This window comes from Panthera pardus, unplaced genomic scaffold, assembly GCF_024362965.1.
Source record: "Panthera pardus isolate Hobbes unplaced genomic scaffold, ASM2436296v1 HiC_scaffold_2, whole genome shotgun sequence".
Lineage (NCBI taxonomy): Eukaryota > Metazoa > Chordata > Mammalia > Carnivora > Felidae > Panthera > Panthera pardus.
Genome location: NW_026526765.1, coordinates 497620 through 635245, shown reverse-complemented (window position 1 = coordinate 635245; position 137626 = coordinate 497620). Strand labels below are relative to the sequence as shown.

Below are 137626 nucleotides of genomic sequence, written 5' to 3'. Positions count from 1 at the left end.
CCCCAAGGGGCCAAATCCCAGATGGCGGGGTCCCATCAAGAAGAGGGCGTAAACATCTGCCCCTCTGGGAGTCCCAGCAAGGGCTCACCTCCCACAGCAGCGCCCTCCCCAGCCCGCCAGGGTGCCCCCACCCCTGCCACAGCGGCGACAGCCTGTCCACACCCTTCGCTCCCCCCCAGAGGCCATGTCTCTTGCTGACACCGCCCCCAGCTCAGACTCCTAAGCTCCTCGTCCTCCCTAGCAAGTGGCCCCTCACCGGACAGGCCCTGGAGGAGGCCAGGAGAACCCAGCTCCCCAGGGGAGGCCTGCCAGATGCCCCCACCGCTGCCCATGGGTGCAGAGACACTGGGAGTTTGGACGAAAAAAGTAAGCTTCCGGCCTCCCCTGAAAAGCCAGAAGGTCCAGCCACGTGTTTCCAAGGATCCCCAGGACCCTCCGCCCCTGGGGATACCCCCACACCATCCTCTGCCCCTGGGGGACCCCCACGCCATCCTCTGCCCCTGGGGGACCCCCACGTCATCCCCCACCCCTGGGGGAACCTCGCTCAGGCATCCTTCTCCTGTGGGGGACCCCCACGCCACCAGAACTGTGGCCACGCTGGGCCAGCCACCCCATGGTGTTAGGTCTGAGAGGTCACGTGCACGTCCTGGCCGGGACCAGCTCCTGTCAAGGCCATGGGGGTGTGGGGGTTTGGGGTTATGCAAACAATCCCCCCAGGAGGAGTCTACTTTTCAGATTTCAGCGTCTTTCTTGGAAACCCATTTCTCTGACTCCTGGAAATACCCTGAGGAAAACCGCTTTTCTAAGACCTCTTCCTTCTCAACCTGTTAAAGCGTGGGCTCAAAAACTGCTCTCTGTGGAATAATGCTGGGCATTCTGGAAGGATCTCATGGGTCTGCTGTAAACACAAGGCCACGGTGAGAACGTCCTGAGCACAAAGGGGAGGCTCAGCTTCCGCCTCAAAGCCAGGCTGCGACCGGAAACGGGGGGCGGGTCGGCTGGAAGGGACAGCTGTGTGTTTGCTCCCCAAGACAACGCTCTGGGCCTGCCTGAGAGATGGGTTCTCCCCCGGATGCTGGCTGTGTGTTGAGTCCAGAGGAGTGACAGCAAGGACCTGAGCACGTTCTGTTGTGACAAGAATCCAGCATCTCCACGGAGGGCTGGGCTGCTGGGACCCACGGTGAGCGGTGGGCGCGTGCCTCCCTCCACCTCGCCCCTGCCAGCTGCTGCCCTGTGAACTGCCCCTTCTTTTGTGTTAAAAAAATGCAGAACTAGGGGCAGCTGGGTGGCTCAGTCGGTTGGGCGTCCGACTTCAGCTCAGGTCATGATCTCACGGCTCTTGAGTTCAGGCCCCACATCGGGCTCTGTGCCGACAGCTCGGAGCCTGGAGCCCGCTTCGGATTCTGTGTCTCCTTCTCTCTCTGCCCCTCCCCTGCTCACGTTCTGTCTCTGTTTCTCAAAAATAAATAAATGTTAAAAAACTTTTACAAGGCAGAATGGTCCACTCAGTGCACCTCACAGCCACCTCGTGACTCCCAACCTGGAGCCCTGGAGCCTCTAGGGTCCTGGAAACACTGGCCTGTTCCTCAAATGTAAGGTCAAGGCTGCTTCCACTTCTGAGGGGCAGGACTGGGAGACGAGGTGGGAGGGAGGTGGGATGGGGAGTCCAGGCAGGGGTGAGAGGTGGGCGAGGGTGACAGGTGGGTGGGGGTAGGGAGGGAGAGGAAGACAGAGATGGGGGAGGGGAGGGAGGGACCCCGGGCAGGTGTGTTGCTGGCATTTTCCAGAACCAGATGCTCTTGGCATAACAGCCACTGGGGTTCCCCAGACCCTCAGGGGAGGGTGGCCTGAAATGCCGGGTGGCCCCTCACGACCTTCTAGAAGGTGCTGTTCAAGCATCCCCACGAAGTCGGAGACAAGAGGGGTCCCTCCTCGCAGGCCCCACCGGCACGTCCAGGGCTCCCGGCCCCTCCACGGCCACACCACCTGCTCCCCGCCACCGTGGCCCAGCTCACACCAGCTCCACCCCGCGCTGGGGGCTGCCGACCAGCCAGCAGGGTTTCTGACCATCGGGGACGTGGTGACCGGAGAAGCAGGTGGCTCTACAGCAGAGCAGGGAGGGTCTTCGGGTGGCTGGACGGGAAGGAGCCCTCTCAGCCTCCAGCGCGTGGCTCCCGCCGTCGGCACCGCTGACCGGCCACGGGACTCCCAGAGACCAAGGGCCGCAGCGTCAGGAGCCCCCAGGACCACCTCCCCCGGGTTAATCCCGCCGACGGGGGCCACCCTGGGTGCTGGGTGGCCGGGTGGGAGGCCAGGCAAGGAGCTGCCTACCGTGTGGTGGAAGACGGTGGAGTGACAGGGCAGATGGGGGTTTGCGGGCCCAGGAGGGGAGGCCGAGGGGTGCAGGGCAGAGGCCCGGCGAGCGCTGCGGGTGGTGGGGGCCTCACGCTCGGGTTCTCGGGGTTCAGGACACGGGGCGGGATTGACATAGGGTAAGAGGTGGGGAGTCTGGGCTCAGCACGCAGACCCGGGCCTTGTGGGGAAAGGCAGAGAGCGAGGCCAAGTCAAGGGTCAAGAGTGCAGAGCCCTGGGGAGGACGAGGGCCAGGGCGGGAGGCTGCAGGGGTGGCGGGGGACAGGAGCCCCAGCCCGCGGTCCCGTGAGGGCTCGGGCCTCCAAAGCTCTTTGAATGAGAAGAACCCCCACACCTGCCTGCCAGGAATCCGAGGCGGTTGGGGGTCTGGGGGCGCGTCCGCCCACACGCGCCTCGGGACCCGGGGTAGCATTGCCCCCATACTCTGTTTTGACGAGAGGAAGGCAGGAAGGCGGAGACCCGCCATCGGGTGGAGTGTGACCTCGCGGCGACCGGCCAGCGAGTCTGTCTGGATCGCCTCGGGCGGCTTTGAAGTGCGCCTCTCGGTTTCCGCAGCTAAACAGTTTCAGATATGACACGGCGGCTTCACGGGCTTGATGATTCCGACACGCGTGCTGAGGCCCGGGGGCCCCGCTCAGGACTCCGGACCCTGAGACCAAGGCTCCCGGGGAGGCGGGCGGGCTTCCCGCAGGCGGTGCAGACAGCTTCTGGTTCTTTCTTTCACAATGACAAGGCTTCCAGATCTGAGAGCGGCCTTTCCGGATTTTGTCCATCAGTGCTTCTAGGTTAGGGCTGCTTCATCAGACTTTGTAATCACCAAATCTGGAATTGATGTCTAGAAACCCGGTAATTTGGGGACCAAATTACCCGAAATAAATGTGTCTGTCTCTTCACACGTCAGCTCTCTGCTGGAACTTACTCCCCAAATGAGGTCAGACAACGAAAATGGTTCCGCTCTGTCTCATCCCCAACACGGCTTGCCATAAAATTGCTTGTTTTATTAAGAAAAGACACAGAATGCATTACATGCCCCGCTTCCCCTGGTCTCTAGAGGTTAATAGCACCCACTCCCCCCAGAAAACACCCTGAGACTGTCCCCGAGGACCCCTCGCTTGGACCTTGCTGGAGAATGGTTGCCAAGCGTGTGGCAGGAATGGCTGAGAAACCACAGCACGGGGGACAGGAGCGTCAACCCAGGACACGCCGCGGAAGACACAGCCCAGCGGCCGGCCCCAGTGCACGGGGATGTTGGGGGGAGAGGACACATATGTGTGAATATACACGTGTGGGATGGTATCTCCTGTGCACACACACACGCACACACGGGTATGCACATGCACACACATGCACACACACGCTTCTATCCCAGATAATTGAGAAGGGGCCATAAATATGCTAAAATCATCCCCAGGGACGTTAGCATCCGGGAACTGTTTTCAGTCTAACATTAAAGGTTAGAGAACACTTTTCTCAGCTGACCTGCAGACTCGATTTTCTTCTCCCAAACACGCCTGCTACTGTCTCTGTCTTCAGAGTTAATGATTTATAATTTCCCAGAAAAAAGAAAATCAAGGGTGACTGACCTTCCATTTCCTGCTGCTGTCCTCTGAGCTTACTGGCCAGAGGCCAAAAACACAACACAAAGCCCCCCATCCCCCTGGGAAGCGGCTGCACCCCAGGCCAGTCCTGTGTAGACAAGGTTTAATGCACCAGGTTCAAAGTGCAGACCCAGGGGCGCCTGGGTGGCTCAGTCGGTTGAGCGGCCGACTTCCGCTCAGGTCATGATCTCACGGTCCGTGAGTTCGCGCCCCGCGTCAGGCTCTGTGCTGACAGCTCAGAGCCTGGAGCCTGTTTCAGATTCTGTGTCTCCCTCTCTCTCTGACCCTCCCCCGTTCATGCTCTGTCTCTCTCTGTCTCAAAAATAAATAAATGTTAAAAAAATAAATAAATAAAGTGCAGACCCAGAAGCCGGCTCCCCTCTGTCTGAATCTTCCCCGGGAACCCTGACTTCTCCCGTTCTTTCATTTGTATTAAAGCCTTATGTTTCCATTTCACCGGAAGACTAATCCCAAAGCTGGAAAAGAACCCATGGATTTTAGGTCTCTTTTGTTTGTTTGTTTTTTACTTTAGAAGGTGCCGTCTGTTCTGTGAAGTCCGTGTGCTGAGCAGAGAACGGGCTGGGAGTGTTGAAGGGCTCCTATCTGGTTCCGGCACACGACCCTGAGGACTGAGCTACTCTGGGAAAGGTGATACGCACTGTTTCTTCCTCTGGAACCTTCTTGCTCGCGTCACGTGCAAACACAGCCCATGAACGGCAGGGACGGACGGCCCCCCCCCAGCCTCTGGGGAGACCCCTGAGCTCAGAGGGAGCAGCTCGTGCCGGCCATGCCCCTCCTGTGCCCGCACCCCTCCCACCTTCAAGGAGGCCTGCACACGTCTTCGTTAAGCAACGATCTGGAGTCAGAACCGGGAACTGCAAGAGCAAAGGACGAGCCCCGAGTGCAGGACACATGCTTGCCGGGCCGTTGGTCAGGTGACACAGCGCAGTGGTTCCCAGGATGATGACGGGATCCGCACAGTCGCCTGGTCACACTGCCCTCTGGCCCGGGACTCACCCCATCTGGTGTCCCCCCCATACCCCGCTGTCTGACTCCCGCAGCCCGTGAGCAGCGCGGGGCCCGCCTGGGTTGGGTCCCGGCTGCACGGCTCTACGCAGCGCGACCCCGGGCAATCCCCTAACCCTACCGTGCCTTGGTTTCCCCTCTGCGGAAGGGGGAAATGACTGTTGTGACGGGCGGTCCTGACCCTGCCGCTGCAGTGAACGGGTCGCGTCCAGAGTTCGTAGGCGAGGCCTGCAGGTGTCGGCAGGGGCTGCAAGGCCCCCCCGCCCTCCCGCCACGAGACTGAAAGATGTGTTTGCTCTGCCCGCCTTAAAATTTCTCTCCTTGTTGGTTTTCAGCAATTGGATTGTCAGACATCCTGGCACAGTTTTCTTCGTTTGCCTGAAGGCACGGAGCACCTTCGGTCTGTGGTTTAGAGTTTTTATTACGTTTGAAAATCTGGGGCCGTATTTCCTCAGATCCTCGCCGCTCTCCTCCTTCTACGCTCTCTAGGCGCGTCGGACCAGGACGGGGTCCCGCAGCCCCCGGCGCTCTGCGCACACGGCCGTGCAGGCCCCCCTCTGTGCTCCGTCCTGGCCCACGTCTACGGTGCCGCTGGCCGGGCGCTAGCCTCCCGTGCGGAGAGGTCACTGACGCTGCCCGCCACTGCGCGCTGCTCACTGGGACACTGCTCCCGTCTAGAACGTGCGTCCGCACTTCCCACCTCCGGTGACGTTTCCTCTACCTTCGTGAACACGTGAGACGTGTCACCGTTTTCGCGTCTTCTGGGCTGTTTCTCAGCCCTGTTATGGCTCAGCCTGTGCCGATGGATTTTCTTCAGGTCACGGTCGTGAGGTCTCGATCGTTCACAAGACCGAGCAATGTCGATCGCACGCTGCGGGTCGGGCTGGATTCTGTGGGGGCACAGCGCTGTTCTGTCACGCCGTGCCGTCCCCCGACGGCCCAGCCCGGGTGCGCTGCCGAGGGGACCTGACTTCCCACACCTGTCTGGACCCCACAAGCCGCCTACACGCTCCCGGCGGCTCCTCCCAGCTTCTCACCCGTGCAGGTCGGCCCCCACCCGGACCCGCGGGGACCCCCTGCCCCCGCTCTCCGGGCGGCCCCTCCTCTGCCGGTGTCCCCGCTCCCTCCTTCTACGCTGTGACCCGGAAACCAGCGCCTGCTCCCCGTGCCTCCCAGGGGTCACCGCCCTGCGCTGCGTCGTCTGACGGTCGCTGTGTTCCGTGCCCCGTGCAGTCTCCCTGCTGTGTGAGGCAGGACGGCAAACGCAGTCCCTCCATTGTGACATCGGTTTCCGGGCAGCTGGGTCAGCGCCTCCGGCCAGCCCAGTCCCCGGGCCTGCGCGGCCCTCAGCGCGACGTGCGTGTAATCTCGCCCTGGTGCCTCCCCTCAGCCCAGCCACTCGCCGTCTTCGCTCCTCGTCTCTAGGGAGAGAGGGCAGCCCCTGTTCCCAATCAATTTGCCCTCGTTTTAGGAGGCTCTCCCTCATCCCGTGAGGCACGGGGCACATCACTCCCCTGTGCACTCCCCCGTTTCCACATTTATGTGTCGAGAACGTGTTGCACACCGCACAAGGTAAACCACAGAAACGCTAGTGCTAACGGTCTGATTGGCCTTCTTTCGTCTAAGAGGATTCTTGACAATTTCAAAAGCCAAGCCCGCGACACACACACACGTGAGCAGGGCGTATACACCCGTATCGCACTCTCACACTGATCTGGCTGACGACTCCTTGAAACACATGAAAACCGCCGTGACCCACCCCAGCCGCGGAGGGAGGGGACACGGAGTTGGCTGCACCCCAAATGCAGCCTCCCGGGGCTGTGCTGTCCACGTGGCAGCCACGGCCACGGCCACGTGGCCATTTAAATTTCAACGTATTCAAATGGAACCGCATTAGAAACCCATTTCTCTGTTGCACCAGCCACGTTTCAAGCATGAGGGTGACCCCTGTGGGCAGTGTGGGCACAGCCAGTCCAGTGCTACTGGACGGCGCCTAGTCCCATGCCCCCACCTACAGATGGAGAAACTGAGGCCTGGAGACGTGTGCAGGCTCCCCAGGCCACAGGGAGAGCCAGCCGGACCCTGGCCCGCCCGGCCATCCTGCCTCGCCAAGGCCTCAGTGAGCGGCTTCAGGCCAGGACCGAAAGTGGGGCCCACTTTGCACATCCGGAGGCCCTGACGTCTGACCTGCTGCATCGTGGCTAGGAGTCGACTGCCGTGACCCTCACCTCGGCGCCCTCGGCAGAGCGGCTGTCTAGGCCCGGGCCCCACCCTGCTCCCAAATTCAGCCTCCAGGCAAGGGCTGTCAAGGGCCCTGTGCCCCCACGCTGGATGCCCCGGAGGCAGGCAGAGGGAGGACAGCCGGTGCCCAGCCCCGCTCCTCCTGTGCTGTGGTTCAAGTCCCGGGTCTGAACCTGGTGTCTGGATGTTTTGGGTCACACTGTGGAGGGCGCTCTGCAGAATGAGAAGGCAGGTGCCAGCAGGTGCCAGACAGAGAGGGGTCCCGGGCCCCATGACGAAGGCCGCTGCACGGGCAGCAGAGGGCAGAAAGGGTGTGTGCAAGGTGGCCCCTGCCCTGCAGGACATCTTGGGACAGCCCCTCAGGGGACCGGGTCTGGGCCTCCACTCGGGCACTCGGTCGGAGAAAAGCTGCAACCTCCACAGCCAGCCTATGAAGGTGCCTGGAGAGAACGCTCGTGTCTCTGGCAGCGTGCACCGAGCCACGTCTACCCCTTCCACCCCATGCCCGCGGGACCATGGGGTTCAGGCTCCACCCACACCCCAGCCCCCGCCGCACGGCGCACACGCGGGGGGTGGGAGCCCACACCCCGAACGGTGCACACGCAGGAGGGGGGAGAGCCTACGTGCCAGCGGAGTGTGCTGTGGGCCTGAGCGTGAGAGAGCCCGCAGCAGAGGGTCCTGGCCGTCCCCCGCCAAGGAAAGAGGCTCCCGAGTGCAGATAAGCAAACAGGTTTGCCAAAGAGCCAATAACACCGATGCACGGTTACCGAGGTGTTTCGAAGCCTGACAGGTGACACGCATGCCTCCTCTGGGGGCACAGCAGACAGCCGGCCTGTGCGCCTCGTCACTGCCGAGGTCCCCACGTGACGGCAAGCCGAACTATGCTCCCAGTTCTCTGCCCCCCCTCGGCGTGACCAGCTCTCTGACCGCCCCCCTGGCCCCGTGACACAACAGACCTGTCACTCGTCTTGGTGGCCATCTCACGCTGCCACAACAGGTCCTCGTGGGGTTCCACGGGAAGGACATGTCGACGCTCATGTGGAAGACAGACACGCTCAGGCGTGACCTGGGGCGTGACCTGGGGCGTGACCTGGGCCGGTCCAGGACCTGCCTGGTGGCCGTCTCCTTACAAGGAGCAAGAAGGGGGCAGTTAGCCACCAAGAGCCCTGGACAGACATATGGACGGACGGACCGCTGGCTCGTGTCCCCCTGCAGAGCGGCTTTTGCCTGGGCCTCTCGTGGGGCTGGCTTCCAGCGCTCTTCCCCATTTCCTGGGAATCCCTCCAAGCAACGATCGCTGCATTGAGATCTTTCTGGAAACCCTGTTCTATGCCCAGAAAACAACTCCAGGACCCGGGCAAGTGAAGGCCAGTCTTGAAGCACCCCCCACCCCCACCCCAGAGCACACAGATCACTCTATGCCTGTGTGCTTCCACTGGATGAGGTCTGCAGACCGGGAGGGGCCCGGGAGCTTCCGTGGCTCAGCCTGCCCAGAGGGGCCTGTGGCCAAGCACAGAGAAGGAGCAGGTCTGCAGAGGCCCAGGATGAGACAGCAGGTGCCCGTCCTCCCAGGAGGGGCCCCAGGGCCTGGTGAGCGCAGGGCAGGCCGGAGTGCAGAGGGAACCTGGGGGGACACAGGGATACAGGGCCCACAGAACCTCAGAAGCCCAGCTGGGCCGAGGGGCACTCAGATGTCCGCGGGCAGGGCTGAGCCAGAAGCCACACTGGGGCGGTGGGAGGCCAGGCAGGGGGGTCCACGACCACAAAAGACCCGGCTACACTCAGACTCCTGGGGGCGTGGGGAGGCTCCTGTGCAGGGGTGCGGGCACCTGGCTGAGCAGGCAGCAAAGGGGCAGAGGCTGAGTGGGAAGCCGGGGCCTGCAGGGGTATGCGTGGCAAGGACACAAGGGTCTCAGCCTGGTGGAGACCAAGGCTGGTGGAACTGTTGAGTGACAGGGAGACAAGGGCCCAGGGTGGCCAGCCAGTCGTCCTGCGTAGATGAGGGCGTGGGCACAGGGCTGGGGAGACACCTCAGGAGTTTAGGCCCAGCACAGCCCTGGGGGACAAGGCCGGCAGGCAGCTGGACAGATGCTCCTGGGCCGGGCAAGGTTGATGGACACTCCTGACATGTAGCTACCAGGGGGCAGGAAGAGACCCCGAGGAGCAAGAGTGGACGGGCCCCGGGACGGGGTGCCGGTCACCCAGGCCAGGAGCCCAGAGGATGGGGCTGTGGGCACCGTCCTGCTCCCGACACTGAGCGTGAAACCCTGACCTCACCAGCAGGAGGCGAAGAACGTGCCAGAGTCCCACAGCCAACGGGCAGCGAACCATCGGGTCTGGAGAGAGGTCAGCACCGCCTGAAACCTTCCCACGACAGCCTGGGCTGTCCACACAGTGGGCAGGGAGCTGGCGCAGGTGGGACTGCCTTCAGAGGGAGGCTTCAGGCTGGGGCTGGGGGCTGGGGGCTGAGGGCTGGGGGCTGGGGGCTGGGGGCTGAGGGCTGGGGGCTGGGGGCTGGGGACTGGGGGCTGGGGGCTGGGGGCTGGAGGCTGGGGGCTGGGGACTGGGGGCTGGGGGCTGAGGGCTGCGGGCTGGGGGCTGGGGGCTGAGGGCTGGGGGCTGAGGGCTGGGGGCTGGGGGCTGGGGGCTGGGGACTGGGGGCTGGGGGCTGGGGACTGGGGGCTGGGGGCTGAGGGCTGCAGGCCAGAGTGTGTGGAGAGGAGGGTGAGCTTTGGGGAGCACAGTGGAAGGCGCTGGAAGGAGGGCTGGCTGTCCAGGCCCCAGATGACAGAGAAGGAAGGACTGAGGGGCTGCTTGCAGGGGACCCTCTGGAGGGTCAGGCTGAGGAAGAGAGAAGGTAAGGAGAGCCACACTGGGCCTCCCCTGCCCCTGAGCTCCTGCAAGAGGCCAAGTCCCAGAAGGACACAGGCTTGGGACCCGAGACCCACGGTTACAGGCAGGCCCAGGTCTGGGGAGGGTCCTGCCATCACGGCGGGGGCTCGGGGACGAAGTCTGGTGGCCTCACCTTCCCGACGGCAGGGAGGGCTACTGAGTCCTGGCCGTGCTCGGAATCCGAGTCCTCCGAGAAGCTTTAGCGGCCGCGCTAACATAATGTCCAAGGTCAGTTTTGGTGTTAAAGCTGGTATGTGGCTTCCCTTCTCTGATTCAGGCCGAGATATACTCTCCTCGGAGGACATCGCAGAATGAAAGGAAAACAGATCCTTCCAGTTCCGGCTGCTATGGGCTGCCCAGCGCCGCGGGCAAACTCCAGCTAGCAGAGCAGGCGGGACAGAAGGGACCCAGTGTGACTGGAGCGGAGACAAAGGCTGCCGGCGGGGCCCCGAGGCTGCAGGGGTAGCACAGGACACAGGTGGGGTCCCTGTGAGGACCTGCGTCCTGTCTTAGCCGGGCTTCTCAGCAGAGGGGCAGCCCCCGCGAGGGTCCTGACACAAGCCAGCTCTCCGTTCCGACAGGTCACCGTCACACACGGTGGAGCGTCCAGAACGATGGCTCTGGCCTCGCGTGGAAATTGGACGGTGCGGCTCTCCCGTTGAAGGCGAGTGACCCCATGCTCCGGGTACCTGCACCTGGGGTCAAGTTGTACAAAGGAGGCAGCACTGAGCCTCTGAAGGCCCATGGTCTCCCTGGGGAGCACCAGCCCAGCCCCTGGGAGGGCCTGAAGGTTCCAGGCAGGGGTCTCAAAAGCCTCCAAAAAGGTGACGTGTGAGTAGACACCTGAAGGCGGGGAGGCGGGGAGCCGAGCTGTGGGGATGGGCTTCCAGGCAGAGGGCAGCACGTGCAAAGGCCCTAGGGCAGGACCAGGGAGGAGGCAGGGGCAGAGCGGGTGCCCCTGGGCAAGGTCAGAGGTGAGACGCAGGGAGGGGTGTCAGCCTCTCAGATCTTCCTCCCTGAGGAGGTGCTGGCATCAGCCCTGTGTCCCCAAAGCCCCTTCAGCTCCGAGGTGGAGGGCGGGTCGCAGATGTGTGTGGGCGGCGGGGCGTGGGGAGCAGGTCACAGCAGAGGCGGGGAGAAATGGCTGATGCTAACCCTCAACATCAAGAGCCTGAGCTGGCGGGTTTCCCGAGGAACGGGGTGAAGGTGGGACAGGCGGGGGGACGGGGCCTGCTCGCTGGCATGGAGAGAAGGAGGAGCCTGCATCCTGCGGGTGGTCTGGCTGGAGAGTGTCCTTGCCACCTGGGGACGCTGGTGCCTGTGGATGCATAGCGCCCTCAGGGTCTGCCCGGCCCAGGGGCTTGCTGGCCTGCGGGGGGTTCCTGAGGTCTCCCTCCTCCAGCTACAGCTCCACACCCCTGACTTGGCCCCAAGTCAACGCCAGCTGCTCCGGGTGCAAAGCGACTATGTCACGATCCCTTTAACAGACCCCCCGGGAGGGCCCACCTGCCAGCCGCCCTCCCTTCCAGGCTGGCGGCGGAAGAACCTAAAGCTGACCCAGATGGGGCCAACCAGGGGTCTGGGGAGCGCGACTGCTGTGCCTCAGCAGCCGAGAGCTTGTCTTGACACCAGAGGCCTGTCTGCGTGCGCCCAGCACTGCTCAGTGTTCCTGCTCAGAGAACGCAAGTCTAGAGGTTCGTTCTGGGATCAGCAAATCCTGAAACAGCTATTCAGCTGTGGCTCAGTGTGGACGCTCTCGGGTCGGCCTCAGAACAAGGGCCTCTGCTGACGCGTTAGTGTGAAGGCCGCACCAGCCTCGACGGGAAGCTTTGCTACCCACGGCTGCTGCTAGTCCCTTTTAGGCCAATGAGGAAAGCAGCGCGTTCCAACCTGGCACGTCGTGGAGCTGTACCGGGCGGAACGGTGCCTCCCGGAACCCGCGTCTCCCTGGAACCTCGGATCGAGACCTTATTGGAGAACACGGTCTTTGCACATGTCGTCTGTTAAGATGGGGTCGTGCTGGATCCGGGCAGACTCTAACCAGTGGCTGGTGTCCTTGTAGGAAGAGGAGGGGACACACAGAGACACGGGAAGAGGCCACGTGTGGACCTGGGAAGGGATGGGGCTGTTGCGGCCACAAGCCCAGGGACACCGGCTGCCCCCGGAGCTGGAGGAGACCAGGAAGGACCGTCCCGCAGAGCCACCAGGGAGGCACAGCGCGGCTGACAGCCTGGTTTCGGACTCCCCCCCTCCCACCCCGAACCAGCACAGAATAAATGTCCGCGGTTTTAGGCAGTTTGATACAGCAGCCAATACGGGTAGCCCGAGGCTGCTTTTTTATATGATTATTTTAAAATACTTAATTCTAGGGTGCCTGGGCGGCTCAGACAGTTGAGCTTCTGACTCTTGGTTTCGACTCAGGCCATGACCCCACAGCTAGTGGGATCGAGCCCCAAGTGGGCTCTGTGCTGACAGCGCGGACCCTGATTGGGATTCTCTCTCTCTGCCCCTCCCTGCTCACTCGCTCGCTCCTTCTCAAAAATAAATAAGCAGACTTCAAAAAATAAAATAAATAAAAGAAAATACTTCATTCTAAGGCATTCCCAGCACGTGCTTACATTGATCAGCTATCAATCGACTCCGGAAAGATGTGGAACCCGGCGCCCGGTGCCCACATAAGACCGGGGGTCCAGCTTCCTTCAGGAAGAACCACCCACACCCTCCTGCTGGGGTCAGGGGCTGATCTGCTCCAAACTTCACCTGGGGACCCAGGGACCCCACAGCAGTGGGCTGGCCCCTCCTGGGTTAAGCACACACATGTGGGCGTCCCCAAGGACCAAGAGGATGCCGCACCCCGAGACGGTCAGGGCCCGCTGGGCCTCCCCACAGGCCAGCGGGCCTCCAGCAGGCCTGAGAGAAAAGGAACAGGAGAGGGAGTGGGGGAGAAGGGGGCGCAGGAGGGGCCGAGGGGGGTTTCCCTGAGAAGAGCGGGGGCAGCCGGGCCCCTCAGATGCTCACATGGGAGCCCACGAGTGCAGGGGAAGGAAATCGGTGCTCAGACGTGGGTGTGTTCACCTCACATTCCTCTCTGGGCCCCAGACCCTGTCCCCGGCTGGCACCGGCTGGCCCATCCGGCGGCCCCATGGCTCCACAGGGCAGCATGGACACTCGGGGTTGACACTCGGGGCTTCGCTCAGCAGCGAGACGGGCGTGTGGCCTGCGGGCCGCTGTGGGTCCTGCCTTCACTTCGTGCGGAGACCCCGGCACGGCGCTCCCAGTGTGGGGACCACCCTGGTGCTTCTCTGAAGCTCCCCGAGGGCGCCTGTGGATGAGGAGGCTCCACGCTCCCTCAAGCCGCCGCCCATGAGGACGCGAGCCGTCACAAGCCCGCCTATCCCCGGGGCGGGCGGCCACACCTGCCATGTCTCCCGCAGCTTGCTGGGAGCTTCTCGGGAGACCAGCAGCCCCGGGAAGTGCCTCTGCGACCACGGTCCGGCACGGGGGACAGGCTCTGCCGGCCAGACCCCGGCCCACCGCGGCCAACACGGAGGGGTCCTCTGCCCTGGCCCCCGGCCTCGCCTGGTCCTCACCTGCCGCCCCGAGGCTGTCCCCACCTGGAACCACCTGGAACCACCACCCTGCCGCCCGAAGGCTGTGCCCCCGCTTTAGAAACAGCACCGTCAAGTGCTTCTGGTGCTGCTGCCCTCGTTCCTCATAACGCCCTGCATGTACGACCCGCGGGACCCCCTTCCGGGGTCCTCTGGGCGGCACTTGCCAGCACCCCAACGTCACGCGGCACAGCCTGGCCCCGCGGGGGGCACTTGGCAGAGGAGACAGGTCCTGCCAATGTCAAACCGTAGCGTCTCCCAGAAGCAACAAGGAAGACCGTTCCCGACCTGGACACAGGCGGTTCAGCTGCCTAGAAAATGCTAATATTTACAAGAGTGTTTTAGACATGTGCTAAGTAGGCACCTGGGGCCAGCATGGTGCACGGACGTTAAATGGGGGAAAACCGACCTCATGTCCTTTATTTTGGGGGAAGAGGGGGACAGGTGACAGGAGGCGGGCACACACTTAATTTCCACCAGGTGGTTCGCCACAGTTCTGGTGACCACACAGGGCAGCTCGGTCGGCACGGAACCGCTGACCAACTGCAGAAAAGGCGCGTGTCCCCCCGGAGCGCGCTGAACACTCCAGCTGGCCTTCCCCGGGCACCCCTGGGGGGCAGGGCTGGACGGCGCAGAGCAGAAGGGAGCAGGACGCCAAGCCGTAAACAGGAGGAACGGAGGACCCGACCCCCAAATGTCTCTGACGAGCAGTTTCCAGGGTCCGAGCCCGTGCTGGGCAAGAGCCGCCCAGGCTGCGTTCAGGGACGCGGTGGCCGCAAGGACACCAGTGCTGGAGTGAGGTACACCTGGGCCAGCGGGTCAACCTGAGGCTGGTGCCAAAGGCTCACATCCCCGCGGCCAAACGAGGGAGACACAGTAGAAGCCACGCTGTTGTTTCAAAGCTAAAACGTCCTTCGGGTCATTCTGCTCTTCCCGTATCCTGGTGTCGAGACACCTGCTTGTGCCAATCAGCTTGGGCGACTCGAACAGCACACGCTGGGGGCTTGTAAAGACACTCAGTCCTCACACTTTGGACACCGGAACCCCAAGGTCGAGGTGGCGGCAGGTTCCGTGTCTGGTGGGGCCTCTCTCTGATCCTTAGATGGTGTTTCCTCGGGTGTCCTCCCACAGCAGATGGGACAGGGACCTACCTCTGTGGGGCCACTTCTAAGGGACTAACGCTGTCACAGGCACTCTGTCCACGTGACCTGACAAAGCCCCACCACCTGACGCCATCACCCCAGGGCCAAGCTTCAACAAACAGACTTCGGAGGAACGCAAACATTCAGATCACAGCGGAGCCTAGAGGGCCCTTCCGGGACCCGTGGGCCTGGCAGGCCCTTCCGGAACCCGTTGTCCTGGAGGGCCACCCCGGGACCCGTGGGCCTGGAGGGCCATTCCAGTCCCAGTCCCGTGTTTCGTCGGCAACAGCGTGTTCTCTGCAAGCCCCGTGGCCCAGCAGAAGCAGGCCGCGTGGTGCTGGGACTGCCCCGTGTGTCACTGCCACGTTCCCAACGAGTGAGTGCGTTCGCCCAGAGACCTCCTGAGCGCACAGAGCCAGGCCCTGCGCCCACGCCCCCAGGCCTGACCTCGATGTGAAGTTACGGGCAGGTGACGTTTGACTGACCACATGCGGGACGGCCGAGCCTTGACGAGGCCCCAGCCCCTTACTGGCACCTCTCTGACGAGGGAAAAAGGCAGAAACCAGCAGTGCTGTCTGGTCCCCTGCACGGAGGGGCACACGTCCATCCAGCGTTATTACGAGGTACCAGAAAATGCCCTCAGGTGCATTCCCTACTTCACGGCACTCCCAGAGAGCACGAACGTGACTCCAGGGTGTCTCCTTTTCAGGACACATCTGAGCCCTTTCTCAGGACCCCCGCTGCACAAGTGTCTAAACAGACGTGGAATTTTTATTTAGCAACAGCCAGAAGAACGTCCTTCAAATAAGGGAGCTGATGCGCTCTGCCTGCCGTGGACTTTGGGGGTGTGGGGGCAGGCAGGACAGGGGCAGGGGCCTCGGCCACCTGGGGTGGCCCTCTACAGGGACCCAGTTCACGCCGATGCTGGGACCACCTTCTCCTGCAAACTCCAAACTGTGGGTCTACTTTACTCAAGGTCCCCCCAGTACCCCAGGCAGGGACAGTTGTCTGCTTCTAGACCCAACGCCTTTCAAACCCACTCTGCCCGACGGCTGGGTCTTGAGCCCACAGTCGGGGCCCCTGGCTGTCGCATCTGGAGCCTGGCTTTCCCATGAGCCTCCCTGCAGGCCAGTGGCCACCCGCCCCACAGACGGGAGGGGCGGTGGTCTCAAACCCCAGTGCGAGCCATTGACCCTAAAGCACCTTGATGCCCGGCCCCCGCCCCCGACGCCTCCAGCTGGGATCCTGAGGCCCTGCTGCCACAAGACCCCAGCCCGGGACTCAGAGGCTGGGCAGGGACGGGCTCTGGGCCCAGCTGGGGTCACCCCGGCGGCGGGCCACCTCGCAGGTCCGGACCAGGGGTCACAACTCTGGCGCCCGCTCCCCGGCCCGCGCCTACCTGCTTGCCGCCGACGCGCCGCTCTGCCTCCTCAGCCCCTTTGTGGCCACTCGCGTACGCGGACACCGCGAAGCCGTCCCCTGCGACCGCGCGGGAAACGAGGCACCGAGGAGGAAGGAGACGCGCGTCAGCCCCTGAGCCCCGAGCCCCGAGCCGGGTCCCCGCCCGGCGCGCCCACCCCCATCCCCGCGCGCCCCGGGGCTCGGGGCTCAGGGGCTGGGGTCGGGGTGGCGGGTGGGTGGGACCTGCGCGCTCCCGGAGCCCCCGCGGCGGCGTCCCCGCACCCCGCGGGCTCTGGGCTCGGGGTCCCGGCCGGCGGCAGCCGCGCGCGCTCACCTTCGGGGCTCTCTCTCTGGGGCGCTGCGGCACGGCTGGGGCGCGGGGGGCCGCGGGGGGCCGGTGAGTGGCCTCGCTCGCCGCGCTTGGACTGACACTTCCCCATGCCGCCCGGGGCCCCGCGCTCAGGGGCGGGGCGGGCGTCCGCGGGGGGGGGGGGGCGCGTGCACCGGGCACCGGGCACCGGGGCGGGGTGGGGGGGGGGGAACGCGGACGGGGAGGCGCCGGCGGCGGCCCGGCTCCCTCTGAGAGCGCGCGCCCGCCCGCGCCCGGGCTTTACGCGCGGCCCCCGCAGCGCCCCCCGCGGCCGCCGCCCGCAGCGCGTCGCGGCCCGCCCGCCGCCTCCGCCAGGGAGCCCTCGAAGGGGCGCGTGCCGCGTGGGGACGTGGCGGGACGGCGCCCGCTAGCGCGAGGCCCTGGGACCAGCAGCCACGAGGGTGGGCAGGGCCCTCCGTGGACCGGCGGTCCTGTGCGGACTCTACGGAGGGCAGCTCCAGACGCCTCACCAGGCCATCCCCGGTCGGGACGCCTGTTCTAGGGAAGCCAGGAGGACCCCGTTCGCAGGGGAGGACCCTGGAGCACCGCCCAGGGGCACCGTAGCTGGCGGGGGCGGGCTTTGGCAGGGGGTGGGGCAGGAGGCTCTGGGGCGGGACCTTGGAGAGAGGTCTGAGGAGGGCAGGATGACTCAGTCCGGGCCTGGCTCCTGTGAACCCGCGGGCTTCCTCCCCAAAGCTCCGGCCCCAGACCCCGCCTCACGTTAATCAAGGACAAGGAAAGGGGCGCCTGGGTGGCTCAGTCAGTTAAGTGTCCGAGTTGGGCTCAGGTCACGATCTCACAGTTTGTGGGTTCGGGCCCTGCATCAGGCTCCGCGCTGACAAACAGCTCAGAGCCTGGAGTCTGCTGCGGATTCTGTGTCTCCCTCTCTCTCTGCCCCTCCCCCACTCATGTTCTGTCTCTATCAAAAAATGAATAAACGTTAGAAAAGTTTTTCAAAATAAAGGACAAGGAAGGAGCTGCCTTGGAGGGACACACCCTCACCCTTCTCCTTTGGCCTTGGCTGCAGCAGAGCCTTCCCTGGACTTCTGGGCAATGGTGGAGGGTGTCAGCTGGCCCCGGATAGCCGCAGGCACCCTGCACCCCAGGTCAGCTGCACTCGCTCCCTCCACGTGAGGCACAGGGCCACCTGCACACCCTTCCTCCACTCCGCCTCCTTCCCGGAATCATTCAGCTGCGGTGCTGGCCCCTCCCCCAGTGCCCAGCCCCTCAGCACCCCCTCTGTTCCCTCCCTGCAGCCCTCACCCTGGGAGGACTCCTCCTCCCCTCACCCTCTTCACTTGCCTCCAGAAAAACCATCCTCTCTCACCCCTGCCCTGGACCCCAGCTCGCTACTCCCACACGACTTTCCCCCTCGTTTTGCCTCAACCTTCCTTGCCCACTGAGCACTGGTTTCAGCTCAGCAGGTGCCTGTAACCCCATGGTCATTCCCACATTTCTGATCTCCGTGGATGTCCTCACCATGGCCCCGTTTGAGCTCTGAGTGTCGGAGATGGGCTGCCGTGCCCAAGGTCACTCACCTGCCCGGGCCTGGCCCACGTCCTCAAGGGGGCTAGGCTTCCCCAGCTCACCACTGTAGCTCCCGCCGCTGCCTGGGTCCTACCTACCCCTCACCCCTGGGATGACTCTCACTGATGGGCTGACATCCGGCCGAGCCCGAGTGGATGCGTTACACGCATTGGTGTCCCCTTCTCAGCCATCAGGGCAGGTGCTGTGCCCCCTTTTACAGCAGCCCTCAGTGCACAGAACTGTGGATTGTGCCACAGTCCTGCTCCTGACCCTGGCAGACCTCTGCACCCGCCGTCGACCAGGCCCCGGGCAGCACACGGGGCGTGAACACGGGCCACGGGCAGTGCGCGGCCTTGGCGGCCAGCCGTTCCCGCCATCCGTGCAGAGCAGGCCACTGTGTGTAAGCAGTGCAGGGCAGGGGCCTCGCCTCCGCCTGCGGATCAGGGCCTTCCACGTGGTGCCCAGCCCCAGTTCCAGGCCCCTCTACCTGTGGGCAGCCCTCCCAGGCTCTTCCCGCCCCTCCTCGGCCTCCCACCCGCCCATTCAGCTTTGAGCCCCCGACCCAGAGTGGGCCGACGGGCCGTCTTCCGTACCGATGACTGCGTCTGCAGCAACGACACCGGCACGCAAAGCGGCAGCTTCGAGATTGAAGCCCGTGCAGACACGTGTGTTTAGGTCCGTCACCAGACACCGGCTCAAGGACAGGTGTGTGCAGACCTGCTCCCACCATCATGTGCAGACCTGTGCCCGCGTGGGGCCGAGCGATGATGCCCGTGTGCTCCCACGGGGAGGATGGCTGGGATGCTCGCCCAGGTGTGCTGGCAGGGACTGTGGAGTCTCACGTCTTTGTTGAGGGCGAGAGGGTGGGCGTGTGTCCCGGGAAGACGGGGAATGAGCTGCCCCCTGAACCGGTCCCACGCTGTGCCGTGCTCCGCTGCTCTCCTCCGCCTCCCCGAGGTGGCCCCGGGCCACTGGAGCCACCCCTGAGGCCCGGCCCTGCTCTGGCCGGCATCTGACATCACCTCTGCTTTGCCACGCAGAGAGAGCAGGGTCGCGAAGTGGAAATGCCACGCCTGCTCCACGCCGACCTGGTTTACGTGGCAAAGGGTTTCCATTTCTCCTTTAACAGCTTTATTGAGACGTGATTCACAGGCCCCACAACCACCTGCTCGCAGTAGACAATTGAACGAGTTTTAGTATATTCATAGACACGTGCCGGCATCACCAGGCAATTTTAGAACATTTTCATCACCTCATAAAGAAACCCATGCCCTTAGCTCTCACCCCCAATCTCCCCGCCAACCTCCTGCCCCAGGGAGCCACTGTCTGCTTTCTGTCCGTGGATCTCACCGTTCTGGACATGTTGTGTGAACGGAATCACACGACGTGTGGCCTGTCACGTAACGTGATATGTCCGGGGTGCCCCTGTCTTGCACCCGCGTCAGTACTGTGCTCCATTTTATGCCGGAACAACATTCCGTTGTGTGGGGGACCCGTTTTGCTTAGGACGTTTGTGTTGTTTCCACTTTCTGGCTGCTGTGGGCGCCCATGCACGAGCCCGGTGTGGAGGGTGTGTCCAGTTCTCTTGGGCGACACCTGGGGGTAACGGGGGGCCACGTGGCACCTCCGTTAACCTCGAGAGGAACCACCTCACCGCGGGCCCGAGTGTTTTCCACAGGGGACACGCCATTTCGCAGGCCCACCGGCCACGCCGGACACTCCCGTGTCCCCCCCACGCTCGTTCCCGCCTGACTTCGTGATTCCGGCCAGCCCGGCGCGTGCGGTGGTGTCTACACCGCGGGGTTGCATTTCTGTGATGACCAACGATGTCAAGCATGGTTTCGGGTGCTGGGTGCCTGCTTGCGTGCCTTGCCGACGCGTCTGCTCAGACCCTTGGCCCTTCTGCGGCGCAAAAGTTCTCATGCACTGTGGATGCGAGTCCCGTACCAAATACACGATTTGCTGAGATTTTCCCCGCTCTGTGGCTTGTCTTTTCACTGTCCTTTGAAGCACAGTTTTCGATTTTGATGTAAAATCCAATGTATTTCCTTACTTTCTGCTGGTCCTGCATTACACGATGCCCTCCGAACGCCTTGGGTCTCAATGTCTGACTTTGTGCCCCTGTGGCCGCGGGGGGCAGATAGGCACAGCCAGACTCTCCAGAAAGCCCCGCAAGGTTATTGGTGTTGAGGTTCTCCACTGTCAGAAACGTGACTGGGACTCACTGGGCCCCAAGCAGGCTGGAGCCACGGCGGTGGAGCGGGGGGGCGGGGGGGCTGACCTGAGGTGGCCAGTGGCCGGGACACTCACCCACCAGGACATTTGGGGCCTTTTCTGCCAGATGCCTCTGGATGTCGTCTGTGGGTGCAGCTCCCAGCAGCCCCATCCACGCCCAGCAGCTCTTGCTGGAGGCCTCCCGGAACCGGCCTGCGTGCAGGGCAGGAAGACAGGGCAGTGGGGTCGGCCAGCAGAAGACAGTCATCTGGACTGACTGGGACAATGGCCATGACCATCACAGAGTCCAAATTCCCCCAGGAGACGGGCATCGCCACGCCCCACCTGCCTCAGGTCTGGGTGCACTTGCTGCTTGAGGCCAGGAAGGGGGTGCCAGGATGCTGGCTTGGAAATGTCGTATCCACGTGTCCTCGGCCCCAGGCCTCTCCTCAGAGGACATCCGTCTCACTCCTTCTCGCTGGACTGGACCAGGGGTCTTTGGGGTCTCAGGGGACCCGTGGGCCCCAACACTTTGGCTTCCGGAGGCCCCTTCTTCCGTAAAAATATGGAAACTTACATCCTACAACGGGGCCAGCCCTGGTCCTGATGTCAGGCCTTCCTGGCCTCCCTGCCAAAGCGCTGGGTCCCGGCCAACACAGCGGGCCAGGCAGCTGTGTGCACGGCACCCTGTGAGGACGAGGCCCGCGGCTCTGACCCAGCCGCTGGGCCCCACAGGCCATCAGTCCCTTCAGGGGAAGCAGTTTCTAGCTGAGTTCTGCCCACCGTGCGTCTCGGCGGGGCCGGAAGCGGGGTGCTATCCCCGGCCCGCCTGCCAGTCCTACAGGGTGCCCCAAGGTGGCAGCATGACTCCCGGCCAGGCTGAGGCTCCTGGGAGAGGCCACCTGCCCGGCTGGCCCTGGCTCCCCTGCCGGCGAGAGGGCACAGACAGGGGGACGGACAGGCCCTTTGTCTGCTCCAAATGGTTAACCAGTTGCTGTAGTAGCTCAAGGTGAGGGAGATGGCACCCCGACGCCCGGCACGCGCACAGAGCGAGGGACGCGTAGACGGTGCCCCCGACGCCCGGCCCCCTCTGCGGTCCCAGCTCACAGGGTGACCCCGAGACGCAGTGGCCCCAACACCCTGGTGCTTGCCAGACTTCCTGTCTCTGGCCGCCCTTCCTGGTGAGGCAGAGCCTACCTGGGATCCTTCTAGAATGTGGACCACTATCCCCAGGGCCCCGCACAGCTGCTGACCTGAACTTTCTTGAAGACTCAGACCTGGAGCCCATCGTGACCCTTCGCAGCTGAATGTGGCCTCCTCCCCTCTGTCGTTCCTGTCGGCGGGCGTGAGCTCGGTGGCGGCACAGGTCCCTGCACTCCCGCACCCGGCGGCCTTGCCTTGTTGCCGCCTGATTCGCGGGCATCATGTCTGCACTGGTGCCGCTTCCGCAACGGGACCGCCGTGAGCTTGCCGTCTGCTTTCCCCGCGAGCCTCTGGGTGGGAGATGCTTGCAGGCCCCCCTCCCGTGACACCGACCACCGTGTCCTCTCCGAGGCCCGTTTGTGGGTTAGCCCTCCTCCCACTGTGTCTGCAGGGCAGACGCTCACAGGGGCCTTCGGGGAGGTCTCCTCTCCTGAGATGGGCTCTGAGTGTCCTCATCCCCAGAGACGCCCGGCTCAAGGAGGGGCACTTGTCACATCCCGCCCACCAGCGCCCGGGAGGAAAGGACAACAGAGCGCCCGGACATACAGAGGCCACCACCGGCCCAGGCTCACCGCTGCCCCCACCTCGCCCAGCCTGGCCCCGGCCGGCCCCCACATCGTGCGGGCCCCACGGTGGCTTTGGGAGCGGGAGGCTGAGCCCACACTTCCCTCTGGGTCTTGGAGCCGCCAGGAGAGTCTCACCTCTTGATGAAACTCGGTCTCATCACTTTCAACGGGAAGGGCTGTGTTTTTGTTCTTACCCTGCGGGTTTCCAAGTGCTTCTCACATCAGTGCTCCGGGGCCCCGAGGCGGGCAGGGCGGCTGGACGGTCCGCCCCACGGTGCCAGTTTCCCCGGCGCGGCCTCGGGACAGGGTGGGGCCACTTTGTGCGAACAGGGCACCGCACCTTCGCCTCCCAGCGAATTGTGCCCCGCTGTGCCTCCCCTTGACCCTCCCGCCTGCGCCAGGGAGCCAAGCCCTGGGCCCGGGCGCTGGCGGGCTGAGGTCCACTGGGCCGCCTTGGCACTCACGGAGCCTTTGGAAGCAAAGTTCAAATGTCCCACTGGAGCACGGCCGCCCGGAGCGGTGCGCGTGTCCTGCCTCTGGTGGTCAGCACCGCGGCGGCCACCGTCATTCCGTCATTAGCCACCACCCTCGCTGAGGGGATGCGAAATGAGGGTCCACGGGGGGATGGGGCGTCCACCCGAGGACCGTAACCACACACTGGAAACGTTGCACAGAAGAGCAGATGTGGGACGGGGCGGGGGACCCTCCCTCAGGTGGGCCGGCCTTGCTCTGTGTGTGCAGACCCTGACTCGTGCCCCGGTGTCCGGACCCCTGGGTTGACGTGGGACGCTTCTCACGTCTCTGCCTGTTGACAAAAACGAGAGACAAGGTGGGGAAACACATAGCCACCCGAGCCTTTGGGGTGCGCGGCCGGGAGCTGCCCTCCGTTGTCTCCCCGCTGTGAGCTGCGTCTCTGCTCTCACCTACCGCCTGGCCGCCAGAAGTTTCCGGAAGGCACGGCAAGTTGCTTTAACAATGCAGCACACATGGGTCTCTTTGGATGAAGTGTCTCTTTGCACAAAGTTTCAGTGTAAACAACCTGCTCACGTAAGTGGGGCCCACTCCCCCTCAGGACGTGCTCGGTCCACGCAGTACAAGAACAGTCTCCCGAGGCAGCGAGTAAGACCCGGATCCACACACGCGCCCACGGAGCTTGCTAAGAGAGCTGTCTGCTCAGGACGGACAGTGCGCACCGGGGAGACACCGGCTCAGACAGAGCCCCACGAGCCAGGGTCCTTCTCAGCAGACGTCAGCCTGGATGCCTCAGTCACACGCACGAGGACCGTGTCAGAGTCTGAGCGCTGTCCCTTCCGTGGGGTGTGTTCCGTGGTTCGTAAGTGGGTTGCTCCGTTGTTGAGGGCATAAAACAACCTCGGAAGGGCCCGTGAACCCCCGGTCCCGAGCTCTCTGGCGCCCCCCGCCCCTTGCCGAGTGGTGGTGTGGTCCAGAGGGGTGTGTCTGTGGGACGGTGACCTGGGACTGCGGACAGGCTCCCCTTTCTCCCCGCAGACCGCTACTCTCCACATTTGGGTTCGTTCCTGGGCACGGGCAGGGCTCCACACAGCCAGCGCGACACAAGAGTCTCTGTTTCAAACGTGCTCCCCTCTCTGTTTGGTGCTCCCAGGCGCAAGCGAGCTTGTTGTGAATTACAGACGCACTGTGACAGCCTTTCTGGTGCGTCCCGTTAAAGCCATCAAAGGGAAGCGGGCTGGAGACACCCACAGCTGGGTCCTGGCTGTGTGGACCCTGGCTGTGTGCCAACCCTCACCCACTCCGGCCGTTTGGAAGGTGAGTCACACGCACGGGGACTCTTGACTTAATAACTGTGCTTCTCGGGGCATCTGGTCACGATCGGACTCAGGTCACGATCTCGGGGTTGATGAATTCCAGCCCCAACTGGGACTCTGGGCTGACAGCTCAGAGCCTGAAGGCAGCTTCAGATGCTGTGTCTCCCCCTTTCTCTGCCCCTCCCCTGCCCACATGCTCTCTCTCTCATAAATAAGTAAACATTTTTTTTCTTAAAGAAAACTCCAGATCTGAGGGCTTTAAAAGAGTCAATGTCAACTCTGATTCTTTCCCCAAAGACACGGAAACAGAACCAAGACTATGGGGAGCCTAAGTCAAGGAGACGGGACTTACTACCTGCTCCCCCTGAGCAAGGACAGAGACCCACGCCCTCACCCCTGGTCTGGCAGTGGTCGGGGAAAGGACGGGGAGCGGAGGACAGAGTCTCCCCGAAGCCTTACCAGCCCCCAGGAGGGAGAGAGGCCTCCAGCCTTTCATCCCACAGGTTCTCGCAAAGAAGCTGGACAATTACATCTGACTCAGCCTCCGAGGGACCCCCGTCCTGTCCCCCTGCAGGAGCCCAGAGGCAAAATGCTGCCACACAGCAGTGGGGCTGGAGGAGGGGATGCTGGTGGGACTGTTCTCTCCCCTCCTCCCTCCCCTCCTCCCTTCTCACCCTCCCATCCTCCTCCCCTCCTCTCCCCCTCCTCCCCTTCCTCCCTCCTCCTCCTCTCACCCCTTCCTCCCTCCTCAGCTCTCCCCTCCTCCCTCCTCCCCCTTCCCTCCTCCCTCCCCTCCTCCCTTCTCACCCTCCTCTCCCCCTCCCTCCTCCTCCTCTCACCCCTTCCTCCCTCCTCAGCTCTCCCCTCTTCCCTCCTCCCCCTTCCCTCCTCCCTCCCCTCCTCCCTTCTCACCCTCCTCTCCCCCTTCCTCCTCTCTCCCTTCCTCCTCTTCCTCCCTCCTCACCCCTTCCCTCCTCCCTCCTCCTCCCCTCCTCTCACCCCTTCCTTCCTCCTCAGCTCTCCCCTCCTCCCTCCTCACCCCTCCCCTCCTCCCTCCCCTCCACCCTCCTTCCCCTCCCTTCCTCCCTTCTTTCCCTCCCCTCCTCCCTCCTCACCCCTCCCCTCCTTCCCCTCCCCTCCTCCCTTCCTGTTCTTCCTCCCTTCCTCTCCCCCTCCTCCCCTCCTCCCTCCCCTCCCCCTCCTCCCCCCTCCCTCCCCTCCCCCTCTTCCCTCGCTCTTCACCCCAACCGTTTGGGGAGACTTGGCTGCCTTCCAGATGTGGGAGGAGCCGGGATGAGACCAGCTGGGAGGGAGAAGAATGTTACCCTGACATACCTGGACCCACACGTGCTACTGTGACACACGTGGACCCACAGAATGGGCTGCTGTTTGCCTCTGGCATTTCATCTGAATTGTGGCACCTTTGTCTTTTGGGGGCCCAGAGCACTAGGACCTCCCCCATTGTCTCCCCAGGACGTCGGGTCTCCGTGGGGAGAAGGGCGTCTTAATCTCCGAATGCTAGCAGATAATCATGCACACTGTGTGAGGCAACTGACAATACTTGGTTATTCACGAAAGCTGCTCATCTGCAGAGTAACATCCGAGGGTCACTAGGCATGCGCAGCCCCCTGGAGAAGGGCTGTTGGCAGCAGGCATGTGGTAGGTTGTCCAGGGAACCTTGATGAGCAGGAGGAAAATACTGCCGTTTCCACATTCCAGTGGGAAGGCTCTCCAGGCAGCTGGGATGCAGGGCCGCTCACTCTGTGCGCCTTCCTGACTCGAGACCAGGGTGGCTGAGCCCTGGCCCTCTGGACAGGAGGAAGTGAGCTTCTATCAGTGCCAGGTGACAGAGGAGGGGGACATGGGGAGATGGGGAGGGCAGGGGTGAGACGCAGGGGAGAGGCGTGACACGGAGGGGGCGTGGCACCGGAGGGCTGGCGCAGGGAACTGGCGGGAGAGAGCTTGGCACCTGGAGGGGACGTGGCTCGGGAGGGGCGTGGCGCTGGGGCGAGTCAAGCACTAACCCCGCCCCCGCACTGGCAGAGATTCCTGGGCGGAGAGGTGCCCTGGGCCTCCAGCATCTTCTACGTGACCCAGCCTGGGTGGCGGGGCAGGTCCGGGCACCCCCAGGTCTCCGAGGGGCGTTCCCGGGAGCCCTACTCCGAGCTGACACTTGAAACCCTCTGGTCGCCCCGGGGAAGCTATCTGCTCACTGTGTCTTGGGACAGCTGGGGCAGGGAGGGTCAGCCTGTCCTTGCCCTGGGCCCACCTGCCGGTTAGTGGTCGCTGCTGTCTGCGGTCCCCAGCACAGGCTATGCAAGGTCAGGTTTTCCAGTTTCTGGGGGTTAATTCGCTCAAGGTGCACCATCACCCAAGGTGCCTTGTCCAGCCTGGGTGAGCTGCGACCTGCTGCTGGGGTTGGGGGACGCTCAAGCAGCAGCCCCCGTCCTGGGTGTCCAGGGAGACCCTGCCCAGGGTCCTTCCCGCTCCCGCGCTCAGCAGGTGGATTCAAGGCACCCCCCTACCCGGCTGCCCCCAATTCTCTTCCCCCCACGGCACCCTGGTGGGCCCTTTGGAGCCACACACACAGTCCCAGCCGAGGCTTGGGACCCTTAGCGGGGGTCCACGCTGCTCCGTGCCGCCAGGTGCTCACCCCGCAGGCCTCAGGGGAACAGTGGGTCACCGTCCTCCCACGGGGCACCACACGTCTCTCTTCCCAGCAGCTCTGGGCTGCCGCTGCTGCAGCCAAGCCCCTGCCCACTGAGGGAGTCAGACCCAGGCCATGCACGCCTGCAACTCAGTCTTACAGGCCACAGCCCGGGGTTTTCAGCACGGCAGGGTGGGGGGTGCTGCAGTGACGCTCCGGGATTCGGAGGGAGAGGGCCTGCCCAGAGTCAAGGCAGGGCTGGGGAAGCCCTTGCCGCCCGAGCTGGGATCTGGGAGGAAGGGCTCACGCCTCAGGGAGCTTCCCTCTTCCCCCTTTGGACTGAGCTCAAGTCCGTGTCTATCAGGGGGGTTTGTGGTCCAGCGGCCGGGCACCAAGACCTCACGGTGGACGTGCCCTTGAGGCAGACGGGGTTGCTAGGCCCGTCTAGACGTGGGGAGGTGGCACGGCCCTGCTGGACAGCAGGTCCCCACTCGGCTTGTCTGTCCAGTGTCACCCTCGGTGCTCACCGTGTTTGCAGGAAGAATCCTTTGGAAGTGACCTCGTGTCACCGTGGAGACAGGCTGTGCCTCGGCCTGGGGCCAGCGGGCCTGGTCTGTGCTGCCGGGAGAGCAGCTAGAGATCCCACAAAAACTAGTGCGGAGACTGTCCGCGGCCCACCCTTGTCATGACCTCGAGGCTGCTGGGGTCCCGGGCCCCCCGAGCCTGAGAGCCACTGCCTGGGTGTCCAAGAGCCCAGGGCCCGAGGGCACATTCCGTGTGACTGCCCTGTGCCCGGGGCCCTGCCCCACTGCCTGAGGGCCGCGTCTTGGAGTCTCCACCTCGTCCAGCTACGGGGCCAGCTTCCTGTGCCTTCCGCATACCTGTCACACGGACCCTGGTCCGCTCCCTCCTTCTCTCTCTCTCTCTCTCTCTCTCTCTCTCGGCTCAGCAAGACAAAGTTGCTGTCAGCTACAGGAGGAAAGTCTGAGAGAAGTAAGAGGGGGTGGCCTTTCCCTCCGGGACCGGCTGAGGTCTTTGCTAGAGGCCACTGGGCCACGGGCTGCCCGGAGGGACAGTGGGCCCTCGCCACCCTGTTTGACGACTCGGTCGCAGAGCTTTGGAGACGCGGCCTCTGCGCCCATCCCCACCCTTAGGGGCCCCGAGTGCCCTCGTCTCTTGGGTGACGCCCGTGCCTGCTGGTCTGCCTTCCGTCTCTGAGTTAGCTGCTCCAAACCGTCCACACACCCTTCCCTTGTCAGAGGCCTCTGTGCCCCGGGGGCGGGCTGGGGTGCGCATCAGGACCACGGCGTGCCTGGACTTGTACCCAACGGTTCTGCCGGGCAAGCGACGTGTGCGTGTTCGCTCCAGCTTGACTCACAAGGGGCAGAACCAGAGCGCCCGCCACGCTCGCTGGCAGGGAGGGAGTCCGCGTCTCCGGGGCGGAGTCCGTGCCCAGGAAGCTTCAGGGGTGTCGGTGCCCGCTTTGTGGCATAACACAGAGAACCCACCCGTGAAGGAGAGAGACCAGGTCCCCACGCTGCAGGGGCCGACATTTAGTGGAGAGTCAGATGACGAACGGGCGGCCGAGCCCCGCGAAGTGTCGACGAAGAAGGCACAGTGGGCGGCCCGGGCGAGGACGAGGACACGGACATGTGCCGGACCCGAGCTGCCGAGGCGCCGTGTCGGTCAGCGTCCCGGTGCAGCGCCCGTCACCGCCTGCGGCTGCGGTGACGTGACGAGTCAGCAGAGCTCACGGTGGCTGGGCCCGGCTGTCCGGCTCCACGGGCCTCACGGTGGGGACACGTGTGCAGCCACACGGGAGGCCCTCGGAAGGCAGGACGCGTGCCCCACACGGGGCGGGCGGGCCCCCGGACCTGCAGGAAGCTGCCCAGGGGGCTTTCGGGGACCCAGGTGGGCCCAGCTCTCAGCCGGGGGGTGGGGTGGGTTCGCAGTCCCGGGCCTGGGCCCGTCCAGTGCTCTCGGTACAACGAGGGTCTGATCCGTCTGTACCAGCTGAAGCGTGTCTCTGTGCGGGAAGGTGCTAATGACCCCGCTGCGACCAGTGCGGCCGTGAGCTCTGGCGCCTCGTGTCCACCTGGAGCCGGCGGGCACGCGCGGGTTCTGGGAGCAGCGCTGGGAGCGCAGAACCTTCTGTCGTGGGAGCTCCGCCCTGCTGCCCCCGCGCTGCCCTGCGGCGGCCGCACAGCGTGTCCAGCGCCCACGGCCACGGACGCGTCCCTGCAGCCGCGCCCTTCCTGCCTCTGGGTGGCTACTGGCACCCCAGCACAGTGACGCAGGAGGCTCGGGCTGGGCCGGGGCCAGCAGCGCTCTCTGCGGACAACATCCGGGTCACCTGACTGCGGAAACCGCCTCCAGCCGCCGCCGCGAGGAGCAGACCAGACGGCGGGGCCGCCGCCCAGGTCCGCCCGAGTGCGACGGGGCCAGTCCTGAGCTTGGCGCTGGCGGGTTCGCACGCCATCAGCAAGGAGGGCAAGGCCGTCGCCTTTCAAAACCACTATCCGCTGAAAACTGCAATCCCGTCTTGGCGCGGCTCTGGTCAAGGGTGCCGTCTGTCCTGAGTGGGGGAAGAGAGAGGATTCCCTTTCAGAAACACCAGAGAAGAGCCGTGCTGTCTGGTTCACAGCGGGTTTGCAACCTCCTGGAAACGCGTATGAACCCCCCCTGCACGATGGAGTCCCAAGCCCTAGGACACTTCACCTCCTGGTTCTTCCTCCCCCCTCTGTTTCGCGGGCTTTGCACTGAGCATGCGCCACGGAACCGAGGTCCCCGTCACCTCCGGGAAGGACACTTGTTCCAGTCAGGCTACTTTTTGCCTTACAGGGGCACAGCTGACGTCCGGGCGAGGCCGTGACCTCCGTCGGCACAGGTGACCTCTGCAGTGCTCTGCCAACGAGGGAGGGACCAGGGGAGGGACTCGTGCGCTAGGAGACAAACTGTGTGCTGGAACCGCCCCGGGTGTACCTGCCCATCAGACCCCTGCTCTTGCAAGAAGGTCGATTAAAGCCTCGCTCCGCAAGCTCCGAGTCTCCGCCTCCCTCCTTCCATTGGGTTGTTTCTCACACTGAGTGTCTGCGGTTCCGTTTCTGTTTCTGTTGTGGCGTTGTTTTTGTTGACGGGTAAGAGCTTTTCGCACATGAAGGATGTTTTCTCCCTTTCCTCTTGGGTGTGTCGAAGCTTTTCCTGCTTTACAGAAGCCTGACGTTTCCAGCTGTGGGAGACACCTGTCCGTGTGTTTCTTCTTTGATTGAGCGGTGTTGGTCCTTCCGGAGTCTCTGTCCATCGGAGCCGGCTGCCTTATAGTGTGGCTGTGGCTGTGGATGGCCCCGGAGTGTCCCCGAGCCCACCGGCCCTGCTGCAGCACCTGGAGGCCCAGCCGGACTGTCCTGAAACTCACAGCGTCCTCAGGAGGGGAGAGGGACGGGGGTCCCGGGCCTCAGCCCCCAGAGGGTCTGTGCCTGCAGGGGCGGGTGAGCCTGTGCGTGATGGGCCAGCACGGCCCCGCGTGTGCCGACAGCCCCAGCAGGCGGGAGCCCCGCAGGCCCCAGGGCTGCCTCTGGAGAAAGGCCTCCCGTGGGCCAGGCTAGGCCCTCTGCTCTGGCGGCAGAGCTGGCTTGCAGGGGACCTGCTCGCCCCAGGTAAGCGCGCGCAGCCAGAGAGGGGAGACCAGGGCGGGCAGAGGCAGCCCCGAGCGCCTGCTCCCGAGAAGCCCCACCCAGAGGAGGTGTGGGCGGAAGGGTGCTTCACGCGTTTCCTGGGGACCCTCTCCGAGGGCGGGCCCGGGTCCACCTAAGACCCCCTCGGGGCACACGGCCCTCCAGGCTCCTGTTGATTCCGGATCGAAACCCCCCGAGGCTGGTGGCGTTCTGACTTTTCTCTCCAGGAGGCTGTGGGGAGGTGTCAGCAGGACATGCCCTGTCGTCCTTCTGGACAGGCTGTGGCAGGGTCCTGTCCCAGCAGGTGCCCGCGGAGTGCTCTCCAGGCGTCCTCACTGTGCTCCAGCCAGGACACCACCCCGTCCCCGGCCACTGAGTCTGTCTCCTGGTGCCCGAGGCCCACTCGACGGCCGCTGCCCTGCGTGTATCCGATAAGCTGCCCGGTGGGGGGCTGCCCACACGGTGTCCTTCCAGGTGGCTGGGGAGGCGTCCAGGTCCTGAAGGGCCCCCACTGTGTCCCCCTGAAGGTCCAGGTGATTTCAGGGGCGCAAAGGCAGAAGAAGGATGCACAGGAGGGTCCTCCTTCACCCACGCCCCTAAACACGCACATGCACACACACCCATATAAACAAGGACACGTGTGCACCCGTGCGTGCACACACACACGTCCACAGGCACACACGTGTGTCCACAGGCACAATGCACACCTGTGTTCACAAACACACAGCCTCATGTGTTCGGGGCACCCGTGCCCACGCGTGCATTCACAGACACACGCACACACGCATGCGCGTGGGAAGAGGCACCCTCGGTGTCGCACAGGGCCTTGGCCCTCTGCACTCACACCCTCCCCCAGCTTCTGGGCCCAGGAAGTTCTTCAGGACTTGTAAACAAGGGACATTGCGTTTCCTGCTGCTTCCGTGGACATTCCACGGAGGAGCCAGGCCTGTCCTAATGGAAGCCCCGTCCCTGGAGCTGGTCCTGGGCAGGGATAGGTGTTAGCCCGGTCGGCAGCTCCCTTCCCCACCCCTCCCTCCTGTCTCTCCTGTCTCCCCTGCCCCTCCTCCCTCTGTTCGCCCTCCCTTTCCTCCTCAACGACATAGGCTTGAGACCTTGTCACCGCCTCTACCTGGGTGCTTCTCCTGGCACAAGATCATCCTCCGGCTGACCCCCCAAGGGGCCGTGGGGGAGCTCTGACCTTGTCCCCACTGCCAGTCGGTGCTCAGCCATGTGGGCTCCTGCTGGAGTCTCGCCCTGCGCCGGTCCAGCGGGCGGCACACCTGCTCAGCTCACAGGGAAGGTGGCCCGTGACAGGCAGGGCCCCATGGCTGCTGCCCTCGGTTTCACTGGGGCCTTCCCAGCCTGGGCTGCCCAGAGGGGACTCTGAGTCCGTGGGTCTGGGCGGGTCCCGCACACCCCTCAGACGCCCCTGTGCCCGGCTGTGCCGGGCCCTCGTGATGGTGCAGTTGTGGCCTTTTCCAGCCAGAAGACAGATCATGAGGACGAGGAGGGGCAGCCGCCAGCAGGAAGCCCGAGCTGCCTCCCTCGTGCCTGCCCGCACCAGAGAGCCTGTGCCCAACACCCGCCATGCTCACCCTCCCCGCCTGTGCCCACCCCCGTGCCTCGCCCACACCTGTGGGGCTGGTGCCCAGGGGGGCGGCTGGTGCTGAGGAGACCCCAGGAGCCGGTCCAGCCTTGCCCTGCCCACGCAGGGGACCAGGGTATCACCGTGAGATGGGTCCCCGCTTTGCCTCGGAGCTCACAGGGTGAGCACAGCTCCCCAAGTGGGGACGTCCAGAGAGAGGGCCCCTCAGAAGCAGCCCTGGGGTCAAGCGTCCTGGCCGCTGGGTCACGCCATCCTTGGGCCGTGTCAGAGGCCCCAGGAACGGGAGACCTTGGCCCCCGTGCGGACGCAGCCGACCCAGCAGCCACCTGCCTCACCAGGCTGAAGGCCCAGGAGCATGTGCGTGTCAGGCCCACCTGCCGAGGGGCAGCACCCCTTTCCCTCGTCCGGCCCTCCTCCCTGCCCGACGCTGTCCGGGTGGGTACCACGCCTGCCCCTGTGACCCGGCGCCTCGGTCTCCCTCCTTTCCAAGCACAGCTGAGCTCCAGAGATGACCATTTCCTGGGAACCTGAAAATCTCGGGGCTGAAGAAGGAGCCCACGTCGGTGGAGAAACCGAGGGAATTCCCGGCGTGAGCTGTGGGGGGGCCTGGGGCGCACATCCGCCTGTCGTGACAGTCCTCTCCTCTGTGGAGCCCGGGCAGGGCAGGAGGAGCAGAGGACCCCTCGGCGTCTGTGGCCAGGGGGGGCTCGTCCCAGTGGGTCTCGGAGGTGCAGGGGGCGTCCAGGGGCACCTCGGTACCTGGGCAACCACAGTGGTGCCATCTGACCCCCAGGCCGTGGGTGGGTGGGGCTCCACCAGCCCACAGCCGCAGCCTTCTCCGGGGCTCCCTGCTCAGAGCCCCAGGAGATCTCCGGCCCCTCGAGGAGTAAATGCTGAAAGTCCACCCTGGCCTCGGGGCCCTGCATGGCCTTCTCCACCCACCCCTCCGACCGGACCCTGACCGTGCTGCCCCGTCTCCTCCGCCTCAGCAGTGCCAGCCTCATGGACACGCAGCAGGTGTCCCAAGCTTGGTCCTGCCTCAGGGCCTTTGCATATGCGGCACCTGTGCCTGAAGCACTCCTTCCGCACACCTCGCTCCTACCACCTGCTCCGGGCACCGGTCGCTGGGAGGCCCCCTCTCCTCATGCGCCTGCCTACTGCCCCGTCCACACCGTCTGGCCACTGTCGGTTCCATCGGGCCTGGGAATTTGAGCGCTTGGGCTGCTGCCCAGCCCAGGGCAGGTGCTCAGTACTTACCTGTTGAATGAATGAATGAATGACGAATGAATGAAAAGAGCAAGGGACCCTTCCAGAGTGCATGGTCTGAACTTGTAGCCTCGGATGAAACTTAGGGAATTAGTCTTCCCTGCGGCATTGACAGAGTCCCAGACAGGCCGCCACGTCCCTGCCCGTCGGGGCAGCCACCCCCCGGCACCGCGGGCTTACCAACAACAGACACTCGTCCCTCTGGGTCTGGAAACTGCGGGTTCCGTGGGGCCCCTTCTGGGTGTCCTCACGGGCAGACAAGCCCCCTGCCGACCCTCACCTCGTGACCTCCTGTAGCCTAATCAGCAGAGGCCCCGCCTCCAAGTGCCGCTACACTGTGGGGGGCCTTCCGTGTGGGAACCTGGGGACACAAGCCTTTAGTCCATAACACGCTCCTAATGAGGAGCGTTTTAGATGCCGGGGGTGCTTTGGTCTCAGGGGACCCTCCGAGGACCCTTCCACGTCAGCTTAGGAGAGAAGGCTGTACCCTTCATGCATGGACGCCCCACGTAGTTTCCCGGTGGAAACGTGGATGCATCAGATTTACCTCAGTGAAGGGGGGCACCCGTCCCTGGTCGGTGCGGTCGGGCTCGGCCGACTGAGGACACCACTGCCTTCCCTTGGGCCCGCTTTTCCCGTTGGGGCCGTGGACTGGGGTCCCCAGGAGCGCGTGGCTCTGAGCACCACGCCTGTCATCCGGGCACCAGGGGGCCCTGCGGGGCCCGTGTGCGACTCGCGGGAACGTTCCCACAGACACCCTCGCGTGTGCACGTGTGCGGGTGTGTGCGTGTGAGCGCGGGCCCTGCTTGCAAACAGGCGAAATCGCCGGAAACTGTCTAAACGTCCAGCAAAGGGAACTCGCGCGTAATCACATCCGCCGGGGCTCACCCTCACACGCGCTGGCTGAACACGGTTCTGTGTGGTTCCAAGTACGCAGGAATGATCGCGGCCACGTGTGCGCGGGGACCGTCTGGGAAGACGCCTGTTAGCGGAAGTGCCCTTCGGTACGAGGGGGATGGCGGGCTGTCCCTGTTTCAATTCTGAGCTTTAAGTTCTTATTTATTTATTTTTCATTTTTAAAAAATTTTTTTTAACGTTTGTTTATTTTTGAGACAGAGACAGAGCATGAACGGGGGAGGGGCAGAGAGAGAGGGGGAGACACAGAATCTGAAACAGGCTCCAGGCTCTGAGCAGTCAGCACAGAGCCCGACACGGGGCTCAAACTCATGGACAGTGAGATCGTGACCTGAGCCGAAGTCGGATGCTCAACCGACTGAGCCACCCAGGCGCCCCTTTAAGTTCTTACAATAAACACACGGTCTTCTAAAGATGGGCAAGTTGAGCCAAATGCCAGCTTAAGGAGCGCGGGAGGCAGGCGGAGCGCACTTGCACGGCCGCGGCGTTCCGAGCGGCGCCTGGGGCTGACCGGGGTCCTCAAGCGGACCCCACCCAGGGGACCAGTCAACTGGTTAGCTGGTCCCGAAGCAGCTTCCCTTGGTTCTAAGGTAACTGACCAGCTTCAGGCAGGCGTCTGCACCGGGAGGCGGAGGAAACGGATTCGAGAGACAGAAGGCACCCCGGGGCTTCGGGTCGGCTGTCCCTTCAGGCCCGGTCCCGGGTGCCGGGCGGGGTTGCTTCGTCAGCGCTTTGCTGTCGGGGGGAGACGAGCCCACGTGAATGTGCCAAGAACGGGGTCACGACGTCCCAGCACAGAGGCCCGTGTCTTCTGCACCGGACGTGCGGCCGCAGCTCGGCCACGCAAGAGGCCAGCGGCAGGGCGGCCGAGGCCGGTTCCCTGACCAGCGGGACCAGCCGGCAGTGGACCGGGCGGCGGGGGGGCCTCCGCTGAGAGCACGCCGTTCGCTTTTTGAGGTGGCTCTTACAGATCAGCCAGCACAGGGACTGGTCACTTTTACGGGAAAGCCGTGCTGGGAAGCCTGTCTTCTTTCCTTCCGGGGGACAAGAGGAGACCAGGGCCCCCCTCCGGCCCTGAGAACGCGGCCTCATGCTCCAGAGAAGCTGAGGGAGAAGAACAGTCCTTTTCTCCCTCTTACCCTCACCTTCCCTCAGGTCTGACGAGCTTAAGGACAGAGGGTGAATGGGGAAGGGACACGGGGAGCCCCACCCAGAGGGCAAGACCCTCGCCCCCCACGAGCTGAGCCCTTCCCGCTCCCCCACTCCTCCCTTGCTCTGGTCGCTGGCCAGCACCAGGCTCCTGTGCCCTCTGCCTGAAGAGCCTGCCTCTCAGGCGTGTCTCCGCGCCCCCACTGGGCTGTGTTGTCCCCAACCTCAGCCTGTGAACCGGCTGTCATCCCCTCTGCCTGCACGACGTAACACGGCCCCTCGCCCACGGCCTCTGGGCGTGTGCCCACCTACCTTTTCAGAGCTTCCCCCTTCCCGTGGGGGAAATGTTGGGGGGTGTGTCCGGCCCCTCCCTCAGGCTCCGGGGACCCGGAGGAGCAGCCAGACCCGGGGGCTCTAGAGGCAGTTGCCCAGGGGGAGGGAGGGGGCTCGGCACTTAACCCGCACTTGTGCACACGTGCTCACACACACGCACACAGCACAATGCCCCCATACGTGTGCACGCAGAATGCACCCACATATGTGCACACGCATACACAAGCACACATGCACTCGAATATGTGCACACACAGAGCACACAGCACAGTGCACTCACACGTGCGCACCCACTAACCCATACACGGACACACCCATGCCGGCACGGTCACGCGGCCAGCAGGCCGAGCTGAGGAGGGACAGGAGGCGGGGCAGGCAGCTTTCCTACAGCGGCGACAACAGTCCCTCGCCCGCGGCCACAGCAAAGCACCCGGGACCCCAGAGCCGACGTGTGTGCGAGATCTGGGGCCACACAAGGACAGTTGTGAATGGGCTGATGGAGGTGGAGACCCCGGACGCCTGGGGAACGTGCTGCATCGGGGCCAGAGTCCCGGCCACATTCCCTGCCCCCCCCCCCTCCCCGGGCCCGCTGTGCGGGAGAAAAAGCCCCGCTGGGAACTGTTGGTCTTTGTAGCCTGGGGCTGAGCTTCCTGTGGCCGCCTGGAGGCCACGTGTCCACGGGGAGTGGCCCCGGGGCTAGAGGTTCTGGGGGCTGCCTGGGCCGCTCTGTGCCTTTCCCAGCACTGTGGGCCCGCTCGCAGCCAGGCTTGTGCCCGCCCCGTCCGAGGACCTGCTTGGGCTGCTTATCTCCGACCGTCCCCCCCTCCCCGACTGCCTCCAAGGACCCCTGTGGTGACCCCGGGCCACCTCAGGGCCACGTGCCCTAATGTGGCTGCTCACACGTCTGGGGACCGGGACACAGAGTCTCTCGGGGCTGCATCAGGCTGGGCTCTGTATCAGGCGGGGGCACAGCTGAAGGTGGGCCGCATGCAGGGACGTTGGACATCCCCCTCCCCAGGGACCAAGGGGTCCCCAGAGGACTTTCAGGAAACATCGGTTCTTTCTTCAGCTGGATTCATCCCCAGGCAGGGCCGGTGGCCTGGGGAGGGGCCTGGAGGAGAGCCGGAGCTAGGACAGACGGTGTCTGTAGACCCCACGCCTGGCCCCGTGGGACGAGCCGTGTTCAGGCTGCAGCGACCCTTCCTGCGTGGGGAAGGCCCTTGCGAGACTGCTGGGTAAGGCTCTGGGGCATCGGGGGGCGGGTGCCACGGGGGGCCTGGGACCCGGGCCGGCGGTCAGTGTGAATGACCGTGTCCCTGGGAAAGTTCTCACTCTGTGCTTTATTTCTCAGTTACTCTTAACCCAAGGGACCCAACCAGCCGGGGCTTTGGCGACACCAGACCACCCCACCTTCCTCCAGGGCGCCAATCTCTCCCAGACACGCCTCCGGTTTGGTGCTCGGGGAAGGAGCGGCTCACACTGTGGGTCTGCTCCCCCTGAGACGGGGCTGTGATCACACAGCACCACGTGTGTCCCCCCCCCCCCCCCGCCCCATCAGGGCATCGGGACGGCGGCAGGCAGACGCGGGGTGCTGGCCTCTGACCCCGCCGCGTGTGCGGCTGGTCTGCGGGGCAGGCCTGGGTCCAGGGGGGCAGGTCTCACCCTCTAGGGCCTGTTCTCGGCCCTGGGCTCGCCCTCCCCCACACCTGCCACCGGGGCCTGCAGGCCCACTCGGGGGTCTAGTCCGTGTCCCTGGCTGTTTGGATGCAGAGGCCCTGCTTGCGCCCTTGCTGGTCCCTGGGTTTCGAGCCCCTGTTGCGCCCCAGGGGGGTCTTGGGATGGACAGGTCCTTCACCGTCGTGAAGCACCACCCTCCCTTTCTTTTCCGACGGATGCTTTCTCGGCCCGCCCGCAGAACCCAGGCCTGGTCCTCAGGGGACTTTCCAGCTCCTTTCAGACCCTCACTGATTTCATCCCCATGAGGTCTGTGCTCCATTGTGGTGGTGTTTTTCGATGTGAAGTATGGGTCGAGGTTCGTCTTTCCCTCCCGCGCAGACATCCGACTGACCTGGCACCACTTAGCGAAAAGACTCGAGGGCACTTGCGGTCCCGGGCCCGTGCCGCTGAGGGGCCGCCGTGCAGGCCCGCCCCTCGCTGGTGTGGGGCCCCGGCCACCGGGCGAGCTCCAGAACCGGGAGAGGGCCAGCGTGAAGGCTCAGCAGAGGAGCCCCGGGCGGGGCGGACGTTGCCCCCCGCCTGCCCGCCGCAGCCACAGAGGGGGGTTCCCTGCCCGCAGCCCCGGGCACCGGGCCCCACAGAGGGCCCTTTATGAGCCACCGGGATGTGCAAAGTGCTCTCGGAGAGAAGAATGCATTGTTTTCCAGGAGAGCGTTTAATGAGACTCGCCAGCCAAGGGAATAAATAAGGCACAATCGAATCTTTATTTTAGAGCCTTCCCGATGCCCCCGCCTTTACAGACTGCGCTCTGGCACAGTTTTCCTGCCCGGGTCTCCATTAGCTTCATGGCTCTTCAGTGAGCCCCTGGCATGTCCCTTTGACTGTACTGTTTATTAACTATCGATTGCAGTCGTACAGTCATAAGAAATGGTTTCTACTGAAGCCAAGAGGAAAGGAAAACAAGTAAACTAGAAGGTTTTTGACTTGCTCTTGTTTTAAAAAGCAGGGCGAGGAGTTTCTGCCGTGCCAACAGGCAGTGCCACGGAAACAAAGCCCACGTTTGATGTTTGGGCCGTGGCGTCGAGGTTTCCTAGCTGATGGCCGGCGAGGGGGTGGAGGGTGGTCTGAGACTGGCTCTCGGCATACTTGGCATAGGTGAGAAAGCCTTGGTGGCTCATGGGTACGTGCGTGAGAGCAGGAATCGAAAGCAAAGGTGGAAAGGGAATCTGGCCCCAGGAGCGGCCACGGGACTCTTCAGGGAGCCGTCCGCTGCTGGTCCCGGTGGGCGGTCCCGATGTGGCGTGTGGGGCCAACCCGCTCTGTGCCAGGAGGGTTGACAGCCGCAGGCCGGCCTCGCTGGCAGCCTGAGACTGGTCGTGTGTGATGGGGTTGGGGCGGGGGGAGGTGGCCTGCGGGAGCACCTGCTTCCGTGGGCGCTCCCCCGACAGCCACGCTCAGTCCCTGCGATTCTCCCCAAACACGCCTGGACCTCTGGGAGGAGACAGGTGTTTCCTGAGGGTGCAGATGTGGTTCCTCATTCTTGAATCTGATTGGGTCTCATCCTGACCCAGGCCCCCAGCACAAGCTTCGGGACAGCGCAGGGACCCCTTCTTGTCCTTGGCCCTGGGGCGCCACGGACAGGCCAGGGCCCCCATCAGATGGGCTGTCCCCCGACAACCCCGCAGCGCGAGGAGCAGCTGTCCTGAGGTGAGCACGTGGCCACCCGCCCCTCGGAGGAGGTGGTGTTTCGGGAAGGAGGGCGGGGTCCCGTGGTTTCCCCAGCGGGCCTACGTCCCAGCCCGGGAGAGCCCGCGACTCGACAGCAACACGGCCGCAGGAATTCCCGTTCATGGTGCATCCGAAAGCACACGCACGGCTTTCTAAAATACTCAGGGAGGCCAGCCGTCGGGGAGAACGCCCGCCCGAGCCTGTGCGGGAAAGTGGGCACACATCGGCATCCCAAGACTCCGAGCCTCCCGTTCAGCTCTACGTCCTTCAGATCAGTCCGTAAATCCCAACGGGAGATTTGGAAACCTGTTCAAAAATGATTCTTAAGTTTTGGAAGAAAGGGTTCAATCATAACCGGGAAAGTTCGAGAAGAAAGAGTAGCTTTCCCTGTGGGCTCTGGGAGCACGGGGTCCCCGAGTGTCCACGGGCACGTCTGCGGGATGCTCGGGATCCGGGGTTCACCGTCGGTAGGGACAGCACTCCAGACCAGCAGTGAAGAGACCGGTCACTTTCTAAGTGCTTTTGGGCGAACGGACGCCGATCCCGGCTCCATCTCAAACTCCGAGATAAACGCCACGTGGATCCCAGTGGAGTGAAAGCGTTCAGCCCTTCCTGGCCTCACCGCCGTGCGGCTGCTTCGCAGCACAGAGCTCAGCCGTGGAGTCGGCCGGACTTCTCGCTCCGGGCACGTGGCTTGTCCGGCCGTCCGGTCCTCTCCGGCACAGCGGCTCGCGTGCACCCGTCTGCTCCGCACACCCTCCCACGGGACGGCAGTGTCCCTGCGCGTGCGCCTACACGCAAACGCGTGGCTGCTTCCCGAAAGAGCCCGTAACGGGCACCGGTGACGTTCGCCACGCACCTCATTCCCAGCAGCAACCTAACGCGGCGCGTCCGGCCGCGGCCCGGGTGTGTGCTGTTGTCCACACGCCGTTGGCCGCTCCTCAAGCCCGGCTGCCCTTGGATGGTCTGGGTGACCTACTTCGGGTCCCAGCCCCGGAGACTGATTCAGTGGGCGCGAGGTACCGCGGGCACGGCAGGGTTTACGAGTAGCCACGTGGCTCCCAGCCTCCGCCGGAGGCTCAGTCCTCGGCCTCTCCTGGTTCGCGGTGTGGCCTCCACCAAACACACCGCCGTGACGTGACGCGGCGGGTGCCACATCCCGCCCTGGGCCCCGCCTTCACCGCTGCCCGTGGCCACTGAACACACCGGCTTCCCGCCCATCTGCAACAGCCCTATCCTGGGCCTCGGGGCAGGGTGGGGCAGGGGGGAAGGCTGCCTGCTCTCAGGACGGTGCAGGACACTTCTGCCTCCCGGGCCGCCTCCCAGACCCACGCCTGCCTCTGAGACCCTGTCCTGGGGTCCGCGCGGGGGACACCCCGCCGGGCCCGCAGCCCGGCTTCCCTTCCCTGGCCACGCGGCCCTCTGAGGACAGGTCCTCCTGAGGGGGCTTCGTGTCGGTGTCGGAGCCCCAGAGCCCGGAGGAGCCCCCCCCCCCCCCAACACCAGGTGGGGACAGCGGAGCCGGCCGGCAGCGGCAGCTCCGAGCCGCACGGGGATGTCCGCTTGGGCGGGTGCAGAAGGGAATACGAAGTGCCCCTCCAGCCCCCCGGGGGCGTTTCTCGCCGGAGCTCTGGGGTGGGACACGTTTACCGTTGCCCCCCCCCCGTCAGGCTTCCGGGGCCCCAGGGTGGAAAGTCTGCCTCGCACGTGGCTCCGGCTGGATCTCAGCGGAGGAGGCACGGACCTGACCGTGGAGAGCTGTGGCCGGGCTCTGGAAACAGCCGCAGAGCGGCGGCCCGCGGCGGACGTCCCCCCTGCCCCCACCCCACCCCGCCACCCGCCCAGGCTCTGTTCCGGCCTCCCTCATATGGGAATAATATTGTGCCTCGGAAAACATCCAGGCTCTTGTTTCAAATTATGAAACCAACATTCTCCTTGGATAAAACCATGTCCGGGCCACGAGTGAGGTTTTGAATTCCAACTTCAAGGGGAAGTTAAATTAGTTCTAAACCGTAGCATGTACGTTTGTAACAAATTGGGTGCCGCGTTTTGCTGCCAGTCGAAAGTAACTGTTGGATCTGATGCTTTGAATTAGTTGAATCTACATGCGCGTCGCTAAGTCAAGGACAGAAGTATGACCTTCAAACGTAATTAGTGCAATGTAACGACGGTAAATAAACGTCAAAGCCCAAGAAGCAGCAAACTTCATCAAAGCAGAAAAAATAAACATGTTTCTAGTTCCGACTTGAAACCCTAACCCCGCGCAGCACGTGATCTCGAGGGAAAGGCCGCAGAACACTCTGGGGAAGGGTGCGCGCCGTCTGGCCTCTTTCTGCACTAACAGAGCACCGAGGGTATGCACGAGCCCACCGCTTTCGTGCTCTCCCGTGGGAGAGCTTCTCAGGGTCCGCTGACAGGATCACGCCGTGATTTAGGGTCCACACTGAGACACCTCCCAAAATGTAGCAAACGGCTTAAACTTTTGCTTTAACTGAACGTTACTCTTCAGAGTAATCAGCTTCTCCGTTCTGGGCATTTTCTAGAAAACCTCACCTTGAGGCCTTGCTATAGACATTTCTCCCAAATGCCTTTGGAAACTGAAAACAAAATGCGTCTTAACTGAATAATCTGTCCAGGAGACAGAACTGCAATGCGCCTGAAACAGAACCACTGGGTCAGCGAGCGGCTCCGCGGTGAGGCCCACGCCCCGGTTCACCCTCGTCACCTAAGCGTGCCTGCCAGTGTGAGCTGCTGAGTGCTAGTGCCCAGAGCTGAGCCGGCGGCCTCCCCGTCTGTCTTGGGAATCTGGCCTCACACGTAAGCCCCCTCGGGGACCTGTCCTCGCGCGTGAGCCCCCTCGGGGACCTGTCCTCGCGCGTGGGCCCCCTCGGGGACCTGTCCTCGCCCGTGAGCCCCCTCGGGGACCTGTCCTCGCGCGTGAGCCCCCTCGGGGACCTGTCCTCGCCCGTGGGCCCCCTCGGGGACCTGTCCTCGCCCGTGAGCCCCCTCGGGGACCTGTCCTCGCCCGTGAGCCCCCTCGGGGACCTGTCCTCGCCCGTGAGCCCCCTCGGGGACCTGTCCTCACCCGTGAGCCCCCTCGGGGACCTGTCCTCGCGCGTGGGCCCCCTCGGGGACCTGTCCTCACGCGTGGGCCCCCTCGGGGACCTGTCCTCACCCGTGAGCCCCCTCAGGGACCTGTCCTCGCGCGTGAGCCCCCTCGGGGACCTGTCCTCACCCGTGAGCCCCCTCGGGGACCTGTCCTCGCGCGTGAGCCCCCTCGGGGACCTGTCCTCATGCGTGAGCCCTGTTGGGAAGTTCTTCTTGGTGGGCATTGGCACGACACCAACACATTCAGTTAATTAAGGCAAAAACTGGGTCATCGGTCACAGGTTTTGTTGGCTCAGGGCTGGGCAACGGGGCTCCTGTGCGGTGGGCCCCCATCCCCACCCCGGCACCACCACAGCCACCTGTCATGTCTCCACAGACCTCTCCTTGTCTCCCAAGGGCAGCGGCCGGCAGACCCAGGCCAGTCGCGGCTGGGAGGGCACAGGCAAGGCCCTCACCATCCCCTCTACCCCCTGTCCCTCACCGCCCACCTGTCCCCTCCATCCGTGTTCCCACCGGGGCTGATGACGGGATCCTTGTCCTGCCCTGGAGTCCTCAGCCTTCCTGGGTGGCCTGGGGCCAGGGTCTCCCGGAGCCCTGCTCACCTGCCACCTTGGGAGGAACCAACACCCTTCTGGCCCAACTAAGTCATAAAGACACGATTGGATGCCAATTTACAAATGTCACCCGTCCCAAGGGGAGTATTCTCAGAGACACCACAGAGGCAGTGCCCCTCTTGCAAGGAGCGCTCAAGGGGCATCAGACCCTGGGCACAAAGACCCTGGGCACAGACCTCCCGCCACCCTGTCTGCTCCCTGAAGGTGGGGGTGACCTAGCACCACACACATGGGCAGCGGCCGCCGATGCGGGTGCAGGCACAGAGGAGCCCGTGTGCACAGCTGCCCGTGGGGACAGGATGGAATGTGAGCCTTAAACTCTGCGTGCAGCACTGGCCGGTGCAGGGACACGCTTGGCTGCGGCTGTTCTAGACCCTGCCTGCGCGCTGTCACCATGCGAACCGCCAGCAAGGTTGCAAGGACGTTTGGCTGTGAGGCGTTCGAAGGTCAACGTTCTTGTGTGTGCATGTGTGTGCGTGCGCAGGGGGGTGTGCGTGCATGTGCACGTGTGTGCAGAGGGGTGTGTGCGTGTGTGCACAGGTGTATCGTGCACATGGGTGTGTGTGCGCACGTGCGTACGGGGGTGTGTGTGCGTGTATGTGTGTGCACAGGGGTGTGTGTACGTGTGCCCGCTCTCGGCAAACCTTGGCTGGCTGTGGGACAGATTTCCACCAGAGAGCAGTGCAGCCAAGGCGGGAGTGCAGTGTCCACAGGACCCGGTGTCCCCCGCTGACCCCGGGTTCCGTGCAGGGACTCGCTCCTCCCGCCACAGGGCCCTGGGTCCACTCCAGTCACATGGGCTCACCCTGGAGGCCCTGTCCCTCCTTCTTCCAGCTGTGAGCTGTCCTCTGTGCCGACACAGGAGGGACCGTGGGCACGTGGCACGTGACCCCCACCCATTGGCTGGCTGTCCCCGTCACCCGCAGGGGCCGAGGCCCTGGTCCTGAGTGGGAGCCGCTCTGGGTGGGGGCCAGCGCCCTGTTTGCTCGGTGATGACTGCCCCAGGGCTGGGTCCTCAGAAGGTCAAGCCACAAGCCACGAATCACCGGCTAAATCCCGCAGGCTCAGACACCGTGCATTTGTAAACACCGACTGAAGTGGGTCTGTGCTTTTTCTTCTGATTTGGTAATAGACTGAGTCACCCACCTCGAACCGCTGGAGAACAAACCTGATTGTCGTGTGTTATTCTCTTGTGTGGAAAGTGATCACACCATCAGGTTTGGTTTGCTGTCCTGCGTGGGGTCACGGCACTCCTGTCCGCCAGCGACCGGCCTTGCTGTGTCCTGTGGCTCCGCCTGTGCTCGGAGGTCGAGGGGGTGGCCTCGGGCCGTCTTCCTCCAGCCTCCGGAGCAGGATGTGCAAGTTCGCTGTTAATTCTTTCCTAAACGCTCGGTGGGTTCAACCTTGGCCGGTTGCTGGTGCCCGGGGCTTTCTGCGGGAAGACGTACATGGCAGATCCCGTTTCTTCAGTGGACTCCAGTCTCTCCTTTTCCTCTGGTGTCAGTTCCAGAAAACTGGGCGTGTCCAGAAAGGGGTCCATCCCCTCTGTGTTTTCACAGACAATCAGAATGATCTCATTACTGCACGGTGAAGTGTCCCTGGGACATCTAGCAATGCGTTTCTTTTTGTTTTTGATAGAACAGTAATTAAATTCGTCAGTGGCTAGGCACGTCCGTGGTCTCCACGAAGAGCCGTCTTTTTAGAACTTTTTAAAACATCCTGCGGCATTTCCTCCAGAGCCTCAGTCCTGTCTCTGTGGTTCTTTGCTTCTCCTTTCATCCACTTTGATTTGCTTTTCTCCATCTGATTTTTTTCTTTTTTTATTAATTTTTTTAATGTTTATTTTTAAGACAGAGCGAGAGAGAGAAAGAGAGAGACAGAGTGTGAGCAGGGGAGAGGCAGAGAGAGAGGGGGACACAGAATCCGAAGCAGGCTCCAGGCTCTGAGCTGTCAGAGCAGAGCCTGACGTGGGGCTCGGACCCACGAACTATGAGACCATGACCTGGGCCCAAGTCAGACACTTAGCCCCCAGGCATCCGTTTTATTTAATTAAACATTTTTAATGTTTATTTATGTTTGAGAGTCGCCACCTGATTTCTTAACATGGATAACCAGGCATTGTTTCTAAACTCTTCCCTTCAATAGTCGCTTAAGGTCAGAAAGTCACTGCATTCCACTTTTTTTTTTTTTTTTTTTTTTTTTTACTTTTTTGCGCAGAGCCTGACGTGGGGCTCAAAGACAGTCACTGCATTCCACTTTTAATTTGTCATATTTTTATTCAAATATGTTCCAACTTTCATTGTGGTTTATTTTTTTGACCTGTGAATTATCTGAAGGGTTATTGCTAAATTTGTAAACACTTGAGGATTTCTTAAATCGTGTTTTTGTTATTCCGCTGTGGCCAGAGCAAATACTCTAAGTGATCCCAACCCTTGCATCAGGTGGGGTTCTGCTCTACGACCAGTTTTACTGCTGAACTGGCGAAAGGCGGTGCGTGCTTCCGAGGGTTTGTTCTTTCGTGCGTCGAATGCAGTCTTCCAACCGCCAGTTACGGGAAGGTGCCTTCCCAACCTGTACCTTCCGGCAGCTTCTCACCAGCTTTAATACTTACTGAGATTGGCACGTTGAATGTCCCAGGATGACCGACCGGACGTGCTGACGGGCACATCACGAGCCTGGCTGTCCAGGCGCCGGGACACCGGACCACGGTGCCCTCCTGGGGGCCGGCCCTTTGTGGCTCGAAGACTCGCGTCCCAAAGCCGGCTGTGACTGCGGCCACACGGAGCTCTCCTGCCTGGCGTCTGCACAGGATGAGAAGAGGCATGAATTTCTCACCCTTTCATTTTTCTCCCATGAACCACGTGCATTTAAGGATTCGGTCTCAGAGGAAACCCGTAATTTTTGTTCTGCCTTCTGACCCCGGCAAACTTGACTTTGGAGTCTTTGGGGTAATTACAGGTGTATTTGCGTCTGGCCACCTGACGTTATCAAAGTGAGAGGAACGGGGAGTTCCTCGTCCCGCTAGTTAAACACAGCCGATGACGGGAGCCCCGCGCTTCATCCACAGGCTGCAGCCACGTGGCCGTCGGGTCTGACGTGTGTGACACACGTCCTGCCCTCCCCTCGCTGTCCCTGCGGTGGCCCGAGCCCCACACAGGCGCCCGCCACCGGGATTATCCAGTGGGCAGGTCCCCTGACAGCACCCCCTCTCCACTGCCTCCGGCACGCCCCTCCGCTGCCCGTAACCCCAGCTGTCTCTGTGTCAGCGCCGCCCTGGTCACGTGGACGGCCACGTTCCTGGTCCTCGGACGCCGTGGAGTCTCCAGCGTCACTGCGTCACGAAGACGAAGAACATTCTTTTCTGGATTCCGTCACCTACTGCTCCTTAAACGTGGTATTTCTGTCCTTCCTCTGGCTGCGTTCGACAAGTGTGCCCCTGTCCCCGGTCCCAGCCGTGGTTCGTCTGCTGATCCCTCCAGACGGTGGGGGTTCCCGCCCCTCTGGATGCGGCTCCGTGGTGTCAGCTCTTCTCGGTTCGCAGCCCGGTCTTCCGCTCTCTGCTCTTCCGAGGGGGCCGTCCGGCTCGCGGTCCGGCTCTCCGAGCCTGTGTCTGATCTGCCCACCGAGCTTTGCCTTGAACTCTCCACAACCTCACGAAGGATAATTAACACACAAAAATACAAACCAAATGATTACATCCAGTGTGTGACTTATAAGTTCTGATGTGCAGATTACGTCCCTGAAGCGTCACCGGGCCCTGACGGCAGAACCACACGTCCACGTGCGCCTCCACGGCCGGCTGGCCACCCTCACCGCGTAGGGGCCCCTTCCCGCCTTCTGGCCACACTGGGGGTCCAGAGGAGCCCCGCCTGCCAGTCTGCCGTTGTCCACGGCGCCCTGAAGCCGTCCTCACGGTCTGGGTCTGGGCCTCACACGACACCTGCCAAGCCTTGTCCTATTTCTCGTGTTCTTTGCCGCCGGTCGCTGGGCTTTTCTCTTCTGTTCCCAAGTCCCTTCCGTGACAGCCAGCTGGGGATTGTCCTCCTCTCCTCCAAGTGTCTTAACCGCGTCTCACTTTTTTCCATCTCTTTCTTTCTGTAACAACATCTCACGGTGTCTAATCTGTCCTTCACCCCGTTATTTGTGTCCTTCCTTTCACTGATGACACACGTGCCTCGTAGTGTTCATTATGGACTGCGTGTGTGTGTCCCCCAGCCCCTGCGTGGGGGTGGGGTGTGGAGTGCCCGGCCTCCTGCCAGGTGAGGGCACCGCGGAGGCCGGGTCCGTGGATCAGGTCCAGGCCCTGCCGTGGGAGGTCACCTCTGCTGTTCAAGCCACCCCGACTGATAACGTTTATCTTGATCTTTCAAAAAAAAATCTGTTCGCTTTCCATGTTTTTACGTTCTTTTGGCTTCAGTTCCTACCTTTCTAATCATGGGTGTAAAAGCCGTGGCTGCATCAGGTGGGGTCCCCGTGATCTGGGACTTGTGCCAGCTCCATCCCGGCCAGTTTCCAGAGCGACGCTCTCTGTGGGGACCCTGCAGTGCCCTTCTGGCACTCTTTTCCGCAGCGGACCTGGCTTATCACCGGCCAGGACCTCTTTCTTGTTAGTAACCTTGCTAGCTCCTGGATCCCAGAAATGTTACAAGTCAAACACATACGGAGACCAGACCTGAAAATTCCCAGAGCAGACAGAACCTATTTGTGACACAGGCGAAGCTTAATTTAGCTTATTTTGCAAGACAAGCCAGGCTAACTTGGCCTGGGTCACCTCTCGCTTGTGTCTCTGAAAATCATAAGGGCATCAGATAGTGCCCCCATATGAAGCAACCACTAACCTGTTCATTTAAGAAAATTCCAGTATTGTTTCCAGCCCCGGTGGAGAATACACGTCCCTGCCCCCTCCCGTACGAGCAGCTGCAGAACCATACGGCCCGGGCCTCACTCCAGGTCTGGCTGGCGTGTCCCCGGATTGCGAGCCGTTTGGTGTGTGGGCACAGTAAACCTTTCCTCATCACTACCTCAGCGACTCACGGTTTTACTTCTGTTTGTTTGTTTGTTTGTTTTCCCTGAACTTTTGACGGAAGTGGCCCAAATACAGACCCAAGTGTTGGGTGCAGACTCACTCATATTACACTCATCTCTTCTCATTTTGTCACACAGAAACTTTTTTTTAATGTTTATTTATTTATTTTGAGAGAAAGAGGGAGGGGGAGTGAGCACACGTGGGGGAGGGGCAGAGAGAGAGAGAATCCCGAGCCGAGCTCAGGAGAGAGCTTGAACCCACAGGGCTTGAACCCACAAACCGTGAGATCATGACCTGAGCTGAAATCAAGAGTTGGACACTTAATCGACTGAAGCACCCGGCGCCTCCAGATACTTTTCTGTCTATTGTTTATTTCTCGTAAGCTCAGCTATTCATTTAAAATCTGTATTTTTGGTTTTGCCCTGTTTTGCTCAGCATTTCCGCTGGGCCCTTTGCTGGCTCTGAGCGTTCGGGCCTCACTCTCTTGGGGCTCAGTCTAGGGGAAGAGGCAGCAGGAAGGCTCGGCACCAGACGCAGGAGGAGCACTCCGGCCGGAGCCCCTTGGTGTGGCAGGGCTGGGAGGGACGCCTGCTACAGACAGCCTGTGTCTTGACAGAAGAGTGAAAGCTTCTACCAAGATAGTTTGGCATAAGTTGCTACGAATACAATCAAAATGCTACCAAAACAGTGCAATTATTGAAGAGGAGAGAAACCGGTGAAAGTCTGCATCAGGAAGGAGGGAGGGTCATCCCAGGCTAAGACGCTGGCACACGCAGAGCCACAGAGCACGTTCCGGGCGCGATTCCTGCTCCGGGGACCCTGCGGCCGGTGCCCTTGGCCCCACCTGCGCTGACGGGCACGTGCATCGGCCGATTTCACTAAGTGCAGGCACTTAGTTTTAGGCAAAGGAGTGCAGCTGAGAAGTTCGCTGCATCACTGAGACACCCCCCCCCCCCCCGCCGGGGGTGGGGCTCCCTGCTGACAGGAGAGGCCTTGTGTCAGGGCTGGCGGTGGGGGGCGCGGCCAAGAAGGAGCCACAGAATTAAGAAGTCGAAACGTCTGTGTTAGTTGTCTTCCTCCAACTGCCAGGAGAGACGTGAGAAAGGAAGACAATGTAAGTAAAATATTCATTGACTCGCCTTTATTTCTTGGAAGAGGCAATAATTCTTCTAGTCAAAACCCATCGTTGACTGATCTGAAGAATCATTCCTTCCTCATTCTTTCATTCATTCATTCATTCATTCAGTGAACGCTTCTTTAGCACGAACTACAAGCTAATTTGCTATTCAAATTTCTCTTGCTCAGTGACACCCCGGCAGCAGTGAGCACACCCTGTGCCCCGATCCTGGTCTCTAACGCCGTGGGGTGGACTCCGTGCCGCAGGCAGCCTGCATCCCGACAGCTCAGCCTGGGCTCCCGGGTCTTCAGAGACAACGTCGGAGGCGAGGTTTCTGAGCCCGGCCGAGATAAAGGGGCTGCCTCCTCCCCCGCTAACACCTTGTTTTGAGGACCTGAGCCAGGCAGGTCTTTCTGGCTTGGAAACAGACAGCGGAAAAGCCGAAGACCAGACGGAAAGGTCCAGAAGGGCAGTGGGCGCTGGGCACTCCTCTTGGGCCTCTGCTCTCTGGCGTGACTTGTTCTTCCCGGCCACGGGCCCGGCGTAGACTACGGGGTCTGCGGGCCGGCCGGCAGGGCGAGCACGGCCCCCCTGTGGACTCCGAGTCCTGGGCAGGTCAGTAGAAGATGACCAAGGCGTCTGGCCCACCTGGACACTCTTCCCTTCCTTTCTTCTCCGGCTCCGGGATGCTGAGGGGACTGAAAGCGGGCAGCACGCTCACCCCTGGAGGAACCGGGCCCGGGAAAAACCCACAGAGAACACCCAAGCGGCAGTTCAGAAACAACAGATAACACGGCATCAGCGAGCACCCGCGACCCACTGCCCTTCAGGGCCTTTCCGGCCGCCCGCGGCCCCACGGTGGCTGGGCTTGGGGCAGCACGCGGTCTGCTGTCCACACCCCTGCAGGCCTGGCTCAGACGGGCCCCCGGCTTCCCACCTGCCTCGTCTGATTCCTCGCCAATGTAATCATATTTCCTTTTATTTTTTAAAAGTTACTTATTTCTTTCCAGTTTCATTGAGATATAATTGCCAGGTCAGCAATGCAATCACATTTTAGAAATTTGTTTCGGCCATAGCCTGTGTGAAGGCACACACTTCTGTGTTTGTTAGCCTGGGTAAGCCGATGGGAAGGGTGGGCCCGGGTGTAAGAGCCCCGCGGGGCCAGGGGGCAGGTGGCCAGCCCCACAGCCAGGTGTCCTGTGCTCACACCCTGGACGGGTCCTTCCACCAGGGCTGGGCCGTGTAACCAGGGGCACACGCGGAAGCCCTCGACCGTCACTTCCGAGCTCGGGCTGCGGAGACGCTGCGGTCCCGTCGGGTGCCCCCCGCCGCGGGATCGCCCGGACCTAGGCGCTGGGGTCTGCAGGCCGTCCGCAGGACCCGGACACACACCTTCTGACCCCAGCACGGCCTCAGGCGACTGCGGACCCCCAGCCTGCCACGGCCCCAGGAAAGGCTCACGCGGAGTCCCTCCGCCAAGCAGCTCCCGATCCGGGAGCTCGTCCGGGGCGACTCGTGCAGCAAGAGAGGGGAATGGGAGCGCTGGCACCATGGCACAAGGCCCCCTGGCCACGCCCTCGGCAAGCAGTGGGCGGGAGCTGTGGACCATCCCGGAAGTGCCCCTGACTCCTGTTCTTAGAATTTTGGACTCTGAGGGGCCGGCCGTGGATCCTGTTAGAGGCATTCTGTGGGGGTGCTCCTGTAGGTGGGGTGGCCAGTCCGGTGACGCCAGGCCCGCGGAGGTCACAGAGGTCACTGGTGGGCGGGGCATGTGGCTGAGGAGGCTCCCCTGTTTCTGCTGACGGCAAGAGGCGGGGGGAGACCCGCCAGAGGACGCAGTGACAGGCAAGGAGCCAGGACCCCCAGCCTCTCCAGGGCCGAAGAGACCAAGCGCACGGTGCTCTCGGGAAAGCGTGGTCAGAAGAGGACACTGATGGGGGCCTCCCGGAGTCGCCAGGGAGCATGGATGCAGCCAACCCAGGCAGCCGGGGTCTCCGGCCGGGCGTCCAGGGGGTCAGACACATCGCTGCGGTGAGGGAGGCTCAGCCAAGGAGGCACGGAGGCAGAGAGGGCATGGGACGCGGGGTGGGGGGGGGGGGCAGGGGGCACCCTGGGTCCCGGGGGCTTGCAGGTTCCCTTATTTCTGGGCATCTCCAGCAACACCTGGACACACTGGGGGGAGAGTGGGCAGGAAATCCTGCAGCCGCTGGGCCAGCCACACTCTGCATCTCAGGAGGCGGGCCGGGGGCTGCCTTCCTCCAAGGACCGGCCAACGGCCAGAAAGCCATCTGGGGACGTGCAGCCAAAGTGAGGAGGGTCACCCGGGAGACAGACACCGTCACTCAGCACTCGCCGAGGAGCCAAGGGAGCTCCCGCGTGACCCCAGCCCGCTGCCAGGGTGGGGTCCAGAGCGGGTGGCGGTGTCCCAGAGAGCCACCGCTGCTGTGCAGCGGGACAGGGCCCGCGTCCACATTCCCTCCAGGAAGGGGGGACGTGAGCAGACGGGAACAGCAGAGGAATTGTCCTGGGTCTGCCAGCCCACGGCTGCCAGGAAGTCGTCGTTGGGGGCTTTTCTTTGGGAAAATGCCACACCCAGCCTCAGAGACTCAGGGACAGCGTCTGTTCGGGACTCCTGCAAATCCACAGAGGTGGCCTCTGGACCTTTGTCCTGGCCTCCCCCGTTGGCACGGGGCCAGCAGCCCAGGGACCCACGGACTGGCTCTGCGGCTACCGCCAACCTCGGGGAGCAGCTGAGAGACCTGGAACTTTCCATGTCCCCCCTCCCCATCACTGATCGTGGGGTCCTCCTCACCCCCCTGACAGTGTGGCTATAACTGCAGTGTGTCCTGTGGCTGCTGTGACAGATGACCACACACTGAGTAGGAATTCATTCTCGCACGGTCTGGGGCTAGAAGTCTGACACGGAAGCGTGGACAGGTCTGTGCTCCCCCAGGCCCGGGGGAGGCGGGGCTTCCCTCAGCTTCCCTGTGGCTCCAGCACTCTCGGAGGACCCTCGCTGCACACAGCCTTCCTCTCATGTCTGCGTCTTTCACTGTTTTCTGGAAAGGCCCACACGCTGATACCTCACCCCATCTCCCCATCCCCCTCCCCGTCCTTGTCCCCATACTCACCCGTCATCAAGGGTGCCGGAGTGGACTTTTGATCCTGCCTGTCCACCCACAGCCGAGCTCCAGTGATACAATTCATCTTGGAGACCCCAAGTGCCACGCATTTACTCTCCCTACTCCTTCCCTGACATTACAGAACATCTGGTGAGTTTGGGGAGCTTTTCTTCCTCTTTGGGTTGGCACAGTCTCCTAGGAGTGCAAGTCATGGCCCGTGGCCGTGGCACCTGCAGGGGCTGTCCGTACCGGAGGCCGAGCATGTCAGTGCACCACATAGATGGATTCCGCTGCCCTGGGCCTGCCTGAGGCTCCGCCCGGGGTCCACACACGTCCGCCTTGTTGTGTGCACTTTCCTGTCTCCCATGTGGAATCTGGGGAATTTCAGAGAGAGAGAGAGAGCGAGAGAGAGAGAGAGAGCTCTTCAGTGGAGGCCAAGGGGCCTTCACTCCCTCTGTGCTCTGCGTGTTCTCAGGGCCCACACACTAGGCTGGGCCCCTGTGGTCCAGAGCTCCACCCAGGTCTGGTAGGCAGTGGAGGAGGAAGGCAAGTCGGAATCATAATCCAGTTACGCTCTCTGGACCAGAAGCCGCAGACTCAAGTGGCCGTCACAGTTGCGACCAGGCTGAACTGGGCCAAGTTTGCACGAGAGCTGCTTTATTCAGTGCCAGGTGCAGAGGCTCCTGGGATCACCTCTTGACCTTCCCTTCTCCATGAAACCTGGTTGAGTCACTGGTGAAGGCAGGCTATGGCTGCTCGTTGCCCTCTCAGAGTTTACAGAGGAATACGAACACAGCATGGACAAAATGATCTGCCTGTGGATACAAGTCACGTTCTGCTGGACTTGACCTCTGGCCACTAAAGCGGAAGCAGTTTGCTTCGGGAATCACAGGGGTGTGGGCCGCAGTGTCAGGAGGGTGGGGCAGGAGGCGGTGTGGGGCATGGGCTGCAGGGATGGGCAGGGGTCACACACACTGGGCGCCCGCAGACTGGGCCTTGGGGAGAGAGAGAGAGACAGGGCCCCGTTGATCCGCTTATGTGGAACGCCCGTGGCCGGGCGAGGTGGGAGAGGCCTGCTCTGCATGTGTCGGCATCTGAGGGGACTCGGAAGGGGCCGAGAGGGGACCTGTGTGCAGGGGCAGGTGCTGCCGGTCACCTTACAGCCACCGTTTGGATCCCCCTTGGTCCACCTGCAGACAGCTACCTTAACAATGCGGGAGGGAAGGCGGTGGAGCATGACCTGCGGGAGAGCCCCCAGTGCTGAGAGCAAGAGGCCAGAGCCAGGGCATCATGTCAGGTGGGGAGGGGCCCCCCAAAACCAGTCGTGGGTTGAAGGGGGTCCCACTCACCCTGTTGAAAGGCCCTGACTCTTACAGCCCCTTGTCAGTCATCATCGTACAGACCAGACGAGATGCACCCTGGCTGCTCCCCGTACGGGTCCAAACTTGGGGACAGATGAGGTACATGCCGGCCATGCACCCCTGTGTCCTTGCCTGTGGCCGGGTACCCGCAGCTTTTCTAGCAGACCTGCGAGAGGCCCTCTGAGCCAGGCGGGGCTGCCGACCTCCCCTCTGCTTCACGTTGGGGCCCCGGGGATCCGTCCTCCCGACCAGGAGGCTCAGGAGGGGAACAGCTTGTCACGGGGCATCCGGCGCCCCCGGCCCTGAGACCCCTCCCAGGAGACGCTCACCACCGCCCCCGCCCCCCACCCGGCCTTCCTGTGCCCACATGCTCCAGGAAGCCCGGACAGTGCCCCATGTGGAACCTTTGCTGGCCCGTCCCACCTCCCGAATGCGTCTCCACCCCGGGCAGTCCCATCCACATCACTGCACGGAGGAGCCCCCCACCTCATGCAGGCCGAGAGGCCGCGCCCCCTCCACGGGCACCTTCACCCTGGGCCTCACACACACACACACCCCTGCACCCCCCGTGCTCTTGTTGCCCCAACTCCTGCTGGGTGGCCTCTGCTTTCCTGCAGCGGCGGGAACTCTGGGCCGCGGGTTCCGCGGAAACAGGAGGGGCGGCCTCGCTCATCCATCCCTTCACAGAGCACCGACTGCCTGCGGGCTCTGCGCCACACGTGGCTCCAGGCACTTGGGCGTGTGGGCTGATACCGCCCCCCAAAGATGTCAGGTTCTCACCCCCGGGCCTTGCAAATGTGGCCTCAGATGGCAGAGAAGAGGTCTTCGAGCTGTGACAGGTTAAGGTTGAGGCGAGAAGCTCATGCGTGGCTGGGATGGGCCCCGAATGCCGTCCCGAGGGGCCTTACAGAGACGGGAGCCCCCGCAGCGGGGGAAGCGGCGAGGGGCCTCCTCCAGAGCCCCGGGAAGGGGGTCGGCGGGGCCGGACCAGCAACGATTCCACCAGCAACCCCAGGTCTGCCCTCTGGCCTCACAAGCGAGACGACGCGTCTCTGTTTTGGTACAGCAGCTGCAGGAGACAGGCCAGCGCCCTAAGCAACCTTCCTGCCCTCCGCCTTCCAGTGTGGGCAGGACCGTGAAATCGAGGAAAGCACAGGTGAGTGCCGCCGCCAAAGTGCAGGGCTGTGTGTCCACGGGGCACGGGGGCTGCCGGCCGGTGTCCCTGCCCGCGGGCGCCGAGGCCGAACCCCGTGGCGACGTCGTGGACGCTGCTGGGCAGTCGGTGCTGCTACCTGCCCTGGGGCCTCATCAGATGCGGGATGGGGACCCCGCGGGTGGAGCGAGCCCCCAGGGCCCCTGAAGGGGACACGGCTTCCTTCAGAGTCGCCCTCACACCTCGGCCAGAACTGACATCTTCTGCCGAGAGCTGCCGAGGCCCGAAGCCCAGAATCCCCAAAACGAAGTGGCCGGAGGGTGGTGTGGATGCTGGCCAGGCGGCTGCTCAAGGTGACAGGGGCGGGCAGACGCAGGGGAGACACCAGGATGGCCCACGTCACCCTGCAGCCAGGCGGTCCCACGGGGTCCTGACGGTGACGTGGAGCCTGGGTGCCGCGGCCGCGGGCGGGCCCAGGAGGCCTCGGTGCCACCGCACAGCCATGGAGGATGGGGCGGAGCCTGAGCCCGGTTCCCCCACTGACCGCAAGGCCAGGTCCCGGCTCCGGCCCGGGGACGGCCACCCACGCTGCTGTGGGATCCGCGGGTGCCCGTGTCATTGTGCAGGTGCCAAGGTCATCAGGGGATTCCCACCCTTTTTTCAGGTGTTTCGAGTACAAAACCATGGAGAGAGGGGTTCCCGGGCAGCCCTGTGGCCCTCCTGGCCCAGCCACCGTCGAGCATCCCAGGAGTGTCTGCATTGGGCCTTGCTTGCTTTGCAGGAGTCTCAGGAACGTGTGATTCCTCATGAGGGGCCGGCGTGTGGAGAGGACCCGAGTGGGGCCGGGCCTGGGGGTGCCCGTGGGGCGCAAGCCACATGTGTCGCTCGCTGAGACCCAGAGCGAAGCCGCCCGCCCCACCTAGATGCGTCTCCCCCCGGGCACCTGCCCTCCCGTGTCCTCTGCACAGAGACTCGGCCCTCGGGGACTGGGGCTCAGCCGCTGTGGGACTGAGGTGGGGTTGCCTCGAGGACCCTGGGGCTTCATGGGCAAGTCCAAAGGCCTTGTGCCGGAGGAGGGGTCTCTGAAGGCTGCCGCTCAGGTCTGAGACCCCAGCGAAGGCATCCTCTGGGACGCGTCCAGGGCAGCAGAGCCGAGGCAAAAGACGGTCTGCTTGGCCACCCAGGGGCTCCTGCTGCCCACCGGTCCCGGCGCCGCCTCCAGCCTGGGCCCCCGACCCTCCCAGAGGCCCGGGTCTCCGGGGTGGACCCGCTGTCCAGAGGGGGAGGCCGGGCACACAGGGGACCCAGCACCCCGTGCTGAGCAGTGGGTGTGCAGCCACGAAGAGACACACGATTCCAATTTCCTGGAGCCTACGCTAATGAAGCAAAGAAGAAAAATCATGTGATCGCTGTATAGAAAAACATCTGAGAACATTCAGTGTTCATCCGTGAAAAAATTCTCAGCAGACTAAGAATAGAAAGGCATTTCCTTGACTGAACAAGCAGTTTGCTCAAAAAACCCTCAGCAAATATAATCCCAAACAGTAAAACAGACGACATTCCCCGTGAGACAGGAATGGTAAGCATGCCTTCCAGAACATCTTCTCGGTGCGGAGTAGCCGCTGTCCTGTTGTTCCTGAGAGAGACAGAGACAGACGGAGACTGAGAGACAGACAGAGACAGAGAGGCAGAGACAGACAGAGACAGATAGAGACAGACAGAGACAGAGGCGGAAACAGAGACCGAGAGATACAGAGATAGACAGAGACAGAGAGACAGAGACAGAGAGGCAGAGACAGAGAAGCAGAGACAGAGACTGAGAGACAGAGACAGAGAGGCAGAGACAGACAGATAGATAAAGACAGAGACAGAGGCAGAAACAGAGACTGAGAGATACAGACAGAGATAGACAGAGACTGAGAGACAGGGACAGAGAGGCAGAGACAGACAGAGACAGATAGAGACAGACAAAGACAGAGGCAGAAACAGAGACCGAGAGATACAGACAGAGATAGACAGAGACTGAGAGCCAGACAGAGACAGAGACAGAGAGGCAGAGACAGACAGAGATAGATAGAGACAGACAGAGACAGAGGCGGAAACAGAGACCGAGAGATACAGAGATAGACAGAGACAGATAGAGAGACAGAGACAGAGAGGCAGAGACAGAGACTGACAGAGATAGAGACTCAGAGACAGAGACAGAGACCAAGAGACAGAGGGACAGAGATAGGAGATAGAAACAGAGACAGTGACAGAGACACAGAGATACATAGAGACAGAGACAGAGGGAGATGGAGAGATAAGGAGTGGAAGGAAAAAGGAAAAGCAGATTGTTCACACATGGTATAATCATAGAAATTAGGGGAAAATGAACAGGATAAAGAATCAATAATAAAGACAAGACATAAAGGATAACGTGGAAACCCGGAAGCATTGTGCACACGTGTTAGCAGAGGAAATAGCATGTAGCAAGTCTGTTGGATGCAAATACGACATCCAGAATCGGCTGCATCTCTGTGTCCCAGAACAAACACATGAAAACCTGTACAAATCTAACAACAGATGCGAACTTCGCGGAGACGCCGATAAGGCTCTAGCTTCTCGGCACCACCGCGCTGACGGAGCGTGAGCCTGGGCGGCTGGCGAAGACGGTGCCCGCGAGGACCAGTCAGCGCCCGCCCGGTTTTGCTGCAGGACGCGGCAAGCTGCTGCAAATTCGCGGGGACGCTCGAGGCACAGGACAGCCAGACGGAGCGGGTGGGGAGCGGTCCCCGTCGGAGCCGAGACGGAGGTGCTGGTGCAGGACAGACCGGCCGACGAGGGGCGGGCGGGGAGTGAGGACAGACGCGTGATCCGACACGCAGAGGGCCTTCTCGGTGGACGTCTCGGGAAAATCAGCCGTGGCTTAAGAAAAGAGTCTCGCGTCCGGGCAGAAATGCTGGGTAGAAGACGTACAGGAGCAAGCACGTAGGTCCCTAGGGGAGCAGAGCTTTCTGAAACAAGCCAGAAAAGGCAGAAGGCGTCAAGGCGGAGGCTGGTACATTGAGCAGCCGTGAACTGAAGAACGCGCACGCATCGAGACACACGCAGGCTGCAGAGACCAGACGCGGGGCCGGGACGAAGCGCTCACGTTCAGATGACGTCAAGGACGCCGAGCCGTCAATGAGGAAAACACCAAGGGCCCGGAGCACACGCCGTTCAGCCTCATCGGTAACGACGGCCCCCAGGAGCAAGTCAGGACACAGGCAGTGTCACTCCCTACGGAGACCGAAGTCAGCAAAGACCAAGCGACTTCTCGCTCGGGGTCGTGGTACGAACGGCGGTATCGTCAGAGGGAGAGGGAGGAGCGGACCAGACCGAGGCTCGGCGGGAGCTGCCCCTCGAGCTGCCGGGGCACTTTCTTCCAGACCCTGAAGAACCAGCAGAGCCTCGCGTGGACCAGCGTGGCTTCCGCCTCCTGTAGTGAAGTCACCTCCCTGCGGTGCGTACCCACAAGTGCGGAACCGGACCCGTGGCCCCAGAAAACCGTTTCTCTTCCTTCTCAGGCCCGTCCTCGGGAAGAGTAATGCACCGTCCCCAGACTCCATTCCTGCCCCTCTGACTACACACGGGCTGCCCGCAGGGCCCTCGGAGGCCGGAGTCCGGAGCCGCCCTTGCTCCCAGCGCCCCCAGTGGAGAGACCCAGCGCGGGTTGTGAGAACTGTACCCTTTACCTCCTGATACCCTCGGCCGGCCTCTGCAGCCTGCGTGTGTCACCGGCCCCCGGTCGACCATGGAGAGATGGGGCTACTTCCTTGTTGATCGGAGCGTCCCCTTCTCTGTGGGGCAAGTCGCAGGGAGGTGGATCTTAGGGTGGTGGGCACCCCAGCGGGCCGGGGCCTCGGGTGCTCCTGGGGAGCAGGCAGTGGACCACTCGCTGGGTGGGGCCGGGCCAGGGGGTCCGGGCGCTCTCCCATCCCCCCCCTGCACCGCGGGGCTGGGCTCATCGCGGTCCCTAAGGCCCGAGCCCTCTGACGGGCTAAGGCCGCGCGTCGTCAGGACAGAGGGAACAAACACGCCAGCCCACGTGCTCCTCCCTCCACCCGTGTCTACGCGGCGGCCTGCCCTGCCCCCACCGCACCCCAGCACGGCCTCGCGCAGCCAGGCCTGCACCGCTCCAGCCCCCGGAGCCACCCGGCAGAGGCCCCAGCCGCCGGCACCCTCCCAGGCAGCCGGCAGGGCAGCCCCCACTAGGGCCCGTGGCACACCACGCCAAGCCGCCTCCGGATGGACCGTGGCTGGTGGCTGTGCTCACTGCTGTCTGCGACCGCCTCCCCCCCCCCCCCCCAGCCCCCCGCAGCGCAGGTAGCTCCGCCAGGGCCTGGCCCTGAGCAGCTGTACGAGTCCAGGAGGGAGTGCGGTCAGCCTCTCCTCTCTGCGAGGGGCACCGGTCTGGGGGTCTGGCCTGCCTGCTCCCCTCACTCCATGGATCCAGCTAACCGTCAGGAGCAGGTTAGTTTGAGTCCGTTTGCTGTGTGGTTGGTGTTTCTGTCTTAGACGTACTCTGGAGAGGTGGGCCTCTGTTCCTTGCACAAGAGTGTTTCTTTCTTTTTTTTAAGTTTATTTATTTTGAGAGAGAGAGAGAGAGAGAGAGAGAGTGTGTGTGGGGGGGGGGGGGACAGAGAGCACAAGCGCACACGGCAGGGGAGGGGCAGAGGGAGAGACAGAACCCCAACCAGGCTCCGTGCCGTCAGCACAGAGCCCAACGTGGGGCTCGATCTCACAACCATGGGATCGTGACCTGAACTGATATCAAGGGTTGGACGCTTAGCCGACTGAGCCACCCAGGTGCCCCAAAAAGTATGCTTTTTGATGCCCGGGTCTGCAGCACCATGTGCGAACCCACGAACACAAACCCGTGAGCCAGCAAGACGGGCGCGCTGCTCTCCAGGACCTGCCAGCCTTCACCCAACAGGGTGTCCCGCAAGGGCGGCCCTCAGGGCCTCCAGGGCTGACAGCCTGTCCAGTGTCCATCTTCCTAGAGCCTTGGGAGGGGACCCCCTAGTGGGGCCGTGGGCCTTCTCCCCCACCCACCGCAGGTGGCGTGCAGGGCTTGGGGGCGGCCCCTGGCCACGGGGTCGGCTCTTGGGGAGGCCTCACTGTGTCTCCGCAGTGTGGACCCTCTGCTTCTCTGCCTGCACCTGGACGTGTGTGCGCGTGTCCGTCCACCTGTGGGCCAAGGTTGCCTCCATGTGCAACTTCTTACCTAAGACTGTAATGTTTATAATTTAGTGAACTGGTACCATGAGCCTTTCCAGGCAGGACCACAAAATTAGCAAAGTCCTTCGCACTATCTTCCTCCAAAAACTTTATTCATAAATCAAAGGCACAAGGATTCATCACCCAGATGGTCCTGTCAGGACTAGCCCATCCAAGAGAATGCACTGCAAGACATATATAAAACTAGATTTTCCAATAGTCACATTAAAACAAAAACAAAAATAAAAACGAGCGCCTGGGTGGCTCGGTTGAGCGTCCGACTTCAGCTCAGGTCATGATCTCATGGTCCAGGAGTTCAAGACCCACGTCGGGCTCTGTGCTGACAGGTCAGAGCCTGGAGCCTGCTTCTCATTCTGTGTCTCCCTCTCTCTCTCTGCCCCTCCCCTGCTGGCGCTCTGTCTCCCTCTCTTTCTCTCAAAAATAAACATAAAAATAAATAAAAGCCCAAAAAGAAACAGATGTCATTAACTTTAATAATATGTCATTTAAGCCAACGTACCCCAAATATAATTTTGGCCAAAATGTAACCGAAATGTAAAGTTGTTGCCAAGATGCTCTGCGTCCCTTGCCCTGCGCTGTGTCCTTCCACATGTCTGCGGAGGGCAGGTTTCAGGGGCCCCGCAGGCCCGGCGGTTGGCGGCCACCAGCTGGACACCCAGGCCCAGACTTGCCATGTCACAGTCAGGTGCTGCCTTGCCCGAGTCAGCCCACGTCTGTCCTATATGGCCCTGGGTTGCAGGATGTGTGGGGTCCAGGGGCAGGGGGGTATTGGGAGAGGGAAGGACACCTCGGGTCCCTGCACGTCTCCTGGGGGCCGAGCCCCTGACATGCCTGAAAACCCGTGTGCCCTCCAGCCCCACCTGCAGTTGGAGGGGAAGCCGTGAGGGGGACAGGAGGTAGAAGGGTCACCACAGGATAGGGCGGGCACAGAAGGTAGGACCAGCCTGTCCTTTGGGAGCAAAGTCTCTGGCCCCCAGGTAACGGCAGAACCACCCCAGCTTCTCCCCAGACAGGGGTGGTGGTGGGGGTCCCGCGTCCTGGACCCTGTGAGAAGGATGGTCCTCACACTGTCCTCGTCCACACCAGAGGACTGAGGTCACAGGGAAACAGCCACTTTGAGTCTACGGAGACAGAGGGTCACTGGCACCCAGAAACGGGTAGAAACACCTAACGGTCATTTTCACGAGTTGACGAAGGCTGAGCAAGGACAGACTCCACATCTTCACGGTTTTGCCTCCAGGAACCACACCAGGTTCTCCTGGTGAGGATGCAAACACCCCCCCCGAGAGGAGGGCTCAGTCCCCACGGTGACTGGTCCCCATCGGGGCAGGCCTGGGCTGAGTGTGGGACGCTGTGCCCTGGAGGAAAGGTCACAGATGCTGCCGAGGGAGGGTGTTCAGGGACGCCCAGAGCCAGAAGGGGAGACGACACGGCCTCTGAGCCCTGTGCCGAGGCCACCGGCAAGCGCAGCCTGTCTCTGGCCGAAAGAACACAAAGCCCATCAGAAAGGCCTTCCTCGCTCGGTGCCACTCACCCCGCACAAGTGTCCGGCTTTCAACGTGAGCCACAAGACACACTGCCATCTGGGAAACGCCACCACCAGACAAGACTCTACGAGACACAGCAGGGATTTTAGAATTTGGGGACTGGGATTTACTTTTTATTACTTTCATTTTTTAACAGTTTGGCAGAGAGAGGGAGAGAGAGAGAATCCCAAGCAGGTTCCGATCTGTCAGTGCAGAGCCCTACTCGGGGATCCATCCCACGAACCGGGAGATCGTGACCCGAGCCAAAATCAAGAGCCGGACATTGATCCGATGGAGCCACCCGGGTGCCCCTGGGGCCTGGGATCTAAAATACCAGTGATGAGCGTGTGAGGGGCTCCGGTGGGAAAAGTGGGCGAAATCGGTCGCCTGGAGCAGGGAAGCCCCAGGACACCATGGACCCACACACGCGCAGCTAAGAATTCCAGGAGGAGGAGGGAAGAAGGGAGAGGACCCATTTGCCGTGAAAGTGCCTGGAATCTTCCAGAGTTAATGAGACTCAAACCCCAAACCAGGAAGCGCGGGGCACCACCAGCAGAACGAACTCCCCCAGACAGACACCTCAGCAAATCCTACTCCAGCTGGAGAACGGGAGGTGGGGAGGACGCGTGAGCAGCCGTCGGACGAACATGCCAGCTTCCCTCCAGAAGCCAGCATGGGGACCCCCGCTCACCTCCCGAGCCCGTGGCTCCAGGCCTTCCCGGAGGGACCTCGCACACGTCCCAGAGCCCTCCTTGAGGACAACGGGGTCGGGAAACCACGACCAGAGGAGCCTGGGGAGACATGGCAGTAGGCCTGTGTCTGTTCGTGTGTGTCCGTCAGTCTGTCCATGTCTCTGTTTCTATGTGCGTCTGTCCGTGCCTGTATCTGTCTGTGTGTCTGTCCATGTCCACGTCCGTGTGCGAGCCTCCGAGGAGGTGGAGGGCGTCTAGTCTGAAGGGCCCTCTTGCAGCCTTGGTTCAGAGGTTCAATTGTATGTAAGACCATACAATTGACGCAGGAACCATTTCCATTAAAACAATCTCCACGATACGTGGACAGAGCAAGGTCACGTCGAGGGTCATGCGGAGGCGCGCTCAGGTGCACGCGCTCCCGGTCGGGTCTGTGTCTGCTGTGCTTACGGCCTCCAAACAGCGTGTCTCCCCAAGCGAGCACTGGTGCTAAGTAGGCGAGGTGGGTGCGTGCACTGGCCCCTTACCCCCGCTCCCCCCTCAGGTGCCCTCCGCTCCCCCTTCAGGCCCCCCCCCCCCCGCAGGCATCCTCCCCACTGCACAGGAGAGCGCTGGAGTGCCACCGGAGGCGCTCCCTGTGGTTGCACTTGACTTAAAGCTCCCAGTCGGTCTGCCCGGTCTCTCCCTGCGAAGAATCACTGAATCACGGGCCGCCAGACACAGTCACACCCGCCCTGACAGCCCCATGTGGAAGCAGGCCTGGGGCCAAGTGGCTTAATGCTTAACGTCTGGGCCCCGATGCCGCCTTGCAGGCGAGCGGTCTTGCCGGTGGCCTGGGGCGCTCGGGCGGGACCGGGCCCACCCCACTTCCCTGCGGGCCGATGAGGCTACGTGGCCCACGTCCTCAGATGACCCCTGCCTCAGCCACCAGCCGTGCTGTCCTCCCTCCCCCGCCCCCCGACCACTTTCTGGCCTCAAATCCCTGAGGGGCACCTTGGTGATGGATAGATGGAGGTGTCATGACCTCAGCACCAGCAGCAGAGGAAACCCTAAGCAGGCGAATGACCCTGAACAAACGGAGACTTCGAGCAAAAGGCAAAAGTGTCTGGACTCCAGGAGGCGTCACCCCCAAGCGGCCGCTGGAGCGCCTGTCCGAGGGGAGCCTCCAAGCTGACGATTAAGCGCGTGACGAGGACAGTAACCAAGCTCCGAGACGAGGGAGAGTGGCTACGGAGAACGAGTGGGACACATCGGGAGAAAACAAAACACACGGGGGCTGGAGTACAGAGTGCGACGCGGGCCAGGGGCACCTGGAGGCCGTGGAGGCGGCGCCTGGGAGGGACGGGGGCCCAGGGGAGCACTCACAGCCGTGGGGGTGTGTGGGGGCGAGTCGGCGCCCACACCTGGGGCCATGGGACAGAGCAGACCAGCAAATGGAAAACAAGTTCAGAGTTTCCAGAATTACAGAATGACGAGACTGTCCCCGCCTGCGGCCACCATCCTGAAGTCTGAGGGCACAGACCGGCGAGGAGGTCCAGATGACCGGGAGGGGTGCTCAGGCGGCCAGGTCTCTGAGCCCCACGTTCGGGGTCACAGAGCCCCTGTCTGAGAGCGCGTGGTGGGAGGGGGCGCAGGCGGTGACAAGTTCAGAGTCGGCAGGAGGAGTCAGGGCAACAGGAAGGACAGACAAAGAACTCGCAGACCAGCCCACGGAAATGCACTCGAGGCAGGGGACGGCACCGAGACGAAGGGAGGAAAGACACAGGGACACGTGTGGAAGTGGAAGGCGGAGCGGCCACTGGACTTGGACACGGAGTAGGGCTGCACACCTCCTCCGGGGGCGGTTTTAGACACGTCTGCCCGGAGAGGGACGGGAAAGGGTGCCGCTCCTTCCGTTGTCGCTCAAAACTCCTCAGCGCAAGGGACACTGGAAATGCTGGCCGGGAACCGGAGGTTTCGAGGGTCGCGGCCAGAGGGTGGCTGGCATGGGCAAAGAGGCCCCGCTCCGTGGGCTGCGCCCCCACACTGGCCTGAGACCCTCGCCGGGTCACTCCATGTCTGTCACCCACTAGCAGGAGATGACACGGAGGTATGTGAGTGGGGTTTGTGTGGGGAATAAAAGGACACAAAGAGAGGACATGGTCGGCAAGGAGCCCAGGTATGTTAGGGTGTTCTTTCTGAAATGTCCCATTGTGACCATCCTCGAGGCCACTGTCCCCTCGTTTGGATGATGCATTTGGGCTGAGCCACAGGAACAGAGACTCGCCGCACCAGCCAGAGGGGGGCCAGATGGGGCCATACAGGGGTCCGACGGAGACCGGACAGGGGTCAGATAGGGGCAATCCGGGGGCTGGTGGGGGTCAGACAGGGGTTAAGCAGGCGCCAGATAGGGGCCATACAGAGGCTGGTGGGGGTGAGACGGGGGCCGAGGGATCAAGTGGGGGCCAGGTGGGGGTCGGATGGGGACAGGGGTCAGACAGGGGCCAGATGGGGGCCAGACGGGCTGGTGGGGGTGAGACGGGGGTCAGACTAGGCCGGACCGTCGGGACGTGCACAGATCCCAGGACCCCTGGTCTGTCCCTGAGGGTCTGGGAGCACCGACTGCCTGAGGTTCTAGGCGACTAACGGGCTTGTGCCGAGCAAACCAGGCGTCGGCTCCAATTTCTCACGGTGACGAGACGGGGTCGTTACCCACACACAACCGACAGCTCGTCACCCGCTGAGGTTCACTTGTCACACTAAATAAATGCGCAGCCACCGGTTTCCCAGCAGAGGAAACTGGAAAATACACCAACTCTGGGTTGATTTCGGAACAAAGAGAGGGCCGGACCCGGTGTCGTGCTCCACTGTTCCTGCTAGAAGTCCGTCTCTTCGATCAGATGTGGGCATGGTTTCCCCATCTGTGCATCCCACTTAAGCAACAGGTCCTCCCTCCCTTTCATTCCAAAAATTAGGCCAAATAAAACCTAGCCAGACTGCCAGTTGTTCTCCAAAAGGGAAATAAAAGAAGTCACGTGTCAGCAGAAAATATAATAACTGTTATAGGCCAGTGGGTGGGGCAGGATCCCACCCCTACGTCGTGTCCCACACCCAAGGTGTTAGCGGCAGGTGCCCAAAGCCCAGGGTAAGACAAACTAGGCCCTGGGACCCTGGGTGGCTCAGGGGTTCAGCATCCCACTTCAGCTCAGGTCACGATCTCTCTGTTTGTGAGTTTAAGCCCCACATCGGGCTCGCTGCTGTCAGTGCGGGGCCCGCTTCAGATCTTCTGTCCGCCTCTCTCTGCCCCTCCCCTACTCGCTCGCTCTCTCGAAAATAAACAAAAAACTAGGCCCTGCCAGGCGCTCGGCTTTAGCTCACTTTGTCGTAGCCAGTCAAAGAACGTGTTCCTTCCCCAATCACAGGTGAACATGCTCACAAGTGAAGACAATCACAGGTGGACGTGGTCACAGGTGAGTAAGATCACAGGTGAACATAGCTATAGATGGAGGTGCTCACAGGGGAAGGGTCTGTGTCGTCCGGCTCCCTGCACCGGGAGGAAGCGTGATGTGCAAACATGAAATTGGGGTGGCCTTGACGAGAGCGAGCACCCACGGATGAAACGAATGCAAGCTCAAACTCCACACGCAGAGCTAACTCAGGATGTCGCTGATCTTAGTCTCTTTCTAGCCCCAAACACAGCTGGTTCTGCTGACATGGGCATAAATTACATGGGTCAGGATGGCAGGAGAAATTAAGATAGCCCAAAGCAGGTGCTTGGCTTAAGCACAGGTCTTTAAAATTCACAAATCAACATAAAATAACATCCGGTTTGAAAGACTCACCATGGTGGCTAAACCAGGCCAGCTCTGGGAGGAGTGAGGCTCCAGCTCCGGGAAAGGAATCACGGGGGAGGGGACACCGCAGGGACAGAAGTGGGGGAGAGGCGGACACCGGCAGCACCACCTGAGAGCCAGTGAGGGCTGCTCTGTGCCTGAGGCCATGCTGTCCCCGGCTCCCCGGGCTCTGTGGCCACACCGGAGGGGGGCGGGGGAGGGAGTGGGTGGCCGCGGGGTCGACGGCTGGCATCCCCTCCAGATGTCCCTCGCCCTCGTCGTGGAGTCGCGTGCAGCAGCCAAGGCCAGAGAGCAGGGGCAGCGCACCGGCACAGGCTGCCTCTTCGAGCACAGGTGCGTCCTCTCCCTGGGCCTCGGTGGCCCCCCGGCCGGGCGAAGGGCAAAGCCAACACCCGTCTCAGGGAACCGAATCCAGCATGCCTTTTGCAGGCGGTTCCAAGTAAAGGTGTCACCTAATTTCCATTCCAGGTGCCAGCAGCCTGGTTTTGCCTTTCACAGACAGGGCTGCTTAGCGGCTCCGGGGAACTGGGAGCGAACGGGTCAGCCCAGCCGCCAGGACTCCCCGAGTCAGGATCACAAGACTATGTGTGGACGAGGAGCTGCTGGCCTACGCGGTCTCTCGGGGACCGGCCGGCGACGCCGCAGCAGGGTCCTGGTGCTGCTGGGCTTGTCTCCCCGCCACCCCTCCGCCAGCACAGGGAGAGCGAGGGGTCACACGTGCCCAGGACCCGGGCCGAGTGGAGCAGCGGCGTCCAGCTGTAGGCACCTCGGCAAGTGCCAGCAAATGGCCCTCATTTTCTGAAAAACTCAAAAAGAACAAAAAACAAAACTACCTTAGAGCAATTGCTAATCCCAACCCCAGCGGTTGAAAGCAGACCTCCTTTCCCGTACTGTCTCGGGGAGACTAAAGAAATCTCTGGAACAAGTCCGACTCGGCGGCACAACTGAGCACCATCTCCTTGCACAGCCCTCCGCCAGTCCGGCGGGGAAACGCCACGGGAAGAAACGCTCACGGCGATCTTCCCAGGTGACTGCCAAGAAAAGTGAAGCGGGAGAGACAAGTCTGTGCCTCAAACCAGCAACAGAGACTAGGTCAGGACCCACGGATTCACAGATGCCACCCCACACGCTCTCTTTCCCGGGAAACCACCGCCGAGTGAAGAAAACCACTAAGAATAAAACAAGGTGTGCAGTACCGAGGCTCTGGGACACAGGTGTCCACAAAGCAGAACTCAGGACGTAGAAGAAGGGTTCCAACCATCAGTGACAAGTCAGGGGGCACAGAAGGAGTACTTTCTTTCACGTACGCCATGTCAGGTGACAGGGAAGGGACCATTCCTGATGTGTGTGAAAACGTAGGTGACGAAAGAGATCGCTGGTTGCACGTGGTGACTCGGTAGATAAGGAAGGGACACTTCCAGTCAGAAATACCTCAGATGGTCGAGAAGGATAGTTCATGGTTACAAATGGTAATGAAAGTAACAGAGAAGGACTTTCTGGTCATACATTGTGACCCAGGTGACAGGAAAGGCTCCAGTGGTAAGTGGTAAATCGGTGGACAGAGAAAGGTTCCTAGTCATTAATGACAGCTTGGGGGTTAGAAAAAGATGGTTTCCATTCATAAGCAACAACACATGTGACAGAATAATACTGTTCCAGTGATGAATGGTAGCTCAGCCAGCAGGGAGAGAAGGTTCTGGTCAAAAATGATCATTCAGTTTTGATAGAGAAAGAATGATTTCAGTCATAAATAACTCAGGTGACACAGACAGACGTTCCCAGGGATAAAGCTTCAAGGCTTTCAGCCCCAGATTAGAAGTCAGATAACGGACGGTGAGGGTTTCCAGGGACAAACCACTGGTAAGTGGCAGGTAAGTGATCAGAGGTGATGGAGTCAGAAAGACTTCCTGTCAAACATGAGAGCACAGGCGACAGGTATTGGAATGTTCCTGTCATAAGCCGTAATTCACACAACAGCAAAAGGTTTCAAGTGGTAAGTCCCGTGATGGAGAAAGTTTCTGGTCATAACCGATCATTCCGATGACAGAGGAAGGCTTCTAGTGCAAAGGAATAACTCAGCAGAGGCAACTCCGGCTTCCAGTCATCAAGTATGCCTCAAGGTGGTGACAAGAAAGACCACCAGTCACAAGCGATAACTCGCATGACAGGGAAGGAAAGGCTTCCAGGCGCTAGTCATGGCTCAGGTGGCGGAGAAACACGGACTTCATCGTAAGTGACAACTCATGTAGGGGAGAAGTGCATTGTCAACCTGAACTGTAAATTCAGCAGACACACAACAGTATTCAGGTGACAGAGAATGAGGATTTCCAGGCATAACTGATAAATCACGGAGGAAAAAAAGGTGTCTGATCGTAAAGGATAAGCCAGGTGGTAAAGACAGATAGTAGCCAGTCATGGATCATAACTCACGTAATACTGAGAGAGGACATTCAGCCAAAAACACCTCAGGAAAAGAGAAAAAAGTTTCCAGAAATAAATGTTCAGTAAGTTGATAGGGAAGGACATGTTCCATCGTAAATGGTGACTCAAAATGGTAGACTAGGGTGGGTTTCAGTCATAAACTATAACTTAGGGGATACAGAAAGAATCCAATCTTAAATCCAATCCAAAAGCAACGGAGTTTCGCCATAAAGGATAATTAGGAGACACGGAAGGAAGAATTCCACTCAAAAATGACAACCAGGGTCATGGAAAGTTCTCCAGTCTTAAACGGTAGTTCAGATGGCAGTGAAGAAGGGAAGGGTTTGCGATGGTGACTGACAGCTCATGTGATCAGCCACGAAGGTTTCCCGCCGCAGGTGGTAAGTCCAGGTGCCGATATGTTTAGGAGACAGGGCAGGAGGACCCCTGTCACAAATGACGACATACAGACAGAATGCGATCCATTACTGACAACTCGTGTGGTAGAAGAGGAAGGATCCCAATCAAAAAATAACTCACGTGACAGAGGAAACAGCTTTCTGTGAATGGTAACTCATCTAATAGAGAAAGGTTTCCAGTCCTAAGTGAGAACTCACGTGATAGAGATTACATTTGTGGTAAGTTGGGTCTGGGTGTCTGTGGGGTGCGGGGACAAGAAGCACGAGGGAACGTGGCGCTCATGCCGCTCACTGTGCCGAGATGACCTCTGCCTCTGCTTGAGCTTCCCGCCAGCATCCACGAAACGTGTCTGCTCTTAACTGACCCCTGGAATGGTTCAAGGGACCAGTCCTTTCTCCTGACAGGGGGCTCCACCAACAGGCCGTCTTTGCTCCAGTGGCCTGGTTGGCTGATAGAATCCAAATTGCTGGGTCTGCTTGGCCATCTGAAGGCTCCCAGGCCCAATCCGGCTTCCTCTCTGGTTGGGGCCCCTACAGCCTGGCGGGGAAGGTGCTCAGGCGGCAGGGACCGAGGAGGCTGACCGTCACCGCACCCGAGCTGTGGGGGGTGTGCCGGCCAGAGAGGTACGTGAAGTGCTCGGGGGAATGACAAATGCAAGGACGGTGGCACCGGGTGGTTGTGACTATGATGTGAGGACATCCGGCAGAAAAGGAAAAGCTGAGGCCAGCGGACAATGAGTGGAGAGGAGTGTGAGGGCCAGAGAGGCTCCAGACGCTCAGAGAAACACAGCTCATGCAGCAGAAAAGCGGAGAGTTCGGTGGTCCAGCACCCGGACACAAGGTGGTCGAGTGCCCCCAGGGGATCCCAGACCACGACCCAGGCACAGACACCTGTGTGAATGGGTCCCGAATCTAACTCCCCAGACCCGCTGGACCTTCTGAGCCCGCAGAAGTGGCCCCCGAACTAGGGTAAAGAGCACAACCTACCTGGGGACCTGCCCGGTCCCCAGGACTGAGCTGTAGAGGGAGCACCAGGGCCACACCCCAGGGTGGCACCGAGGAAGCCGGAGGGGAAGATCTGTGAGCATTCGGGACTTCAGGCGCTTTCTTAGGACACGGGGTCAGATTTCCCGGCCAAGACCCAAGGGATGAGTAAACTGGCCACTCAGGGGCCCTTGGAGGCCTAAAGACAGATGTGGCCACGTGGGGCCATGGCAGCCAAGGAAGGGGTGGCTGGGTCGGCAGGCCTGTGACGGCAGGGGCCAGGCAGCCGTGGGGGAGAGCTCACCAGAGCCACCCGCTTTTCCCTGCTGTGTGCGTTGGGAATGAAGCAACACGCTTAACATCGGGTCCCTGCCCAGTGGTGAGAGCCATGCCAGTGGGGAGAGCAGGGGGCAATCTTGGAACTGACCCCCCACGACGGTCTCCCAAAACCAACACCAGGTGGGAAAGGGTTCAGGGGTGTGCCCTTCCCACCTCTGCTCACTCTCCGCCTGGTCCCGTGGAAACCAGGACGCAGTGATGACCGTGGGCTCCCTCAGACATGGCTCAGAGGTGGCCCTCCTGGCCCCAGTCCCCACACCTCTGCTGCTGAGGCACGGTCTCGTGGCTACAGCGGTCCGTGGCTCATGCCCGCTGATTTGGAGGACTCAGAAAAGGGGCCCAGAAGGCGGTCACACACACACTGCCCTGCCTACAGGTGACCTCTCTCTCAGTTTAATCTCACGGCCCCTCCGGGCTTCCGGGGACAGCGCTCGGCGTTTCGCCCATGAGGAGTGGACTGCCCACCCCAGGAACGCAGCTCTGCTTGCCCCTCGGACCCGCCCCTTGTGGGCAGGACGGCCCTGAGCCAGCGGGGTGTCTAGCGATGCACGGCGACGTGCACCTGGGAGGTTTTGGCTGCTACCCACACAGTGCCCCCAACACAGCCCGTACCAGGGGACGAGCCCAGGACCCGTGTCCTCTGTCTCGGGGCCCATGTATGACCCCCTCCTCACACTTTGGCCCACCCATCTCCAGCAGGCCCCTCCGGATGGCCAAGTGGGTGCGATGGCCCACGGCCCTTCTCCTACACACGCCTAGCGAACTAGGTTCCGAGGAGGAATGAGAAGCTGGAAACACTCATGCCCCGCTGCCCCCTCCCCTGCACGGAAGTTCATACTCACGCACAGCCCCAGGCTCAGACATGCACATGGACACACGCGGCACGTGGGGAAGACAGAAGGGACCGCAGAGCCTAAGAGGGACACGTGGCAGGGTTGGTGGCCTTCGCTGACCACGCTGTCCACCCCGGGGCGCCGGCTGAGCCCCGGCACCCCCTCCTGTGCCACCACCCGGGGCAGCGCCACCCTCTAGGGGCCCTTGGGCGGATGCATCAGATGCACCCACAGAACCTCTGGAACCCACCTTCTGGGAAACTGGTCTTGGTCTGGTGGCCTCCCGCGCTTAGATCTCGTTTTCTGCCCGCAGGGTCTGGCTCTGGAGCCCCTGCCCCCGCCGTCCCCAGTCCCTCGGGCTTCCCTTCCCCCTGCCTGTCTCCCTTACCCTGTCTTTCCCCCCATCTGCCCCGGCCCAGCCCCTGTCCCCTTCCTTCCATCCAGGCACCTGGACACCAGGCACTTCAGCAAAGTCGAGATGAGGTTGTCTCAGGGTCCCCCACTCCTAGAGCACGGTGCGCCCCTCTTCTCCTGACCCCGGTGCCCACGGACACCGCTTTTACCCCCTTCAGGGCTTGAGGAGGCCAGAGCCAGGCTCCAGGTTCCAGATGCGGCTCTTGGTGTCATTCCCATAAATGGTCACAGTCCCTTTTGACACCTCAAGGCATGAAACAGGCTAAAAGCTACATAATCGCGGGAATGTCTCAATAGAATCCACATCGTCGGAGTGGAGACTCAACATGAAAAGTTCTGGTGGAATACGCTTTAATACTTAAAAAGCTCTGTAACAAAAGCCAACGTGGTCTTCAAAACGTGTACAAAACATGAGCGTGAAATCGATTTGAGCGTCAGGTAAGCGCAAAGCACATCCTGTGAGGTGCGCCAAGTTCCAGCCAGCTTGCCGTACGCGGGTGACGTGCCACCGCGCGCAGCCGCAACGCTACTGCAAAACGACGGGCAGGAAACCATGCGACGCCGCCTGTCCTGGGGCCGAGCTGCGTGGCACACACTCACCCGATCCCCAAACTGCACCTTTCTCACAAATAGCACCTTTGTGCGAAGCCCACTCTTCCTGAATTGTTTTCTCCATTTCTAGAACATAAGAATAGGTTTTCTCTTTTTACTCATTAGTCTCTGAACCGTTTGCACCAAATAAAAGAGGCTCAGGTCAGAGAGCAAAGGCCACCTCATATTTCAGTGACCCAGATGTTTTTAACACTGGGATTACATTCTTATTCAAGACAATGTAGTTTTTTCTTTTGCTTCTTAAAGCCTGTGTTCATGGCCTATTTTAAACCAATTTTGTCAGCATTTTGCATCTGACTTGTCTAGAGGCAGGATGGAGTGAGCACACCTAGACGGCAGAACTTGAATCATCTTTTGAAACAGTGAAAATGACAGGCCGATTCGTCTTAAAAACACATCACATACGACACACTGCTTTGAACACCACTCAGCCTCGTGGGCTTCCGGCCCGGGCAGACCGTTCGGAGACTTCTGGGCAGCGACGTCACCTGCCGACTGTGCCCACGATCACGGTGGGGTCCGGATCAGACGCAAGACGAGAGCTGCTTCTTCTCTTCGAACTGCTTGTCCACTGCCAGAGACAGGGCTCGAAGGAAGCCCTCGATGGTGACAGTGGGGGCCTGGAAGCAGACACGGGTACATGGGCCGGTCGTGCCCCCGGTGGGGCTGCTGACCGGCACCCCCAGTATGGGGCAGGGCAGGGGACTCCGAGGCCCTGCTCCGCGCGAGTCCATGGAGGGCCCAGTGTGAGCAGAGGTGTGTGAGACGCCCGCAGGCCACCTCCTTGCTTCAGAGGCACCGAGGCCCTCCCGCCCAGAAGCCCATCGCTTAGGCATGGAGGTGAGTCAGATCCGTAACGGTGTTACGTGCAACTCCCCGCGAGGCCAGGCCCCGCCACACAGAGTGGTGGTGGGGGGCACACAGTGGTGGTGGGGGGCACAGAGCAACGGTGGGGGGGCACAGAGCGCTCAGAGGCAGGGGCGGCCACGGCGGACTCACCTGGACATACAGCGCATGAGCCAGAAAAGGGAGCTTTCTCAGGACGCGGCCGCTGAGACCCTCGCTCTTCCTGTGAACAGAACCACGCTTGGGGACGGTTTCCCTCATCTCCGAAAGTCCCCTCCCCTATAGCTGGCCTCAAGGTGGGCTGGTGGCCCCTGGTCCTCAGCTCCTGCCCCAGGCGGGACACGATGCTTGCCGCCCTGAGCTGCTAGCCGCCCAGGAGAGGCACACACGACATGGTGGGCACGCGGCCAGTGGCACGGATCCCGAGGAAACCAGGCTGGTCCCCATCGACTATTTTTGTCCAAGTGTCAGAACTGCCCTCTTCTGCCTCATCTTGACCAGTTTCAATCTCTTCAAGAGATAACCCGAAATAGAGTTTCTTCAGGCTATCCCTTTGTTCAAAAGCTTCCACAAGCCTCACGGCTTCAGGATGAAGTTCAAACTCTGGTCACAACGTGGCCTCTGGGCCGCCAGCACCACCACCTGATCTCTGCCGTACAGCCCACAGGAAGTCCCCCACGGCCTTCCCCAGTTCTCTCCAGTTTGTCCAAATTCTAACTGTCCTTCACTCCACTGCAACTGTGCTCCACTCCATCTCCCCACCTTCCCTTCCTGCCACCCTGGTCACCAAAGCCATGTGGGAGGTCGACCACGCTGCCAGCCACAGGCCCCCAGCACGTGTGCAGCCACTGGCGCTCAGGGGCCGAGCGCTCCCTCCTGACGCCTAGGGCTGCCGGGCCGCGTGCTTTCTCTGACTTCCCGAAGCACCAAGCACAGACCCCTGCCGCTGTGTCCTCTGCTTACTCAGACAGAAGCTTCCGCTTTTTCCTTCTCATCGATTCGTAAAAATTTAACAAATGCCGTTTAAGAAATCAGGACTACGTCACGAGAGCCTCATCTGGATATCTATCTTTTCAGAGAGAAACACAGCACTGCTTTTTACTTTCTAACGGTGCCTGTGGGAGGGTGGCAGACCTCTACGCTCTGGCCCAGGAGCCTGGGGCCAGGGCGGTCGGGTGCTCTCAAAGCTCTCCCAGCGCCTGTGTGACAGACGCCTCGGGGTCCCAGTCCCTGTCCTCTGACCCCAAACCACGACCCTAGGCTGCTACAGTCAGCTACAACCGCCCCTGACCACAACAAATGCACTTTTCTAGGTTATAAAGATGAAGGCAATGCACACCTTGAAATTTCACTCAAAAGGAGACTCAACCTTGACACGTTGTTTTCAATGAAGCCAATCATCTCCAGCTCCCGGAGGGTCAGCAGCTGCTGGCGAGGGTATATGATCTGACACTGGAGACAGACACAGGGCGTCACGGCGCGGTTCACGGGCAGAGTGCACACTGTCGGCCACGCGGCAGCAGCCCGTTTCTCAGAAACATCCCCTCCCCCAGAAAGGCGAGCACGGCCACGCCAGGACGCGGGCCGCTCCCCTCTCGCTCACACGCACGTCCCCGCTCCTTCAAACGCAGGTGAGAGTACGGGTGACAGGACACGTCTCGGAGACTAGCGGGGACCCAGCCTCTTCTGTGCTTTTGATCAAGACGTGTCTTCACTACGTGTCAGGGCAGAGAGGGACTCGGAAGGGCTGAGGCCAGCCCGGTATTGGGTTTCAAAGGCGTATCACAACCCAGGGAAGCAGAGTCGAGCTCAGGAATCAGGACTTGGCCTGCCTTTCAAGGGGGGTCTCCATTTTTTTTTTTAGTATTTATTTGAGGGAGAGGGAGAGGAAGAGGGAAAGAAAGAGAGAGACAGACAGACACACAGAATCCGAAGGAGGCTCCGGGCTCCTAGCTGACGGCACAGAGCCCGACGTGGGGCTCGAACCCACAAACCATGAGATCATGACCTGAGCCGCGCAGGCGCCCCTTCATTTGTTGTTTTTAAGACAAGACCGTTGTGTGGCAGGTGGCACAGCCTGACCCTGGATCTGGACTTCATTCCCTTGTGAGCCACGTGGCTGTACACGGGAGGCACTCTGCCAAGAAGCGGCACCTGACAGGGCGCCCAGGGACCAGCACTGAACGACTTCTAACGTGAATTGCTCTGACTCAGTGACCAGGAGAGAACGGAGAACAAACAGCTTGGTCCGCACGGTTTGGAGGTCTGGTGAAGGCTGTGAGTAAATTTAAGCAACAGGGTTTATGCCAGGAGTGTTCTCACCTTCCTGAGCCTCCCTGGGTCCCTGCAGCCTCCCTGGGACTGCCCCCCGCTGCCCCTCCGGGTGCACGTGACAACCGCGGGCTCCTGATGGAGTGGGCCAGGCACACGCCGACAGCCTTCAGGACTGGTCCAATTTCCACTCCGTCATCGGAATGGCTTAACTTCCTGCAAACCGGTTGAGAACCCCTGTCCCACACGCTCAGCTTCTAGAAAAAGTTCGTACGTTAACTGGCGAAACATCTCCCGGATGCGCGGCACAAGTAGGAGCGTGACCACCGTCGGGATCCCATCACGCTGACTTCTCGGCACCAACACTTTCCGGAGCTCACCTGGGACCTCAGGTCAAGGCTCCCCGGGGCCGCCACTTTCTCCGTGCCGCATCAAAGTGGGACGGGGTGCACACGCCAGACCAGCCCTCCCATCCCTGTCAGGGGCTGTGTGATCCCCGCCGAAGCTCTGTGGCGCCGGGCTGGGGGTCGATCCCACCCCCGCCATCCTGTTACGACAACGTCACGCCAACGATCACCACGTAAATCCCCGTCCGTCGGTTGGCTCGGTTACTGCCTATCTCCCAGAATCAGGGTTCAGGAACGCTCCCCTGGGGGAAGGGACTGCCTGCCTCGGGCCTGCTGTGCCCAGTGCCCTGGACTCCTAGCACCAGGTTCTGCCTAGAGTGATTTACACCAGGCCCACTGGGAGCGCGCTACCTCGCCCACTGCTGCTGTGCTCACTGCTCACTAGAACACGGGACTGAAGGGACGTTAATGCCGTAGCTAATGATACACTGTGAACGGCAACCCGGGCAGGATGACCCCTCTGTGAACTATGACCTCCAGTCAGGAGGACGTCCCTGTGAACTGTGACCTCCAGTCAGATGACATCCCTGTGAACTGTGGCCTCCAGTCAGGTCTCCCTATGAACTAGGACGTGTCCGGCAGGTTTCCACGCCCCTCCCGGCAGATCGATAGATCACATGATCACAATCATCATTTTGCACTAAAAGAGCAAAAATATAAAGTCGGTGGCCATAATTTCTTTTTTTTTAACTTTTTTTTACATTTATTTTTGAGAAACAGAGTGAGACAAAGCGTGAGAGGAGGAGGGGCAGAGAGAGAAGGAGACACAGAATCCGAAGCAGGCTCCAGGCTCTGAGCAAGCGGTCAGCACAGAGCCCGATGCGGGGCTCGAACCCACGAACCGTGAGATCATGACCTGAGCCCAAGTCGGACGCTCAACTGACTGAGCCACCCAGGCATCCCAATAGTTTCAACTATCAGCTCAACCTACGAAACACACCAACTGCAGTTTTCGACCTAAGATGGTTAATACCACGTTCAAGTAACTCACCCCGTCTCGGAATTGGCCACTAAGGACACACGAGAAGCCCGGTTGGAAGCAAAAACGCCCCGTACCTTCATCAGTTCTTCCAGACAGGAGAGGTAGATTTTGAAGATGGCTGCTGCAGAGGGCGGTCCGATGTACTGCCTGATGTCAGCCCTGTCCACGAAGGCCACGTCGATCCTCTCCGTGATGTTGGAAGTGGTCAGAATCACCACGTTGCAGTGCCTGGAGGCAGAGGAGTGAGCGCCAGTCGGCCGGTGCCTAGTGATTCCATCACCGCCCCCCCCGCCCCCCGTCCTCGAAGGTTCAGAATTCAGCCAGCGTCTCAGCCGGCTGCACCCCACGTCCCAAACCCGGCCTAGGAGGCCTCCTGAGGCCCACACCTGAGTGCCTGCCGGGCCCCCAACTCCCACCAGGCTCTCTTGGATTCAACACAGTGCGCCAAGGAGATGTTGCTCCTGTCTTCCAGCAAGTTGTCCCAGACCCCCACTTGACTGTTCCCTCTCTTCCATCAACTATGGCATGACGAAACTCTCACTTTTCCTTTTTTCTTCCTCCCCTCCCCCCCCAATTTTATTTTTATCTCTAGAGACAGGGAAAGTGTGTATGTGCAGGGCGGGGGGGGGAGGGGGGGGTAGAGAGAGGGAGGGAGGGAGGGAGGGAGAGATAGAGATAGAGATAGAGAGAGAGAGAGAGAGAGAGAGAGAGAGAAAATCCCAAGCAGGCTCCATGCTCAGCTTGGAGCCCAGTGCAGGGCTTGATCCCACGACCCGAGCCAGTATTAAAAGTCAGACACTTAACCGCCTGAGCCACCCAAGCACCCCCGGAGCTCTCACTTTGTGTGCAGCGCCCTGAGCACCCCATCGACCTGCCAGGGCACAGCCAGCTGAACACTCGACGCGCAGCTCTCGCGACTCCCACACGCCGTGGAGCTGAGGTATTTATCCTGTTTACGGGCTGCTTCCCCTTTAGCTTCCAAAGGGCAAGAGAGCCCCGTGGTCCAGTCTGTCGGCCAGCGTGGCCAGCACACGGCAGGCACAAGGCATCCCGCGAGCACGCTTCCCAGGCCGCTGGGCTTGGTGTGGGGGATGTGGCGATGCTCCCCCGGGGCCCGAGTCAACACACAGGCCAGGCCGCAGGAAGCGTGTGGCCTGGGGAGCCCCCAGGAAGGCCAGCTTCACCTGGTGTCTGGAAACAGGTGTGTAGTGCGGGGTGAGCAAGGGTGAGCCACTGAGGGTTAGGGGCAGGGAGTGTGCAGGTCACAGGAGTCCGGGTGGAGGGATGACACGGCTGGGATTCTTGTCTGGGGACGGGCTTTGTCCCAAAGAGTCAGACCCACACAAAGGAAGGCCTGGAAGGGTGGCCTAGAGGGGCCTGAAAGGAAGCGTGAAGTTAAGGGCACAGGAAGGGGTGAGGGCAACCAGAAACCCGTGCGTCTCCATTCCCTCCTGAGCCCCCACACCTGCCAGCGACAGGAGGGGCACCGGGACCCCACCTTCTGGCTCGAGCAGGGGCTGCACAGTGAGGACATCGGGTCAATGGGAACCCTGGAGGCAGGAGCTGCAGGGCTGAGTGAGCGCCCCGGGAGTGTCCGACGCCCAGTCTAGGTGGACCCGCAGGCCCGCGAGGGGTGAGCAACAGAAGAGGGAAGGAGGCTGACAGCAGAAACTAGGCGGTCTGGAGAGTGGAGGAAGGGGAAGGGTGGCTGGAGGTCTGACGGTGCGGAAAATTCCAGGGAGGGCAGATGGCTCTCAGGTAAGGGAGGGGCAGAAACCAGACTGAGGAGCAGGGGCGGGGCTGGGAGCAGAGCCCAGGGAGGAAGGAGGAGCGGCTACAGGGGCACATGGCTGGCCCCGAGCAGGGTGGAAGCAAGCAGGCCAGCAACAGCTGCGGCTCAGGAAATTACAGCCCCTCACAGCAGGTCGCAGGTCGTAAACCGTAAATGTACTACTGCGGGAGGCCCGGGAAACAGCCCACGGCACGATTCGGTTCCCCACCAGTCCACGCGGACAAGCTAGCTCTGCAGCCGGGCAGCCTCCCAGTGGGAGAACGCTCCCGGGACCCACCGAGGGCTGTGATCCGGGGTGGGGGTGGGTGCCCGGACCGAGTCAGGTTACGAGGAGTCACTCCCTAAAGCTGCACGGGCTCAGTCAGGGCACACTGACCACGGGCCCCGGCCCTGCAAGGCTGGGCTGTGGAGACGTGAAATCTGGCCCCATGAAGCGCACGCGGGGGGCGCTCGCCTGTCCGTCGCCAGCCCCGCAACGCCAACCAACGCTGGGCGGTGCCGGCATCGGTGCCGGAGGGCGGCCGTGTTTCACGGTCACGGGCTTCTCCGCACACTTGAGTTTCGCTTTATGTTTCCGATACCTCAGTGAAAGTACCTGTCCCCGAAGCGGTGCATTTAGCAGATACACCGCCTCAGGTGTGGGAGAAGGGCCGAAACTCAGCAGCCGTGTGTCCACTCAGAGGAGCTGAGCGACGTGTAGAGGCGTGCGGCCACCTCACACCCTCCCTGTGGCTTCTCACGTGAGACCACCGTGTCAGCGTTACCTCTTAATCTGATCGATCTGGGTTAAGACAGCGTTGACCACACGGATGGCATCTGACGGCTCGGTACCTGCTCTGCAAGCGTTGCGGGCGGCCGTGAGGCTCTCCACCTGTGGGGATGGGGCGACGGGTCGGAAAGGACAGCACCCGACCCCAGGGGCAGCCACGCGCTGCATCAACCGAGCAAGCGAGGGACAAGTGAACGGGTACGCGTGAGCCCGCTATGCCAGGAGCTCGGCGGGACGCCGGGGAGGAGAGGGCTGCATGACGGGAGTGCCGGATGGAGGACGGACTCAGCCAGGGGTCCAATTTCCTTCAGTCACGGGTGTGATGTCCAGCTGCGCCTACCTCATCAATCAGCACAAACACCAGCGCATCTCTGTCATCAATCAAGTCCTGAATCTTCTGGAACATCTTCGTCACCAGCTTGCCACTCTGGAACCAAAACGCTCCTTTAATGTTGACTTGTACACGTCACGCCGCCTGCCGCACACCCTTATCTGCCGTCCCTGCCCAGCCTCGTTATGACCCCAGGTGGCCCCACAAGCCCATTGTCTCCTGACGGCCCCCTGGAGAAATCCCTAAATCCAAGGAGCCAGGGCCACACGGGAGAGGCCGACCCACACGATCCCCTCGCCCCGCTCCACGTGCCAGGAAGCGCGCCCGAGCCCACGCCGGCTCAGCCCTGAGCCGCCTGGCACACACAGGTGCCTCAGTGCCCTCCCTCCTTCCTTTTGCCTGCCATCCGCACCACCAGGAACAAGATGGGTCATGGATGCAAGCTAAGCGCACTCCCTACGGGTGCTCCCCGTCCCGGCTCACCACCCTCTGGAGGGATCTGTTTGCACCGGTGCCCGGGCAGAGCTCTCCTGTGCTGAGAGGCACCTGCAACATCACCTTGGCTGAGCCCCGCGGTTTGGACAGAGGAACACAGAGGAACGAGGCTCAGAGCCCCGAGGGCGTGCTCTCTGAGGATGCAGCCCTCTGCTGAACGCAGGTCCCGTCCTCAGAGAAAGCTGAGTGTCTGTCCCGCCCAAAGGTCTGGATGCCACCAGCAGAGGGTACTCTCGGGCCTATTTTCAAGTTACCGCTCAGTTCTGGAACTTCCCTCCGACCGCGAGTCCGCCCTACTGTCACGTTACCTACTTCTGTCTGAAGCTCTCGGAGGAGAGTCTGCCTACTCTACGAGACAGCCGTCCGACTACATGGTTGACAATGCCGACAAGCAGAAGCGATGCTGATACTTACTTCCGAAAACCACTTAGAGAAGAGGCTGTGGCTGTTTATTTCAATTAATTGGCCGTACCGGTACCTGAGATGACAAAACAGAGTTACAACGAGTGGCTTGCAAATCGCTCCTACGGCACCCACAGGGGCGGCAACGCTTCTGCTGTAACCCAGCATCCCTCCGCTGCCCACTAACTGGTTAGGTCACCACAGCTACCAGCGAGGGCTGGTGCAGCGGCCTGCGCAAGTACTTACGACAATCTGACAACATGCAATCAGCGGTCCTAGCTGAAGCAAACTAAGGGTTTTGAACCGGAAAACATCTCTGCATCAAAACAACAGTAACATCCCTCTCACTTTTCATCTGCTTGTAACTGACGTCTCAGGTGCTCTAAGAAGCGTCACCAGCAGTAACGTGGTAGCAAAACAAAACGTAACCGTCAGACGTTTTCTGGCCAGAGCTGAACGTGTTTTCCTCCCTCCATAAACCCAACGAGTGGACAATCTGTTTCCCAGCAAAAACTCACTTCCTGTGGACCCCAGGGCCATGGGGCACCCGGAGGCCCCGATGTCAACCTCAGTATATACTGACAGACTGCAATCTAGCACTGGTCCTCTGTGCACACGGGACACCTGGATGCACTTAGTTCTAACTAAAATCAAACAGGGAGCGAGACGGAGGCAGAAGGGAAGCCGAGCCCCGTCCCCTATGCCTCGAAAGTCCACATGGGAAAAACAATCCCTTTCAAAAAATTGCAACTGGCTAGCCACTAATTCTGTTTACCAAAGAGGGGAGAGACAGACAACCTAATGGAATAAAGACTGGGTTGAATACTGAACGAAATTAACCCTAAGGCGTTTCGATCAGGTGAGCAACAAAGGCTTGCTAAGGTTTCTTTCTGGCATTTCTAAGCCACAAAATAAATGCGTATTTCCAGATGGTTGTACTGCAGGAAGTTTTCTTTCTTGCGGTAACATCTTCAGTGTCCAGTGTTCCAGGTAACGGCTCCAAGAGATCTGCAAGGCACAGATGCACCTCGGCAGGTCAAGACAAAAGCCAAGTTGCTTACGCAGAATAAAAGGTAGAAACAGAGCAACTTCCCTACACAAAAATTCTCCCGGGACATTTTTGAAAGGGAAGAAAATAAAGTATTCGTCCTAGGATACACGCTGGAGTAACAAGTCTCAGATCAATCCCCTGAATTAACCGGAAAAGGAGACGAAATCATCGCAACAGCATCTGTGAATGGCGCCAGACAGCAGGCGTCAGGACTGTCACCCAGACAGGAACGAGGGAGCCTGCAAGCGCTCTGGCTCTCTGCCTACAGCGCCTTCCAACCGCGACCCTGGAGGGGACCCAAGACGTGCACAGCCACTGCGCTGACTTGGACACAGAGGTCAGAGTTCGAGGAGCCCGAGGCAGCTGCAGGCTGCAGAGCAGAGCTCCAGAGGGGAGGTAGACACGCAGGAGTAAAGCTCCAGGAATCACATGGGGTCCCTCTGGGTCTTTGCTGACACTCGGGCGTGTGTGAATACGGAAATCCCAACAGGCTGGAGAGCCGTGAGGGGCACGGCTCCTGGTGCTCACAGGCTGGGAAGCTCAAGTTCCCAATGGCCAACGTGCACAGTACCCGCTATCACTCAGGGTGCCCAAGTGAGATCCCAGAAGGGCCTCACTTCACTATTAAGTCTGGACTCCTTTCCAGTAAAGCTTAAAAACAAACCTCAAAAGGGTTGCCCTAAATCACAAATGCAATGCCTAGCAGAACAAAACCCGACAAAAACAATGTCTGCATTCAACCAAAACTTACCTGACAGCACAAGCAGAAACGGACCCCAAACCAGGAGAAACACCAGTCAACAGAAAGACCCAGAACTGACAACAAGGACGGACTTAGTAGGGAAAGTTGTGAAATGGTGACCACACACCAGCTCAAACATTTTAACAAGAGGATAATGCGGAGAGAGTTGAAAAGTATAAAAGGAACCAAGTGGAACAGCCAGAGAAGAAAAACATGCAAACAGAAATGAAAATGTCACTGAATTAAAAGCAGATTTGACATCTTAGAAAACTGCCCAAAATGCAACACAGAAAATTCTAAAATCCTCAAAGAAAAAAAGCCACATTGGTGGCCCAGGGGAGAATATCAAACAGCTGAACACGCAAATAAATGGGTCTGTTCCTAGAAAGTGAGTGTGTGTAGGGGGAATTCATTGAGAAAATAACGGCCGAATGGTGTCTAAACGCAATGACATCGTAAGCCCCGAGAGAGACAGAACTCGAGGAGAAACAGACAAATCCACCCCTAGCTTGGCCATGCCTCTCTCAGACAACAGGATGGGAGACCATCAGCGAGAGCAGCAAGCATCCGGCCCTGAGAGCAGACTGCATTCTGACATACACGTGGGACAGTCACCCAAAGGGCACGTGCTGATCGTTAAAGCAAGCGCCGTAAACGTAAAAGACTGAAACTCAACTCAGAACAGTGCTCAGTACGGGAGTTAATTCGCTCTGAAAGAGAGGGATCTACCAGTAAAGGAAAATTATGAAGAAATAAACAGCTTCCATATCACACATGAAAAGCAAGCGACCCCGTCCTGCCGCTCCCCTTTCTCGAATTACCAGAAGTTACCTGCTCGAAAGTCTGATGGTCAATTTCTGGGCTAGTGCCTTACACAGGGATGTTTTTCCAGTTCCCGGAGGACCTGTAACAAAACCCAAGCAGATGTGTTTTTAAGTCAGCATGGTAACAAATCCCTTAAAACAACGGGAGCTGCATTATCCCCGGCACACACAGCAAGGAGTGGGGCTCAGAGCTCCGAATGCTGTTACCCCAAGTACTGCCGGGCAGCCCACAGAGAAGTCGGCTAGCAGCGTGCGTGCTGCAAAATATTAACACGCTTCCCGAGGCTTTCCCTTTTTCTCCTTGTCTGACCTCGGCCCGTGTTTCTACTCTTGGCTTCCATGTCCCCAACACAGCATCGCCTGCCGGCCCGTGCGTCCCCTCAGCATCCGGAGCGAGCACCTCTCCTGGTCTCCATCTTCGCTGACACCCTCCTTGTCCCCACACGTCCTCTAGAAAACCCACTCGCTAAGTCACCTTGTGAAAGGTCAAACACCTTTCATGACAAGCATCTGGATTCTTAAGGCACTGACGTTTGTCATTCCTGCAGCCCACAGCATCCCCGTCTTCCACGGCAGCCCACACTAAACCAGAAGAGCAGCAGGCGAAGCCCTGCTCGTACAGCTTCTTGCCCTGTGTGCCACTGAGCAGGAGGCCTGGCAGCAGCTGAGACGCCAACACAGAGGGACAAATGCATCTACCAGAAGATGCAGACACTTTCAAATCTGATCTGCGTGAATTCTTGATAATTAAAGAAGAAACATAGAGCCGATTCTAAATGGGAAATACTTGATTTCACTAATCAAAATACCCCCGGATGGTCTGCTCAGAACCCAGTATCAGGACAATATGCCGAGATTATCTGCGGTTTAAAAGGCCCCGTGTTGGGGGTGCCTGGGTGGTTCGGTTAAGCATCTGAACCTTGATTTCGGCTCAGGCCAAGATCTCACGGTTTGTGAGACTGAACCCCGAGTTGGGCTCTGTGCTGACAGCGTGGAGCCTTTTCGGGATTCTCTCTCCCTCTCTCTCTCTGCCCTTCCCCCACTCGTGCACTCTGTCTCAAAACAAATAAATACAATCTTAGAAGAAAATAAAAGATTTTTAAGACTCCACAGAAGCGTGTGGTCTTAACTGGTCTCAGAAGCTAACCACCCCCACCTCACTATTATTTGGGCATTCTCTCGATTTCTTTCTAACCAGGAACATCAAGAAAAAATCCAACGTTCTCCTCTGAGAAGATTCAGACAGAATTTCAGTGAAGCAGGGCTGTTGTGGTTTATGGTCACAAAGCGAAGCCCTGGGAATGCTACAAAAACGTGAGGCAGTTCCTGCCCAAAGGACCGTACGATCACTTGGGGGAATTGGGCAGTTATATGAGAAGTTTAATAATAACATAGAAAAGTCACAAGGCAGAGACCAGGCAGCTGCCGAGTGAAGGGTCAGGTGACACATGCCCAGGGTAATGTGAGCTAGAGTGGCTTCTCAGGGAGGGGACATTCGAGGACAGCTCTGGCTGCATCAGAAAACAGAACTGTAACCCCTTGAAGGTCAGCGGGACAAGTAAAAAAGCCTGACTTCACACGGTTTACCTGGTTAAAGAAAGAAAACCCCACACGCTCTTACCGTGAAGCAGCACCACCCGGTTCCAGGCGATGAGATTGCTGTCGACGTTCTTGTCTGAAAACAGCAAGGTTGTCATCACGTAATCGAGGAGCTGAGCGAAGAAAGGTAAAACGCGGATGGAGGTGTGGACAAGGCAAAGGTTCCCACCAGATGTGCTGCCGGAGCTCGTGCCCGAGGAGAGGGGCCGGGCGCCAGACCACCCCTCGGCGACTGCTGGCGCCGAGTGCCGGATGCTTCACAGGCTTCCGTTTTGGAAGAAACTCCAAACGTACGAGACCAGGTTGGCTGCTGCTACTTTAAGTATGCAGACAAACACAGGGGTCCCGCCAAAGGACAAGACTTGGCAAGTGATGAGTGGGCTCCTACCTCTGGGACAACACAGCAGCGGGCAAGCCACAGCACATTCACTTAGGACGACAGCCAGGACTGTGGTCGCGCAGCCCGGGTGATGTGGGGGATGGACTTCTAGTGTCCCCCACGGCATGCAGGACCCTTCCCCTTGAAGGGGGCTCAGACGAGCTGGCGCTTGCTCAGACCTGCCGACCTGCTCTGTCTGCCCCTTGGCCCTGCCTCCTCCGTCCCAGTGCGTTAAGAGCACAATCCGGTGAAAGCTGTCTTTACATTCTGCACCCGCCCCTTCCTCCCCCATGGGACAGACACCCGGGACACGGGCTGCCAGGAACCATAAATTCCCAAAAGCCTATTTGAGTCACGGGGCTCCAAGATGCTGGAGGGCAACACAATATTGATCCCAACTCAAACAGCCGGGACTTCCTGCAAAATTAGCACAGCAACTTACATGAGACTTGACTTCCACATCATATACCAGGCTGTCCCAAAGCCCATGGAATTCAGCTGGGAGAGAGGAAAACAAAAACCTAATTTTAGGAAAACAAGCACCACAATGACCAGTGAGGTCTGCCCCGAGTCACTGACGCTCTCCACCGCACCACACACCACAGGCTGAGAGTCTCGTTACCGGGAAGTTAAATTTTTGAATTGTTTCTTAAAAGTTTAATTTTTCTTTACAGATGCAAAGTCACTGCCAGTCACTCAGCTTTCAACAGACAACCGAATGGAGTACGGAGTTACTTCCTCATCACGTGACCACGCGCAATTATCTCTTGTGGACCTGAGCTCTCCCACAAGCACATAGACTGCCCCACCGTCCTCCCCAGCAGCCAGCACTTGGGTGGGGCCGAGGCAGGTCTGGGCCGGCTGTCACGACACCACAGGTAAACGCTGAGGACTCCACCGGCTAGAACCAAGGCAAAGTCCACAGGGAAGCACGGAGAAGGCAGGAGGAAGGAAGGGGCCGGCAGGTGACCAACCGGGAAGGAAAGAGCACCTCCGGATTCTCAGCACCATCTCTGAGGGACCCGCCTGCAGGAACACAGCCTCACAATGGAGACCCCTGCTTTTATCTTCTGCGATGCGCTCTCTGTTCCACAAGAAAAAAAACACCCCGAAAGCCCACAAAACAGATGGATGAATACAACCTCCTCAGCTAACTGCCTTGGAGAGAGCAGGCCACATGCCGACCCCTGACCTCGTGTCCCAGGTGCGTACTGCCCGGCGCCAGTGCTCACGCACCTGCGGGCAGGACCCAGTGACTCGCCGCAGTTATGTTCTCGGTCTCCTCCTCCAGAGTCTCACTGCTGGGGCCGCCCTCATTCAGCTGGAAGACGTGAAGCGAAATCGTGCAGGCACCCAAGTCGATGGGCTGTGATGAGAGGCAGAGCAATCAACCCACGCAGACCGAACTCCCTTCCCAATGCTAGCCATGACAATTACCCGGTAAAGTCCAAAAATAAAAATTGAATATGCAGAACGTTAGAAACTCGTTCGTAGATTAGGAAAAAAGCCTATCATATTCAGATTCGGTATCAACTCTTTAAGATGTTTCTCTCTCCCCTTTTGACTAAAAAACTACTTTATTGTTCTTCGTAATCATGAAAATTACGTGGTTAGTGAAAACGTACAAACGATACAGGATGAAGTTCGTCAAAGTCGCCCATCCAACCTCACACAGCCACACGTACTTGACCAAAAACGGATTCAACCACAGTTTTCTAACTGTGCCTTTCCTGCTTCTTTTTCACATCTGTCATATTTACTGTGATCGTATCATCTGCTTAGTCAACCTCTAACTGACGGATAACCAAGATACTTCGAGTTGTCAGCTACTATTAACAATATACATAGAAAGTCGCCCTTGCACTTCTACAAAATCACATAATTACGTCTGAAGATGAATTTCTCTAGGTGAACAGGCAGAGCCAAAGATGAGAACGTTAAAACGTCTAATCGCTGGCCCCAGCGCCCTCCACTGAGGCTGCGTTAACCTGTCTTCCCTCAGTAGCGTGAAGAGCGCCTCTGCGTCCGCCAAGCTGTCCAAAATCAAGTATGATGGGTAAAACTCACAAAGCCACGGGGCACCCGGGTGGCTCAGTCGGTTGAGCGTCCGACTTCGGCTCAGGTCATGATCTCACCATTCGGGGGTTCGAGCCCCGCGTCGGGCTCTGTGCTGACTACTCAGAGCCTAGAGCCTGCTTCGGATTCTGGGTCTCCCTCTCTCTCGGCCCCTCCCCTGCTCACGCTCTGTCTCTCAAAAATAAACATTAAAAAAATTTTTTAAAAAACCCCAAAACTGACAAAGACACAAATGTTAGTCCCAGTATAAGAAAGGAGAGGTCCACCTTCTAAGCAAAATTCTGGAGCCAAACCAATGCTTCCCAACTGATTCCTTGTAAGACACGAGCCATGCGGGTAGAGGGGATGTATCAGACACTGGGTTGTTTGTATAGTGACAAAAAGGTCCCAACACACCCACCCTCTCCCACAAAGATGGTGGGCGAGGCCGTCCGCACGCCAGACTAGACGAAGCCCTTCTCCACGGAAGGCCCATCTCATCCCTCAGCCCCCATGCCTACTACAGTCTATGCCGGTGGAGCGGTCCATGGACATCTGCTGCCTGGAAGGACAGAGAGCAGGGACGGAGGCCTCATCAGCACAGCCCATTCCACGGCGCTGCGTTCTGCTTTCGCAATGGTCCCCCTACTGTGCTGTGAGCATCCTGACCCCGGGGCCAGCCCACTCCCAGCACCTGGCTCTTCCCAGACAAAGCAACAGATAAACGAACCACTTTCTGACAACCCACCACCAAAGCAGCAAGCAGACATCCGTGATACTGACGTTGCCTTTTTTTTTTTTTTTTTTTAAGGTAAACTCAACACCCGACATGGGGCTTGAACCTATGAACCCAGGATCAAGATCGCATGATCTGCTAAATGAGCCAGCCTGGTGCCCCCATGACACTAACTTTGTATTCGACTATGGATTAGCGATTTCTTGGCAATATGAATTAGTCACCTGTGGGTCTTTAACCTTCAACTCTGTGTCAACAATAGACACAGACTGCACGTTTCTGCTCAGAAAAGGATCATCAAACTCGGTCCACGTGTAGTCACCAAACACAATGTTATGTCTGTTGAGCAGCTTTCTAACGCTCAGCTTTATATCTTCCTTTTTGGCAGTGCTGGGAACACAAGACACAGAGATCAGGATGGTAACAGGCGCCTTCTACAAAATCAGGCCTTTCAGAGCACAGCGGTGGGCTCGCCTGGGGGTCAGCCCCAAGCCAAGCCCTGCCCTCCATCCGCCAAGAGGCCACAGCAACAGCTCCTGCCACCCGGGGCTGCCCCAACGGAAGATCAGCCCGGACACACAGGCCTGGCGTGCGCTACGAGCTCTCGCTAGTGCTGCTACTGTTAGGAACGAAGGCGCAAAGCTCCCACAGCCGTGGGGTTGCAGCCCGAGTCCGCATTTTAGCAAAAGCCCGAGGCCTGTGATTCACGTGGGAAAACTCTGACGCTTTCGGACTGGCATTCAAGGCTTCCAGGACGCCGACCGGTTCTGGACCATACCTGCCTCCGCCCCGCCTCCCACACTGCCCCAGCCGGCCTCCCCCTCGGCGGCAGGCAGGCCCGGGAGGGTCCACCCTCCCGGGCGCCTGCCCCACGCAAGCCACACCCAGACCCCTCTGAAAGCTGCGGACCACGGGGGTTCGCCTGGGGTCCTGAGAGATCAGGTGGTGGGCGGCTGGGGTGACCGAACAGCCCGACAAACGCCAGCTCCGAGGATAACGTGCACACGCGCCCCTTCCTCCCCGGGCCCGTCCGGCTCCGCTTGGGTGCGGCGCCCGGGCTCACCTGCCGCTCCGCTGGTGCACCTCCACGTGGACGGTCGGCGCCTCGGCCACGCAGGGCAGCGCCTGCTTCAGGTCGCCCACGGCCTCGTCCATGGCGCCGCCTGGAGCAGCGGGGACCCGGCCGGAGCGTGGCCGCCGCCGCCTCGCGCCCCGAGCCGCCGCCGCCACCGCCCGGGCCGCTCCAGCCGTCCGCCCTCCCGCCCGCGCTTGAAAGTGCCGCGCGCGGCGCACCGCCCTCTGACCCGGAAGCGCTGGGCGCCGGCGGGGCGAGACGGCCCGACTTCCGGCGCCTGCTTCCGGCGAGGCCCGGCGACCTCCGCGGGGCCAGGCGGGTGGCGAGTCGGGGCCGCGGCGGCGGCGGCGTCCACGCTGCGGCCGCGCTTGCTTGCAGCCCTCAGCCCCGCGCTCCGGCCCCGCGCCGCCATGGGCAAGAAGCACAAGAAGCACAAGACCGAGTGGCGCTCGTCCTACGAGGGTGAGGCGGCGGGCGCGCTTTGTGACGTCGGGCCGGCCAGCGGGCGGGGGGGGCGGGGTCCCAGGCGGGGGCCTCGGGCAAAGATCCCGGGCTCGCGGGCTCGGGCCCCGAGGGAGAATCCCCGGCTCGCCTGCGGGTGGGGAAGGGGGGTCTCGGCGGGGGGAGGATTCCGGGGTCGCGGGAAGGTGTCCTGGGCGAGGATTCTGGGATCGCGGGCGGCGGTTCCGGGCCAGGGCGCCAGGGCTGTCGGGCCTCTGGTCCGCCTCCCGCATCTGTGTTGGCTTGTCTGGTCTTGGAGAAGTTCGTCCCTGTTTGTCACCCGCGTCCGGCCTGCGCGTTCCTGCAGCCTCGGTCCTGTGTCTGCTGCAGGACAGACGGGCGTGAGCGCAGGCCAGGAGCTTAGGGAAGGGGGCGGGGAGGGACCAGGCTCCTGGGCTCCCCTGCCTCCTTGTTCCTCGCCAGACAGAGCAGCTCGAACTATGTCCCTGAGGGTGATGCAGCACCAAGGGGGGCGGGACTGGCGGCCCTGGGGTTTGCTTCCCCATCTTTCCCTGATGGTGTTGCCTTCTGGGGCCTGGGCGTCCTCTCTGTTCCCCCTGCACGTCGGGCCCCTGGTGCCTCTACACACCCGAGCACACCCCGAAGCTGCGGTCTGTGCTTACAGATTATGCAGACAAGCCCTTGGAGAAGCCCCTGAAGCTGGTTCTCAAGGTTGGAGGAAGTGAAGTGACTGAGCTGTCGGGGTCTGGGCACGACTCCAGTTATTACGATGACAGGTCAGACCACGAGCGAGAGCGGCACAAGGAAAAGAAGAAGAAGAAGAAGAAGAAATCCGAGAAGGAAAAGCACCTTGACGACGAAGAAAGAAGGAAAAGAAAGGTAGAGCAGGGAGGCAGCTGGCCGGTGGAGGCCCCCGGCCCCCCGGACGGCAGATCACCAGGGCCGTGGGGTCTTAGGAAAGGGCCGTCCTGTTTGTAGCAAAAGGCGCACGAGCCCAGGGGGTGGTCATTGGGGGGGGGGGGGGGGGAGGGGGGATCTGAAGGAGAAGCGTCTCTGGAGGGAGGTTTGCCTGCTCGGCTTTGTGTCGCAGGAGATCATTTAAAACTGCTTGCCTTGCTCTCGCTGCCCTGACTCTGCCTCACAGGAAGAGAAGAAGCGGAAACGGGAAAAGGAGCATGGCGACTCAGAGGGAGAGGCCGACGACTTTGATCCCGGCAAGAAGGTGGAGGTGGAGCCGCCCCCCGACAGGCCCGTGCGAGCGTGCCGGACACAGCCAGGCGAGTGGAAGGAACGTGTTTGGAGGCTCTCCCGGAGCGCGACAGCTCGTCTCTGTGACACAGTGGTTGGCGTCGTGCTTCTCTGCCTCTTGGGGACGTGTGCAGGAAGGAGGGAACAGTGCTTTCTCTTCCAGGGCTCGACATGAAGCGTAGCTGGACCTGAGGTCTTAGTGTCAACTTGAACCTGTAGAGCAGGGTTCAGTCAACTACCGCCCCTGTGCCCCCTCCCTTTGTTTTTTTTTAAACCCACGAGCTCATCACGGGGAGAAGGGAACTAGTGCTCGAATCAGTTATTACTGAGGCTGTCAGGCACCACGAGGGCTGTGCCAGCCTCACCGGAGGAGAGAACACTCGGGGCTCTCTAATCCGTGAGTGGTCACTTTCCTCGGGGGCTTTCAAATGGTCAGGAGGTAGTGAAGTGGAGGCAGTTTTGCTTCGAGCGTTTCTCTTCTTGACGTTGGGTTTGCCTGCCTGTGATTCGGGAGGGAAGGAAGCGGGGTCGTATGGTAGTCGTTGCCGAGGCTGTGGTTTTCTGGCAACAGCCGTCCCGTGCAAGTCATTGCCACGGTGAACAGGTAGGCCCCGGGGCCACGGGGCACGGTGGGCAGGAGAGAAGGTCAGGCATGAGACGGTTCGCCGGGTGAACGTGCTCACGAAGTGCGTACAGTCGCCGGTCCCTGCCGGCTTGGTCAGATCAGCTGATTGAGGTCACGCGTGCAGTGCTTCCCTTCCGTGTACCCGAAGGGGTGATGTTCACACTTGCTCTGGTCACTGTCACTGTCGAGACCCACTCGTGGTCTGCAGGCCTGTTTGCTCCGGCCCTGGAACCGGCTATTTCTCCAAGGAGCCCTGGTTCCTTAGTGCATTCGGATGCTGAGGTCTGGGGGCTGGGCGTGGCCGGCAGTGGATGCTCTAGGTAAGAGCACTTGTGTTCTTATGGCTTAGGGAACAGAACCTAGGCCGCCACGCGTGCTTACTACGTTCACCAGAAACCCCGGTTCCACACCGTGGGCCAAGAGATGTAGTTAGTGGCCGTCCTCACAAGGACCCCCGTGCGGTTGCATTCGTACCCGTTTTACAGAGGAGGAGCAGCAGAGGTGCGGCCAGAGGTTCTGGACTGCCGAGTAAAGTGATAGTTGGTGAAGCTCGGCCTCTGTGTCCTGGCCGTCTTCGTACCGTGTCTGGAATGTACTGGGCCCGGTCGTGACAGGGGACTCCTACAGACTGACAAGTGACAGCTCCCTGTTGTCGTTTGAAGGATCTTGGCACTTTCTAAGGGGTTTGGGGGACTGATGCTGTGGTGGATGCCCCTCCCACCCAGCTGAGTTTTTTGGGGCCAAGACCGGGTCTGGGTCGTCCTTGTACCCAGTTCTTGTTGGAGCCTGAAACACTGAAACGTGCCGTGGAGTGGGAGCTCTCTAGTGACACAGTATCAAGATGTTTTGACTCATCGTTATCCTGTACTCTTTAAATTGTCAGCTGAGAACGAGAGCACACCGATTCAGCAGTTACTAGAGCATTTTCTCCGCCAGCTCCAGAGGTAAACAGTTTCTCAAGAACTTGAGGTTGGGAACCTTCAGGGTGTCTTCCCTTGTGACGGGTTCTTCCCTCACCTCCCACACCCGTGAAGCAGACCCTTCGCCCTCCCTGGGTGACGCCCAGTCTAGTGGGGGGTGGGCCGGCGTGGGGAGAGCACCGTGTGCCCGGTCCGTGCAGGGCAGGGGTGTTGGTGGGGGGCGGTCAGGACCTCCCTGATGCAGATGTCACGGCTCCAGCCAGGAGGGTAATTTTGGAATTTTTAACCATCAAAAATATCTACTACGCTTCTACAGGGTGTAAATTTTATTTCTTGTTTTAAAGAACAAAACTTGGTGAATTGTGTCATGTTTTTACCGTGAAACGTTTTGTATTGTTTGGAGATCTACATTTAGGGTTTTTCCTGTTTAAGTAATGACGTTCTTGTTTTCAGAAAAGATCCTCATGGATTTTTTGCTTTTCCTGTCACGGATGCAATTGCTCCCGGATATTCCATGATAATAAAACATCCCATGGACTTTGGTACAATGAAAGACAAGATTGTAGCCAACGAATACAAATCAGTCACAGAATTTAAGGTAAACTAATTTCGGTTTCTGAAATAATTGCTGCGAAGCTCTCTGTGTGTTTATGTCCAGTAAGTACTCTGTCCATATCAGCTGGTTTCTAGTTGCGAGTGTTCATGGGGGCCTGAGCCTTTGGGCCAAGGTCTCCCAAAGGTTGCATCAGGGAAACCGGTATCTTGTCTGGAAGCTGTAGAGACACGTGAGGTCAAGCAAAAGTGTGTCTGATTTGGTCTGACTCCAGAATGGGTATTTTTAGAATTACAGTTTTTCCTAGTTTTTTGTTTTATAGTAACTAAGAGTTTAATTTTTTTTTTTTAACGATCAATTTCTATGACTCTCTAGTGTGTAGTTCTGAACTCTGTTTCTTGGTACAACTGCAAGGTAGGAATTGCTTGTTGGCTTTGATCCCAGGGGCGGATCAAGATGAGTGCTTGACGCTTTGGTAATGATGTCATGTAGAAAAAGGCATCGGGTTTCTTTCTTAGTTTCTATTCAATTTGGAAGGCTTAGCTCTATCCCTTTCATTTGCTGGTGACACGACTGAACGTGTTTGCTGAGCCTCAGAGGCTGTGCCACATGAAAGGGTACAGGGGCAGGCGGCCCTCAGTCCTCCACTTGCCTTGTCGGGCCCTGGTTTGCTCTGCTGCCCAGTGACGGTCCTGGATGTGAGCAGTGTCCCCCCTCTGCCTTGTCCTCAAGACTGCTACATCAAGGCCCACAGGCCCAGCCCTGGGGACCTTGGCCGTGGGGTCAGTGCTGGGGCTCGGTCAGGGTCTGGCTGGCTTCAGCTGTCCTTATGCGTCCTCATGGCCAGCACAGCGCACCTGTGACAGGTGTGTGTGCGGTCTGTAATTTGGTTGGGGTGATGATATATTGAAACGTCCAATAGCTTGCTTTTAACGTAAGCTGTTCAGCAAGATTTTCCTTATCTTACAGAAAGCCTTTTTGCTGATGCTATTAGAGTAATTGGCGATAGACCAAGTTTTGAATTCTGTGGCAAAATCCCAGAGAGAGGACATGAACGTGCTCAGCTCTCGGCTCATTCCTCGGCTTTTACTTAAAAGGACCTGGCTGTCACTTCTTGTTCCTACTTACATCTGATTTCTCCCAAAGCGGGGGAGCTGGAGATGGAGAGAGGGAGCCGCGACGTTCTTAGAACGCGCACGTGTTGGGGCAGCTGGGAGGCTCCGTCGGTTAAGCGTCCAATTCTTGGTTTCGTCTTAGGTCATGATCTCTTGGTTCACGAGTTCAGGCCCCACGTCAGGCTCTGTGATGACAGCGTGGAGCCTGCTTGGGATTCTGTCTCTCCCCTGCTCACACACACATTCTCTCTCTCGGAATAAAAAAACAGAAACAGAAGCCACGCGTGTCGCCCTCAGGAGGAAGCTCCAGGTTTGGCAGGCTTCTCACTGTAAGGTCTGAAACTTTCCTCAAAGAGTCGTTAAAAACCACTTGTTAAGCTGAAGAGCCTGGTTTAGTTGCTTGCCACTCAGGTTTAGCCTCTTGACAGGAGTCCTGTTTTTGCTGGCATCTTAGTGGTTCAGATTCGACAGATTCTATTTTTTTCCCTTTCAGGCGGATTTCAAACTGATGTGTGATAACGCGATGACCTACAACAGACCAGACACCGTGTACTACAAGTTAGCTAAGAAGATCCTTCACGCAGGCTTTAAGATGATGAGCAAAGTAAGAAGCCCGCGGCAGCAAGGAGCCACAGAGACGAGAGGTCCCCTCTGTCTCGATGCCTACACAGAGCCCCACCCCCACTGACTGCCATGCTTCCACCCGTCCGTCACTGGCCGTGGTGCAGAGCCTCTGTACACGTCCCAGGCCAGCCTCCCCGCCAGGCGCGCGCGCTCTCTCTCTGTCTCTCTCCGCTCCCGCGCCAGCTGGAACGTCTCCTTTAGGGTTGGCGGAAAGTGCTGGATCTGTCGATCTAAGTGTGGGTGTCTGATGGATCGCAGCCAGCCTGTGATTGGTTTCACGTGGCTGCCTCACTGAGTCCGGACAGGACGTCTTGGCCGTCCGGAGTGGCTTCCCAGATCTGCCCCGTGAGCCAGGTTGCATGCGTCACGCATCTGGGACCGGTGCCTTGTGCCTGACCGGCCCGTAGGTGAGGTGCGGGCCCCCGTGCCCTCTGGCCCGTCCCCCTCCGCCAGCCCCGAGTGCTCCCAGCCAGTCGGCCGCGCCTGTGGTGCCGACTCCCACCCGCCCCTGCCGCGGTGGCGCCACGGGAGCCCGCTGTTAGGCCAGGCGAGGCTGCGGCCATCCCCATCCCACCCGTCGCCATGGCGCCTCGGCTGCGAGGCAGAGGTAAAGGCCTGCTGCTCTGTCCTTTTTGATTCTAGGAGCGGCTGTTAGCTCTGAAGCGCAGCATGTCGTTTATGCAGGACATGGATTTTTCTCAGCAGGCAGCTCTTCTGGGCAACGAAGACACAGCTGTCGAGGAGCCCGTTCCTGAAGCGGCACCTGTACAAGTAGAAACTGCCAAGAAATCCAAAAGGCCGAGTAGAGAAGTTATCAGGTAACGGGAAACGCACCTCAGGACCGTGAGTGAGGGTGAGCCTGTGCTGGCGCCCGTGGCCGCGGAGTAGCTCGTGGACCCCCACCTGCTGGAAGGAGCCCGGTCCCCAGCGGCTGCGTGTGAGCTCTGGTCTCAGGTGTTTCCAGGCAGCTGGCCGGCAACCTGGGCCAGCCGGGCCTCGTCACGCTAACGGACCTGGGGGCACAAGGGCAGGACAGCCCCTGCCGGCCATACGCAGGCTCTGTTCCAGGTGTGACCCTGCTGTTCCCATATGCGTGTTGCAGTGATTGTTGGCCCTTCACTCTGAAGAAGTTCCCTCACGTGCAGGACACTTGATGGTGGCCTAGCTTGGCTGTCCCTGTGCGGGGGACGTAGCTGTGCTGTGTTAGGCAGGTGACACGCTTTGTGGGGGGGCTTCATTCTCCTCATACCTGACACCCCCCCCCCCCAACTCCTGCAGCCGTCCACCCTGGGCCAGAGGCGGGGCCTTCTTGCAGGCTTGGGGTCCGCAGGCAGAGTTTGCTCCCGCGGCTCCTTGGATGGAGTCGGTCCATATGCTTCTGGAACCTTCCACAGGAGAGGCCACATCCCTTGGGCGCTGCACCCAGTGACCCTTGGCTGTTCGAATAAAGCTCTTCTCTGTGTGGGGTCTGATCCCGCCTGCCGAAGGCTCGGGACGCCCCTTTTGCCTCACGACCTGTGCTCCCGGCTCACCCTTGTTTCTGGCGTCTGCACGCTCCACGGAGCTTTGCCTCTTTTTCCAACGGTGCCTCGAACGGCATTGTGAGTGGTGAGGTTGCCGTCAGGTTGCTCTTAGATCGACTCAGGTGTGCAGCTGAGACACGAGACACTCCAGCGGCCGTTTGGGGCTCCCTCGCTGTTCGTGGAGGCCCCGCATATTGCTGCAGTTACAGCCACGAGGACAGGGTCGAGGAGTGCTCCGTGCCCTTGCTCCCGGCCCGTGGTGACCTTGGGGAGCGGTAGGGACTGACCGTGGTGAGGCGGGAGCGGCACATGCCCGGGTGACGTGTGTGGTGTTCCTGCCTCGCAGCTGCACGTTTGAGCCGGAAGGAAATGCCTGCAGCCTGACTGACAGCACGGCAGAGGAGCACGTGCTGGCCTTGGTGGAGCACGCAGCTGACGAGGCTCGGGACAGGATCAGCCGGCTCCTCCCAGGGGGCAAGGTAGCGTCGGGGGTGTCTGGGCAGAGCTCGTGTCCCGCAGGCTCCCTTTGGGTCCCGTCACCGGCTCCATCTCTGGGGTGGGCGGGGGCCTCCCAGAAGCGGTGTGTGATGCGGGGACGCTGCAGGCAGGCTCGCCCCGTAGTGGGATGTTGCCCACCGGCGGATGGACGTCAGGCCTGCCAGGCGTCTGCGCTGCAGCCTCCCTCTTCTCCTGGTGTGCTTGCGTCTCTGTGTGCCTCTGCGGCGCCCGTGGGTCCCATCTGACCCGGGCCTGGCCTGTGGGGGCCTCCCTGCTGTGCTTGGAGCACCCCCCCTGCCGGGAGAGCAGACCGGCACCTCCGGTAGAAACGGTGTGGCTCTTGCGTGCACTTTTAAACCCGCTGGTCACGGTAACGAGGACAGAGGCGATGTTAATCCCGGCACGTTTACTTGACCTGGTGCATCCACGGTCTCGTCTGTGCACGTGGTCCGTGTGAAGAACTCTTAGAACTTCACATCCCTGTCTCAGACACGCGTTTTCAAAACGCGCGTGGAGTGTTAGTCAAGAATTTCGAACAGTGACGTTTTGCATGCGCCGGGTTACGTGAAGCTTACGGAGATGAATCTTTTACTTACCTTAAGCTTCCCTGGTGGGAAGTTTGCGGTTCCCTGTGTAGCTGATGTCGATCTGCTGGACCCGCTGGTCTGCACGCCTGTAGTGCTTCAGCCCCGGAATGTCCCGGGCACTGGGCACGGCCCTCAGTGGCGCTGGGAAAGAGCCCTGCGGACGGTAGCTCGGAGAGGGGGGGCCGTGCCGAGCTGCGTGTATTCATCAGAGGCACGTGTCCACACCCGAACCCCCATTGCTCCCAGTGCTGGGCCTGCTTCCCTTTTCTCCCTTTTTGGGTTGTAATTCCACAGCGAGAAACCTGACTCCTGCTCCCCTTAGTGCATTCACGTGGTCAGTGCTCACGTGATCAGCACTTACATGGTCAGCGCTCACGTGGTCGGTGCTCACGTGGTCAGTGCTCACGTGGTCAGCGCTCACGTGGTCAGTGCTCACATGGTGAGTACTTACATGGTTAGTACTCCCATGCTCACCGCTCACATGGTCAGCACTTACGTGGTCAGTGCTCACGTGGTCAGTACTGACACGGTTAGCGCGCACGTGGTCAGTGCTCACGTGGCCAGCACTCACGTGGTCAGCGCTCACGTGGTCAGTACTGACACGGTTAGCGCGCACGTGGTCAGTGTTTACGTGGCCAGCGCTCACGTGGTCAGTACTGACACAGCGCTCACGTGGTCAGTGCTCACATGGTGAGTACTCGTATGGTTAGTACTCACACACTCAGCGCTCACGTGGTCACCAGTGACGGGTCTCCTGTCCTCCCCGCCCTGTATTCAGGCACTCAGGCCAAGGGTCCCCCTCTTCTCTTCCCCCACTCCCATGTGCAGGTGCCCCTCCTGGACCTTCCTGGGGGCCTTCGGAGGAAGAGGGCTTTTGTTCAGTGGTTTTCTGTAAGCGGAACTAAGTCCCTTGTGTTAGAGATGGAGCCTCTAGTGCCCGTTGATATGGCATTTGGTGACCAGGGTCCTGTTCTGGGTCATTTGGCTCAGGTTCTGACATCCTGTAAGAGAGCAGTTTCTGGGGTAAGCTTCCTGTTTCCGTATCTCCTTTAGGAGAATCAGGAACTAGTCTTAATCCTTTCGGTACACATGGGTGTGAAGTCAAGTTCGGGGAGGTACGAGAGAGGTCTCTGCGGTCTTTTCCATGGGGAAACCAACTGCCCCGTGACCTGTTGGGATTTGTGCACGTTAGGCCGTGCTCGTACGCCTTAGCTCTGTTGGTGTTGTGGCAGAGCACGTAGGGCCGGCCCTCAGGTGTGCTTCCTTGCAGATGGGCTATCTGAAGAAGGACAGTGACGGCAGCTTGCTCTACAGCGTGGTCAACACGGCCGAGCCGGATGCCGACGGTGCGTGGCCCCGAGCAGGGCTGGGGTTAGTCTCCGCAGCGCCAGGGAGTTTCGGCTTCGTAGCCCGTCTGAGATCACGGTTGCCCGTGCAGAGCAGGCCCCAGTCGCACGGCGTAGACGAATCCCATCCGGTGTTACTCCCCTGTCCTCCCCCTCCTGTGTATGATACGCAGCCTGCGTATGATACGTGGACAGGGGGGAGTCATCCAGCGGGGGCAGGGGTGCCGCTCAGACCTTTTCTGCCCCAGGGTCTAGCATAGGCAGCCAGTGTAGAGCTGTGCTCCCGCAGGGCTGCGGTTCTACAAGTCCTCATGGCCTGACTTCCAGATACCATCATGAGGATCGACTCACACCCTTGTCAGGGCTCCCTGGGAGGAGCCAGAGTGCACAACTCCGTCGCACTCGCGGAGCTTGGAAGGGGCCCAGACGTGGGCTTAGAGGGGATGCCCTGTGTGATCATGGTGTTAAGGACCTTGAGGGGGGCACAGATGCTGGATCCGCTCACCCGTGGGGAAGCCCTTATGTACTCTGTCTCTTTGAAAAGTATCTCGAGTTGATCAACTCATAGTTTAGACAGAGTTAAGGTTTGAGAATTGTAGCGGCTACTTTTTTTTTTTTTTAAGTGCTTATTTATTTTGAGAGAGAGAGAGAGAAAGAGAGAAAGAATCCCAAGCAGGCCCCAGGCAGTGCAGAGCCTGAGGCGGGGCTCGAACTCACAAACCGTGAGATCGACCTGAGCTGAAATCAAGAGTCGGATGTTTAACCGACTGAGCCACCCAGGCGCCTAAGAATTTTAGCGGTTTCTGTAAATTTGATTTTAGCCTGTCTTTCTAGAGAGCCCCCCGTGCCTTCCCCAAGTGCACTCTGTGAGCCACCGCGGGAGCTGGGAGCTCCCCGAGCCACCTGTTCACAGCCCGGTCCCTTTGCAGAGGAGGAGACCCACCCTGTGGACCTGAGCTCGCTCTCCAGCAAGCTGCTCCCTGGCTTTACCACACTGGGCTTCAAGGATGAGAGAAGGGGCAAAGGTGAGTGTGGGGTGGGCAGGTAGGGGCACGGGATGAGGGAAATCACAGGAGAGGTGTGGACCCAGCGTCCTTCCGCCATCTTCCTGGCTCACCTGTTCTTAGTACCGTGTCCAGATTCTGGCTCTGAAACTAACGAGATTAAATTAAGGTCCTGTCGAGTGAGGGGAATAAACGTTTCACCGGGCACGCTCCTCCTTTACCGTCCACTCGTACCGGCCTGTGGGTCTCAGCCCCGTGCCGACCGTGGGTGGGGGTGTATGCCGGGGTGTCTGCCGAATGATGGGGGGCAAGTGTGGGAGACGGAAGGTTGGACGGGTGTGGCGGTGGAGGGAGGGAGGGGACTGGTGTGCTGGCCGCACTCGTGTGTGTGGCCGAGTGACCGAGTGACGTCTGTGGCTGGTTTGCTAGATTTGGAGCGTGTCGGTGTGCAGCAGTTTTGTTCCCCGGGGGACAGCTGGTGGCGTCTGGGGACGTTGTGATGGTCACATCGTGGTGCTGCTGGGGTCTAGTGGGGGGGACGGGCACGTCTGAGACGCATTGCTCTTGAGCTCTGACGTCATTCACGTGGGGACGCCAGCCGTGATGCCCCCACAGCCCCTTGAGGGATCCAGCCTCGTCCGTGGGCTCGGTTCCCGGCAGGGCCCGGGTCGGCACGAAGCCGTCCTACCAGCGCGCGCTCGCCTTGCATCGCGTGAACTGTCCTCTGCACCTGCCGCAGAGCCTGAAGTGCTGGTTCGGCCCGGAAGCTGCCACCGCTTCGGGTCGCTGGGGAGCAGCGATGTCACAGGGAGGAGGCTGGGAGCGGGGGCGTCTCGTGCGGGCGTCACCGCACGTGCGTCTCACGTCTTGTGCTCTCCCTCTCCTGCCCTCAGTCACTTTTCTCTCCAGCACCACCACCGCGCTTTCGATGCACAGCAATTCCGTGTTCGGCGACTTAAAGTCGGAGGAGGTAGACCTGCTGTATTCCGCCTACGGGGATGAGACGGGTGTGCAGTGCGCGCTGAGGTGAGCAGGGTCGGCACGGCCCGGAAGGTTCTCGCTTGCCGTGCGGGAGGAGCCGTTTCCCTGGTGGGTGGTTGGCGGGAGACGGCCGACGGCAGCGGGTCTGCACGGCGGAGGTTTTCGAGTTCTTTTCCGTAAACCACTGGTTTGCCGCGGGTTGGTCTTGAAGTTCGGGTAACTCAGCTGCGCCTTACAAAGGTGACGATCCGGGCTGTAGTTTAAAAAAGAACGTGTGTGCGCGTGTCACCAACCACGTGTGTTTGGAGCTTGTTTCGTGATTTCGTTGGAACGTGGCTCGGTGGCCGTGTTAGTCTGCCGGGGCCACCGGAACCGTGCACCCCAGCCTGAGGGGCTGAAGTGACAGGCATTCGTCATCTGGCGGGGCCGGAGGCCGGGAGTCCGAGACCCGGGCGTGGGCAGGGCTGCTTTCTCCTGCGGCCTCTGTGCTTAGCGCGTAGACGGCCCTGGTCTCCCTGTGTCCTCACCTGCACGCCCCTCTCTCAGTCTGTGTCCCGGTCTCCGTTTCCTTCAGAGACACCGATCGTAACGCGTTAGGGCCCCCTAAAGACTTCGCTCGAACTTCATCACCTTTGGGAGGCCACGTCTCCAAATGATACTTTCTGAGGTACTGGGGTTGGAGCTTCAGCAGAAGAATTTTGGGACACGCTTCAGTCCCCGTTGGTGACTGGGACGTGGTACTAAAACCTTAGACGTGGTGCCGTGTTTCTGTGGAGCTGCTGTGTTCTGTGCACCAATAGAAGTAGGTCACGCCTGTAGAATTTTAGTAATTCTCCAGGAGGAAAGGCGAGTTTGGCTAACCTCTAAGAAATGGATCTTTCCGTATCAGATCTTTGATTTCAAACGGAACACGGGATGTATTTTAAAAACGAACAAAAGGAAGTCAGCCCTTAATACGATTTTTATGAGCCCAGAGAGGCAGAAGTGGAACACCAAGGAGGAAATCTGTGGTGAGCGAGGACAGTGTCACAAGTGGTGCCCTCCCCCCCTTTTGCCGCACTGCCCTGTCACAGCCTTTAAGGGACGGCAGTCACCTTTGGTTCAGGGGGCACGGTGTTCCCAGACCGTGGTCGCCTTCCCCCGCGCCCACCCCAGAAACACGGATGGACTCCGGGCGCTGGGCAGCGAGAAGCCCGACCGCGTGAGCAGCGCACGGCGGCCGCAGCCCACGCTCCTCCCGGGCGTCCCCGCGTCACCTCGCCACGCGCTCTGTTCCAGACCACGCCACGAGTGTTCCGGTGTCCCTGCTCCCGTCACACGCTCACGGTGGTGGCGTCTCCTGAAACGCTCCCGGAGAGACTCGTGTGCCGTCACGGTCTCACTCCCAGATCGGTGGCCCTCCTCGCTCCCCGTGTGACGGTCTGGCCTCTGGGGAGCCCTTCTGAGCCTTTGCCCCAGGGCTTAGAGGCCAGGACCCGGGCCTTCGTCCCCTGCCTCCTTTTACGGTGCCTTCCACTCACTTCTTTTTTAGTTTGTAGTATTCACGGAGTCCGAAAACCAGGACGATACTCTAGGGTGCGGTGCCCGCGGAGTCTCGTTCCCGCACGAGCTCCCTCTCCCCGCTGCTGTGGAGCATCTCTCCTCGGTCTCCTTTCGTTAAGTCAGAACGGAAACAAAAACGAAAAGAGCACCGGGTACGGCTGTGCCCCTCCCGCGGGAGCCCGCGTGTCCCCGTTGACCCCGAGCCGCGCGCTTGCGGTTGTGCGGGGCTGCCTGCCCGCGGCTTTTCGCGGTCGGTAGAGGATGGAGTCGCGGTCGGGGTTTCTCGTGATTTTCTTCGTAACGTGCTCTTCCTGGCGTGTCTCGTGCGGGGCGTGGTGTGCGGCGCGTGTGACGTGCGAGAGCCGCGCTCGTCCGCTCGCGTTCTCAGAAAGGCTTCCGGTCGGCAGACTGCGAGTGGTTCGGTCTGGGGCGAGACACGAGTGACGCGTGGATTTGCAGCTTGCGGGCTTGGCGCCCCCGATCCCTGCCGTTGTTCAAGAGCTCACCGTATGTGCCCGGACTCTCGTTAGCCTTGTCTTTTTTGAAGTGATCTTCTCGAGATGGTTTTTGAGTTCTAGCATCTGTTTTTTAAGATCTCTTGTTTCTGTCGTTTAGTTTATATCGAGGGAGAGCGCCCGTGCATGTGAATGGGGGAGGGGCGGGGGGAGGGGAGAGAACCCCAAGCAGCCTCCGCGCTCAGCTCAGAGCCTGATGTGTGTCTGGAACTCCCAAAGTGGGAGATCGCGACTCGAGCCCAGGTCGAGAGTCACGTGCTTGACGGGCCCCCCGGGCGCCCCTTGAGGTCCTTTTCACCTTTCTGGATCATGGGCCACCCTGAGTATCCGACGGAGACGGTTGCTGCCACCCCCCAGAGTACACGTGGGAGGTTTGCGGCTCTCGGCGAGACCCTCTCGCGGAGGCGCGTCCGAGGAGCCGGGTCCACGGGGCAGGCCCCGCTCCTCGGGACCGCCGGCCCCGGGGAAGGCGCCTGGGAGGCGAGAGCGTGCGGCGCGGGGCCTTCCGGCGGCATCGTGCCCTCTCTCGGCCTTCCAGCCTGCAGGAGTTCGTGAAGGATGCTGGGAGCTACAGCAAGAAGATGGTGGACGACCTCCTGGACCAGATCACCGGCGGGGACCACTCACGGATGCTGTTCCAGCTGAGGCAGGTGGGCGTGCGTGTGTTGCGTTTGTGGGGCCGCGCCTGTGGAGCGAGCCTGTCCGGATGGACACCGTCCTAGGGAGTCGCTGGCTGGTCTCCCCTCGTTCATGTTTTAAGTTTTTATTTCAGGCGGTCAGTTTTCTTTCAGAGGAACTGAGAAGTTTAAGAAGACCCACTTGCCAGCCCCCCTTCCCAACCCCCCCCCCCCGCCCCCCACCGTCTCTGGGGCTCTGTGACTTTATACCCAGATCACTGTCGTGTGCCGTCCATTCCCTTTGCTCTGAAGACTCTTTTTGGCTATTTCTTCGAGTGTAGACCTGCTGACGGGGAATTTACTCAGCTTCTTTTTGGTCTGAAAGAAGTTATTTTATCCGTATTTATGGAATTCCTCTTCCCTGGGTCTGGAATCGTGGAATCATAGGCTGCTTTTCTCCTATTTTGAGAGACATCTGACCACACCGTTTCTGAAGCGTCGCCGTCGTAGGCGTCTGTGTCTTCTGTCGTGCATCTTCTTGGCAAAGCGCACGCGTCGGCCGACGGGCTTCGAGTGGGCTTTTCCTTTTTTCAAGGTTGTAGGAAAAGACCAGAAGAGGTCTGTGCTATACAGACCTCTGTCCCAGGAGGCCTCAGATACTCGCTCCTTTGTCCTTTGCAGGAAATGGACTGCTTGCTGCTCTACGTGCTTCTAAAGTTTAATCTTTGTAACTGATTTTCAGTAATTCGTCTCTGATGTGTTTCAGCGTTCTTTTCTCTGTGTTTGTCCTGCTTAACGTTTGTCGGGCTTCTCAGGCCTATCATTTAGAAGATTTTCATCCGTCGTCTTTTCAGATGTCGTGTCTGCCCCCACCCCACACTCGTCGCTTCTCCGGGACTCTGACACGCGGCCGGCATCCTGGCCTGTCCCGAGTGCCGGTAATGCTCAGCTCCTGTCTCAGTCTCTTGTCCCTCCCTCAGGGGTGAATGCTGTCTGTTGCCGTGGCTTCAAGTTGAGTGATCTGTTTTTGTGCCTCAGCCACATTTGCTGTTAAGCTCAGCCAGTGAAGGTTTCCTTTGAGACGCCGTGTTGTAGGTCTAGGCTCTGTTTTCTTCCTTCTTAGGCCTTCCCTTTCATGTTATGTTCACGCTTTCCTTTAAACTTTTGGACCTATTTCTCGTATCTCCCACGGCTGCTTTGAAAGTCCTTATCCGCCAATTTTGTCATCTCTGCCATTCCTGGATCTGCCTTTTGGTAGATTTTCCTCTGCTTACTGTCCACAGTTTGCTGCTTTATTGTTTGATTGGGCCCCGGGCATTACATTGTCGAGTCTCTGCTGTCTGGACTGGCTATTACTGCCGCCAGCAGTCATAAGTGACTGGCGGAAATAGGACTGTGGTTGGTCTGAATTAGATGTGATGAGAATGTGAGCTGCGGACCAGAATTTTAGAGACTGGTGCGAAAAAAGAAACGTAAAACTATTTCATTATTTTATCTGGATCTCACGTTAAAATAAAAAATGTTTTCAATACGTTGGGTTAAGTGAAACGTGTCATCGTCGACTACGTGTTAAGATTAATCTTAAGCAGGCTACCGGAAGGTTAGGTGGGTATGTGCTCACATTACATTACTGCTGGGCGAGGCTGGCCTGGATTTTACTGTGTTCCTTTAAGAACGTTGATGTTCATTTTGGCGGAGTTCTTAGGAGTCATCTGATTTCTTGGGATTTGTTTTTAATTTGGTAGGGTGGGTTTCAGCGGCCTTTATGTTGGGTGAATTTGGCCCTGATCCCAAGGAATGGCCTTTCGGGGTCTCTTCTGGTGGCCCAGGTTTCAGTGAGGTCTTGGCTGGGTGGAGTTTGGTTGTGTCTCCTCACGTGTACCTGGCCCCATGGTGTTCGTCTGTGTGTGCACAGGTCAGTGTGGTCCGGGTTCAGCCCTCCTGGACTTGAGCTCCTGCTGTGAGCTATATCCTCCTCTCCAGACTTTGCCACTCTTCAGTTCCGTGTGGCCGCTGTGCCCCGGCTGCCGTTCTCTGCACCGTGGTCTGAAAGTTTTCCTCCTGGTGCCCCCCTGGGCACAGTGTGTGAGGCTGTGTCTTTATAGAGCAGGAACTCCTGAGATGTCCTGGCCACTTGGTTTCCTTTCTAGATTCCAGCGGGATCACTTTTCTGAAAGTGAGCTTGCATTACAGGAGTCACGTAATTCCCAACGTGCTGTGGCATCAGGTGACGTTTGATGCTAAAACGTATACGTTAGTGGAGGCGTGCGTATGCGTGTGGAACTGGACGTTACAATAGCGGAGAAGTTAATTTCTATTAAAGCTTATAAAAACCTTAGCACGGGTGAATCTCTAGAACGTTGTCCCAAACAAAAGATCTCAGATGCAAAAGCGTGCGAGCTGAGTGATTGTTTTGAAGGTGAAGATCCTGCCAGATTGCAGGACGGTGGCTCAGTAGCATTTAGGCTTGTGATCTCCACATGTGGTCACACGTGGCTGGGCGTCCCATACAGAATAGTCACACAGTAGCTGTCTTGGGTGACTCTGGGTCCCGCACAGGCTGTGGTCATGCAGTAGCGGTCAAGTGTAAGCCTCTTGTGGACACTGCAGCCCGAGGAGAAGATGCGTGGCCCCACAGTGCAGCCCATCGGAGGGCAGGGGACCCTCCTCACCTAGCAGGTGGTTTCCTGAGCTGCCCCTGAGACGCAGGTACAATGTCAGACGTTTACCTTCTGTTTGAAGCCGTCCAGGGCTGCGGAAACGCGTCGGGTGCCCTCTCCTTCACCTCCGTCCCTCCCAGGGTGCCATCAGGGCGCTAGGCCTCCCAGGGTCTTGGCTGGGCCTGCATGAATCGGGCCCTCTGCGGGGAATTGGCTGTCTGTCTGATGCTGCACCAGCCCTGATTCACAGGGTGGTGTGAATACCGCGAGGACAACCCCAGCAAGACTGAATGGGCTGCTTTAATTTACGTCTGTGTACACGATATGAGTGAATCATTCCGTATAAAACCGTTCCGAAAACTGGCTTCTCCCGTTTTGATTTGCAGAGGAGAAACGTTCCCGTGAAGCCTCCAGAGGAAGCGAAGGTGAGTTGCACGGACGTGTAAGTGAAAACCTGATGATTAGCGTTCCTGCGGGGAACGGTCGTGTTCAGCCTGTGAAATGGGGTCGTTGAGAAGAGGTTCACGTGTTGTTTTCTTGGGAAACTGGTTAGGTGGTAGTCTCCCTGCCCCTGAGTTTTAGTGACAAGGGTGAGGGGCAGGAAGCCATGGCACTTCTCTTCCAGTCCAGGCACGGGAGCCGCAGAGCAGTGGTCGTGCGGGGGCCCTGTCTTCTCACGTGGCAAGTGTGCACGGCCGGCCGGTGGGGAAGCAGGCGCTGGACTGGATTCCTGTAGGGGAGCCACGGGGTACTCTAGCCTCTGGGGTGCTCCCTCGGCTGTGTGTGGGGCCTCGGCCCTGTGAGGTCTCTAGGGAGATCTGCGTGTGTGCTCTTTGGCTGGTGTGAGAAGTCGTGAGTAAACCAGCTGTCTTCAAGTCGTTTTTACGAGTTCCAAGTTGCAGGCGAATCTGTGACAACTTGGAAAACCGCAGCTGTGGGATGATTGCCCCAGCCACGTAGGGAGAAGGGCCCCGTGCTGGGCCCTGGGTAGGATCATGAGTAGCACTGAGCCTCGGTCTCTGGTTGCAAAGTAGAGCGGTAACAGTGGGGTCGTTGTAGGACTCTCGGTGGCACTCTGCCCTGAGATCTGGCTACTGCCGTACTCCATAAACACGAGCTCAGCCCCGGCCCGGCGTGTCGATGGCCCAAAGTGATCACTGTAACATTTCCTCTTGAGAGAGATTTATCAGAGCACAGAGCAAAGTGGCTTTTCTGAAAGTCAAGTGAAAGAAGCAAATTCACAGATCACCCAGACGGGACAGACCGATGGCAAGGGTTCACACCCAGACAGGACGACAGGAGAGGGCTCAGACCCAGAGGGGACAGGCCGACGTGAGAGGGTTCACACCAGAGGGCACAGCCCAACATGACAGGACTCACACCCACAGGGGACAGGCCAACGGGAGAGGGTTCACACAGAGGGCATGGCCTAACGTGACAGGGCTCACACCCACAGGGGATAGGCCGGCGGGAGAGGGCTCACACCAGAGGGCACGACCTGATGGGAGAGGGCTCACAGGCCCTGTGCCCCTTGCCTGGTTAGCAGGGTCTCATCTTCCTCCTTTGCCAGGTCCCTGTGTGTGGCCGGATGTAGGTGGGTGCCTGTCCCTACTCTCTGGGCTGGTGGGGACCCTGTGTGAGCCTTCGAGCTGCAGGGCGGGCTGAGGGTGTTCGAGGGCACGTGACGTGCACCTGCGCAACCAGGTCCACAGGCTCTGAGCGTCTGCTGCAGTGTGGACCTTTAGTTGAACTATCTGGTGAAGAAACGGTCCCTCCAGGCCGTGTGTCGGGAAGGGCGTGGTCATCGGACAGTAACTTATCCCACAGTGACTTAGGGTCCGATCTCCAAAGTGAGGGTGGGATTTGGTAGGATTTGAAGGCCTTAGGGTCTTACCTGTAGTATATTTCCCTTAAAGCACCAGAGGTGGCTCTCAATGTTCATTTTAAAAACGGCCATACATTAGCTGTTACCTCCTAATGTTTACGAGCCACAGGCTGCCGTGAAAGGTTTGTGTGGTGGGAGCGTCTCGGGGAACGCTGGGCTGTTTCCTTACGGTGCAGAGAGGGCTAGGAGGGCGTGGGGCGGCCACAGAAGGAGAGAGAACACGCTTGGCATGGAATCTGCCGTGTTTTTATGTGTAGTCTCTGCAAGGTAGCTGTGAGCCCCTCAGGTCCCCTGTGTCCCCCTGTGCCGCCGCCCCCCTCCCCCCCCCCCGTTGCAGGGACCCATTTATCCCCGAGAGTCAGCAGCCTTTGGCTGTGGGGTTTGGTCTCGGCAGTGGCAGCCGCCTCTGGGAGTGCCCCTGGTGGTCGTGGCTGCAGCAAGGACCAGACGCAGCGTGGTCTTCCTGTTCCCTGGGTGTGGACGTGGCAGAGCCGGCCTGTCCTGGGGGGGTGGGACGCTGACGCTCCTGTGAGTTCAACAGCTGGTGCTAACTGCCTGCTCAGTGACCTCTTTCCTTTTCTGCTCGGTACCTACCCGTCTCCTCCAGGCTGGGGACTCGCTGGGCGACAGCAACTCCGTCCTGGACTTCATGTCGACAAAGTCCTACTCGGACGCCTCCCTGGACATCTCCATGCTTGGCTCTCTAGGTAGGTCGTGCTGGGCGTGCTCACATCCTCAGGCTCCGCTGGAAGAGGACGCTGTGTTCTCATCCCCGGTGCCGTGTCAGTCTGCGAGGTGGTCCCCGGGGCACGAGGCTGGTGTGCCGAGGCCTGTCCCCTTTCTAGGAATATGGCCACTGTGCTCGGGGTCCCTCCCTGATGGCCCCAGAGGGGGCTTGCCCAGGTCTCCTTTTTGACGTCAGGGTCCCTCGAGCCTGTCGGTCGTGCAGGGACGAGCTGCCTGCCTCGTGGCCTGCCATCGACGTGTCTGCGCGCACGTACCCACCAGGCTGTGCCCTCGTCGGCAGCTGAGCCCGACCCCGCCACGTGAGATGCCCTCTACGGTCCGCATGGCACCCGGGGTTTTGGAATCTCTTTGGCCGTCCGGCTCCCTGTTGACTCGAGGCTCTCGAGGTGCATTCTCCTCCCCTCCTTTCCTTTGGGCCGACCTGACCATTACCACGGGGCTTCTTGCGGACAGTGGCCTCCCTCATTGCGTGTGGCCGTGCCCGTGGTGCTTCCGGCGTCGAGGGGTGGAGGCCGGACGTGCTGCTAAACATCCCGAGGCACAGGGAGTGGCCCCCCAAGAACGACCCGGCCCCAGAGGCCACCGCGGCCGGGGGTGAGAAATCCTGCCTGCGTCAGAAGTGGTTTCTGTCAACGGCTCAGAGCGCATGAGGCCGGCTCTCGTTTTGTCATCAGCCCCGTGGTCTCTGCCTTGGGTTAGGCTGTTTGTACTTAGCGTGGTAACCCAGACCTGATTGAGATCTGCTGTCTTGCTCCTTGTCTGTTATTTTCCCAATTGTTGGGGGGTCCCACGCCTACCGCTGGGCTAGGTGGTTCCCTAGGAGTCTTGAGACTCGTGGCTCTGGTTTGATACAGCAAAGGGGGACAGATCGGGACCCACAGAGGGAAGGGGTGCATGGGGTGAGTCTGGGGGAGACCAGGCAGCGCTCCAGAGCCACCCCATGGGGTCCCACGGACACGCCTGACTCCCAGCATCGAGTTGGGGCAATGCAGGCACCCTCTCCCTGGCACATCTGCAAATTCCAGGCTCCTGGAAGGAGAGCAGGTGTTCAGTGGAAACCACATCAGTTGCATGGACAGTCGAGGTCCGGGGAGCCCCTCTGTCACTCGGGTGGTGGCGACCCTCCCAGGATCCAAGTTCACCAGCCAAGGGCCAACTTGGTCTTCTGGGCTTGCGGTCGGAGGCTGCTGTATTAACGTTAGCCTTGCCAACTCTTCTTTTCCTCTGCGTTTAAGGTTTTTTTCCTCATTACTGGTTTTTGGTAGTTTGAGTATAACGTGCCTTGATTTGCTTGTGTTTGGATTTATCTGTCGGGTTATGTTCGACCTGTGGACTCGGGGGGACCTCTGGACTCGGGGGTCTGTGGATTTTCAGCTGGGCTCCCGATTCTGCCATTTGTTGCTGAGTGTCTTGGCTTCGTGTCTGGCCGTCTGTTCCGCCGCGGCTGACCTGCTGTTGTCCTTCCCAGCGTGGGGTGGCGGGTTGCCACAGACGCTGCTCTTTTCCTGTGCCGGAGCCCAATTCGGCTTTTCCAGACTCTCCCCTTCTCCCCTCACCACCCTCTTCCTCTGCTTTTTGAGGAGCGAGTGCCTAGTCGCGAATTTAAGGCCCCTCTTGTTCACAACTTTCCTCCCGTGTTTGGTGGGGCTGTTTCCCTGCCCTCTGCCCGCCCGGTAGTGGTTTCTCATGGGCCAGACCGCAGTTAGGCCTTTGGGTGCTGGTTAGCTCGCGTGCCTCGATGCTGCGCTTGGTCACGTTCGGCCGTTACCGATGTGTAGGCGTCGGACCCTGTCCAGGTGTGTCTGTGAGGTGCTCTAAAGGCGGCCCTGAGCCACCTTTAGTGTAGGGAGGGACACTGTCCCGCCGGTGGACCGCACCCTTCTTCAGGCTTGGGCCACTGGTTGTCGGAGACACGTGAGTTCTTGAACTGCCTGGAGGGGTCGTGTGCTCCCACACACGCAGGGCCCCTCCTGGCCCAGACCCAGGAGCTCTCCCAGCAGCCCACTGCCCGGGGCCCCCTGCCCCCGCTCTGGCGTGTTCTCCGTCCTGGCGTCTGCGGGCCTCCGTTGCACATGCTGTCCTGCTTCCTGCTTGTTTACACCAGAGGGCAAGCCCTCTTCGTGAATGGCTCAGATCTGACGTGGCACCCGCCCTCCAAACTTGCCTGTCCTCTCCCCCCCCCCCCCCACCACCCCAGCTTTCCGCACGATGGGTGTTGTCCCAAGCGTTCATAGCGGCGAGGGAGAGACCGGGGGTGCGGCCCAGGCGTCTGGGTGTCTGACGTCTGACGGCCCCGTGTCTGTGCAGGGAAAGTGAGGAAGGAGCCTGACGCAGACGACAGCCACCTGAACCTGGATGAGACGGCGAAGCTCCTGCAGGACCTGCACGAGGCACAGGCAGAGCGCGGGGGCTCCCGGCCGTCCTCCAACCTCAGCTCCCTGTCCAACACCTCCCCCTCCGATAGGGACCAGCACCACCTGGGTAAGGTGGCCCCCGGGACCGTGCGGGCTGCTCCCTCTGCAGGGTGTCCCTGCCCCTGGGGCGCTGAGACCGCCCTATAGTCGGGCAGCTGCCCGGGGCTGAAACGTGTGAGTGGAAGTCACTTGGCGTTAGGAATCGTGGGGAGTGGCCGTGAGACGTGGCCGGCCCTGCGTCAGGAGGAGCCCCAGCTGGCTACACCCCAGGGTCCTTGGGAGGGGCAGAACGAGCCTCAGACGCTTAGTTCAACTCGGGGAACGTTTGTTTCTTTCTGCCATTCCCGTGTTCAGTCCTAACACAGAGTGTCAATGAGTGTGTCGATCCTCCGGGGCCCTGAGGGTAGAGCAGGTGGCCTGGGGCCTTCTGTGTTTACTGAGACAGAGCGGGCAGCTGTGTGGGCCCCATCGGGATTTCAGTCCCACCAGGAAGGGAACCAAACGCTTCCTGGCTCCTTGAATTTACTCCCTTACTTGCCCATGCTGCTGTCGTAGTTCCCAGATAGAAGGTCGGGCTCGCAGAATATGTCTTGACGTCGTGGGCTCAGGGGTGCTCGTCCGCGGTGGAGGTTTGGCTGAATAACAAGCGGGCTCTGTGGCTGAGGTGTGGTTTCACTAACCGCTGTCACTAGGACACGTTTTCAGCCCGGTGTGAACCGTGACGTGTGTGTGGATCTGCTGTGTGAACACCTGTCTTTCCCACAATTGCAGGAAGTCCTTCTCGCCTCAGCGTCGGGGAGCAGCCAGAGGTGACCCACGACCCATACGAATTTCTTCAGTCTCCAGAACCTGCAGCCTCTGCGAAGAGCTAGCCTTGTAGATAGACTTCCGTTAGTTTTTTATTTTTTTATTTGTGCGTACAGAGTTTTTGTCGTGAGACAGAGACTTTCGTTTTGTCCCCTCTGGCGTGCGGGAAGCAGCCCCGGGAGGCGGGGAGGTGTCTCTGGCATCATGTCAGCCACACGCGGATCCCGTGTTTCTGTGGGTAGCCCCGTGAATGCTGGACAGTGGACAGCACACTACAGGTGTGTGACCGGGTGGGGTCGAGCCGTGGTGCTTTGTCTCTTGAGCTTTGAGGGGTCTGTAAAGCTCCGCCCTGTGGCTGGCCGGGACACGCCGTCCTGCCCCAGCATCCTTCCCGAGCACCCCTTGGGAGGCAAGAGATGCCCACGTTGGGGGTCCTGTGTGCCGTTTGCCCTGCCTGCCCTCCCCGCCGTCCCCACGTTTCCGAAGCAGGTCGTGGTGGGGCCGCACCCTCCTGGCCTGGGACAGGGTCTGTGCTGGGCGAGGCCTGCCTTCTGCTGGAAGCTGACAGTGATGTGCTGTGTCCGTAGACTTTTTTAATCTGGATGTGTTTACTGGATGCCTGTTTACACTTGCAAAACGTAGAGATGTCAATAAAATACAGAGCGATTGCACGTAATTGTTTGCAGCCCCATAGGTGTCCGCTTCTTTGTTGTTTTTTTAATTTTCTTCAACGTTTATATTTGAGAGAGAGCACAAGAGAGGGCGGGGCCGAGAGAGAGGGAGACACAGAAACGGAAGCAGCTCCGGGCTCCGAGCTGCCAGCACAGAGCCCGACGCGGGGCTGGAACTTAACAAACCGTGGGATCGTGACCTGAGCCGCAGTCGGACGCTCAACCACCCTGAGCCCCCAGGCGCCCCTGTGGGTGTCCACTGCCGAGCGACTTTTCGGCGGGAACCTTCGGCGCAGGAGGTCAGCAGCGTCCGTTCCGGCCGCTCACCCTCCCGCGTTGACTCCGCGTCTGGCCCCGTTCTCCGCCCGCAGTGTGTCTGTCTCTCTTACCCACCCTGCACAACTTCCGGGTGGCTTCCGTTTTGAAAACAGAATTGGAAGGGCGCCGGGGCGGCTCCGACGTTTAAGCGTCCCACTCTTGATCTTGGCTCGGGTCGTGATCTCCCGGTTCGTGGGTCCAAGCCCCATGTCGGGCTCTGTGCTGACAGTGCGGAGCCTGCTTGGGAGTCTCTCTTTCCCCCTCTCTGCTCCTCCCCTACTTGTACGCACACGCGCACACTTCTGTCTCTCTCAAAATAAACTTCAAAATATTAAAACAAAACAAGATTGAGCTTCTGTCACCTCACAAGGCAGAGTGAATCCTGGGGGAAGGGGGTTTGTGTGACGGAGGCAGTGGACAGCATGACGTCCCCTGACCCACAAGTGCCACGGGGTGGGCCAGCCCTGCTGGCCACTGCCTGCCGTGCCGGTAGGGCCCCTTGGGAACCTCAGGAGAAGGGGAGCAAAACACTGCATAGCCGAGGCGTCAGGAAGCCGTGGCAGGTGCCGGCAAAGGAGCAAGTCCCCAGGAGGGACAGACCCCACGGTCAGGCTGCTCCTTCCTGGGTGTGTCACAGCCGTGAAAGGGGGACCTGGGGCTCGGGGTGCCTCCCTGGGCCTGCTGCCCCAGGAAGCTGGCAGGATCCAGGTCCGAACCCATGGGTGCTCTCGGTGGTCAGAATAACTGGGGGCAGGTGGCCAGAGAGGGGGAGTGTCCCTCAGAGCCACACTGGCCACGTGTCAGCCACGGATGCACGGGAGCGCCACAGCACCTCAACCATGCTGTTGACTCTCCGGGGAGAGGCTGTCTGGGCAGACAGTGCCAGGTGAAGGGGGTTCATCTTGCTGCCTTTTCTGTGGGAAGCCACACTCCAAACGACCAGTGAGGGGGGAGAGTGTGCACATGTGTGAGTGTGCATGCCTGTGCGGTCTCGTATGTGCGTCCGTGTGCACGAGTACGTGTGACGTGAGCATATGTGTGAGCACGCGTGTGCACATGTTTATTCTGGTGCACGAGTGTGCACGTGCACATTGTGTTAGTGCACGTGTGAGCACGTGTGTGAGTGTGTGCGAGTCTATGTCCGTACACGTGTGAGTGCATGTGTTGGCGTGTGTGTGTCGGTGCCTGTGAGTGTGCACGTGAGTGCCAGCGCCTACCTGTCCCGCGCTCCACCTCACTCCTCCGCCATCCCTGCCCCCGGCCCCAGTGCTGACCCTTTGGGGGTTGGGTGCTTAGGTGTGTGCGCAGCGGGATTGCAGCCGGCCCGTAACAGAGCTTGTGAATGACCTTCCTGTCAGGCAGGTTGAGGATCACACTCGGAGTGCTCTGTGCGCCCTAAAAATAGGGGCGAGTCTGTGTCGAGGGAAGGGGACGCTGGGCTGCAGCAGAGGGGACGAGAGTGGGTTGCAGAGTGGGGCCCACAGCACGCCTGTCCCGTTAGAAGTTCAGGGCATGCAGTCGTGCATGGGAAAAGTCCTGGTTGTCCCGGATGGGGGTTACGGCTCTGGGTTGAGGTCTGTTTCTTAGTGTTGTAGCTTCTGGAGTTTTTCTCATGGAGCGAAGGTGTCTCTTTCGGAGGCACATTTCTCATAGGTGTGAGTGGCTGAGGTCACCGTGGCTCCAGGTCAGCCGGGAGGCCCGACCGCCTGCAGACTCGGGGGACCCCTGGGGTAGTGCCTCCCCTGCCCCACTCCCCGGTGCCTCTTTCAGGGTCTGCCGAGTCGAGGGGTTGAGGTCACAGGCCCCAGAAAAAAGCCCAGCGAGGGGCCAGCAGCCTGCACACAGGCGTATCTGGGGAAGGACGTTCTGCGCAGAAGGCCGAGACTTTGCTCGTCTTCGCACTTTTCAAGCGCCGTAAAGACTGCACTTTGCCGCAGCTTGAGCTCTGCCGGTGGGAGTGGTGGCCTCACAGCCGACACTCACATGCCGTGTCAGACGTGGCCGTTCCAAAGTGAGTGCACTGTGGGAGGCCTACACTCTGGCGGGTGCCCTGCCCTGAACTTGAACTGTGTTCAGTTACTGGCATCTCCCACCTTCCGCGGCCTCTGCCGTGCGGATGGCTGGGCTCTTGGGGGTCTGAGATCCTGGTCAGGCAGCCTGTCGTCTGCCTTGGGTCTCTGGTGGCATGTCGGCCTGGCCCGGGGGAGCGCCGTGGACAGTGGTGGCCGGCAGGCCTGGGCACGGGAGTCCCTGGGATGTGGTTCCAGGTGGAGGTTAGCACGCAGAGCTGTGTGGGCGCCAACCCGGGGCTGCCCGCGGGCGGGTGCTGGTGTGCAGGGCCCAGAGGGGGCAGCCGTGTTCCCCTCCCCCGCCTGGCCACCGGCCTCCAGCGCCCTCATTCCCTGCGGCCCCTCATCCTGGGCCCTGTCTCCTCTCGCCCGCCTGTGGTCAGACAAGGCTGCCAGGATCAGCGTCCCTGTCATCCCCAGGGACGCTTTGCTCCCGAAGATCGCTCCGCACGGCGTGTTGGGCCAAAGGGGGTACGTGTTGAGGACGCGGAAGCCCAGGTAGTCAGGCTGGATGTAGGACTGACCCAGACCAGAAGTTGGCCCCGCCCCGGCCACGGGGGCCTTCTGTGCAGGGTGTCCCCAGCTGGCTGTGGGGGCCCCGGGCCTTCTCTACAGGGTGTCTGTAGCTGGACCCGCCCTGCCCCCCGTTGGCTGTGGGGGCCCCAGGGTGGGGCCGGCCCTGGCTTTATGAGGCGCCTTGGGCTCCATCATTGCCACGGCAACCGGGCCTTTGTTGTTTCTCAGACCTGGGCCGAGTGAGCCCTTGATCCTCAGTCCTGCCTGGACTGTTGACCAGGAAGGAAGTGGAGCGGGTCCCGTCTCCCAGCGGGGTAGGTGTCTCCTGCTTCTACTGTGACCAGAGAACGCAGAAGCGTAACCTGTGCGCATCCCCAAGCAGGACACAGGATGAAACAGTGATGCGGGGGCTGTCAGGACCTGTGTCAGGTTTCAGAAGGTCACGTTTGCCAGGCTGTGGTATCACAAACACGCAGGTGTGCCCAGGACGCCCTGTTCAGAGAGCATGGTGTGACGGTGTCTGTCTGGCAGGGGGCAGGGTCACCGTCCACAGTCACACTGGGCCAGCGCAGCAGCCTCTGCTCGAAGCTTCTGTGAGTCGGCCATGTTCGTGTTGGGGACGTGGAGGTGACGATGGCCTTGTGGGAGCATTGCGGCTCCAACACGTCTCACACCAAAACCTGGACTAAACCCTTAGGAATGACGAAAAACGAACGTCAGGAACTGAGCTTGGGCTAAGAAGGGACTCAGGCCCCACCGAGTCTGCCCAAGAGGGAGATCGTTAGGTCCCCTTCCTGCGGCCTGAATCCGGAGGACCAGTCCCGGCATTTGCGGAAGGAGTGGACGGGGGCCTGGCTCAGATCTGGGGGGGGGGGGGGGGGGGGGGGGCGGTTAGGAGGTCGTCTAGGGAGTGACGCCAGCACAGGCTCCAAAGGCAAGAGATGGCCATTAGCGGGGGGTGGGGGGGGAAACGACGTGGCTCCAGGCTGAGGAAATAGCACGAGAAAGGTCAGGAACGAGAAGTGAGCCGAGAAATCTTGTGTGCCTAAGCTGTGAGTGTGTGTGTGTGTCTTGTGTGCGTGCTGTACGTGTGGTGCACGTGTATGTCTCTGGTGCGTGTGTTCCACGTGTATGTGTGTGGTCTGTCACGTATGTGGTATGTGCGGTGTGTTGCATGTGCACGTGTGTTCCGCGTGTGGATGGACGTGTCCGCACGGGTGTCTCGTGCACACGCGGAGCCCACGTTAACTGTGCCATCTGGTCCCGGCAGGAGTCAGGAGCCCGTGCGTTTGTTGGTAACTGTGTATTTGTCCTGGTGACAACTGCTGGAATCTTCTGAGAGCGAAAAACCGAACCGGCAGATCCAAGGGGGTGTTCGAGCCGAGCACCTGCCCCGCCAGGGGGCCCGGGGCGAGGCCCCTGCACCACCTGCAGCTGCTCTCTCCAGACCCCCCGGCTCACCAGCACCCACGTGACTGGCGGTGCCGGCCGCAGCCACTCCTGGTGACGGTAAGCGTGCACCTCCCGCCGCGGCTGCTTGGGCCGCGTGCGTGGTTGTGACCTCACACTCAGGCCGCGGTGGTCCTGCCCCGGGGACCGAGGCTGCGCTCGCCCCCCCGTGGAGTGTTGCTCTTGGTGCCGCTTTGAGGTCGGCTGCAGGGAAGCTTCCGGGGGGCCTCCGAGGAGTGCTGCTGCGGTGCCCCCACGCGTGCACTCTCAGTCCCATGTTCCCGTGACACTTTGGCTGTCTCCGTTGGGGTTCAAAGTAGTCTCAGAGCTTGAAAACTCGCTCTGCTTCAAGTTTTACCAAATCCAATGCCAGCTGCAACCTCAGGGTTTCCATGCGTCAGTGATGCCATTTCTGTCCTGGGAAGCCCCGTAGGACGCGGCCCGCCCTTGCCTTCCACGGGCTCCTGGGCCGACGTGCGCCCTCCTGTGCCTTCCCTGTGCCCTCGTGTCCTGTCCGCACCCCGTCGCTCCTTCGACAAGATAAGTGCCGTCTCCACTGCCATCCTCCACGGCACATCCGGTTTCTCCCACGTCCCTGCTTCACCTCCCTGGGCCGAGGTCTGCGGTTACGCCCTAGAGCCCACCTCCCCGTTAGTGGGGTTTGGTTTTCAGAAGCATCCTTCCCATTGGCCGGTACTTCCATCCAAATGTTGTTTTCACGCAGGAATCGTGTCATTCGTAACACGGTGCCTTTCTGCGCTCCAACCCCCGGGGTGCTGGCCTCGCCGTCCATGTGGGATGGTCTCTGTGGTCCCCCAGGGGTCTCAGTGATCAGGTAAGCCCTGCCTGGCCCCACACCCCGAGAAGAGTGGCAGAAATCCTCCCTAATGAGGCAAAGTCCCCAGGACCCTCGGCTCTGCCAGAGGCGGCTGTGATGTGGCTCACCTTCTCCAACAGCCGGACACCTGGCCAGAAGTGGCCACGGCTCCCTCCCAGCCCCTCAGCTCGACCTGGGTGTCCCCAGAGTGCCCAGAGACCCCAGAAGCCCCTTGGTCAGCAGGCCTTTGTTCTGCAGCAGGAACGCGGTCTCTTGTTCTGTCCTCAAGGGAAACTTGCAGAAGATTCCCTGAGGATTTCAGCACACAAAAGTGTCGCGTTGTCATAGGCTCTGCTTTTCCTGCAATCTTTTCCTCGGTTTCCCTGGGGGTGGGGGTGACCCTCCTCCCGTCTCGCAGATGGATCTGTGCAGCCAGAGCCAGAGAGGGGCCCTGCGGGAAGCCAGCAGGAAGCAGGCCTCGCCCCGCCGCTGGTCCAGAGTGAATGGCTGGTCGTGGCCCCTGCACACCTTCCAGGCGGTGGCCTGGATCACGCTGTTCATCTTGGCCTTCGCCAACTTCGGTATCTTCGTCCCTTTGCTGCCGCCTGACTGGAACTTGGTCATCTATGGTGTATCCTTCACTGTGGGAGCAGCGCCCGCTGTCCCAGGGAGGCTCCCCGCGGGCCCTGCCCCAGATCTGGCTCGGGGCCCTGCCACGCCTACCAGCCCCCGCTGCGACCCCTGTTCTGCGACCCCGCTCCTCCTCTTCACCTCAGACACCCGCCACGGCCACGCTGCCTGAAACCTTACGTTCGTTCTCCGTGTGGCTCCCTGGCTTGGGGCCGGGGCTAAAAGCACAGGAGTGTCTGCTGCTTGCCTGCCGTCAGTGCAGGGAGAGCACGCCTGGGGGCCAGGGCTGGAGGGGCTTTGGGGTGAGGCAGGCAGCCTGGACGACAGGAAAGGGTCGCAGAGGGGTCGCAGGGCTGGCTCAGAAACTGAAGGCTGAGTCCCAGGGATTCACATGGCGTTCGTTCTCAGGGTCTGGGGTGCCCCATGCGGGCCCCGCTTGTCTGCAGGTCTGCAGTGGGCTGGGTCAGGCTGGCTGGCGGGGGAGCCACGCCAGGGGTGCGAGGAAGACACCGATTATAACCGCGTCCCTCTTGCGGCAGGTGAGTCTGGTGGCGGGTGTTGGCTGGGCCTGGAGTGGCCGAGGCCAGAGAGAAAACCCGCCGGCTGCTAGGAGCCACGTAGGCCACAGTGGGGACTGTGAACCCCGTGGTGGCCTAGAAAGGAGGCTCCAGACGTGTCACCAGAGTAGGCTTCAGGCCAGGTGGGCGGGCGTCGGGGACGCACTTGGGGCTGGCGCGCAGGCCCCCTGGTGGAGCGTGGCAGGTGCAGCCGAGTGCTCCTCCCCCGGCCAGGCGGGCATCGCCGGCCTTGCCCCCTCCTCACACCTCACCCTGTGGGTGACGGACCTCAGTTCTGCCAGCGCATCCACGCTCCGGGGGCCACCGCTGGCCAACCCCACCAGTGAGCCTGGGCGTCCCCCACGGCCTGACGCGCAAGCCTGCTGCCCCCCCAGCGCCACGCAGCCCCCGATCTGGCCAGCCTCCCCCCGTGGGGCCCTCCGGGTGTCTGATCCAGTGGCACGGAGCTGGGAATGTGGGTCCTGTGTGTCCGGATGCAGCTGCCCCGCTTCTAGGCCTGTGGCCCAGGGCTGGCAACGCTAGGTGGGGCCTGCCAAGCCAACATCCCACGCCCCACATCGCCCCGTGTAACTTGTGTCTTTCCCACACAAGAGGATGGGCAGAAGTCGCCAGCCTTGTAGACTTCTCTACTGGTCCCCAAAACCTGCCTTGTCGGGTTTTTTAAATTCAGAATCCAGGCACAGTTCGCTCTTCGCGTGTGGCGAGGGGTCTCCTCTCTGTGTCCCAGCACGAAGGCCAGCGGTGCCCGAGCCACGACTTCCGGTCAGAATGGCACTGTCACTGGGACTCGTACCACAGCGAAACGTCTCCCAGTTCTGAGAGGGAGCCCTCTCTCGTTCCGGGACCAGAAGCCCTCAGTGTCGGCAGGGGCCAGCTCCGGGGAGGGCCAGTTCCTGGCCTCCTTGCTGCCTCCAGCTGCCCCTCTATCTGTATCCTAAGCTCCGTCCCTGACTGCGGGTTTGTTTGCGTTCTGGGTTCTAATCCGTTGTCTCCCTTCTCCCTTCGCTGTGGCTCAGCCCGTTCTGGGGCCTTCTCGAGCTGCCTTGTGTTCTCTGTCCAGGGAGCACTCTGAGAACTCACCTGCTTTCGGGCCCAGAGGGCGCCCCGAGCTCACTTGCACACCCTTTCTCCCAGGAGCCCCTGGCTGGCCCGAGTCCCAGGTTCTGGCTGGCTTCCTTCCCCCTCAGGCTCCGCAGCGCTTGGCCACCGGGGGGCGCCACCGTCGTTCGGCGCTGCAGGGACTGCTGCCCCAGGAGGGAGGGCAGGGTCTGGGTTGCACCTCCAGAAGACACAGCAGAGGAGGCGGACCCCTGGTTCCCCGCTGACCTCAGCGGCCAGCTTCCCCCACAGCCCTGCCCCTGCGAAGGGCCCCGGAGGGTCCCTGTGCTGAGGGACTGGCCTCTGACGTGACCCGTCTTAGTCCGGGAGCCTGCGCCGTGGCCAGGCGAAACCCCTGGTTAGGTTAGCCTCAGTGACTGCAGGGCTGGTGGGGGGTGGTGGGAGCTCTGGGGGGCGCCTCACCCCTTCCTGCCGCAGAACCGGAAGGACCTGAAAGGAAGGTCGGGAGGGCGTGTGTCCTGGGCTGGCGGAGCTGTGTGTTTACCAAACACAGATTGTTGCTAAGGGGATGGGGCCTCGAGGGCAGGGCCTGGCCTTCTGCCGCTGGAGACCTCCTACCTTGTGCCTTTTACTTTTTGTTATTCTCTGCAACCTGAGAGACACCCATAACCCGGGCATCTGAATGTGGGGGCAGAACTTTGGTGTGGTGCCCACCTGCTGACACTTCTCAGCCAAGTGGCTGGCGGAGTGAATGGCCAGGCAAAACGCGGTGGTGGCCTTTTGCTCGCCCATGTCACTCCCACAGGTGACCTGCCCTGAACCTGTGTTCGTGCTTAAGGGGGCTTGCCTACCACATGGCGGGGGGCTGCCCCTCTGTTCCTGGGGGACACGTTCTGGTAGTGGCCTGGCCACGGCACCGGCAGGGTTGGGACATGAGGGGAAAATCAGGCTCAGGTCAGGGGCCTCGCTGCCTCCAGTTTGAGACTAGAGTGCAGGCCACGCTGCCCCTACACCGTCTCCAAGGGCCCCAACGCCTCAGTCCCTCCCCCACCCCTTGCCTGCCTATTTCTGATGCGACAGAGGAAGGGGCCTTCCTGCCGCACCTCTTGTCCTGGGCCGGACCCCTGTGCTCAGGACCTGCTACCCCAGTAACCACACAAACAGTGCTTGCCTCCACCCAGCGCCTCGGGCTTCAGGGAGCAGGTGCAGGGAGACCGCGTGCCAGCACTGTGTTGGTGTCTCCAGCTGTGATGGCAGAGCCTGACCAGGCCCCTGACCACCTGGCCGCGGCCCCATACCCTGAATGGAACAGCAGAGCAGGGGAGGCTCAGGCCTTACCCAGCCCTGCAGGGTCCTGTGGCCACAGGAAGGGCCTTGGTGTCACCACATCCCTTATGTGGCACTGAGGGATCTGGTCAGTCTCGTGCCCCCGTGCAGGTCCCCCAGGGCCCGGCTGGTTCTCAGCCACCCTTCCACTCACCCCTGGCCTGGGCACCAGCTTCCTGGGCTGATCCTCATGGCCCTCAGCTCATTCTCGCCTGCCCTCCTCCCGCCCTCCTCCCCCAGCAGGGCTGGGTCCCCATTGCCTCCATGCCGTCATCTGGCAGCCTGAGTCCTGGGTCTGCACGTGGTGCCTAGAGGCTGGAGGGCGAGGGAGGAATGAGCGATTTGGGCCAGAAGCAGCCTCCCGCTCAGGCTAGTGCATTGTGGAGGCAGGACCCCGCCTGTCAGCCCCAGGCCCGTGGAGGCGGAGGCAGAGGCTGAGGCAGCGGCGGCTGGCAGGTCTGAGGAGGACCCCGAGGGGGCTTCCCGCAGGACTGAGCAGTAGCCCCAGCCCCCTGCTCCGAACCCCCACCCCTGTCAGATCCCGGCAGAACCCCGTGCACTGTGGCCTCGCCTCCCGGGCTGGGTCATTTCCCCCTGCCACACCCTGGAACCCAGCCTGTAAACCCTGAACCCTCCCATTCAGCACTGGTCCTGGGAAGCAGGGCAGGGCTGACAGGGAGGCGGCTTCCACCTCGTCTGTTTGGTTTCCAAGGGGACAGACAGTGTGTTGGTCCCGAAGGGGAGGAGGAGGATGGGAGCCCAGGGACTGGTTTTACCCTGGGTGCCACGGCGGGAGTGGGTGCCAGAGAGCCAGAGGGGCCTAGGGGCGAGGAGAGACGAGACGAGACCCAGACAGACCGTGCAGACTGGCCGTGTGAGCCCTCCCTGCTCCCCTCCATTTTTTGATGATACACTGTCTTCTTCCCCCGACACACGTGCTCTGAGCATCTCTGCTGCCCAAAGAAGCCCCACGACTTTGGCACCCAGCGTGGTGGCCGCTGGCCCCTGAGGGCCTTCCCTTGCTGCCTTGGTGAATGTGGGGTCCACACCCTCAGGCCGCAAGCAGGCGCCTCCAGGGTCCTGCTTCTAGTTTGAGCGGGCACCTTCGCCGTGTTGACCAGGCCTGGCCGCACGTTCCTTGACACACTCACGCCCAGGTGACTGGTGGGCTTTTCTGTTTCCACTGCGTGGTCCACTTGCTTGCAATTTCCATCGATCCTGCTGAAACCAACGTACGGCTCAAGAACTACTCGGAGCCCGTACCCACCTTCGACCCATCCAAACACACGCATGTCATCGAGAACCAGTATTGCCACCTGTGTGAGGTCACCGTGTGAGTACCCAGCGTGTGGGGGCAGGCAGCCCCGAGGCCGCGGCCCCTGCCATGTGGACCCGTCCCCTCCCCGTGCTGTGCACAGGCAGGTCCTGCCCCGGCCTTTCTGTTTCCATGCAGCTGACTGGTGCTGCTTTCCTTGAATGAGCAGCAGTGGCCCTGAGACACGCAGGACCCCTCACCCATCTAGGGGCTCAGATGAGTCCCAGCCCCCCCACCGGAACCCCACCTGGGCTAGTCAGAGCACTGAAGGCTCAGCAGGCAGCCTGGGAGGGAGGCCTGTGGCTCAGGATGGGAGCTGGTGGCACCGTGTGGCAGGCGTGGCTGAGGGAAGATAACCCGCCTGGGGCCTGGTCTTCCCTGCCACCTGTCTCTCCCTTCTGACCCTGTCTTCCTCCCACACATGCTGCAAACGGGCTGCTCGTGTGAATTCTTCCTTCTAGGAACAAGAAGGCTAAACACTGTAGGGCCTGCAACAAGTGTGTATCTGACTTTGACCACCACTGCAAATGGCTTAACAACTGTGTAGGGGGCAGGAATTATAGGTGAGGGGCTGGAGGGGGAGGTCCGGGAGGGAAGGGCAGAGTCCTGGGGGAGGGAGAGGGAGACCCAGCAGGGAAGTGGGATAAGGGCATTGCAGGGCGGGGGCGGGGGGTGGGGGGGACCTCGAAGTGGGGAGGGGTGAGGTCCTGGGGGAGGGAGAGGAGGTCCTCGGCAGGGGAGAGGGGTGGGGTGCTAGGGAAGGGGGAGGTGGGACTTGGCAGGGGGGAGGGTGAAAGGACTGGGGGAGGGAGGGGGATTGGTCAGGGGGAGGGGGGAGGGGGCCCAGAGAGAGGGGTCCTGCAGGCTGGGGGCCTCATGGGTAAGAGGGTGGGGGCCACAGGCAGTGGGGGGAGTCCCGTGCTGTCCCCAGCACAGCGGTCCTTAGCGTCTTTCTATTCTCCTTGTCTGGCTCTGAAATGTGTTGGCCTGGAGCCCCTCCCGAATGTGGAGGCCCAGCCCCATCCAGAGGGGCTCAGGCCGAGCTGACTTGTCCTCGACCCGCTGGCCTGGACCCGGGTGCTTTCTCCCGGGAGGCCGTCAGAGCACAGAGGATGTGGGCCGAGGCTGCACTGGGAGCAGGTGTTCAGTCCTGCACGGGCTTCGCCAGGACCCCACGTGCTAGGGCCCAGGCTGTGAGTGGCCAAGAAAGTCGCAGGGGCTCCCCCGGTTAGTTCAGAGTGGCCTTCGCCGGCTCATGGCGCTGCAAGGGGTTCCACTGCTCACCCACCACTCGTAGCAGGTGTGCTCCGTGCAGCCCGGTCGTGGAGCGTCGTGGTCTGTGCTCCGTGCAGCCCGGTCCAGGAGGGTTGTGCTCCGTGCAGCCCGGTCATGGAGCGTCGTGGTCTTTGCTCTGTGCAGCCCGGTCATGGGGCGTCGTGGTCTGTGCTCCGGGCAGCCCGGTCTTGGAGCGTCGTGGTCTGTGCTCCGTGCAGCCCGGTCATGGAGCGTCGTGGTCTTTGCTCTGTGCAGCCCGGTCATGGGGCGTCGTGGTCTGTGCTCCGGGCAGCCCGGTCTTGGAGCGTCGTGGTCTGTGCTCCGTGCAGCCCGGTCCAGGAGGGTTGTGCTCCGTGCAGCCCGGTCTTGGAGCGTCGTGGTCTTTGCTCTGTGCAGCCCGGTCATGGGGCGTCGTGGTCTGTGCTCCGGGCAGCCCGGTCTTGGAGCGTCGTGGTCTGTGCTCCGTGCAGCCCGGTCCAGGAGGGTTGTGCTCCGTGCAGCCCGGTCATGGAGCGTCGTGGTCTTTGCTCTGTGCAGCCCGGTCATGGGGCGTCGTGGTCTGTGCTCCGGGCAGCCCGGTCTTGGAGCGTCGTGGTCTGTGCTCCGTGCAGCCCGGTCCAGGAGGGTTGTGCTCCGTGCGGCCCGGTCTTGGAGCGTCGTGGTCTGTGCTCCGTGCAGCCCGGTCCAGGAGGGCCATGCTCTGTGCAGCCCAGTCAAGAAATGCTCCACTTGTTCAGGTTTGAAAAGCGTTGCTGCTTTGAGCAGAAGGAAATGCAAAGCTGTCATGATTAGAAAAGTCTAATGAGAATCGGGGGCCTGGGAGCCCCCATGCCGCCCTCTCCCCTACAGAGGAGGAGCCCCAGGCCAGCTGGGGCTGCCTCCTCACGGTAGCAGGGCTTTCTTCTCTCCCCCAGATGCTCCTCTTAAGGCCTTGATGCCACAGGCTGGTGGCCTTGAGGTCTGGTCAGCCGTCGGGGACGGGCGAGGGTTTGTGGCCCTGCCACTGAGGAGGACCAAGCGGACCGGGCCCCAAAGGGCACACAGGGTGGAGTTCCGAGGTCCTGACAGTGGCCTCCGGGCACAACAGGCTGCAGAAGTTCCCGGTGGGGACGGCTGGGCCCTAGGAGCCCTCCTACCCACTGGGCAGTGTCAGCAGCAAGGAGTGTACACAGAAGTGAGGGCACCTTGTGTGCGGGGGTCCTGGTGAGGGCGTGGCCACCCCTGTCCACGTGGAGTCCCAGACTCCCTCCTGTCCCTTCCACCGTCAGGCAGAGAAAGCAACAGGAAATGACTGCATTTAGAAGACGAGTTGGCCAAAACAGTTGGCAAAGTGTGATAAGCTCCTGAGAGGACGTGCCTTCACAGGGGAAGTGCCTGGACTGGGCGCTGAGGCACCACAGACGCGGGAGTCAGGGACAGTGACGTTTCGGGCCCCGAACGTGCAGCTGGAGTGGCTTTGGCCCTCACCCTGCCGGGAGGGCCGCCTCTGGCCGGGTGCCAGCAGCAGCGGATGGCCGAGGGCCTTCTGCTGAGGGTGAGCCCGTCGGCTGGAATAGTTGCCCTGCACACTACAGGCTCCCCGGGGACCAGAGCCAGGTGTGGGGCCAGGCTTCTGCCCCCTGCGGCTCGGGACACACAGGACACGTGCCCTCCAGGGCCTTCGACAAGGGGCCATAATGCAGGCTGCCCTCCACATCTATATGACCTTTTGAGGACATTCACATTTTAGCTCTCTGCCTAAAGATGTGTTAAAAAAAAAAAAACAAAAACAAACCTCAAGATGTTCTGGAAAAGAATAATGGAGTCAGATAAACTTCAGCTGGAGAAAAGACATTGATGAAGATTGAAAATGCTAAAGAAACAGTTTCCTTAAATATCACCACGGTAGAAAGCCCAAAGGAAGACCTTGCAGCAGAAGCTTATTCCAAGAATTGCTGACCAGAATTTAATTTTTGGATGGTTAGATCGTTCTCTGTCCTGAGCACAGGCAAGAGGACAGGAGTGACTCTGGTCTAATGCCTGCCAAAGCACAAGATGTCACTTGTGCACAGAAGTGTGCACAGGCCCCTGGAGGGTGTGTGGAGATGGTGCACTGTGGGCCGCTGGCCGGCCAGGTGCCTGTCCCAGCACCCCTGGCCTTCCCGACCTGCTGGGCTTCCATGCCTCTGGATGGAAGCACAGCACCCAGGGTCCCGTGCAACGTGGGGGGCAGGGGTGGTGGTCCCGACCCCGACCTGGCGGAGCCCTGGTGAGCGGTGGCGGCGTGTGGAGGAAGCTGCGGGTGGCCCGACCTGCTCGGAGCCTCTGTGTACCCACCTGGGAGCCGGGCCGGGCCCTTCTCACTGCCGCGTGGGGGTGGGAGGGGGACAGAGAAACTGGAGGTGCCCTCAGGGCGCCCCCTGGGGAGCTCGGGTGCCAGGAGATAGGAAGAAGGCTGGGCCTTGGGTTCGGGGTGGGAGGGGGGCACAGAAACTGGAGGTGCCCTCAGGGCGTCCCCTGGGGAGCTCGGGTGCCAGGAGACAGGAAGAAGGCTGGGCCTTGGGTTCGGGGTCAGGGGCACCTTGCCCAGCCCTGAGTCAGGCTCTGGCCCCCGCAGATACTTCTTCTGCTCCTTGGTCTCTGCCTCAGCCAGCCTGCTCTGCCTGATCACCATCCTGCTGTACGTCTTCATCCAGTACTCTGTCAACCCGGAGGTGCTGCGCAGTCATCCCCTCTATGAAGGTACGGGGCGGGGGGCCCCCTCTGGCGTTGCTTTCCCTCGGGTCCCTCGTGGTGGTAGCCTCTCCAGCTGTCTTTCGGGGAAAGCTCTCCCTATGAGGGGGAATCAGTCTGGCCCGCCCCCTAGCTGGTTGAGCTGTGGGGCCGGGCAGGAGGGCAGCAGCCCCCAGGCACCAGAAGGCAGGTTTGGGGCCCCGTGCCCATCACCCAGCAGCTGGTCTTGGCAGGGAGCAGGGTGGGGCGGGAGGGCAGGGCTGCCTGGGGAAGGTGCCGGGTGGTGTGTGGCTGCAGGTGTCTGCTGAGCGGCTCCAGGAGCCTGGCCTTGGGAACACATGTGCCTCAAAGGTCTTTCCATCACTGCCCACCCCCCGGGCCTGTGACCGTGACCTTATTTGGAGAGAGGGTCCTCCCAGATGTGATTAAGGATCCTGAGATGATCATGGGTTACCCGGCAACGTGTGGGGTCCTGGATCCAGTGAAAACATCCTTATAAGAGACTGGGGGGACATGGGCACAAGCCCAGGGTTGCCTGGAGCCCCAGAAGCTGTTAGATCCAAGGATAGATCCTCCCCCGTGGCCTCGGAGGGAGACGGGCCCTGCAACAGCCTGACATCGGGGCTTCATCTCTGCTGTTGAAACTGCCTGGTCTATGGCCATCGGTCACAGCAGTCCTGGACACTGATGCAGGGAGGACCCCAAGTGGAGCACCTCGTGTGTCTGTCCTGAGTGTTTGGCGACCTCAGCCCTCAGGGTGCAAAGATTCCTTTCTCAGTCCAGGCCTCTCTCCAGAGCACGTCACGGCCATGCCCTCTTCCTGGAGGGGCACCGTGCCCTGTGCACCTTCACCCCCAGGCCCGCACTGCACCTGGGCTGGATGAGCCCTCGTGGGATGGGCCATCTGACCTGCACCTGCTCCGGAGTGCATCCTGGCTATTTCCATGGTAAAAGGGAACAGTGGGGTCTCAGCGAGACCCGGCCCTGCTCAGCGGGAAGAGCCGCCTGCACTCTGCACACAGCCAGCTGGAGGCCTCCGCCTGCCATCCTTCCTGACAGTCTCCACACGCGGCCTGAGCAGAAGGGCTGGCCGGTGGCCGCCGCCTCAGAACAGTCACCGGTGGGCACCGGGGCTTCCCTGCGAAGGTCCTTCCGGCCACGGGGCCTCTCATCGCCCCAACACGCTCTGAAATGTGGCTCGCACATGGTAAGGGGCAGCCTCAGCGCACCCGAGTTCCATGGCACGTGTCCTTACTTCCTCCCAATGTGGGCGTCGGCTGGACCCTCGCTGCCACACGCTGGCAGGACAGAGGGCAGCCTGGTCTCCGAAGGTGCTTCTCTCTGGGAACTTGCTGGCCCCGGACCCATTGTGGATGTGCTGCACATGACTGCCTGATGACTGAGGCAATCTCCTGGGTTTGCTGTTCCAGAAGATTCCATGGGGCTGCTTACCCGCCAGTTCCCTGGGGCACTTTGCTCTCATTGGTGGGAATCATCAAGACATCACGGCTGAGGGGACAAGCATGTGGCCGGCCACCCCATGGTACATCCGGCTTCATGCACACTGCGCTGCAGCCCCCGAGGCGCGCAACGGGCCTGGCGGCCACTTTCCACGCCACATAAGGGACTGGAATCAGTACCTCTCAGACTCTGTGGTGGGATGAGAGCGTTTCAGCTGGATTCCATCTCCATGGGCCTGCCTGCAGATTCCTCAGTGCTTTCCTCACACTTAAGTCTGGAAGTATCAGCAGCCCTCGGGGCCCAGAGGACCACATCCTGGAAATGTCCCAAGGCGCTGGCTACTGCCTTGCAGTTCCCTGTGAGGGCGGCTGACTGAGAACGGGGAGGGCCTGGCACAGTGGCATGGCCCTCAGGACAAGGGTGGGGGTTCAGCCAGGCAGGGGGTCAGGCTCTGCGACTCGGACCCTTAGTTATCCTCTCCCAGCCTCACCTTCCAGACCCGTAAAGTGGGGCTGTGACACCCACCTCAGTCAGGGGGCTGCAAGGGCACCTGGGTGAGGTAGGGCACACACTGGGGCGGGGGAGAGGCTCCCTCAGGCTGCTCACCCTCCCCCACCTCCCAAGGAGGGGCTGGCCATGCCCCAGGTGCTGGATGCACGCACATCTCCCTTGCCTCCGCAGACGTCTCCAAGGACACTTGGCTGCTGTTCCTTCCTTTGTTCCCTGTAAAGACGAAGACCCTGGTGGTCCTGGGCATTGGGGTGTTCGTCCTGTTGCTGTCCGCCCTCAGCCTCCTGCTGCTTGGACACCTGCTCATCTTCCACCTCTTCTTAAGTACGTGTCCTGACCCCCACTCCAGTCTTTGTCCCTTGCGTTCCAACATGGCCCACGACAAGGTCTGCTGGCCCCTGCTAGAAACGAGCACATCAGACAAATCACAGGAAGAGACACCCCTAGAGGGACAGCAGGGCTCATTCTGCTCTGAGGCCTGCAGAGGACACGAGAGGGCCTAGGAGTAAGTTAGATAAGGGAGCAGAACGTGTGAGGCAGGAACAGGCACCATTAAAAAAAGAACAGGGGATTTAGAGAAGCACCAAGTCCTAACAATGAAAAATAGTGAGCCAGCGACAGGGTATCTGCTGACCCAGCTCGCTGCAGGGACACTGGCCATTTCTTGGAGTCCACGCAGCACTGCGTGCAGCAGGCCCCACTATGCCGTGGCCCGGGGGAGGGCACGACTTCTCTCTGTGGCCTCCGCAAGGGAGAAGGTGGCAGTGGGGGCCCCATGTGGCTGCCGGAGCAGGTCCGGCGCAGGGAGTGTCCTCAGCAGAGCCAGAGCCAGAATCGGCACCCAGAGCCAGAGGTGGGTCAGCCCAGGCCCTTATCCTAAAGCTTCCACGCACTGGCCAATGGGGACAAGGGTGCATTTGGGGACAGTGCCCCAGCTGCAGCCTACATGACAGCCGGCAGGTGGCAAGCTGGGCAGGTCCAGAAGTCCACTGCGGCCACTCAGGACAGATGGATGTGAGACTGGAGAATAGGCCCACGGGACAGATGGCCAATGGGAGAGGGACCAGAAGGCCTCAACCCAAGCAACAGGGAGGGTGGTGGTGCCACACTCACTGTGGGGGTAGGGGAGGGAGACGCACACGGAGCTTATGGCTCAAGGTGCTGTTTACAGGGTATTTGGACAGCAAAGCACAGACTTCCAGAAAAAGTTGGATTTTTAGCTATTGTTACAGTAAACTTACCCTGCTTGAAGTAACAGAGTTAATCACCTTGCAGTCTCTGTGGGTCATGGGTTCAGCATAGCTTAGCTGGGTCCACTGGCCCTGCTTGGCCACAAGGCTTCCGCCAGGCGTGAGGAGGGCTGTGGTCTCATCCGACCGGGACCCACGCCAGGGTGTTGGCAGGCCAGTTCCTGGCCTCAGTTCCCCGTGAGTTGTTGGCCGGTGCCGCCTCCCACCAGGACGCTCCAGCACGAGGGGGCAGCCGGCCTTTTGTAGCCCAGTCATGGAAGTGACGCCCCTCACCTCTTGTGCAAGGCGCTGGGGCCACTCACTCTCCAAGGGACGGTGTGACGCAAATACCCTGAGGTGGGGTGTGGGGGCCGCTGGGGGGCCTGTCGGAAGCCGTGGGCAGCTGGATGCCCCACGCTGAAGTTTGGGGGAAGGACATCCTGACGAGGCTGCAGCACGAGCAGAGTGCAGCGTTGGTGAGGGCAAGACCTCCCAGGAAGACGCACGGATGTCGGGGTGCCAGCAGCAGGAGCGTGGGGAAAGCCGCCTCCACACGAGCGGGGGCACAGAGCATCCCAGAGACCAGCGGCCCCGGCTGCTGTGTTGTCGCCTAGTGTCGCCGGCGGGGGGACATGGCAGACGCTCATTCGGTGCACACCGCACTCTGGCCTCCCTCCCCGGCCACATCTCCTCTCGCTACTGTCAGATGAAGGCGTTTACACAAAACTCTGGACGAGTGTGAGCTCTGGGGAACACACAGTGTGTACTTGCCACCCGACGGCGATGGCAGCCGTCCCTGCAATCCCTGCGAGAGAACGAGTGTTTTCGCGAGCGTGTGGCCAGGCGCAAATGACGCCCTCACACAGGTTCTGGGGGAGGTGGGAGGACCAGTAAGAGCCAGGTGGAGTCCAGCAGCAAGCCAAAGCAAACACAGACAGACGCACTTGTACACACCACCCAGGGAAGGGAACGGGCTCCACGCGGGTGTGGGGGCAGCCCACCCTCCGTCTGCTCCTCCAGCTGCAAATAGGCTTCTGTGGGCGGCCCTTCTCCCTTTCCAGAAATAATTAGAAGCCATCTGTCCTCGTGTTGGTTTTAGGGAAAGAGAAGTGGGAGGATGGGTGCCTCTGCTGAAGCAGGCACAGAACCCGTTTCGTGGACGGTGCTGTCTGTTGACAGACCCGGGTCTCAGATGTCCTTTCAGTGACCCGGGGTGCTTCTGCCACAGTGCCGGAGCCAGCGTCCGGGTCCACACTGGCTTTGTGGGCCTGGAAGGCTGCAGGGCAGCTGTTCCTGGGACGGGGCGCCAGCAGCCTTGGGGCTGGGACGAGCTACCGCTTGCCTCCCACAGGCCAGGTGGGCCCCGGGGTGGCCATGCAGCGGCCTCCCGGCGCCCCGGGTTAGGAGGCAGCTCCCGGCACCCTGGGGGGAAGCCCTGGGAGACCGGGTGGTGGCCTGTGGGCCACTCTGCCCGCTTGCGTAATTGTAACTGCCCGTTTCCGCCTTTCTCCTCTCTAGTGTTCAAGAAGTTGAGCACGTATGAGTATGTGACACAGAACCTCCATCAGAAGACTCCAGAAGTTCCAGCAGGGAGGAAAGAGCTGTCCTTCAAAATAAGCATGCCACAGGTAGCGGGTGCCCCTCTGCTTCACCATCTGCGCTCTCCGGGGCCTGGGGCAGTGCCCAGTGTCACCTTGCAGCTGGGACTTCTCAAACACAGTCCTTTGCTTCTGTGTTGGCACAATCTTCGATTCCGTGTGTGTGTGTGTGTGTGTGTGTGTGTGCGCGCGCGCGCGTGCGTTGTGTGATGCAGTGCAGGTGTGTGTGATGCGGTGTGTGTGCATGTGTTTGGTGTGAGATGCACTGCATGTTTGCATGTGTGAGTGCATGATGTGTATAATGTGATGCACATGTGTGTGGTTGCGTGTGCATAGTATGCGACGCAGTGCATGTGTGTGTGGTTCTGTGTGTGTTTAGTGTGAGATACGGTGCGTGTGTGTGTGTGTGTGTGTGACTGAGTGCATGTGTATGTGTGCATGTGTACATGGTGTGTGTGTGCAGCGCAGTACATGTGTGTTTGGTGTGTGGTGTGCATGTGTGTTATATCATTTGTATGTTCACTATCCACAGAATCAAGCCAGCAGGGCTGACTCCTTTTAGGCCCGTATATTAATGCAGCTGCTTCTCATCAAAATTAAAAACATTTGCTTTTCAAACGGGTGCCATTAAGAAAATGAAAACATAAGCCAAAGGCAGAAATATATGCAAATCGTATACTTGTGTCCAGAATATATAAAGAATTCAAAATTCCATTATGAGAAAAATGACACAGTGTTTTAACTTTTTAAATGGGCAAAAGATTTGAACCAACTGTTCACCAAGGAGGATCCATGGTGACAGATAAGCACATCGACATCATTTACCATTAAGAAAACACAAAACCACAGTAAGATACCATTACACACCCATTAGAATGGCTATAATCAAAAGAACTAACAATAAAAAGCGTTGGTGAAGCTGTAGATCGAAGGGCTCCTACGTTACTAGTGCAGATACCAAATTTTATCACTTTGATAAGAAGTTTGGTGTTTTCTTAAAAAGTGAAATGTATACTCACCGTTGAAGTCAGCAGTCCCACTTCCAGTTTCTTAACTATTAGTTAAGTGAAGACCCAGGTATTCATGTGACGGGGGTGCTATCCCCCAGTGAGATCCTTTCCTAGGACCCAGGAGACTCTGAGGCACCATTACTCAAAATTAACTACTAACTGACTTGGATTGTGTATAAGACTAAGCCCAGTGTCAGCAGCTTTTTCACTTTGTGAATTTTTATCGCCCACAGCAAGCAGATGACGACCTGAGTCCATCTGCACGTAGGTAAATGTGTAAGCTTACTAGAGTTTTATCTGTCTGACAAATACTATATGCTCTCAATCGTCTTGCTTTAAAAAGTCTTCATGACTCCAAGGTTATACAAATATCCACATTCTCTGCTAGTATTTTCACCAGTTTTATTCGCTTTGCATTTTGATTCCCAAGCCGTCCTGAATTTGTTTGCGTGTTCACGGAGACAGGGGCTAAGGTCGTTATGTCGCCCTGAGCCAGCGCCGCACTTCGCCCAGGACCTGGTGCCCCGGGCTCCCCCGGGAGACCCTCTTCCGGCCGCGCCTCACCCTGAACGTCCGGCAGGGGAACGCCCTCGGCATTTTTTAGTTTTCATAGTTGACAATTCCTCCACGTTTTTAGTCTCTGTGTAAATTTTAAAATAGTTTTCGTGCAGTTCTGAGAAAGGCGGAGTTGGAAGTGGAGTTACAATAAACATTCCCTAGAGGCGGGAGCGAGCGGAGCCGCGTGGTCTCGGCTCCACGCCCTGAAACTGCCCCGGAAGTCGGTCTCCCCCGGGGGAGCGGGCCGGAAGTGCCACAATTCGGTGGTGCTCTCGGAAGCTCGGTCCTCGCAGAAACGGGTGGGGGGCGACTCCCATGTTCCGGCGGAGCGGGGCGGGTCGCAGGGCCGGTGCCGGCTCTCGACGGAGGGGCGGGAATCCCTCCACAAAGAATCCGCTCGTTCCTTCTGCATTTGTTTCCTTAGACACCCGGTGGCTCCTTCTGCATTTGTTTCCTTAGACACCCGGTGGCCATGCTTCTGGGAAAACCCGGGTCGTTTGGAGTTTCACTTGAAGCATCGCCTCACTGCGGTCCTTTAGGTACAATCTGAGCACATTCCCCTCACCCTGTCGGGCCTGGGGGCCGGCCGCCTCTAGAAGCAACCGAGACTAACCCCGTTTTCGGGCAGTCGGTGTGGACGCCGCGCAGGAACTGGGGACCCAAAGTCGCTGGCCGCCCCACGCGCTGCAGTCACTGCTGGCCCTCCGAGGACTGTCTACCAAGTTCCGTTTTAGTATTATTTTGTGAGTTATACTCACGATGCTTTGTTTTTATAAAATTGTGATCACATTGTTCAACTCTTTAGAGCCCCTTTTAAAAATTCCATATATTGTGGTGCCCCTGGGTGGCTCAGGCGGTTAAGCATGGGACACTTGGTTTCTACTGAGGTCATGATCTCACGGTTTGTGGGTTTGAGCCCCACGTTGGGCTCTGTGCTGGCAGCAGTGAGCCTGCTTGGGATTCTCTCTGCCTCTCTCTCTGCCCCTTCTCCCCAAGGTCTCTCTCTGTCAAAATAAATAAATAAACTTTAAAAAATTCCATACGTTGTGGACATAGTTAAAAGAAAAAGAAACATAATTTTTATGAATATAAGTTATTTCATCTTTGGGAGGGACCATATTCCTCATCTCTGGAATGTTATTTCTTATTTTCAATCACTATAGTGTTCCCTTCTCCAACTGGAGAGTGAGCTGCTAACCTTTGTATTGAAAGGTCGATTGTGTTGAGAGACAAGCCCTCTCAATGCGCTGGGCCGTCTGTCACAGTGGCCTCTCTTTCCTGCAGAAGTGTCCCTAGTTTGACCTGGACACTCACAGCCTTACATGTTAGGCAAAGCCCACTGTCAGAATGTCAGCTCCTAGAGATCAAAGAATATGTTTAAATCATGTGGCACTCCGCCCACCCCCCAAAAGAAAAATCCACTCAGTAAGTGCCTGTGGAGTTCCATGATGGAAATCACTGGTATATTTTAGGGGAGAACTTAGTGTCGGACTCTCTAAGGTGCTTCTCTCTAATAGTAGTTTTCAGACCAATTTATTGGGAGTATTTCCTCTGGACCGTTAATCTGCTGCGAAAGTAGGATCACACGTGTGAAGATACTTCTTGCCTAATTCTACAGGTGTTCTGCTCGGCTAATGTCCATCAAGTGGCTTGTACTTATTTTCTATTGCTATGTGGCAAATTCCCACAAATGTGGTGGCTTGAACTAAGACTCGTGTGAAAGCGCTTGTGGGTCACATGCCTGGCAAGCTCAGCTGGGTCCCTGACTGGTGCCTCCCAAGGCAGCAGTCACGGCTTACAGGTCAGCCCTCCCTTCTGGAGGTTATGGGGACGAGTCTGCTTCCGGGCAGATTGAGAATGCCGATGCAGCTGTGGCTTTCCTGCTCTTGCCACGTGGCCCTTCTGTCTCTAAGTCGGTAATGGTGGGTCTAGTCTCCTCATATTTTAGATCTCTCAGACTTCCTCGTTTTCCTCATTTCTCAGTTTTGAAGGACTCGTGTGATTGCATTGGACCTACTTGGGTAATCAAGGACAGTCCTCCGTTTCCTACAGTTGCTGCAAGGAAGGAGCACAGAGTGACAATGCCGTGGTCTCCAAGGCAGGTCACTTTGTCCATCTGTAACTGAGCTCTGCTGCACCCACAGACCCGGGAACGCAGTGGCCCAGCGTGGGGGCGCCGCAGCAGGAAGAAGCACCCCTGTGGCCTCCCGCCGGCAAGCGGTCATAGACCTTTACGGGTGGCGCTCCTGCGCCGTGTCCTCCGTTGTGCAGCCAACCCGAGGGCACACGGACGGCCTCCCAGGAGCTGCTGGCTCTGAGGCTCTGCAGATGAGCATGTCACGATGGCGGCCAGTGCATGGAGCTTTGCAGCTGTCGGCGGCGCTCTCTGAGCTCACTGCACAAAGCAAGGCCCTTCTTTGCTGATGGGAGTCTGTCCTCCCTTTTGCCCCATCCCTGTAGAGAGCAGCGCAAGGAGGCCCCGCCGCAGCCGAGGTGTCCGGGTCTGTGTCCCACCATCGCCACGTGCCGGGAGAGCTCCCCGCTGCAGGTGAGAGCCGCGGGGCACGTGAAGGGTCTCAGGCTGCCCCCGGAATGAGGACAGAAAATGCTTGGGATTGCTTGTTTGACTGATTTGAAGCATTTACTCGGTACCCAGGCATGCCACTCATATGGGAACAAAGGTGGAGGGAGAAGAGAAGAAAAACTGACAGACAGAAAATATTCTTAACTGTAGGGCTTATAGTGTGTGTGTGTGTGTGTGTGTGTGTGTGTGTGTGTGTGTGTAAGGGGAGAGAAAGAGATAAATGCAGTGCAATCTGGGTGTGCTAAGACTGAAGTGGCATCCGTGTGCTTTAGCAAAGGGTACTGATGTCTGCGTCCTGCTGGCTTTGAAAAACACCAGAAAATCAAATGATGGATGGATAGTCACGTGGTTAAAAAGAAATATTTACAGCAAAATTTTAATGATGATAGGACCTGGAAGTTGAGTGTTTGGGCATTCTTGTACAATCCTTTCCACTTTTCTGGGTGTTTGAAATTGTCCATTCTTAAAAAAGTGTTAGGGAATAACTGTAGGACACAGACATGGAGTAAGGGGTGTGTGTGTGTGTGTGTGTGTGTCTGTTGATGTCTGCTCTTCACAGATTGAGACTGAGGCAAGAATGTCCACCTCAAACTTCTATTTGACATTTTACTAAAGTTCCAGCCAGTGTAATACAGCAAGAAATACAAAGACATATAGATTTGAAAATGAAACTGTATTTATTTGCAGGAAACGTGCTTCTAACAAATCTGCAAAATATATGGTAGAAATAATAAGATAGCTCAGCAAGGTGGTAGGATACAAAATCAATATAATAACCCCAATTATATTTCTGTACACTAACAATGAAAAATCTCAAAATGATGTTAAGAAAAGCATTCCATCTGCAATAGCATTGAAAATAATAAAATAAAATAAAACAAGCACCAAAAGTATATACTTAAAGCTACAAACTATTGATGAGAGATACTGAACACAATCCAAATAAACGGAAAGATTTAGAATATTCGTGGACTGGAAAATATGGTCATGATGGAAAACTCCCCCCACAATTGATCTACATAATTACCATGATCCCTGTTGAGTTTCCAGCAAGCTTTTTTCTTTAAGGAAATAGCAAGCCAACCCTAAAATAGATACCGAAATCCGAAGGACATAGAGTGACCAAAAGAATTTAGAAAAAGAAGCAGCAAATTGGAGGACTTACTCAATCTGACTTAAAAATGAACTATCGAGCTACAGTAGTCGGGACCGTGTGGGCCGTGAGGGTGGTGTGCCCAGGGAGGGGAGACATGCCGGTCAAGGGAACAGGATAGAAAGTCCAGAAATAACACCTGATCAGTGGGTGTGAAACAGAGGTGCCAGGATAATTAAACGGGGAGATAGCTGCTTCACACCACACACAAAAATAACTCAAAATCAATCACAGTTCTGAGTTTAGGGGCTAACCTGTGACACTTTAGGAAGAAAACAGAATAAGACCTTTGTGGTCTTGAGGTAGACAAAGTTTTCTTCAATATGGGCACCAAAACCACTATTGAGGAAGAAAATGGAAAATGTGACTTTTTTATAAAAGAAAGCATTTCCTGTTCAGAATTCACCACTGCAAAAATGAAAATGTAAGTCACAGGTCGGAATAAATATTTGCAAACCCTGTACTTAAATCCAGAATAAATAAAGAACTCTTGACACTTAATAGGGAAAAACGGCCCCATTTTTAAAACGGGGAAAAGATTCTAATGAACTTTACCAAATAGGACATATGGGTGGCAAATCGTCACCTGACAAGATGTTCCGCGTCATCCGCCACTAGGAAAGCGCAACTAAAGCCACGGCAAGACGGTTGGAACGGCTCCCTCGGAAAGGCTACCGGCGCCAGGAGCCGGAGACACGGAGGAACCGGCGGCCCGTAGCCAGCCGGGCCAGGTCGTCGGGGGCTTACAGTGACACCGCTGTGGAAAGTAGTCGGACGGTTTCTTAAAATCTCCAGTGTGTTCCTAACCTCTGACACGGCGACCCCCACGCAGAGACCCCTTCCCGGGAAGGCCCTGAGCCACACGCACCTGGAACGAAGGACGGACTTGAATTCCTACGAAGAGCCTCGGCACCGACCATTTCTTCTTTTTCCTTTACGCCCACAGGCAGCCACAGGTGACCTGAAGTCACCCTCGCGCGGGGAGCTTGTAAGCTCGCCGGACTTGTTCTCTCTGAATGAAAACGGCTCCGCGCTCCTAAGTTGCTTTGGAGAGTGACTCATCTCTGATGGGTTATTTTTAAATAATGTGACAACACAGTAGGAGATAACGCTGTCTCACGTAGCAGTGCCGCGTACAGCTACGCAGGGACCTTTTGCGCTCCACGTGCTTGGGGAAATGCAGCAATCGTCTCCCTGCCGACAACTCGCGTCTCAACCAGCACGGCGGCGGCAGCGCTCATTTGTTCTGCGTGTCGGCCGGAGAACGTGTGGGGAGCGGGCCCAGCCTCCTTTTTATGACCTCCGATAATACGTAGTTTCCCGTCGCCGCTGAGCCATGCCTGCTCGTTCTGAGCCCGCGAGGAGTCACGCAGAGGACAGCCCTGCACGCGCACACGCACCCAAAGTGCACCCCTGCAAAGTCACAGAAGCAGAAAGTGGCCCGTTATGAAGGTCACGAGCCAGGGTGAGCACACATTTTAAAACGTGCCCTCGGTCTCCGCTTGGAAATTGTACCGGTGTGGAAAGTCGCCTCGGAACACGGAGAAACGAGAAATATGCTCGCGTTGGGGTGAGGGGCTCGA

At 60.1% G+C, this 137626-nt stretch overlaps 4 protein-coding genes across 12 annotated transcripts in view; 2 read left to right on the top strand and 2 right to left on the bottom strand.

Moving 5' to 3' along the window:
* The window catches only part of NKD2 (NKD inhibitor of WNT signaling pathway 2), a 23186-nt gene extending 6397 nt beyond the window's left edge, over positions 1-16789 (bottom strand). The window contains exons 1-2 of the mRNA XM_053906845.1: positions 16616-16789; positions 16280-16359 (exon numbers count right to left, since the gene is read on the bottom strand). Coding sequence (XP_053762820.1) covers positions 16280-16359; positions 16616-16721 — 186 coding nt within the window. The 5' untranslated portion in view covers positions 16722-16789. The remainder of the gene's footprint in view (positions 1-16279; positions 16360-16615) is intronic.
* Positions 16790-71498: 54709 nt separating this feature from the next.
* On the bottom strand, positions 71499-88685 carry TRIP13 (thyroid hormone receptor interactor 13). The gene is made up of 13 exons (XM_053906840.1): positions 88521-88685; positions 87682-87847; positions 85903-86032; positions 85109-85164; positions 84310-84400; positions 82696-82768; positions 80084-80147; positions 79184-79270; positions 78839-78945; positions 76357-76510; positions 73962-74074; positions 72776-72845; positions 71499-72396 (listed from the first exon to the last, which is right to left on the bottom strand). Exons 1-13 carry the CDS (start codon positions 88610-88612, stop codon positions 72301-72303), a joined length of 1299 nt encoding a protein of 432 aa, XP_053762815.1. The 5' UTR covers positions 88613-88685; the 3' UTR covers positions 71499-72300.
* A 110-nt stretch (positions 88686-88795) lies between these two features.
* BRD9 (bromodomain containing 9) lies at positions 88796-111881 on the top strand. Of its 9 annotated transcripts, none has more exons than XM_019438265.2 (17): positions 88798-88994; positions 89659-89873; positions 90139-90271; positions 91751-91811; positions 92241-92385; positions 93949-94059; positions 94764-94897; positions 95949-96081; positions 97958-98033; positions 98963-99058; positions 99931-100063; positions 102614-102725; positions 103547-103630; positions 105739-105777; positions 107845-107944; positions 110292-110465; positions 111170-111881. In XM_019438265.2, the coding sequence occupies exons 1-17, from the start codon at positions 88943-88945 to the stop codon at positions 111268-111270; spliced, it is 1899 nt and encodes a 632-aa protein (XP_019293810.1). In that variant the 5' UTR covers positions 88798-88942; the 3' UTR covers positions 111271-111881. The 9 variants fall into 9 exon arrangements, with proteins under 9 accessions (XP_019293817.1, XP_019293818.1, XP_019293810.1 ...); XM_019438264.2 differs by having other exon boundaries at positions 94722-94897; XM_019438268.2 differs by having other exon boundaries at positions 88799-88994; positions 94785-94897.
* Positions 111882-115978: 4097 nt separating this feature from the next.
* Positions 115979-136191, top strand: LOC109260216 (palmitoyltransferase ZDHHC11-like). Its single transcript, XM_019438304.2, has 7 exons — positions 115979-117676; positions 121796-121971; positions 122415-122516; positions 125825-125949; positions 128083-128235; positions 130659-130768; positions 134767-136191. Exons 1-7 carry the CDS (start codon positions 117464-117466, stop codon positions 134935-134937), a joined length of 1050 nt encoding a protein of 349 aa, XP_019293849.2. The 5' UTR covers positions 115979-117463; the 3' UTR covers positions 134938-136191.
* The last annotated feature ends 1435 nt before the right edge of the window (positions 136192-137626 follow it).

Bases quoted from the DNA above. Each gene is read 5' to 3' on its own strand.
- TRIP13 (XM_053906840.1), bottom strand. From the start codon at position 88,612: ATGGACGAGGCCGTGGGCGACCTGAAGCAGGCGCTGCCCTGCGTGGCC. The intron at 86,033-87,681 runs GTGACTAATTCA...CTCTCATCACAG, and splicing joins TGAAGGTTAAAGACCCACAG to CCCATCGACTTGGGTGCCTG. The intron at 72,846-73,961 runs GTGTGCATTGCC...TTCTGTTCACAG, and splicing joins CTTTTGAGTGAAATTTCAAG to GAAGAGCGAGGGTCTCAGCG.
- BRD9 (XM_019438264.2), top strand. From the start codon at position 88,943: ATGGGCAAGAAGCACAAGAAGCACAAGACCGAGTGGCGCTCGTCCTAC. The intron at 91,812-92,240 runs GTAAACAGTTTC...TCTTGTTTTCAG, and splicing joins TTTCTCCGCCAGCTCCAGAG to AAAAGATCCTCATGGATTTT. The intron at 102,726-103,546 runs GTGGGCGTGCGT...TCGTCTTTTCAG, and splicing joins TGCTGTTCCAGCTGAGGCAG to ATGTCGTGTCTGCCCCCACC.
- LOC109260216 (XM_019438304.2), top strand. From the start codon at position 117,464: ATGGATCTGTGCAGCCAGAGCCAGAGAGGGGCCCTGCGGGAAGCCAGC. The intron at 122,517-125,824 runs GTGAGGGGCTGG...TGGCCCCCGCAG, and splicing joins GTAGGGGGCAGGAATTATAG to ATACTTCTTCTGCTCCTTGG. The intron at 130,769-134,766 runs GTAGCGGGTGCC...CCATCCCTGTAG, and splicing joins TCAAAATAAGCATGCCACAG to AGAGCAGCGCAAGGAGGCCC.